At 42.1% G+C, this 144,179-nt stretch overlaps 1 pseudogene; it reads right to left on the minus strand.

Moving 5' to 3' along the window:
• Positions 1-93,467: 93,467 nt before the first annotated feature.
• Positions 93,468-95,299, minus strand: LOC147452760 (3-ketoacyl-CoA synthase 13 pseudogene; annotated as a pseudogene).
• Between the last annotated feature and the right edge of the window lie 48,880 nt (positions 95,300-144,179).

The following is a 144,179-nucleotide window of genomic DNA, read 5'->3' on the forward strand; positions in this document are numbered from 1 at the left end:
GAAAGCTGTGGATCAAGTCTGGGGTCAAACAGGCCAAAAAGACATCCTACGCGTAAGATATCTTCTGTGTGATTTTGGACTCCAAACCAAATTGTGATTATACCAAAGTGATTAGCAACTCAAGGGGAGCCTGTGTTTTGAATTTGAATCCATTTTGATGAAAAATACATCCTACGCGTAGGATATCTAAAGCAAGAAATTGAAGCCAGACACTGATTGGGGGCATAACAAGGTGTTGTATAGCCTAAGGCAAGCCTCCAGGTCAATTTTGGTCCAAACTGGAGTTGGTTAGATTGATGAAGATCAGCAACAGGCTGTCGGAACAGATTTTTGACTCATTGACCAGCTTATAATGTAGACTCAGCACATCAAGGGAAATCCACAGTGCAAAAATCTAGGCAAAACAAAGCAGGAGACATCCTACGCGTAGGATGTCTACAGGGGCCTACTGAAGAGAAAATTTTACTGGGCTTGGACAGTGAGATTCCATTTGGCTTATGGGTTCCAGAACTTCTTTCAAAAGTGAATTTGGACCTTGTTTGTCCATTGGACATAGCAAAGACTGAATTCAGACTTTTTTGCATAAATTGACCAACATCCGAGGGAAGTACAGTTCCAGAATAGCAGAACTAATCCAGAACATCAGCATTGTATAAAATACAATAGTGGTTGAGATTAACTCTCCAGTTTTACCAATCATTACTAAGATAGCCTCTAGCAGATAAATGCTTTGATTCGATTGCCGAAATTAAATGCTTGTGTACATGTATATTCAGCAACAAAGCAAGAAGTTGTGCGGAAACTGATCCTTTGCCAGGTGAGTGGTTGGATTTGTGATAAATTGCATTGATAAGTTTGATGAATTTAAGATCAGGAAGATACATTGTTAGAGACCAGAAGGTGGCAGGTGACCAAGGTAACTTAGTGTCCACCGAGGAGAGTGTAACTCAGGCAAGGCTAGATCCACTAGCACCGATTATTGAGGAAGGTAGTGATACTGACACTTTGTCAGACAAATCTTTCTTCATGATGGGTAGTCAACAGCAAGGAGGTTTCACCTATGACGGACCAATGCCAGGAGGAAGCACCTCCCTAAATCCTTTGAATGATTCCAAGATCACTATGATCTTCTTAGAGGGAACAAACTTGAGGGGAGCCCTAGTCTATTCTGACTATCAAGGACGCAAGTGCATTTGTATCGAAGAGAGGCCAGCTCAGAGATTGGAGATAATCCGAGTCTATGATGATGGAGATAGATTCCGAGACAAAAAGGGAAACCACTATATAATAGTCAGTAACCCTGAAGATTACAACAGATATGGAGATAATGTGGCGAAAGGGAAAATGGTTTCAGAAGCTCAAGAACCACCACCAAACATTGATCGGACCGGAGCTATTTTTATGTATGATAAGAAAGCAACTAGGGTTCCAACTTATAATGAGAACGTGGGAATCTACAAGTATGAGAGTGAGGGTATAGTCGCTTACTTTCGCAACAAAGAACCATACGTAAATGAATTAAGCAAAGACAAGGTTCTTTACGTATTCTCTTATGAAACTGCTATGGGGAAGGGTATAGTTTTTGTTGATAGATACAAGCGAGAATACCAACGTATTCTCCCAGAGGAGGTAGAAAGGGCAACAGGTCAAGGAGCATCAACATATGCCCCTGAAGAAGTGCCAAGAGCCACCTACACCCCAAGCAAGTTGACGAATCCTTTTTCAGAAGAGTATGACGCTACCTCATATTCTACTCGATCGTAGGCATCCAACAACCGAAACCAACCAGCAAACGAGTCATCATTGCAGGCATGACTTCGACAGAGTGCAACATTGGAACAAGACCGAAACCGAGATGGTTATCAAGCCGCACGAGGGCTAAGGGATTTGCAAGAACCACCACTCTATTCAAGGTATCAAGGAGAGAGTAAGCCAAAGACTCAAGGGTCAACAGAGCCTAGAGGGCCACCCATAGAACGAGTTCAAAGAGATGAACCATCTCTGGCGAGAACTGTTAGAAATTATGGCCTAGGGGCACCACTGGGAGAGGAACCAACCTACTACCGAAGACCTGAGGAGGTATATCGATTAGGGTGTGGAGATCCAATGATGAGGTTTGTAGACCATCGGAGAATTAGACCTTCTCAAGTGCAAAAATGGGTAAACAAGAAATACACAGGAAGCAGAGACCCAAGAGATCATGTAGAAGCCTTTGTGCGTGTAATTAGAGCAGAAGAGGTGTTAGACTTCCCTACCCAATTTGCAGGGTTTGGACTAACCCTAGAGGATGACGCTGCCACTTGGTTTGACTCTATAGAGCGTAGAGACTTTGAGTCTATGGAGGAAGTGTTTGACGAGTTTATCAAGAAATTCTCGCAAAGGGGAATAGCTCATAATACTGTCTCACAAATCCATAAATTCAAACAAAAAGATGGGGAATCTGTACGAAAGGCAGCCCTAAGACTAAAAAGATATGTTAAGTTCTGTCCTGTTGAAGAACTGCCAACTCAGTCCAGACTTATGCTTATATTCATCCAAGGACTAAGGAATGCGGATCTCCAGAAAGACTTACATATGAAGAGGAGCACGACGTTGAATGAATTGACCAAGGAGGCCCTTTACCTTGTGGAAAATTGTGCGTTCTACAAAGAGGGGGAGTTCAAGGACCTTGACGACGATTCATCTTCACAACAAAGTGGAAGCAAGTCTTCTAAGACGGCACCGAAAGGAGAAGTAGCTATAAACCAAGAGCAGCTTGTAGATGAAGTGCTAAAAAAGATTAACTTGTACGCCAAACCCCAGGCTAAACAGCCCAAAGTGGAGTGCAATTGAACAAAAATGGACAAACCATGGGACCGAGGAATGTTATTATAACAAGGGATATGTGAGAGAGAGACCTTACGCTCCCCAAGCTCCGGTAGCTTCTCCTCAAGCTCCACCAATGCCTAGGTATCAAGCAGGAAACCTACCAGGACCTGTAGGTGTAGAAAGACCACAACCAGTGTTGGGGCAACAACCACCCCTACCAGGATTATGACCAGTCGGTATAAGATACACACCAACCATAACCAAATCAAAGGATAAGGCTTTGGTGCCTATGCATGCATATTATGAAGATCCAGATGGATATGTGGCAAACTCTGTCTATTATCCACCGGAAGAACCCTCGACACCAGAACCATGGAGCATGATAGGAAGTACAGGACCACCAACAGCTGCACAGACAGCAGGAGAAGGAAGATATAGCTTAGATGAACGAGCATTGTTGTTCATAGCCAATGGAGGCATGGGCGGACAGAGACATGGATACCAACAAAGGGGAGCTCAAGGAGCACCTCAACAACCGAAGGGACCCTGCTACAAGTGTAGTGGAGACCATTGGCTAAGAGACTGTCCTCATGATAAAATCATTAGAGCCAACGCATATTGCACCAAGTGTGGAGTTACTCATTTGTTTCCCGATTGCCCAAAAAACCCGAGCAAAGGAGCAAAAACCACCTTGAACATGTTGGAAATAGTACCTTCCAGTGGAGGGTCAAAAAATGAAACAATCATACCTATTCAAGCAGTAACACGAGCCCAAGCTCAAAGAATGACGAACGAACCCATAGTTGAAGAGCCAAAAAACGATGCCAAAAGTTCAGAAACGAAAAATCAGAGAAGCACTTGGAAAGCTAGAAAGGCGAGTATGAAAGCCAGGAAAGAACGAGAGCAAACAGCTCTATCCGAGGAGTTGAAACATACAAAGGATAGATTAGAGCAGTTAGAGGATATAGCTAGCTTAAGCTCACACACCACGGCCACCATATCACCCAAGGGAAGAGCAGAGCCCAAAATTGCAGGATCAGGAGGATCTGTACTGGCAGACAAGGTAAATGAGCAGTTGGATGCGCTTCTAAAAGCTTATGAAGCCAGACTAAAAAATAATCAAACCCAAGAGCAAAGGTGGATGACTTATCCATATGCGGAAATAGAAAAACAAAGGTTGTAAATGTGTAAAAAGATGATCGAAACAGCTCAATCATTGATGGAAGACCCACTATGTAGACCTGCAAATTGGCATGAGGCACTAGCTCCAACCCCTATCCAACCAACTTTAGAGGAACAGTAGAGACAAAGGAAAGACTCACTAATGCCTATGAGTCCAGAGGAGAACCTATCATAGTGCCAAATACAACAGATGAGGCAAGGGAAGGGTTCCAGCCTAAAACATTGACAGAAATGGGTAAGGACTATAACGGTCTAGACGATCTGTGGAAGCAAATCCGTGAGCCAACGAGGCTAATAGGATGAGTAACCACATGGATAGCACGAGAAAAGAAAACAATGTGATCTTACCTCCTATTGAATAATTTGAGGCAAGGTCACAAATGAACTTTGAGATACATTCACAAGGGGGAGACCAGGGATCAATCACTTCGGGGCACAGCCAACCAAACTCGTTGAGAACTTTACCCTCTTACCTAGGAGAGTATGAAGCCAAGTCGAGAGTGAGAGCAATCCCATCTCAAAGACTTTCTTCTAACAAAGTGATGGATTCTCAAGGATTGATTGTGTTATTGTCCACACCGGTGGCATGCACAATCACATTAGCAGAACTCCTAAGGTTACGGCCAAACATGTGGACCACGGTAGGTAAATGCCTAGAAAAATTTGTAGTGAAAGGCCCCACCTTGAGGCTACAGGAAGGGATCAGAGAGTTGGACAGGCCTCAAATAAACACTAGGCCAGTACCATTAAACAAGGTTGGAGAGTATTGCAAGGGAGAAGATGGAAACACCACGCTACGAGTAGAATTCCAAGGAGTAGTTTCCAAAGCTATTCTTGACAGTGGAGCGGGAGTTGCTATCGTCACCAAGGAAATCTTGAAAAAATGGGGAAAACCATCTTTGAGAGCTACCAGAATGAAATTGCAATTGGCAGACGGGTTCATTGAGAAGCCTCTAGGACTCTTAGAAAAAGTGATTGTCACTTCGTGCGGGATCGAGTATGAGCATACATTTGCGATAGTCGATTTTGACAAAAAGAACAATTATGAGATCATCTTGGGAAGACCATTCATGCGACAATTGAAGATGGTCGAAGATTGGGGTTACGACCACATATACCTCAGACATGGCGAGACAACAACTAAAATACACCTGAAAGACCATAGTTACAAAGATGTGAACCAAACACCTATGGAAGAGTTTGATTCAGCTACAGTAGCAGGATCGGAACTCCCAGCATGGTTAGGGCAACAAAAAGAGATATGGATGTGCAGAGCTTCACATTGTGGAAGCTTAAGAAGAGAGGAATGCGTCTTAGAAAGAGCGATAGAGAACAAGGAGTATATTCCGGAACCTTTCCCTGAAGATGCCTTGGAACCTCTAGAATGGGAACACATAGTAGCAACATTGGATGTCTGTACCATTACAGATAGTCCAACAACAAAATTTTGCGATAAGGATGGCTATGATGTGCTACCCTACTACATGGTAAGCATTATACTCGGAGAAGATGAGACGATAGAACCACCAGAACAAGAAGAGTTTTATAACTCCTCTGAACATATGGAAGTAAATGATGATGCAGATAATGAGTGTTCAGACACCTCAAGTGAGCATGGAAGGGGAACCAAGAATATCAAGTTTTATGATTTTGCTAATCAGCACCCTAGACGCCAGGAACGCTATAGGAGGAAACGAGCAGGAAACAAAGTGAGAGAGAACCCGATGCCCAGGACAAAAGGTAAAACTCACTTTTGATGCTTGTAAAAGCAGAGGATTGTGTAAAAGATCAAATATCAGGAATATTCTCAAAAGATCGAAGGGAAAGAACGCGAGAGAAAATAAAACAGGAACGAAAAGCTAAAACAGAAACAAAATCACAAAAATAAAAAAAAGAAACAACAAAAGACCAAGAGTGGACCAAACTGGAGCGTAAACAGAAATACCAAGAACTCAAACGGTCTTTATGTGAGATATGGACTACTGAAGAAGATAGTGATGGTAAAGGGGAGTCGGAAAGGGGAAACATGAATGTACCATCACACTATCGGAAATTTACCATCCAGGACAAAAAAATCATCATAACACCACCAATCAAGGAAAGAACCAACCAAGAATCTTACGATGGGCCAAAAAATGCAAAAAGAATAGACCTCGTGGAACCAGGTGAAAAACCTCAGCCGGTCTATATAGCATCCTCTCCAGGCTCTCCAAAGAAAAGAGGATATCCGGACATTTGGCGTTGGGCCTCCATTGAATCGGTTTCAAACTGACAACACGTTTTTGTTTTTCGTTCTGAAAATTTTTTCACAATAGTGTTTTCTAAATTGCAATCTATTCTACAACAAAATAAAAATATTCACATCAAATGACCTATGATAATCAATAAGAGGCAGGATGACAGGGTTTGGTGATGCGAGAATTTCTCCTACTCTTTGGGCACCAAACATGAACACCATACGTTGTTGAAAATGGATTTTTCTACTAATTGCAATGTTTATTCTAATGTGTGGAGTGAAATGAAAGGGGAAAACCTCTATTCTTGGGCCATTATCCATGGTCTATGCATGACCTAATTCTTAAAACAAAACAAAAATATAGACGTCCAAACTAAGGTCGTACCTAATGAGAGGCAAAATAAAAGGATTTACTGATGCGTTTATCTTTGCCAACCTAAGAGGACCTAAAATTCTACGAATTACACGTTGAAATTGCAACTTAGTACTAACAATTATGTGTACCTTTTGCCTTGCAATGGGAATGAAGGGATCATACAAATTCTCGTGATTCATGCAAGCTACTTGATTATGCTAAAGGTTGAGCCTTCACAAAAATACACAAACCGTCTTCAGTGGGGGCACCAATTTGAGGCGGTCTAGGGCGGGCAACAATAAGAGTGGCCTCCAAGCACCCTTCTAGGCTCCCGTGATGCTCAATTGGGTTGGGGTTGGAAAAAACAACAAACACACACACAAACCCACAACCTAACCCTACACAAATTTGGGGCACCACCTAGTTTTGGATGCAAACTAGGACGCTTAAAGAGAGAGAGAGAGAGAGAGAGAGAGAGAGAGAGAGAGAGAGATAGTGCTCGGGCTCATTTGAAATGTATCGGCAATGATCAAGCAAACATAATTATATATGTAAGAAAGAGAGAGAGAAGGGGAAGGGGGTGCTTGTTGCATTAATACCTTCTTACAAATCTGTCATGACCAATCAAAGTGAGATTAGTATTTGTTCAACATAGCTTGAGTAAATTACACCACAACACATCACAAGAAAAGCCACCCCAATCACTGTCTTAAGGCCAGGGGAGTCCTCTCCACCATGTTGCCCTCTTACAAAATGCGGAATTTATGGCTGAATTGATTGCAACACCCAGAGACAAGCTATCAAGAACTTTAAAAAAACACCAAGACACTTACACATCATTGTTGTCCATTACTTCACGTTGGAAGAGAGACAAAGTATCCAAGCTTAGTCCAAATCCACCCTCCTTGATTCAGCAAATGTTGGGCTTACACTAGTAGGAGAAATGATAGATTTCCTACTCTCAATTGAATGATCACTCTCTCTCTTACAATGGCATAGAGTTCCCTTGATAATCACCCCTATTACAACACATGCACATGCATAAGACAATGAGCTTCCACTCAAGAGCTTCTTCTAGAGAGGTTGAGCTTGGCTTCTCAAGCTATAGCATAGTGCTCTTGCTTATGACTCCCCCCTTTTTGTGCTAGCTACACCCTCCTTTTATAGCAATTTTGAGGGCTAGGGTTACTCCTCTAACCATGGTTGGGTTAGATTTTCAGCACTTATCTAATTTATTTTGCTTGGAATTATCAAGAAGTTGGTGGGGATAGATGAAGAAGAGAGAGAAGAGAGAAGTGGAGGTGATAGGACTTTTCATACTAGGTTAGTGTTAGTAAATTAGTAGAGTTAGTATTTTTATTGATTTACAAATGGAATTTGATATTTACAATATGAGTATCCATGTAGAATACAAATAAAGAAGAAAAAACTCTTAATAGGTAAGAAAACATGGATTTCTTACAATGTCGATGCTCCAAGTGTCTTGAGTAGGGTCAATTTTGACGCTTGTTGACGGTCCACTAGCTGTGACGGTACGTTTTTTCTCCACTCTTGACCTTCCTTGGGAGCCAAGGTAAGTGAACATGAGTAATCAATCACCATGATGTTGTCTTTCAAGAGAAGAGGCTGAATTTTGTGGTTTTTTTGATAAATATGGGTAATATGGAAGAGAAAAAATGAGACTAGGTGGTCAATTTTGGAATGGAAGTGTGTGTAGGAGACATGAGTTCACTATGGTTTCTCTTATTCTTCAAGGTTGAGAAGAAGGTGAGTAGGGTGCAGAGAGGAGTGGTGAGAGAGGTGGGGATGATGAGTGGAGAGGTGTGTGTGAAAGAGGAAAATGGTAAAGTGGAAGAGGGAGTGTGGTTGCATAGTATGGGCAAACTGGGGTCCACCAATAAAATCATAGCTCACAGCTCGTAGCTCAAAAAAATATGAAAAAATTTGAGGTAAAAGTTCAGCTCACGAGCTACAATGTTTGTTTGTATCACCTTTTTAAATTTTGGGAGCATGTGATCTTTAAAAATTCAGCAAAACCGACTGTTTTTGCCACTGCACAAGGTCCTTGTGAGGCCCTTCCTTGGATGATTCTTTTGAATACCTCCAAGAGTGAGCTCCCCATGGTGCATGCATGCATTCCACATACCCTTGACCTTATTTGGTAGGTCTATAATTAAAGATATTGTTGAGATCATGATATAAGTGAATAGTACAACTAAGAAAATCAAATATTGAGGGGTCTAAAAAAATATGTACATGTCAAATATAAATAATATAGGTGGAAAAAATATAAAGGGGTCAAAATAAATCTCTCTCATTATAAGTCTACCATAAAAAGATGAATATTTTTGGTGTTCTAATTTATGAGAGTAAAAGAGAATAGATGTAGGAAGGAAAAATCACAATAGTGAAAAAATATACACATAAATAAAACTAGTTTTTTTGGATTTTTGTTGGGATGGAGTTACACCAAAAATAACAGAAGCTTGCATGAAATTATTTTTATATGGAATAAAGAGTATGCAAAATGGTAATAAAAAATATGGTAATGATGAGTCAATGTACATAGCATAAATAACACACACCTAAGTATAAATATTTAAATAAATACCAAAATAATTATGAAAAATCCTTATATTTAGACCCTATATACAATGAAATATTTACACACAAATGGGCCATAATATACTTATATTTTTTTATTTTTTTATTTTTTTGGCTCAACTAGCCCAGTGACTAGCTAGCTGAGGGTTTTTAAGAAGATATGGGAAAAGTCCCCTAACTCACACACACCTATATACAGTGAAATGGTAGGGATAGCCACAATGTTTGGATGATTTTGGTAGGGTGGGTTAACTCACTATGGCAATTACGGAGAGCCGAAAAACGGCTATCAACATGTATGCGGTTATCGCACAACCTCTGTATCGTTTGCTAGTTAATTTTGATTGGACCGAGGAGTGTGAAACTTCATTCCAAAAGATGAAGGAAAACCTTATATCAGCACCTGTACTTAAAGCACCGGATTGGAAAAAGATATTCCATGTTCACATTGATGGTTCTGCATATGCAATCGGAAGTATTCTGGCTCAACCTGGAGACAGAACAATGGATTTTCCAGTGTGTTATGCAAGCCAACAGTTAAACCGTGCGGAAAAGAACTACACAACCACCGAACGAGAAGGGTTAGGAATGATTTATGCTGTAAAGAAATTTCGGCATTATTTGCTCGCAAACAAATTTGTGTTCTACACAAATCATCAAGCTCTTTTGTATCTGGTAAATAAACCATGCAATACAGGGAGAATTGTACGCTAGTTTATTATATTGCTAGAGTTTGATTTCACGGTGGTGGTTGAAAAGGGTAAAACTCATCTACGAGCGGATCATCTTTCAATGATACACAACGAGGAAGCTCCTGAAGGAGTAGATGATGACATACCAGATGCTTATCTTTTCAATGTTGAAATGGTACCCAAATGGTCACAGGAAATTGTTAGCATTCTTTCCTTTGGAATTAGAATTGATAATACGGAGTACAGATCCAAACAACAAACAATTCGACAAATAAAAAATTTCCAGTTGATAGCAGGACGACTGTATCATCTAGAATCGGACCAAATCCTACGATTATGTATAAATCCAGAAGAATTCGAGTGCTACCTTGAAGAAATACATGTCCAGGATTGTGCATTTCATTGTTCAACAGTGAAAACACACCAGAGATTGAAACAGTTAGGGGTTTATTGGCCAACTATGTATGCGGACACACATTCTTATATTACTAATTGTACTATATGTAGTGCCAAATGACTCGTGGATCACGCAACATTGTTTCAGGTAAACATTGCACCTGCATGGAGTCAATATATCATTGATTTCTTAACCGCCAGGACGTTCCCTGAGAACATCACAAGAGCACGGAAAAGGGCTATAGAGCTGGAAGCTCGTGACTTTCAGTTAATTGGGAACCAACTCTATAAGCGAGGAAAGGAAAATCAACTTAGAATCTGTGCAAGTGAAAGCGAATACCTGCTGATTCTAGAACATGCACATAGCGGAATAAGTGGAGGCCATTTTTCGGGCGATAAGACGGCAAAAATTGTCTTAATCGCAGGAATTTGGTGGCTTACATTGCATATGGATGCTGAAGAGTTTGTAAAGCGTTGTGACGCATGTCAGCGCACCAAGGTGCCGATAAAGAGAGATGAGATGCCACTTTGGCCAATGATGGGAGAAAGAGCATTTGCAAAATGGGACATTGATTTTGTGGGACCTATCTCACCCCCTGCATATCGCACCCATACCCAATATATCATTGTGGCTACGGACTATCTCACAAAATGGCTGCAAGCCAAGGCAACGCAAAAAGAAGATGCACGGACCACTGCACAATTTTTGTATGGGAATGTTTTTGTACGATACGGGTTACCTATAGAAATTGTCAGTGACCATGGGACACATTTTCTTAATGAAGTCATTGAATATCTGCTAGAGGAATTCATGGTCATACATAGGAAATCTGCCCCATACCATCCACACGCAAATGGACAAGCTGAGGCCACAAATAAAACACTATGCACGATTCTCACTAAAATAGTGTCAGAGTCACGAGCAGATTGGGATCAGCAGCTACACTCAACACTATGGGCATATAGGGTAGCTTACAAAACATCGATAGGAACAACACCATACAACATGGTGTTTGGCCTAAATGCTATACTACCCATAGAGTTTTTAATTCCAACTCTACGAGTAGCGAAATGCTTAGAATGGACAGGGCATGAGCTCTCTTCAAGAATAGATGATCTTGAAAAGCTAGATGAACTCCGCTTGAGAGCTGTAGCTTCAATCTATGCTAAACAGAGAAGACAAAAAGAGTTTTCTGACAAGCATGTGCGCAGTAAAGAGTTCAAAACAGGTGATTATGTACTTGTTTATACTTTGAAACAACATGCCAAGAAATTTAAAAAGCGAGGGATGGGACCCTTTGTGATTAGTGATCTATCACAAAATGGAGCTGTCAAGCTTGCTACCTTAGCAGGTGAAGAAATGCCAAACTGGATTAGTGGATGTCGACTGAAGAAATATATCTACCACTCACACAGGATATGCTCCAACAAATCCATCAAGGAAAACAACGAATGAAGGGAAGACAGAGAGTACAAGAGGAAGCTCAAGCAGAAGCAAAGGAACGCATTGCAAAATGAAGACTTCTGCGACAACAACAACAAAGTGGAGCACCATTGCAAATCAATGCCATTCGACTGACGAAGTTGGATGAAGACACAGTAGAGCCAATAAGTACAGTCAAAGTGGGTAGCAATCAAGTTGAATCGACGGCATTACTTGATTCTGGAGCTCAAGAAAATTTGATCTCTTACGGATTATACCAACAGCTCACAACCACAGGCCAACTTCATCCTACTCCTCAAGCGCTGGAAAGTAGTACATCACACCCATTGAAAACATTGGGATGGACTATATTGCATGTTCAAATACATCAATATATTTACCCACACAAATTCTATGTGGTGGAGGATGAAAGCACACAACACCCAATGATGTTAGGACAACCTTGGCAAAAGAGTACAATGTGCAGATAGATTGGAATGCGAAAGCAGTCAAAATTCAGCATTCACAAGAACAACAGGTGATAGCCTTTGCTCCGCAATACCGGAATAATAAGCTGCAAGCAATGCAATCACTGGAAAAAGAGCCACGAATGCCACCAAAGAACAATATGATACCAAAGGCCAACAGACAAGTAAAAGCCAACCATGCTAACTACATACATACGAAGTCACCGACCGCAGTGCAAAGAGCTAGGTTACCAAAACAAGGGAGACAAGTATGGATGCGGAAGGATAGAAATGACAGGGCAGACAAACAACAATGCAACGAAAGAATTCAACCAAAGCAGATAGTTCAACCAAAAACCAAAGGCATAAAGCAGATATGGATCCCAAAGAAACTACTCAGCAATAACCCAAAGGTTACTAGCATTTGGATACCAAAACAAAACCAAAGGAACTCCCTTCAGTACAAGCAACAACCGAAGGCAGACATCTGCATTTGAAAAAGGACAGCCGACTTATGTGGATGCCAATCCTCAACAAACCAGTGGCAACCAAGGAAGTACCAAAAACATCTACAAAAACCGGCAAAAACAAGGTACCAATGGAAAGCAAAGGAAATACGGTCCACGGCCATTCTGGCCAAGCCAATCCTAACCATAAAAACAACTACGGCTATCTCAACAGAAGCGGCAAAGGGACTACCTTTTGCAAAAAAGACAATTAAACAAAGAGCAGTAGAGTTACAGTTGTTACTTGCAAAGAAAACAGGAAACCTCGACGGCGAATGCCAATAAGCATTTTGTTTATTCCCTTCTCTTGTACAACATTAATTTTTTCCATGCATTAACCGAGTATGCATCAATTAGGGCCACATTAATCGGCCAAGCATTAGCACAAATTTTTCAACCTATGCACAGCACATACTCCGAGGCGATACCTTGTCGTCCGGGAGGACTCCGGCTAGGAGGGGGGGAGGCATTCTCAAATGCGGAACCAATGGCAGAAAGAGCAAAAAAAAAGGCATGATTTTTGACTATTTTTAGGGTTGCTCTTTGATTTCAAAAAATTTTGGACCAACCAAGTACATATGTCCTTATACAGCATGTATCTATAGGTATATGGGGCCAAACGCCAAATCAAGCCCCTAGGTGTGTGTATATAAGTAGAAATAGCCATTTTTCGGGTAAAATATTGGTAAAACGAAGAAATCCGGCCATAAAAATTTCATGTGAGTGTATATAATGTTTTGCGGTGATGTTTGTGATTTATTATGATTTTTGGGGATTTCTTGGGTTTGATTTGCTATTTTCCTTTTAATTTTGCTAATTTTTGGCAGAAAAACTTCAAAAATACAAAAAGCAGGTGAAAAATGGTCGTAATGAAAAAAAAAATGGGGATGATCAGTGACTATAGGACAACCTATGGTACAGTGGGGGTGCAATTATGAGACTGGAGCGGAAAGCGTGTTTTTGCTAGGTTTTGACCGAAATGCCAAATTTTTGGTAAACAGAGCAAATGGAGTCCAAATCAAGAAATTTTTGAGCCTAAACCGCATCTCGCAAGAAGTTGGGAGCACATGTCAAATTTCATGAAAAGTGGTTCGGGGACATCCATTATAAGAAATTTTCACCTCATTTTTAGCTCATTCTCACTATTGACCTTTTGGAGAGAGCTTCTGCCACCTAGAGCGGACGGACCTTCCAACAGCTTCTACGATGCGCACGACTACCCGACGAGCTTCAGACATGAGAAGTAGGCTCACCACCTTGAGCTTTTTGCGCATGTTTCTCATTTTGTCGCGAAAACTAGCGTAGGGGTCACACACAAAGTGGGTCGTAGAGACCTACAAGTAGAGACGGCGACCTAATGGCTAACCCAAAAGCAATGAAACTTCATCGGCAAATTACCCTAGCATAGGAGACCAGTCCTGGATGTCCAAAGGCAGTAGAAAACCATCGAGAAAAACCCTAATTTCTAGAAACCCGCAAGAGGCCACCAAATGGGAAATCGGCGAAGAGGCGCCCAAATGCTACCAAATTTCATGGGTATGAGCATCTCGACATTCTCTACAAGACTATGTGACCCACATGACCAAAAAGTGACCCGAAGCGGCACTAAACTTCATAAACGGCATCAGACACACAAAGCGTCGAATTGCTCTCGCGGCCAAACCGCATGTCCGTTTGCCACCAAACTTCACGAGCGGCTTTCCTAGACCATCAACAACCAAGTCCTATGGTGGTCGACCACCACAAATCATTACATGTAAACGCAACCACGGGTGCTTCTAGAGCGACAAATTGTCAAATGAAGCTCCGATGAAGCCAAAGTCGACAAATCATACGGCAAGGATCCCCAGGGGATCGGGAAGCTATGGAGACCAACATCAAGAAATTTCACTGCCAAAAAGTACTCCAAAAGTCAGAAAATAGCTCAGAGGCTTTGAAGTCCACACAGGGAGTTAATTTCTATCCATTTGACTTTTTTGTTGAAATTAGGCTTAAAAGGGACTCAGGGGGACCAAGGGCAAGCACTAGGGGCACAATCCATGAAAAAATCATCAGGAGACATCCTACGCGTAGGATGTCTCAAGGGCATTTCTGGGCATAGATCCCAACATTTTTCATCATACACATTTTTTGAATGACCTTTACATGCTATCCACCAAGTCTCATCACATTTGGACCAAAATTAACCTCATATGCATGAAAAAACGCAAAGTTAGGGCATAGAGGCAATAATGGGCCATAGACCTACCAAATCTTGTCCAAATCACATGAAACTTAAACAACACATCACCAACCAATCTGTGTGGCCAGAAGCAAAAATTGGTGAAGTAGACATCCTACGCGTAGGATGTCTATTTGACATTTTTGGCCTACAGAGGATGTTTGTCCATTCCAGATCCAATCACCTCATCATCAAGAGCTCATATATCAATTTTGAGGCCATTCTAATCATTTTTGACCCCCAACACCTTCAAGATACATTTTTTGAGCCCAAAAACACTACACGGGCTCTTACAAGCATCAATCCTTGTCCAAATCCAAATCCAAGAGCATAGCCATGTTCCATAGGCCAAGGACTACCCACAGAACAAATCTCATGTCATTTTGATGAAATAGACATCCTACGCGTAGGATGTCTCCAGCTTAATTTGGACCTTTTGTGCAAAGAGTGACATCATGGGAGCCAATACCATGGTGCAATGAGCCCATATACCAATTTTCAACCCATTTGGACATCAATTGCTACCTGTTATGGACCTTCTACCCAATTTGTGACCTAAAGCCTAAATCAGCCCAAAAAATCCACTTTTTGATATCCAAATCCATATCCAAGCACATAGCCATGTTTCATGAGCCATGCACTACCAGCATGTCAAGTATCAACCAATTCTGCTGAAAAAGACATCCTACGCGTAGGATGTCTAAATGGATATTTTTTACCAGATTTGCAATGTGAGCACATGCACAGCTTCACAAGTTCCTTTTAAGCTTTATTTTCAATTTTCAAGTCATTTGAATAGTTAAAACTCAGTTTCTCAGCTAATATGCAAAAAACGCTAACTTCGGACTACTGAGTGCAACAGGATCTATGGCGGCCGCGAAGTCATCGGCAAAGAAGAAAAGAATGACCATTAAGGACTACCTAGAAGAAGTGGAGACCTTCGTCATACCAGAAGGAACACTAAAGCCCACCAGCACATGGATCCAAGAAGATCTGCTAGAGTCAAACGACCTAAAGATCTACCAAGGAGTGTTCAAAGACACTGAAGGGAATGTGATCGAGCTACCAATGCTGCCGCGAGAACTCAATGAGTTTGTAAGAAGCAAGATGGCCGGGTACTTGGAGAAGATTGATCTCCACAACTATTTTGAAGCAGTGTCGGCAGGAGTTGACATAAAGAGAGTCTAGGAGTTTGTGACGACCATCAAAGAAGATGGAGTGGCCAGAGTAACCATTCTACAAGGCCGGCTAGAAACATAAATAATCATCACCGAGCAGGTTGTAGCAGATGCACTAGACCTCTCCAACAAGGGGGATAGTGTAACTAAAAGAAGGGATTATGTCAAGGTGTACAATGAGAAGAAAGGAAACTACACTTTTGAAGATATTGCCAACCCAAGAGTGGCAGTCATGAGTCAGTTGTACAACCAATACTTCCACATGTGTACGAAGAGGCCACAAAAGTACAGAATGCCACCAGGTGCAATTGCCACGACATTCACTTGGGCAATGACAAAAGGCACCCCAAAGATAATCAATTATGCAGCATATATACATGACAACCTAGTGAAGATGGGTAACAAGAAGCCAACATATATTGTGCCAGGAGAACTAATCACTAAGGTGATTTATGGGGCATTACACGCAAAAGGAAGATGGCATGACCCCCCGTCTCAGAATGACTGGCTGAGGCTAAAAGAAGACAAAGAAGACAAGCCACAAAGAGCACCAAGGGTTGCTACAAGATTGAAAATACGGCTAGAGCCTGCTCAAGAAGGGCATCCAGAGCAAAAGAAAGGAAAGAAAGAGTTTTCCCAAGTGCCTGCAAAAGAGACAAGGTCACAAAAAGCGGCAAGATTAGAGCGGCTAATGGAGAGCTTCAGAGCAGAGAGAGCCTTAAAGGTGATTTGAGTGAACTCTGGAAGCCGTCTCTAGAAGCAATGTCTGGATCATCCTGAAGGGTGCCAAGGGATAGATTCAAAGATTACATTAAAAATTTTGAGATTCTTGATGCCGCATCAGAAAATATTTCGCATGTACCTTTCACAGAGGAGGAAGTGGAGCAAATACGGCAGAAACTGCTAGATGAGCAAGAGAGCCAAGAGAGAGAAAGAAAAACTAAGGCAGACAGAGATTTAAAGAAAAAGCCTACATCTCTATTGGCCAGCCCTAAACCCATCCCACCGCCCTCACCACCTCCTCACAGTCCTCCACAAGAAGATAAAGAGGAGGAAGACAAACACAAAGGCCAGGAGGAGCCCAAGAGAGAGCAGAGCCAGGAGCCGGAGCCAAAGGAAGAGGCTAAGACTCAAAGTGAGAAACAAGAGTCAGATGATTCATATCACACATTTTTGGACCTGCTAGCTGTAGGATACACAAAAGAAGATGCTTCCACAGTCGCATTCGACTTGGCAAGCACAGGGCCAAAGGAACAAATGCAAAGCATCAGGCTAGTAGAACTAAAATAAGTGGCCACAGATACAGTAGACCTACACCCGCCCTCCAACAATTGGGATGTGGTGATGACGAAGCTAACCGGGTTAAGAGCGCAGTCCATGGCTTCAGAAAGTGAGATGGCAGCTCTCAAGGCCACTGAAGTGAAGATAAATATGGAAGTAGACTCTTTGCAAGGACAAAGTCAAAGGCAAAAAGAGAGAGAAGCAAAGCTACAAGCCAGCCTAGCAAGAGCATTGCAAAGATGCCAGGCAATGGAGGAAGAAAATCAAGCAGCAGCACAAAGAATCCAAGGAGTTGAAGAGGAATGTCAGCAACTCAGCAAATCACTGATAGATGCCGAGAGGGAAAGGGATAACCTGACCCTACAGCTGGCTAAGGAATCTAAAGAAGTCAAAGCCATGCGAAACGCCAAAGAGAAGGCAGAGATAGATCAAGAAGCCAGCCAGGATGAAATCCTTGAGCTCAAGGACCAGCTCAAAGCGAAAGATCAAACCATCCAGAGGCTGCGGGCATCTCCTTCCAGAGTTAGAGATACTAGCTTGACTCACATCACTACGGAAAGCCAACTTTATGAAGAACAGATGCAAGAACTTCAGAAGGAGCTGACTCTAGAGAAAAAGGAAAGATTGATGATGGCAGAAGGGTCTATTGTCATGCAAACATGAATGGAAGAAGACCAAAAAGACCTGCAAGAGGAAGTAGAAAGTATAAAAAGAAATCTCGAGGAGGCGAAGAGGGTAAACGCCGAATTGAACGACCTCCTCGTGAATATGGGCAAAGAAGCGGAAACAGAAAAACAGAAACTCCTAAGGCAGATTGAGGAGCTGAGAGGACAACAAGCAGGAGAGCAAGAGGGCACAGGGCCAGCAGCCAATGAAGGCATCAATTTAGAAAATGTGGCAGATCCGGTGGACACACCTATGCAAGAGGAAATCCTAGAAGGATCCTCTCAAGAGCCACAGGATCTAACACAGGAGGAGGAAGAGAAGCTGCGTAAGGCAATAGAGGTGGAAATCAGAGAGACAACAAAGGAAGCCTTGGAGTGGGAGCAGAGGGTTTTCAAGTCCATGACCATCCAAAAGATTGACGCCAGCAATCTCAGGCGTGAATGGCTTCAACCCTCTCTCTCTCATATCCTTTGCTAAAATATGAAGCAACCACCATCAATAAGAGGATTAGAGAAGAGCCAACCGTGCTGCTCTACAATGCAGATATCTCCCAACCAGAAGGGGTCAGGCTAATAGTTGACTCTCAGCCAAAATGGAGGAAGGCTTGGCTCACAAAGTACCACAATACCTAATCCATTTGGTAGAGGCACCGAAGAACATCAGAGACAACCTCAGCTTTTGTCCTCTACCAAGGATCAGGACGTGGAAATCTCAGGAGATCTTACAAAGAAGCCAACCCACTTGGCTGAATTACCCTAAGCTGCCGGGCTTGAAGGCAGGTGAGAGAATAAGTGTCCAATACATGGTGAAAACCCTAACGGGCACCATCAAATTATTCACTAGCTCACCTGACCTTACGTGCATCATGATGAAGAAAATCTGCAAAACCCTTTTAGTAGCATTTGAGACATTCAAGTTTGGCCAGGTGACAGACAGTATCTTCTTCTTCCAAGATACTTACAGATGCGCCTATGATATGTCTAGTCAGCCTTCCGAGGAGGTGATACATGCGCTGTATCAAAGGATAATGTTTCTACCATCCTATCACCTCCAGGCCTTTGAAGAAGGGTTCTACACCGGCTTCTTCACAATAAACACTGATATTTTCGGTCCAACAGTGATGAATCTGCCTGCAAGATACGAATCATTGATCAAGATGCGTGAGACCATACGATGAAGAAGCAGCTCAGCGGCCATGTTGGGGACGACATGAGCAAGCAGGGGGGGAGTGTTAGAAGCTGGACACACCCCACGAAAACTAACTACTCGGAGGATTATCAATTTTTGTAATTATTCATTTATTGAGAAAACCTGATTTTTCACCTTGTAAATACTGGGGCTTACAGAAGTTTCCAGATTGTATCCCAGTTTTGATAGTTAGATTGTGTAGATGGTTGATTTTGGAACTTTAGGGTTTGAGAATTGTATGGTATTTATACCACTTTTTGACCTTAATGAAAAAACCTTTTGTCATTTTTAAAAGAAGTTTTGAAGTCTATGAGTGAGCGAACTGTGTACGAGAGAGAGTGTGAGCTTCATCTTGACGCTACGTGTGCACCGGTGACCGGAATCGAGTGTGAAGAAGTGCAGTGTGTTGCCCCCGACGAGAGCTACGCGTCGATACCTACATTGCGCGCGTACGGTCCGGTTTTGCGAGCTCCTTCTACGAGCTTCATCTGGTGATTTGGTGAGCATACGTTGTCCAATTTTGCATTGCAGCATATCCACACGTTCACATTGAGTAGAACTACACATTAGGCACTTTAGATCTTGAAAACGAAGACCTGCAAATTTCAGCCACACATCCTACGTGATTTTGCACCGGGTGTTTTGGGTTGGGGTTTTGGTTCATAGACCTTAGGGAGAGCGACCTATTGGTATTAGGAGGGTCTCCTTCAAGTTCTATGGTGTTTCGAGATTGTTTGATGGGTGTTCGGCTCTAGAAAGCGTTGTGGAACTTTCCTCTTATGCACTCTTGAAGACTGTGACTTAGACAATTGGTAGAGACCTCTGTAGGAATTAGTTAGGAGTCGGTCGAGTGTAGGTTGATACCGTATGCTTGCTTCAACGCGCCTGCGGATCAAGCTTTGTCCTTAGCTGACATTATATGTTAGGTGAGTTCTCGTTGTGCTGACGTCCATCGCGGCGTATCCGTCCAACACTCTCTCTCAATGTGTGTGTGTGTGTGTGTATGCATTCCTTGTTTATGCATGTGTGTGTGCATGTGTTTTTTGTTTATGCATGTGTGTACTCTCTCTCTCTCTCTCTCTCTCTCTCTCTAAAAGACACAATGTGTGTGTGTGTGTGTGTGTGTGTGAAAGAGAGAGAGAGAGAGAGAGAGAGAGAGAGAAAGAGGGGAAGGGAACATGAGAGAGAGGAGAGGGAAGGAGCATACATGGCTCTCCTTCCTCTCCTCATGTATGCCAAAGTATGCAAATCGTAGTCCCCACAACATGGTTCAAGTAAATACTCATCCTTCGAGACAAACCTCACCATTATTTTTAGCGAGTGTCAAGGGAAAATCATACCACCTCATTTTTTTAATAAAAAATCCCAAAAATTAGGCTGCATATTATCATGACGGGCTAGACATACGTCAATATCGAGTACCCAAAGATCCCCCTTTATTTTGTTGTCCGAACACGACATTATCAGGCACCACGACTATGATTATGCATGGGTTTCCAAAAACCTCAACCACAATGTATTAAGGCACTATACAAGTTACTAATTGCTTATTTTTGCTTCATAACCCAGTGTATGAAAAACCAACATCCTACCACAAAATAAACATACAATAATCAGTGTGATCAGTATGGGTTAGAAAAACATTAATCCCCTCAATACTTATCTCCAGTTTTAAAAAACGGGTACTACAAACCATAGTATTTCACTATCCATCCCTTAAACAAGCAGTTCATGCACAATATGCAGTCACGGCAGAATAACCAACAAAAAAACCAAGTCAAGCCAGGCTGTAGCTGCGTGATATGTAATAGAAGAAAACAAACTAAGCTTGTCACAACAATAGGAAGTTTTCATGCAGTATGTACAACAACATTATTGTAAGTCATCAAGGTACCATTAACAAGGAGAATACCGACCTGTGATAGTTGTTCAACCACCGCCATAGCTGCACAATGTCAGAGTCCTCACGCCTTGCTTTGAAATACACACATAAAGAGAGATATACCCACAGACTAAGTGAGGGGCCTTTTGTAGCGCATCCAGTTTTCTCAAGGTGAGAAGACGCCCCATGATCCAAGTATTCAGTGGCTACAGGTTCCCAAGCCACCGCTATGGCCACCCTTGCTCGCGTAGTACTAGGAGTTGAGAGGGAGAGAGAGTGTGTGTAAAAGTTAGCACTAGGATGCGGTGTGTTGTAGTACAGTCAACGGGGATAGAGAGAGCGCATGCGTGAAGATTAGGGTAATGTAGCCATGATCTTCACATAATATCCTTAAGGGTGGGTACCCATGAGAGACAATACAAGGAAGAGGGTTTCCCCCCATTTTTTTCTTTAAAAACCGACCCGTATGATAGTTTAGGGTTCAACCTAGGAGCTATGAACAAGGTAAATAGGGATTATTATGAAAAAAGTGGGGGGGAAATCCATTTGTATAATTTAACTGTTGGATAGGTACACGTGTGTGTGTGTGTGTGTGTGTGTGTGTGTGTGTGTGTGTGTGTGTGTGTGTGTGTGTGTGTGTGTGTGTGTGTGTGTGTGTGTGTGTGTGTGTGTGTGTGTGTGTGTGTGTGTGAGAGAGAGAGAGAGAGAGAGAGAGAGAGAGAGATGTATACACACATACACACCCATGAGAAGAATTTATAATGTTGTAGAGAAAACATCGGGATCTTAGAGATCAATCTGACAAGTCGAACTCAAGATTTGACGCTACCTTATTGATGCATAGAGAATGTTTGCACATGTTACCACCTTAAGGGGAAAGTGAGGGAGGAAAGAGTCACTGAAGTAAGCCTTCCTTCTAATTAGCCCGCATGTTTGTAATGTTTTCACCTTGGGGAGAAGGTGAGGGAGGAGAGTGTCTATGACTTAAGGCTTGCTTCTAATTAGCTGCCCCAAAAGAAATGCTTCAAGTGTGGAGAGCAAGGACATGGCTACCGTTATTGCTCCAAAAGAAATTCCCGCAATGAGACTCCTAGAGCCTTAACGATCAAAGCTCCAAAAGAGGATGCTCATTGAAAAGAATCACCTCTCTCGTATACTTGGGGAAAGGTAAGGGAGCATGATGCCTTCATCTTGTTTGACCCTGGCTCTACTCACAACTTTATATCAAAGGATTTGGCCACCAAGTTGGGGATACAATCTTTTGAGATGGGAGATACGATCACTGTTGATGGATCTTTCAAGGGACAACAAGCATCTGTCACGCCCTTAATTCGGAAGTTGAGGCTTCATGTCCAAAGCTATGTCGACAAAGAATATTTCTTCATCTCCCCTCTCCAACATGAGGATGCTATCCTAGGGGTACCATGGTTCAATCGCATGGCTGCCAACATAAAGTTCCCTGAAAGGAGACCCTACTTCACCTACAGGGAAAAGAGAATGTATATAGATGCTAATGAGTCTCGTCGTACTATACCACTTGTAAAATCACCTTCTTTTGATAAGTCAATTAAAATCTCGGTTTCTACGTACATGATTTTTGTCAAAGAATCCACTAATGACCCTAATGTTTTAGGTATAGATGGTAGGAATCAAGAAGAGTTAGACACGTCTACTTTTCTAAATGGATTCCAAGATGTTTTTATCGATGATATCCCTATGGACTTACCTACAAAACGAGGGGATGATGACATCGAATTGAGATCCTACCAGGAAGGTCACCGCCTAACAAGCCTCCTTATAGAGTTTCTCAAGCTCAACAAGAGGAGATTATGAGGCAAGTGCATGAACTAGTAGACAAAGGGATGGTGAGGCCTAGCTCCTCTCCTTTTTGTTCTCCAGTCCTTTTAATGCAAAAGAAAGATGGTACATACTACATGTGTGTGGACTATCGAGTGTTAAATCACCTCACTGTCAAAAACAAATTTCCCATACCGTGGGTCAAAGATTTGTTTGATAAGCCACAAGGTTTGACCTACTTCAATAGGATTGACCTTAAAAGTTGCCATCATTAAATAAGGATAGTGAATGAAGATATCCTAAAAACTGCGTTCCGTAAAATGTTTAGTCTTTATGAATATCTTGTCATGCTTTTTGGTTCGACAAATTCTCTAGCCACGTTCAATTGTTTAATGGTGAAAATCTTTAGACCCTACCAAAAATTAATTAGAGTGTTCTTGGATGAGATCATCATCTACTCCAAGTCCTTGGAGGAGGAGCATAAGCAACATCTCCAGGTAATTTTTCAAGCTTTGAGGGAGAACAAGCATTTTATCAATCAAAAGAAGAGCGATTTTTTCCTTCAAGAGATTGAATACTTAGGTCATATTATCTCTCAAGATGGTATCCGTATGGGTCCATCAATGTTGGAGGTAATAAAAGCATGGCCTTATCCAAGGAATCTACATGAGCTAAGAAGATTTATTGGTATGTCTGCATACTATAGATTCTTCATAGCCAAATTCTCTCAAATAGCAAGACCATTACATGGCTTAACAAAGATGAACGTTAAGTACTTATAGACTGCTAAAGAGAAAAATACTTTTGATAAGCTTAAAGAAAATAACATGTGCTTACACTTTCGGACCTCTCAAAACCACTTGAGGTCCAATATGATGCTTGTGGAGATTGCCTTGGAGCAGTCTTGCTTCAAGAAGGGCATGCCATAGCATATGAGAGTCGAAGACTCAAATCCGATGAGCGTGTCTTGGGCATCTACAAAATGGAGCTACTAGCTGTCCTACATGTCCTTGATACATGAAAGCACTACCTTTTTTGCGACTCCATTCATCCTACAAATGGATCACCAAAGTCTTAAGCACTTCATGACACAAACCAAGCACTCCAAAAAACAAATGAGGTGGGAAAATTTTCTTTCGCAATTTTATTTTCATATTGCTCACATTGCTGGTAAGCACAATCAAGTGGCTGATGCACTTTCACGACGACCAAGAGTCAATGCACTGTCTATAGCAACTCACAATGATCTATCTTCTATGATAGATGAGTATGCAATTGACCCTGACTTTAGAGACATAATGACATTCCTTGCTTTGGGGAAGAAAGAAGAACCATTCACCTTGCAGGATGGTTTTCTTCTCCATGGCAACAGGCTATGTGTTACTCACTTCCTTCCTGAGAAAGTTATGTATGAATCCCAGGCTCCTCCCTATGCGAGTCATAGAGTCATTCAACCTACTCTTTGAGGAGTAGAGACGTACTTCTATTGGCCTACCATGAAAGTGGACATACAAGAATATGTTTCAAAATGTGTGGTATACCAAAATACCAAGTATGATAAAGGGAAGCAACCTGGATTACTCTAGCCATTGACAATCCCTAATTCACAATGGGAGAGTGTATCCATGGATTTAATTATCTTTGGATTACCTAAGTCTATCCATGGAAATACGGGGATATGGACAATAGTCGACATGTTTAGCAAGCAAGCACACTTTATTCATGTCAAAAAGACCATTAAGACACATCAAATGGCAACTCTCTTCATATCTCATATTTTCAAACACCATGGATGCCAACATCCATCATGTCAGATAGAGGCCCTAGAATGACCAGTAATTTTTGGAAAGGTCTCTTTGAAAATCTAGGTACAAGATTGAATTTCTCTTCGGCCTATCACCCACAAACGGATGGCCAAAGTGAGATAGCCAATCTTATGATACTCTATCTACTAAAGAAAATATGTTATAGAAGTAGATCAACGCTCACAATGGGAGAAGTATTTACCCCTTATAGAGTATGCGTACAAGAAAGACCTAAAAGTCCCTTGCTACTTGAAGTATATGGAAAGATCTTCGATGCTGATGAGTATAGCTGTGACCTACAAGAGACTTTTCAAAAGATTAAGGAGGTTATATTTATCTCTCAACAAAGGAAAAAAGTTTCTGTTGACAAGCACAGAAGGGACTTAATGTTTAAAGAAATTGATTGGGTCTTACTTAAGTTTTCCAAGGCTCTATTGAGGCAAACTACGGGCAAAAGTCCTACGGACCGCCAAAAGTATTATGATAAGTTAGCAAAAAGATACTATGGTTCTTTTCAAATCTTAAAAGCAATCAGCAAGATGGTCTTTTAACTCAAGTTTCCCAACCATTGGCTCATTCACAATGCTTTTCATGTGAGCCTACTCAAGCCTTACAAAGGTAAGCCACCAAAAGAACCAATAATTGAGGACCCGCCAGAGATCGAAGATCAAGAAGAGGTACTATAGCCCAAATTGATTCTTTGACACAAAGACAAGGTACTAAGACAGGGTAAGATTATCCCATGGTATTTTATTAAATTTAAAAACTATCCTTTTGAAGATGCTAGATGGATGCAAGCAACACAGCTTAAGGATAGTATGAACCTTGTCAATTATTACAATGCTACACTAGAGTAAGCAATGGTAAATGTTTTCTAAATGAAATATGTTTTTGTCTTATAAGACTAATCCTCTTTTGTGCACAAATTTAAATAGTATGCATGCTTAGAATCATGTTTGTGATGACAACTTCACTCAAACACCAAATAGAATTTGTCACTCTACTTCGGGAGTATGATATGGACTAAAGAGTAGACATGCTTGCGGAAGCTAAGTCTCCCAAGCACCAAATGGACTAGTCATCCATTCTAGAATGATGTCGTAGAGTAAAAAGGATCCTCTACCCACTAAGAAATGTAGACTAATGACTAAGGCGTTATCTCTTCAACCTCATAGCCGAGGACGACTATGCTTTCAAGAGAGAGGTAATTTCATATAATCTAATATCTAACCAACCCAAATGATTTTCTCATATTAAACTGATCACTTAATGTGGGAGAATAAACGGGAACAAGGGTTAGGATATAGACATGTGCTTATGGATCTATCTCAACACGGGTCCATGTTACCTAATGGAGCTTAAAGACCTTAGGGTTAGCTTCATTAAAGACCTCAAAAGGTTATTGTTAGAAAGTCCTTAGACCTAGAACCTTAAGCAAGTTAGGAATGACCTTGATGTGGAAACCCTACCCAAGCTTGAGGTGCTTGTCGTGCTTGTTGACTAAGGTGCTTAAGGTGTTTGTGGGAACCTTGCCCAAGCTTGAGGTGCTTGTCATGTTTAAATGACTAAGATGCTTGAAGTGTTCAATTCAAATATGATCTCTCAAGATGCATAAAAGACTATCATGCTTAAATGACTAAGGTGCTTGAAGTGTCCAATTCAAACATGATCTCTTAAGAAGCATAAAAGACACATGTCAAGATCCTCCCTATTTTGCCCTCATGATGTGCCTATTGGATAGGCTTTAAAGGGTTATAATGGGCATTTAGATGCATTTAAATAAATAAGTAAACTCTTTTTCTCAAAGAGAAAAAAGAGGACAGTTATCCAAAGGATATAATTAAATAATACGAGAGAGAGAGAGAGAGAGAGAGAGAGGTGGACCAAGCATGAGAGGCGGTATACTCTTCTCCCCCCCCCCCCCAACACACACACACACACACACACACACACACATACACACACAGGGAGAGAGGGGTGGACCAAGCATGAGAGGGGGTATACTCTCCCACACACACACACACACACACACTCATTGTGTGAAGTGCAAAGTGCAAAAGCTCCGTCTTCTTCTCCAACCTTGTTGAGAAGTTGAGAGCCTACACCAACACTCTTGGCTATGGAATGCAAATCCAACCAAGAGCCATGCTTCAATTCTTAAGCTTTCCATCTGCTTCATCGTCATTACTATGCTATTATGCTTTGCTAAGCAAGAAGAGTGATGATAAGTGAGGAACTATTTCTTTCTCCTATTGAATGCTTCTTCTTCCTTTTCCCTAACCTCATTCCAAATAGCTCTCTCCACCTTTGAAGTTGTTTGAGGCCTTGGGACTGAGGCCGGGGACGGTTAATGCTTTTACAAATTTTATGTTATGCTCGTGATGCATGAAGATTTCCATCTTCATTGCATCACCTAGGTCACAAGGAACACAAAGATCGTATAATTTTACCAACTCTCTCTTGATGGGAGCATCTATAATACAAAAGCCTATTGGAGGGGGGACCGGCTCCACATAAATTTGGTCCTCAACTGTTATCAAGTTCTTTAAACTCTCTCTCTCTCTTGCAAAAGTATTGTTCATGCCAAGCATTGTGAGTTGCTATAGACAGTGCATTGACTCTTGGTCGTCGTGAAAGTGCATTAGCCACTTGATTGTGCTTACCAACAATGTGAGCAATATGAAAATAAAATTGAGAAAGAGAATTTTCCCACCTCATTTGTTATTTGGAGTGCTTGGTTTGTGTCATGAAGTGCTTAAGACTTTGGTGATCCATTTATAGGATGAATGGAGTCACAAAAAAGGTAGTGCTTTCATGTATCAAGGGCATGTAGGACAGCTAGTAGCTCCATTTTGTAGATGCCCAAGACACGCTCATCGGATTTGAGTCTGCGACTCTCATATGCTATGGCATCCCTTTTTGAAGCAAGACTACTCCAAGGCAATCTCCACAAGCATCATATTGGACCTCAAGTGGTTTTAGAGGTCCGAAAGTGTAAGCACATGTTATTTTCTTTAAGCTTATCAAAAGTATTTTTCTCTTTACCAATCCGTAAGTACTTAACGTTCATCTTTGTTAAGCCATGTAATGGTCTTGCTATTTGAGAGAATTTGGCTATGAAGCATCTATAGTATGCACACATACCAATAAAGCTTCTTAGCTCATGTAGATTCCTTGGATAAGGCCATGCCTTTATTACCTCCAACTTTGATGGACCCATAAAGATACCATCTTGAGAGATAATATGACCTAAGTATTGAATCTCTTGAAGGAACAATTTCCTCTTCTTTTGATTGATAAAAAGCCTGTTCTCCCTCAAAGCTTGAAAAATTACCTGGGGATGTTGCTTATGCTCCTCCAAGGACTAGGAGTAGATGATGATATCATCAAAGAACACTCCAATTATTTTTCGGTAAGGTCTAAATATTTTCTCCATTAAACAATTGAACGTGGCTAGAGAATTTGTCGAACCAAAACGCATAACAAGATATTCATAAAGACCAAACATTTTACGGAACGCAGTCTTTATGATATTTTCATTCACTATCCTTATTTAATGATGGAAACTTTTAAGGTCAATCCTATTGAAGTAGGTCAAACCTTGTAGCTTATCAAACAGATCTTTGACCCACGGTATGGGAAATTTGTTTCTGATAGTGCGGTGATTTAACGCTTGATAGTCCACACACATGCAGTATGTACCATCTTTCTTTTGCATTAAAAGGACTGGAGAACAAAAAGGAGAGGAGCTAGGCCTCACCATCCCTTTGTCTACTAGTTCATGCACTTGCCTCAAAATCTCCTCTTGTTGAGCTTGAGAAACTCTATAAGGAGGCTTGTTAGGCGGTGACCTTCCTGGTAGGATCTCAATTCGATGTCATCATCCCCTCGTTTTGTAGGTAAGTCCATAGGGATATCATCGATAAAAACACATTGGAATCCATTTAGAAAAGTAGACATGTCTAACTCTTCTTGATTCCTACCATCTTTACCTAAAACATTAGGGTCATTAGTGGATTCTTTGACAAAAATCATGTACGTAGAAACCGAGCTTTTAATTGAATTATCAAAAGAAGGTGAATTTACAAGTGTTATAGTACGACGAGACTCATTAGCATCTATATACATGCTCTTTTCCCTGTAGGTGAAGTAGGTTCTCTTTTCAGGGAACTTTATGTTGGCATCCATGTGATTGAACCATGGTACCCCTAGGATAGCATCCTCATGTTGGAGAGGGGAGATGAAGAAATATTCTTTGTCGACATAGCTTTGGACATGAAGCCTCAACTTCCCAATTAAGGGCGTGACAGATGCTTATTGTCCCTTGAAAGATCCATCAACAGTGACCGTATCTCCCATCTCAAAAGATTGTATCCCCAACTTGGTGGCCAAATCCTTTGATATAAAGTTGAGAATAGAGCCAAGGTCAAACAAGATGAAGGCATCATGATCCCTTACTTTTCCCCAAGCATAGGAGAGAGGTGATTCTTTTCAATGAGCATCCTCTTTTGGAGCTTCGATCGTTAACACTAGGTTGGTAATGGGACACTTTTATGTCCTGGAACACTTTTATGTCCTGTGAAGTGACCATTTTCCTTCAATTATGTCAAGAGTTTCAAAATGGATTTTGAGGTGCTATCTATCTAGAAATTTGTCTCATGAGCTGAAAAAAACTCGACATTTTTTTGGAATATCAATTCCGTCTTTAACATTGTCCTTGCACAACATTTCACAACCTAAACTGTGTGAAAAAACGGGTCCTGTTTTTGGCTTTTTTCAACTTTTTGCAACTATACCACTCTAGAATTCATGTTTGTGAGGTCTATAATGCTAGAGAACTATCTTTAGTAGTCCTCAACCTGTCCTGATGCTTCTAGGGAGAAATAAATATTAAAGTTGTAAGTTATGACCAAATTACAAAAATTGTCAAATCCTGTTTTTTAGCCAATTTTAGCTCTTCTATGATTTTTTGGGTGGATTTCATGATATCCAAATTCATTTTTGATTTTCTATGTCGCATATTGTAACATAAAGCGAACATTCCTTGAGTTTTGGGGCACCTAATACCCTATTTTGCATAGTACACAACGATGGTTGATTTTTTCAATTATGGAAGAAAACGAAACATTCTAGTATATCAAGTATAGCTTTTTTAATATTGTTAGTTTCTTGTGACAACTACATGCATTTTGTAGGTAGGAACCATATCTAGTAATAAGGATCAAATTTGGCTAGATATTGAATAGTTTCTGTGGGATTCTACAACTCATAATGTTCAACCCAGTTTTTTCATGTTTGCTGTATTTAACACTTCATCTTTGTCCCCAAGATTCCCCTTGGTAAGAGATGTATTATTCTTTTGACATGCTCCATGGCTCCTTATGAACATAAAGAACAATAGGGAACTAAGAAAACATGCATATATTATTTGTATTGAGCGTGGCTATAGAAACTTTGATGATAGGTTTGCAGAATGGTAAAAATTCAACTTTTTTGTACCTATTTATTTTGGCAAAACAAAAAATAGTGAGTGAGAAGCAATCATATGTTTTGATCACCAACCCATTGAAGTTAACTAGGGAATTTATCTCAAGTCCTACAAAAATCCCTAGTCTTATTTTTATGCAACAAAACACAAGAAATGATTGTTTTGATAAAAATTCACTGGTCCATCAACTTTGGAGGCTTGGTGTGACCAAAAGATGAGAAATTTTACAAGTTTCTTATTTTTTCCATGTTTAGTAGGCCTTGAACTATAACCTCATGAAAGGATTTTACAAAATGAGTGGATCTACTATGGTTTTGGAGGTTTTTTTCAAAACCCTGAAAGGACACTTTTATGTCCTGTTAGGTTACCAACCTAGTGTTAAAGCTCTAGGAGTCTCATTGCGGGAATTTCTTTTGGGGCAATAACGGTAGCCATGTCCTTGCTCTCCACACTTGAAGCATTTCTTTTGGGGCGGTTAATTAGAAGCAAGCCTTAAGTCATAGACACTCTCCTCCCTCACCTTCTCCCCAAGGTGAAAACATTACAAACATGGGGGCCAATTAGAAGCAAGGCTTACCTCCGTGACTCTTTCCTCCGTCACTTTCCCCTTAAGGTGATAACATGTGCAAACATTCTCTATGCATCAATAAGGTAATGTCAAATCTTGAGTTCAACTTGTCAGATTGATCTCTAAGATCCCGGTGTTTTTTCTACAACATTATAAATTATTCTCATGGGTGTGTATGTGTGCATACATCTCTCTCTCTCTCTCTCTCTCTCTCTCTCTCTCTCTCTCTCTCTCTCTCTCTCTCTCTCTCTCTCTCTCTCTCTCTCTCTCTCTCTCTCTCTCTCTCTCTCTCTCTCTCACACACACACACACACACACACACACACACACACACACACGTGTACCTATCCAACAGTTAAATTATATAAATGGATTTCCCCCCCACTTTTTTCATAAGGATCCCTATTTACCTTGTTCATAGCTCCTAGGCTGAACCCTAAACTATCATACGGGTCGGTTTTTAAAGAAAAAAATGGGGGGCAACCCTCTTCCTTCTATCGTATCTCATGGGTACCCACCCCTAAGCATATTATGTGAATATCGTGGCTCTCTCTCTCTCTCTCTCTCTCTCTCTCTCTCTCTCTCTCTCTCTCTCTCTCTCTCTCTCTCTCTCTCTCTCTCTCTCATATGCCAAAGTCTACGGTGAAGTGCTCGCCTCCATCATCTGGTTCCCATGGCATTTCCATGTGACGTAAATCCATGACATCAGCCAAGTTGTCAAAATGCCACGCACTGGCTGCTTTTTGATAAAGGTTTACTACTAACCTATACTTACTAACCCTTTTTCTGTCAGTGAGCTTGGCTTGGCTTAATTATTACTTATTACTTTCAACGTATTACCCGAGAATCTCTCCAGATTCCCTACATTCCTTACCTTGCTATGTAACCAAAAGTAAAACTACGAGACATGAGTAGGCTTCAAACTTTCGTAGCTCGTGTTTAAGTACACCCTCAGATCACTTTGTAGATAAGCATTTCGTGCTCACAGGGTGTATTTAACCTTTTTTTTTAAATCTCTTCAACACAACACAACAAGGCCTCTACGTTCCGTTCAGGACCCTACTCCTCGAGGCTGGGCCTCGTCCTCCACCATCTCTCTCTCTCTCTCTCTCTCTCTCTCTCTCTCTCTCTCTCTCTCTCTCTCTCTCTCTCTCTCTCTCTCTCTCTCTCTCTCTCTCTCTCTCTCTCTCTCTCTCTCTCTCTCAACTATTCTCGTCAAATCTTTAAGGTCTCTTGGGATAGTTTCCTGCGACATTAAAACTCTCTTCTTCTCGGGTGTGTGTGTGTGCGCGCGCTAATAAAAAGAGGAGAATGGTATAATGTTTCTATCACCCAATTGTGGTAGATTGGTTATTCCATTTCCCTCTTGAATAACAGGTCTTGAGTTCAACTCTCTCATCGTCGGTTAGATCTTTAAGGTCTCTAGGAATAGTTTCTTACAACGTTAAAACTCTCTTCTTCTTCTTCTTCTTCTCCTCCTCCGTGGCCTTTGCCATTGCCAAATTGATCAAAGAGGCCATATTCCAAAACAAGGTGAAAATTCACTATTGCCTACAGAAGGCTATTGACAAGAATATCATAATAAAAAGCTTCTTTGAGAAAAATAAAAAGTGAAACTTTTATTTTTAGACATGTAGTGTCACAATACAATATGATGCTTTTTTGACAATGAACCATTTACATTACAATATATTCCAAAGGCATAATGTTTGACACAAAATTCAATGCCCCTCTTTAAAGACAGAGGTACACAACTATCAACGGCTCACAAGGCCCTATAAAACATAATTTAAAATTATCATTAGCTTGTCATGTGGCATTAATCGACAAGCTTTTTCCAATGGTCCAGATTTGCACCGAAAAATCCACCCTTCCCTAAGGATTCCTTATGTAGTTCAAAAATTAGCTATGGTATTTTCTAAAATGTCTATATTGTCTATATAATCAGACCATCCACTTTCCAAATATTCCCCGGTGTGTTGCTCATCTCTCTTACCTCCATGCTCCGTGTAGACGATGCTCACCCTCGGGCCTCGATAATGCTGCTCGCTTTTCCTTTTAATAATGTTGCTTGCTTTCTTTACGTTGGCCACGCGATGTGGCCGATTCTGAGCTCAAAGAGCTGGAAAAAAAACAAGTGATAAAATCACAAGGCCTGCCAATAGATGAAACAAATTAAGAACATGGAAGGGAAACACAAATGCGCAAGGACGGAAGTCATATTGTTTGAGAAAGTGATTAGCAGATTACATTACAGAATGTCGTTCTCAATGAAGGGTTGAAGAGTAGCAAAATTGCGTTTTTTCAGGATAAAGGTAGGCATAGAATATGGAAACATGGTTTGTTTTTGTGGACAAGATGAGGGAAGGGAGAGATGACGGGAAAAAGGGAGGGAGGGAGGGAGGTATAAGAATCATTTAGTAATGATTAGATGTGTGGATGAATGATCGGACCAGAAGCAAAACTGTGTGCCTATGATGAACAATGCAGGGGGATTTTTAATCCAAACATGATCGAGCTTTGAGTTGTACACAATGGTCACATCATGAATTTGTTGTGTGTAGCCATGTGCTTGGAGCTTCTCCTCCAAGTAACGATATTGATTGTTTGTGGGCTCATTGTCTACATTAAAGTCTCCCATGATGACACTCATCCGTGTAGAATGGGATTGTTGCAGGAAGGTATAGAGTTGTGTGACCAATGCGGTTGAAGATGTGTTTGGTGATTTGTAGACACATATGATTTCCCAATCAAGGTGTTCATGAATGGCTAATATAACTTGAATGATTTCTATTCCTGGATCTAGAAATGTTTTTGCAGAGTGGAGCTTGATGCTAGGCTTGTAGTAGATTGAAACACCTATTTTGCTGTGGTGATGGACATGATGAAACTTTGGTGCAAGATCATTGGAAGGATTTTTCTGCTTTGTTTCTTGGAGGCATAGAATGTCAGAACTTGTAAAATTCAAATCGTCTTTGATATGTTTGAGATATTTGTGACTAGAAACGATGTTCAATGATTGAATGATATGATGTGTGTGTTTGTATGCGAATGGAAATTTTGTCAAATACTCCCATTTGGCATCATTGTTGAGGCGGTCAAGCTCATCAAGCACAATTTTGTCGACTTTGATTTGAGTTGGATGAATCGGATTGAGAATGTGGAGGCTTGATGGATCTTTGATGCGGGAAAGAGCTGTGTAAACCAATCCATGTGAGTTTATTGATGTTGGATCAAAGGCCACTATGCTCATTGTCAAGCCTTGTGACCTATGGATAGTGCGTGCATTGTTCGAGAGACAGTGTTCAATGCATTTTTACCAACTTGAAATTCTTTTGTTGTTTGAAAAATTGGTGTCCACTGAGGGCCAATGGGAATCGTATTAAGGTGTTGGTTCACATGTCGTTGTTTGCAGCCTGTTGAGGAATCAAAAAACTCTATCCATGCAATAGGGCAGTTAGCTCTACTGTCCACAAGCTTCAGAATTCCATCTGCACCATTCACAAGACCGTCAGAAATATCAATATTGCCACCACAAAGTTCGACAATCATTTCTGCTTTGAGCTCAATTGTTGAGGACAAGACTGCTGTGTTTTGTGGGTTGTTTGGAACAACTAGGTTTTTTGAGCAATTTTTATGGTGGTTGTCTCTCGTATGGATTATGTATGCGTGAGTAGGCAATTCCTCAAAAACAAGTCGATTATGTGAGTCTTTCAAGTTGTTGGTGAAGTATAAATGAGGTGTTGTCAATTTGTTAAAGACCTTGTTGGTATGGTTGGTATTCAAGAGCAACAAATCCTCGGTTGTGTGTTTTGCTTTGCGTATTCTATTGAGAATGGCAATGAAGTCATTATCTGATTGACGCATTGTTTTTGTGAGCTCGTGGCATTTTATATGGGTGAGCCAGAATGAAGGCGAGAGCAGTTGCAGAGAATCATGTGGCTCCCTAAATATCCAACGATATCGAGCCGGGCTTGCTTGACACAGGTCACCGCAGAAGATGACATCTAGACCACCGAATGGCTCTATGTGATTGTGCTTAATTGATCGTAGCCTTGTGTCTATGATACGCAAGAGTCTATTCCCAATCAAAGATGCCTCATCAAACACAACAAGCTTGAGATTTCTATACAGTTGCGAGAGCTCGGCAAGGCTCTCAGAAGAAAGAGAAACATTTGGTTGGAAGACAAGGGGCAAACGCAATGCTGAGTGAATCGTTGTCCCTCCAAGGTTGAAAGATGTTTTTCCTGTATATGCCATTAGCAATGTTGAGGGAAGATGTACATCTAATTCAAGGGAGGCATTGTAGTGACGAATCAAGCCTTGCACGATTGTTTGCAAAGTGAAAGTTTTTCCCGTTCCTGCACCACCAGTCAAGAAGAGATGGATTGGTTGAGTTGGTTGCAAGCGCTTTCTAATCATAATGTCGTCAAAAAGGGAACGTTGCTTGATGTTCAACTTGGACACAAGTGAGTGATACTCCTTGTTGCACAATGCCAATTTTCAAAATGTTGGTAAGGATCTTGTAGTGGGATTGCTTGGTTGAATATCAAGTGCCAACTCATATTTGTATGACTCGCCAGGCTTAGATCTTGAGGATGAGGGCAATGAAAGTGTGTTTGGGGTTACTGCACATAGTTCGACTCTACAATATTTTTGATGATTGTCATCTATAATTGCATAGTTTGTGGTAAATTTGTCTTTCCGGATCCAACAATCAACACTTGTCTCAAAGGTTTTCTCATCGCCGATAAATGGAAGGAACAATAAGAAAAGCTCATGAGAATTCCTCTCTGCATCCTTCTCTAGAATGAAGTTAGCATACCGTATCACTCAAGGGTTCCTAGACTTGCGGGTAGAGCCACGCACGCATCGGTAGTAGCTTGCATAATCAGCCGAACATATGTGTGCAAGGTTGTATGGACGATGGGTGTACTTGGTGACAATATTGTCAAATAAAATGTTAGAATCGTCAGGATTCAAAGTATTCAATGCAGCTCTTCTTTTCAACAACAATGTGCGTTGGCTTTCGAAATCTGCATTGACGAACACAAATTTTCTACTCGCACTATGTAAAGGCAATGAAAGAGAAATGTATGTGGCTTGCTGTGATGTCATCTCTTGTGTATTGATCAAAGCACCGCCAATTTTTTTCAACCGATCCAACGTTGACGCACTTTATTGAATGTCAATGTTTGCATCCCATAGACTACACAACTCTTTATTGAAATTGTTTGTGTAAATGTCTTTTCAAGAGTAGTGTTGGCTCTGTGATGTTCACCGAAAGGGACTTAATATACACTCCTTCAGTCATTCCCAAAGAGGTCAACCATTCACCATATGACACTTTTGAATCATGTCCAAGAGCAAGCAATTGTTCGTCAATGCACTTTTTGCAGGCTAACAATGCGTTTTTCTCCGTTTGTGCCACTGCGGCTGAATATAGAATCATAGTTTCTCGAGAGGGTGGACGTGGGAAACCAAACCGGCAAAAGCTTTTACGTTTTCTGCATGTTTTACGATGGTAGTGGGCTTGCACGGTTCGAAGAGACTCTTCTAACAAATTCTTGTCGGTAGCAATATGTGTGTCGATAAAATGTATTGTTTCATTATCCGGTGCTACACCAAAGAGAGGTGCATGTTTTACCCAAAGCAATCCATGATCATGCTGACTTCCTCTATTTTGAAACTCGGGCACAAAAAAGTAATCCGTCAACTCACCAAGGATGGCATTGTTGCGTTTCAATTCCGTTTTCATTGCGTGAAATCTATGGACATAGTATCGCGCTGTTGTTATAGGATCAGAACGTACAAGTGCACGAATGAATGAGGCCTTGGTTGGGTAATCGGTTTCTTTAATTTGAGGATTCAATGCACACAAACATTTTTTCAAAGGGTCCCATCTTTGCTCAGCACATGAAAATGTTACAAAGAAAGTCGGCTGGCCCAATTGACGAATCATTGCAAACACGTTTCGCTTAAGCTTCACCTTGTAATCGATTGAAGGACGTAGTGATTGGAAGTTGTGGTACCCTAGCTCGGATGAAAGCAGCTACTCTATGTTAGTGCTAGCTTGAACATATTTTGCTTGCAATTGTTTGCCACAGAGTTTTCCCTTGCGTAAGCGCACCCATATAGATCCAAGCACTTTCACAATAATAATTTTCATTGTTTTAAAAAACAAATTTTCAATGTTTCTTGCACATCGTCTATCCACATTTTTAAGCTCCCATTGTGCTACTTTTTGGTATTTTTTCTTCTCCAACACATGATACTTTCTTCTTTGACCAAAAAACAATGTTGAGAATGACAACTCCTCACAAGATTCATCATCGAAAATGCTCAGAGGGCTAAATCCCTCACAATGTGCTATACTTGCAACTTGTGAATTATGGTCCACAACTTGTTGAGCGGAGTAGATACCGTGCACCAAAGTGTCTGTAGAATGATTATCGTCTTCAAGATCTTCTTGATGTGGACTGCGACACACATCTGCATGGATTGTGAAACTAGATGACCAAGACATATCGATAGAAACACCATGCTCAATGTACAAGGAAGTGCTCAATAGGTCAACCAAAGCTTGAAGTACACAATTTGGCCGCACAATGCCACTCAAGTAGGCATGATCATAATCAAGCTTACGCTTTATCTCAACTAGAATTGAAGCTTGATCACTCGAGAAGAGTGGTAACACTCTTTGTACTCGCGACAAATCTACCATTACATTCACAATGCTTCTGTGTAAACCAAATTGACCTTCGAAGTTGAGTTCTCGAATTTGTGCGAATGGTATGCGCAATGATACAAGACGACTCTCCACTGAATTCAACCTTTCTACACTGGATATTTTGACACTAAAAGTCATCTCTCTTCTCATGCAAAATAGTGGTTCCTCTTGTTTTTTCAATGCGACCTTGCACGGGTGACACGCTCGAAGCACCTTATCGTCAACTACCGCGATTGATTTTATTTTTTTGAGAAGCAATAACTCCACCTTTGACATGCCATGCAAACTTTGACGAAACATAAGTGAACCACATGAAGCACAATCAAAAGAAGGGGTATCCTCGATGATCTTCGCATATTGTGAAGTTCTACTAGATGAAACTGTAGAGATTCTTTGATGTTTTTGAGATGACTTGGACATATTGTAAATTTTGGTTGTGACTTGCTTAAGCGTAAAGGTGTTGGGATATAGACTCAAGAAAGTAGATGCAATTTGCTGAGCAGCAACAATATGGTTGTCGACAAGTGAAGCTAGAGACAAACTAGCCTCTTTAGTCCATACACATCGTTTATGTTTAGGTCGATCAAAACCAGCAGGAAACCATAAAAAATCACTATGCAAACTCAGCACGACCAAAGATGACAAAGTGGATGAAGATGGACAGTCATGTGCAGCAAAGGAGCGAACTTCTCGCATAACCTCACCTTGGTAAAAGTAAAGTTTACACGCAGCAGAAAACATCCTGCACATTATATCAACCAAGTGTACGCTTAACATCATTGAGGATTGGCGACTGGACAAGAGAGAGATTATAAATTCTCTTTGATCAAAAGAGGGCGATTGAAGACTTATGATCCAAGGCTGCACCCAAATTTTCAAAATGTCTTCATTTCTGAATGCTATTTGCTCTACAATAACATCAACTAGTTTGGACTCAAGAGATTGCAACGAGACGCTCAAGTTAAAAAGATGAAGTAAGCTTAGCAAAACATCTTTGTTGCCAGGAAAGTTACATATAAATATGGGATCAAGGTACAATCTTTTACTTTCTGCCCACAAAATGAGATCACTTGCCATTTCACAAAAAGTATAGCGTAACAAAGAGCAACACAACTAAGCACCTTTGAAAGCAGTAACCTGACCTGACTTGTCAATAGTGAACCAACCAGACTTCTTAATGTTCAAGAGTGAAGATTTTAAATCCACCAAGCTTTGCTCAAAGAGATGCAGAAATGGATGAGAGAATCCAAGTATGGAGTCGACTACAGCACCTTGTAAAATAACACCAACAGCCTCTCCATCTTGAGAATATAATTTGGCAGGTAACACATGTTGCTTATTGATTGTAGATTGTCTTTCACATGAGTAGCAAATTGGATTGCTAGCTTGGCGGCTTACATTCAAACCTTTGCACGTGCCACAAGAGAACTCCACATCCAAGCTGTTCACACTCACAATCTCCAAAGTTCCAAACACCTACCAATTTCACATTTACCAATCAGGATTATAGCGATTTTGATTTGATATGCAATAAAAAAATTACCTTTTTCCCAAAGCCTAAATTCGAGACTTGTTTATGCAAGTAATTAATTTTGAAAGACATCATCCAATGAAGGAGGCAATGGACACAAGATTGTAGCATCGACGACATTTAGAGTGTTCGACAGGTGCTTGAAGACGTTGATGTTACGAGCAACACAAGTGTAAAATCCCTTTTCTTTAACCTCTTTGACCATAAGTTGATAGTCAAGGCACCGTGTTGGGACAAACAAAGCTGCCATAAAACAAGTCTCAGGAAAGAGATATGCACTATAAATTTAAAGGCTAGCCAACACTTACACTAGTTCGATCACTTGTTGACGGACCATCTGCAATAGTCAATCAAAAACTAGGAGTGCCATCACTTCTAGTTGCATTCTCTATTTTGACGACGATGAACGCAATTGTTGCCAGCGACTTGTTGGCATTGGAACTTTGGGCCAACAGCTCTTTGATCTCTAGTTATGGATAAAGGTAGAGGCAACACTCAAAAGGCTCTGCCTTAACAACCAAAGTAGTTGCATCTGCATACAAAGCCCACAAACAGGTACCGCCGTCTTTTGCAACAGCCCTTTTTACACATGCCCCCTCGATGCGCACATAATCATGGACAGCAAAGGCCTCAATAAAGTCTGAGAGGTATATCTCAGTCACAACAAAAGTCACAGTATGGCGAGATTCTCTGTCAAGGAGGTCTGCACGTAGGTATCTACCAAAGTTAGACTTGGGTATTTTATAAGTACCATACTTACAGAGCACTTTCCCTTCTAATGCAAATCTAAAATTTGCAGTCTCTGACAACTCGGAGATAGCTAAGTTTCTTAGGACAGGGGTTATGGCTAGCTGTGAAGAGAAAGATTCAACATTTAGCTCATCTTTCTCTTCGCCTATTTTTTTTATGAAAGGGGATGAGAATGAGGTATCTGCCAAGAACCTACTCGCCTTACCTAAAAAAAACCATTTGTGTGAGCAAAATACTCTATCAATCAACAGAAAAAACAATAAACATTACCTCTAACTGTGAGCAAAGCCTTTTTTATAGCTGAGGAAGAGGCTTTGTTCAACTTTCCTCTTGGGCTAAGTTTTTTGCTGTGTGGGGAAGATTGAGAGATTTGATTGGGGTTTCGAGACAAAGGTGAAAAACCAGCAGCAGTGCTACACTTCGTACTCTCAAGAAGCTCTACTTGCAAGGAAGGTGCTTCTACACGCTCGGACTCAGACAATGCCTCATCAAAACTAAGATCTACAAACATATGCTCATGTCAATGCTCAAGATCACATGCTCAAGGTAATCACAGCTCAAATAAAATCTTGTTAACATACTCACCCTTCATGGGAGTATCCATTGTATGAGGTATATAAAGCTAGAATTGCAAGCAACTGTGAGCAAGAAGAGCTAAGGACTCAAGAAAAGCATATGTATATTGTGCAAGGAATAGTTATATATATAGGAGCTGCATGAGTGGCAGAGGAGAGGAGTAGTGCATGTGTTTCTATAATGAGAGCCAATGCCTCACGTTCAGCATAGAGGCCAAGACCAAGAGAGATTGCAATAAAATGATGCAATATCTTTTCATAAATGAGAAGGTATCATTTCACGTTTTCAAAGTAAGAGAGCACGTTTTTTGAGGGAAACTTTATTACCCGACTACGTGGCAATGAAAGTAAGCTCTAATTATTTTATTCTTTTAAAAGAGTAAGTTGATATCTCACAATAAATCTAAATAAAATGACATTATAGTCAACATATATATACCAGGACGGAGTACTTATCATGGGCGACGTGTTTGGTTCAAGAGATTCTAAAATTATCAAAAGTTTTTTTTAAAAAATACAATTATTATTGTTAATATTAAAAGCTGTTGACTACATTAAAAGAACCTAGTTCTATTCAAAACCCTAATCTTTTAATAAATACATGTTTCTCAAAAAGAATATAAACCTGTCTGTTTTATAATATTAAAATTAGGATTCAGTACAATAATATTTTCTTAGTTTTGATCAACATTTAATGTGTTATAATACCAAAAAGACTATTTTGCTCAAAAATTCTATACTAAGTTTGAAAAAAAATTAGCAACAACATATTTTCATAAGAAATTACTAAACAAAATTATGTACAAGAGCAATTAAATTCGGTCTATCTCATAAGCTTGACATTTGTCTTTCCCTATCCCATCAGCTCGGAATAGAATACCCAACATGAAGGATGTAAATCCATAGTTGGCTATATGGTCATCATCACAGCTTATCCAGTAGTACCATTCGTTTTAATGCTCAGTCTGTTTTTATTCCATCTCTATTCATGTAGAGATGAATAGCAAATGAGCAGACATCACGGCATATCCCCGTTAAAATGAGAGTAAGCCGTAGATAAAAGGCTATATTTCTTTGCCTAAAGAGGCATAACAAAAATACTTTACTTTACAACGGAGGAACTTGACACATACAACATACAAAGCTAACCATAAGGACAAGACAGTAGGGGATCAAAAGGCTACTAAATCTCGCATCATCATGAAGAAGTAATTATATAAAAAAACATAACCAATTTTAAGCATCGAAGATGCTCACAGAAAACTAAACGGAAAATTTCTTTACTATTCCAAGATTAGCCTTGCGAAACTGAGAGATCAAAGTAAAATTCTTGATTACATAAATAGTTCTCATCACTCAGCTTAATCACAAAACAACCATGCATATTAGCAACTGGTGCATACAGGAAAAGCCTTGAGCTTCTTTAGCAGCCGCAAACCAGAATTGAACATGGTTAGAGCTGTACAATTAGCCAAGCTAATGGCTAGAGATCAACAACATGTGTGCAGGTACTCCAGAAAAGCTTTCATCAATAGATCTGCAGAGTCAAACCAGACGGTTGGTATAATAGATAACAAGAATTATCAAATCCGAATGTACTCAAGACTTAGAACACTAAGAAGAACAACCAAAGCAGAAGTAAATAAATAAATACATGGACATGAAACAAAGCCAAACATATCCGGCCCCAGCCCCTACCCGAAACCTCAACTTTATGTAAGCCTCAACATTATGTAAACTTTGACATTATCTAAAGGCAGAATTAGTGAACTTAACATCCTAATTAAATCTGCTCGCATTGCGTCCCAGTTCTTCTCAGCAGCCGGGTCCCAGCAGCCAACTCGATAGCTACCACTGCCCTGCAGTCCGAAACGATTACAAATACAAAATAAAAAGCATAAGCAAAGTAAGATAGACATGACACATTGAATCGAAAGGTAAATGCAGAAATATGCGCATCAACCAAGGCAGAAGAATACCATCTTCAAACACAAGCTCTTGAGATGTTCTTCACAGGCAAATACGCATTAAACTCAGGCCTGTGGAAGCGGCAGGAGGCAAGTCCCAATGGGCAAGCAGAGAAATCTACGCACGCTGGCTGATTCTGCACAATGGGCGAGTTGTCTTGGCATCGAAAGGCAGCTTCGGCAGCGGATTATACACACGCTAAAGCTGTCGAGCAAAGGTAGCAGGGCTGACACCGTGCAGACCCATCGTAGTGTAGAAGCCCCATACCTGATACCTGATACAAGAAGAACACATAAGCCAAAGCAAAGAGAGAGAGAGAGAGAGAGAGAGAATCTTTGTGTGAGCGAAAGTGTATTGCGCAGCAAAGCAGTTCGCAAGGGCAGCGATGGCAGGATGACCTTACCTAGGGCAGGCCCTATGGGCCTCACTGCCTTGAAGACGTTTGCACAAGAGTGCCAAGCAACCGTCTCGACCCAAATGATGGGCTACTTGAAAACCTAAAGAGCGTGTCTTATCACCCCTCCAAAAATCATCATAAGCCAATAAAAATGCTACACATCGCCAACCCATATCCCTACCTCTACCAACCACTTAAGATACCCATTTTGTGCTCATAGTGGCCACATTCCCCACCACTTTAATCATGCCACAAAGCGGTGCTTGATTAAAAACCACAAAATGACCATAAAAAAAGAAAAATTATTTTAGTTAGCAAAAAGAGAAGTGATCTCTATAGCCTTTGCCCTTTGGGCAAGCAAAAAAAAAAAAAAAGGGACATTGAGGTCACCATATTCTCTTTTGCTATTGAGGCGCGTCTAAGTTCACGCTCGTGATTTATGATTCACGTTCGGTAGTAGTCGGTCTATAAAATGTTAATGAGGCGTTAGAGCATCGAGAGATCAGATCACAGAGAGAGAGAGAGAGAGATGCGGCTCAGCAGCAAGCTGGCGGCAATTGTGGCGGTATGGGTGCTACTGGTGGCGGGATCTGGATCAGCGGGGGCAGGCGGATCGTGGTCAGAAGTGCGGAAATACGTCGGGGAGTTGCAGGTGCCAGCAGCAGCAGTGGGGCGTGCCGTGCTGGAGAGCGTACAGGGTGTGGGTGATCGTGCAACTTCCACTATCGTGGCGAGTACGGAGGGTGTGGCAAAAGCTCTTTCAGGGTTTTCGGACTTCTGCTTCAGACGGGCTTCTACAGCGGCTGCTGATGCCGCTCCTGCAGCCGATGCAGAGCACCTGTCTGAAGTGGTGGAGGAGGAAATCCCAGCTGATCATCGAGATACAGATCAACACACACGTGATCCAGATGGAGAGAAACAGGGAGATGCAGAGAAAGATAAGGGAGGGAGGCTAATGAAGAGGGCGGCAATGGTAGCAGCAGCAGCAGCCGTAGGAGTTGCAGCGACGCCGCTATTAGTGCCAGCAGCGGTGGGGATGGCGGGATTTGGAGCAGGTGGGATCGCGAAGCCGCAACAATGATGAGCGCCTATGGGGGTGCGGTGCAAGCAGGCAGCATGTGTGCCGTGCTGCAGAGCGTGGGTACAGCGGGACTGGCGACGTCCACCATCGCAGCCACGGAGGGCGTGACTGCATGCCTTGCAGGCGTTTCTGGCTTCTTGTTCAGACGGGCTCTTAAAAGTGATGATCAATATGGCCCGGAAAATAAGGCGGAGGAGACAGCCCCTAATTATTCGTGCTGCTGCTGCACTGAAAATAAGGCGGGGAGGGAGCCCCTAATTTGTCGACCTGCAAGCTACGGAGCGAGGCTGAAGAGCTGGCGAAATGCCGCAGCTGCTTTCGTGAGTAACCACTAGTTGTATTGTAATCGCAGTTGCTATATTGTATTGTAATAATATTGTCAGATACACCTACACCAAAAATAACATAAAATTATGATATGATGTAACGTCACCAACACATAGATGGACGTGATAGCTGAAATAATCACAACATCGTTGCACAATTTGTGCTTCTAATCTAACTAATATAATGCAGAGAGGGTTCTTCAAGAAGTGCCACTTGGCTGTTGTAGGTAAAACCATAACATTATTTCAAAAAGAAAATTTTTGCGATGGCGATGCCAACTCTCACGACTTCAAATATTTGATAACCAACTCATCGTTGGAGACGGTCCATCGTAGTTGTCCTCTGTAGTGCCCACCAACTCCTCTGGATTGCAGCTTTCATCAAGTAAGGGGCTCTCTCTCTCTCTCTCTCTCTCTCTCTCTCTCTCTCTCTCTCTCTCTCTCTCTCTGCCTCTGCACAACATCCTTCATGGCCGCCCCTTTTCATTTCCCCCCCCCCCCCCCCCTTCTTCCTTTGTATGCCAAATGTGGTGCATGTTAGAAAGCGCAAAAGGTGCTTCAAGGACTTCCTGTCCAGAACATGTTAGTCAGGGGCTCTTGATAAAGATGCATTGTGGGGTTTGCCCAAAAGGGCAGGGCTAGCAAGTTCTGGGATTGGTGAAGCAAAGACAACTCTCCAAACACAATCATGTGCATGTGGTACTAAGGAAAAACACTAATCTTGGTAAACAAATAACGAGTTTGACCGAGGAGCAGAGGAGCACAAGCCTCCCAGAGGGTAAAAGAACTCAGAATTGGTCATGGCAAATGATGGCATCATGATGAGTGTAGCAGAATGAAGAGGGTGAGAAGACACCCAATTTGCTACACTTGAGTTTGAGACATCAGACACAAATGGAGCTCGATTCCCATGTTGCTTACTTGACATTACAACACCATCATTATCTTGCAACATTGGTCTGCAATTCAAAGCAACCAGCTCCAGAGAGTAAAAGAACTCAGAATTGGTCATGGCAAATGCTGGCATCATGATGGTTTTAGCAGAATGAAGAGGGAGAGAAGGAACCCTATTTGAGACATCAGAAACAAATGGAGATCGATTTCCATTATGCTTACTTGACATTACAACATCATCACCATCTTGCAACATTGATCTGCAATTCAAATCAAAATCCGGCCTTGCCTGGCTCTCTCCTACTCCTTCATCAACCTGATTTAAATCCCAAACTGATTCAGGTGATCCATAGGTCTTCTGATACAACCATGGTCTACCAAAATTTGGAGTTGTACCTTGATTTGAGGTAAATGATGTAGCTGCACTGCTTGAATTCAATCCCATGTCATGATCAGCAGATGCACTAATTCTGATATATATTTGCCCAATAGGGGCAGTGTCAGTAGGTGCATGGCTGTTTTTACGGATGGAATTAGTGAGGATGTCTCTCTCTGCTCAGCATCCTTCATGGCCGCCCCATTTCATTGCTTCATGCTCGCCCTATTTGTATGTCAAATGTGGTGCATGTCAAAAAGCACAAAAGGTGCTTCAAGACCTTCTTATCGAGAACATGTTAGTGAGGGGCTCTCGATAAAGAGGTTTTGTCGTGGAATGGAAACTCATTGTGGGGTTTTTCCAAAAGGGCAGGGTTCATGGCCTCCCCATTTCACTGGTCCGCAATTCAAATCAAAGTCCGGCCTTGTCTGGCTCTCTCCTACTTCTTCATCGGCCTGATTTAAATCCCAAGTTGATTCAGGTCTTCTGAGACAACCATGATCTACCGAAATTTGGAGTTGTATGTCATAAAATCTAAGATCTAACCAACCCAAATGATTTTCTCATATTAAACTGATCATTTAATGTGGGAGAATAAACAGGAACAAGGGTTAAGATACAGACATGTGCTTATAGATCTATCTCAACACAGGGCCAATGGTAAAGGGGCCCAAATGAGAGATGGTGTATCAAACAGCAAGGCTAAATAATGGAGCATAAGACCTTAGGGTTAGCTTCATTGAAGACCTCCAATAGTTAGTGTAGAAATATTTTGACCTTAGATAAGCTAGGGTTGAGGTTGAGGTGGGAACACGAACCAAGCTTAAGGTGCTTGAGGTGCTTGTCGTGCTTGATGACTAAGGTGCTTGAGGTGCTTGTTGATTGAGATGTTTGAGGTTCTTTTCATGCTTGAGATGCTAGGGCTGTACTTGAGGTGAGAACCCAACCCAAGCTTGAAGTGCTTAAGGGCCAAGCTTGTGGTGGGAACTGGGACTAAGCTTGAGGGGCTTGAGGTGTCAAAAGTCAAGATTCAATCCCTACAAGGAGGGGGTGAGCCCTACATGAGGGGGGATGAGAGAGGACACACACACACACACACACACACACACACACACACACACACACACAAGGCATGCCTAGTACAAACAAAGCAAAAGAGACACTTGTCAAGTTCCTCCTCATGATGCCCTCATGGTGTGCCTGAAGCCTACTGGTTGGCCACCCAAGGGGTCCAATGATAATTTAGGAGGTTTAATCAATTGTCTTTACATTTATCAAGTTCTCTCTCTCAAAGGGGAAATGGGGACACTTGTCCCAAGGCTATCCTTGTTGCTTGTAATGCCTCTTGCTTGTGATTGGCTAGGCCTGGAGAGGTCCAATGAACTTCAAGCATGAGCTACAAGGGGGAGTCAACCAAAGCAAGCTAGGGGGTTTCTTGAGGGGTATACTCTCCCACACATACTCACACACACTCTCATTGTGCATTGTGCATTGCACAAAGTGCAAGAGCCCCCTCTCTTTCTCCAAGCAAGTAGAGGTTGAGAGCCTACACCAACACTCTTGGCTATGGAGTGTAAATCCAACCAAGATCCACGCTTCAATGCTTAAGATGGCCATCTTCATTACTATGCTATTATGTATGCTAGCAAGAAGAGTGATGATAAGTGAGGAACTAATTATTTCTCTTATGAAATGTTTCTTCTTCCTCTTCCCTACCTTCATTCCCTGCTATATAAGCTCTCTCCACCTTGGAAGGTGTTTGAGGTCTTGGGACTGAGGCGTAGGATAGTTAAAGCTTTCCACAAAGTTTATGTTATGATTGTGATGCATGAAGCTTTCCATCTTCATTGCATCACCTAGGTCACAAGGAACACAAAGATTGTATTGTAACAAGTCTCTCTTAATGGGAGAAATCATAATACAAATGGAGATGTTTTTGAATTATGCAATGATGGTTACCGAGCTCAAAGTTGCAGATGCTCCAAATTGTGAAGTGTCTGAAGTGAATGAAGCTCAACCTTACATGAATTTTTTAAATTTCTTGAATTTTGAACGCATAAATCATATTTTGCAGATGGACGATGTTGATTTTTATGATTCAATGTTGTCAGTCTCATATTGTTTAGATCAAATTTTGCAAAACGATGATCAGGAGATGAAGGGTTTGAACCTAACTTTGCAAAATTCTTGTGGAGTTCAAAGGGATTTGATGTTTTGTATTTTTTTCTTGCAAAAGTTGTAATCTTTGATGAGTAGAATGGTTGAATTGCAAAGAGAAGACCGTTTTCATTCTAGTTTTCCCAAAATGATGGATGTTGAAGAGGAGATATTTGTGGAGCATTTGGATCATATTTTTCGTGGTTCATGGAAGCAATTTTCTTATTTGAGAAGATGTTTTGGAGATATGTATGATGAATTTCATATTTGCAAAGAGATACAGTTTGCAAGAATGCAGTTTTCAGTCATGTAAAATTCAATATTGTAGAATTGAGGAGTGCAGATTTCAGGGATGCAAACGATCCTGAACCTGAATTTGTCTATTTTTAATGATTTTTGGTGGAGTAAAAGCTTGATCATAGAACATTGGTTCTACAAGTTTTTTTTGTATGAGCTCTCTGGATGATGATTTACTTTTAATGGGTTCCCAACCTTGGCATGTTGCCAATATATGGTGCATTTGTAAATCACTCTTGATGCTGAGGTGGTGCACAAATTGGGATATCAATGTAATCCTTTGGAAGTCTATGGGCGTTGTTTAGTGATTATGTAGTGTGTAGTTTGTGAATCTTGGATTAAGTTCCAGGAAATTTACCTCGCACTCTATATGGTTATTAGCGCTAAGAATTTTTGAACAAGGGATTTGCGGGAATCGTGTCAAAAACATTTACTAGGAAAAACTTTTACCATCGGGTTGTGCTAGGTGTTAAACCCAACGTGGAGTAGTTTCATATTTTCAATTGAGTGTTTGTAGTTTTACAGGAGATGGTTAGGATTTGCAGTGAAAAAGGGACAAACCTCTTCATATAAGAAAACAACGGGTAATTCCCTGATGGTTGTAAAGTTTTGGACGTGTGGAATGAAGAAGAAGGAGAGGATTGATGCCCTGTGCAATGTTGAATTCTTGTTTCTTTGCGTATTCATATTTCAATTCATATTCAAAAATGCAATCGCCTGACATATTCCTGATTCTTGCGTATGTGTTGAATGTTGTTTGTTAAGGGATTTTGTGAACGTAATGGAAGTAAGAATTGTTTATTCTCTTATTCTCATGTTATGGATTCCTCCATAATAGTATGGCTCTTGCACTCTTGAGCCATGGACTTCCTAATAGCATGGTGTATGCCCGTTGGACATCCATGACCCGGAAACTTGTTTTGAACTTCTCCAATCCTACTCTAATATGAAGATTCTCAATCAGACCATTGGACTGGACAATTCTCTAGTGTGCCATTGTGAATTTGAAGGAGCACGTTTCATCTCCTGAATCCCTAATCTTTGTCTAATGTGGTCTTCCAAAATGTTGACTCCTACACCACCATCCAGAATCACCACTGGTACTGGTTCCCAATTTTTTCATCTTATAGTCAATCTAGATGATCGGTGCTTTTTCATCTTTGATTTCAAACAAGTTAATTTCCATTGCATGAAATTCTTTCTTCCTTTTCTTTCTTATGAAACTGTCATCCTTAGGAAACATTCTTATGATGTCATCTAGTTTAATTGTCAGCTTCTCAATTCTCTCACAGACCTTGATATAAATATGGTCTTGTTCATTCCCAAACTATTATCTAATCTAGATGATCTTGTCTCTAGAAAAATATCCTCGCAGTGCCATGACTCTACTGGCCTCCTGCATCTCCTAGTTGATTGATCCTTTTGTGGGGAATCAGATTCACGATTGCTACTAGACATTTTCTGTCCCCAGATCTAGTTTATCAACTTTGGTCAAATCCACCTTGACTTTTCTTACTTTTTTCTCAAAGTGATCCTCTAAGCATTTTGTTGATTCCTCAACTTCTTTTTAAGAGCTATCCTTATCAAGTTCATTAGTTGGAGTTTCTTCTTCAGAGAATCAAAAGGTTTCAACGAAAGCCGTTGAATGGTTCTAAAATTCAAGCATTATGGCCTTTTTGGCATTCTCTAATCTAGATCTCAATTATTTGAGCTGTTAGTGTCCTTTGCTCCTACCATCTTCCAGTTCTTTGACTTTTCCCTTGACCTTACAGACAACTCTTCATTTTTTGCACTTTTGAGCCTCTTCACTTTGCTTCGTTTGGTTGGATGGCTCATTTGGTAACTCTTTGATGACAACTCCAATAATTCTGGTGATCACACACAGCTTGGAGAAGACGAAAGAAGCGCAAGGCACACAAAGAGAGTGTATTACTTATTGTTCAACGGAAATATAAGTTATCCCTAGAGTGATGAGCCTATATACAATGCACGGGAGGGAAAACCTCCTAGTGAGGGGCAAAAAGCCATGGCGGTCCTAAGCCTGTTCACACACATTACTACCACATGTATATGGTAAAAAATCCCCCTTGGGAGTGATGCGGTGAACAAGAGCTAGCACATAGAGTATATGGAAGTGCCATGCGATGAGGAAATGCTCAATCCACAAAGGGGAGTAGGCCCAAAGCTTTGCGAAAAGCTTCAAACTTCTCACAAGACAATGCCTTTGTGAAAAGATCTGCAAGGATGTCTTGTGTTGGCACATAAGCCAAGCTGATCCCTCCTATTGAGAGCCTCTCCCTAACATAGTGGTAATGCACCTCCATGTGCTTTGTGAGAGCATGAAAAATTGGGTTCCTTGCAACTGCCAATGTGCTCTAACTATCAATGTAGATAGTGTTGGCAGTGTCCTAACCAACACCCAAATCAGCCATAAGGCGGACTCTGAGCCATACACACTCAACTGTAGCTGTGAAGACTGCCTTGTACTTACCCTCACAATTGAAAGTGGCCACCGTAGTTTGCTTCTTGCTCAACCATGATATGCATGAGTTGCCAAGCATGAAACAAAAACCACTTATGGACACTCGTGTGTCAAAACAACCAGCCCAATCACACTCCAAAAAAGCATGTAAATCTGGCGCCAATGATCCCCCCTTGGGATAAAACAAGCCAAGAGATAAAGTGCCTCTCAAGTAGCCAAAAATTCTCTTGACAGCTTGCCAATGCTTATACCTTGGGCTATGCATGAATCTGTTGACTTGTGAGACTGCAAACTAAATATCCGGCCTCATGTTGCATACATAAATGAGGCAACCAACAACAGTTTGGTAAAGAGTGACATAGGATCACCAGCATCATGAAGACTCAATTTCAAACTTGTTTCCATGGGGGTGGCAATAGGTTTGCAATCCTCAAGTCAAAACTTACATAACAATGTCTCTATGTAACTTTTTTGACACAAGTAAATACCACCATCACACTGCTTAAATTGTATACCCAAGTTATGATTCAACAACCCCAAATCTTTCATCTTGAAAGTTGTAAGGTCTCTGCCACCCTTGGAGAGGGGATTCCCATGTAAACGAATACATAAAAGGCCATTCTAGCCATATACAAAAAGTTACTATTTTTGTTCGTTTTTCCACCTTTGATGAGCTAATGATAAATATATTGTTGTAAGATTTTTAAAAATGAAATTTTTACTTTTTTTGTCATTCTCGTCCAAAAATAGAAAGTTTTGAGGTGCTTGCACCCACCAAGACGCGACCGTCTCGTCAAAATCTACCCCATCCTGAATTTCCATTAAAATAGCTCTCTCTCAAAAACTTCGAAATATAGCAGGTGTGTGCATCTGACACCTTAGATTGTCATCTTCAAGATTTTCTTTTAATAGCAACTTTCATAATTAAATTTTGATAAGCCAAGTTCATTCTAGACGGTTAATTTTTATCCTGGTGTTAGTAAATTAATTCCTAAGTCTAAGGTATGCATATGCATGTATATGCATGTGTATGTATGTCCATGTATGCCCATAAATGACACATATCCATGGACGTATCTCTTATAGAATAATGGACTATGAGCATGGGGGCACTACCTGAGGTGTATCACCCAAAAGGGTAAAGAGGGACACCTCTAATGGCTAAGTAGGAGCTTGTGACACCTCTACTCATTATTTTAGAAGAAGGGGGTGAGCTAGGGAGGTATGGGGATGATTTAGGAAACAAGGAACCACCAAACCCTATATAAAGGGCATTCACACTCAATTTTAGACACACTTGAACACACATTGGAGATAGGGAGAATCTGTTGCTGTGGCTACTCGTTGGTGAAGCTTCAACAAGGCTTTGAGAAATCAATAACTCCAAAGCACATTTGGATAATGTAAATCTCTTAATTAATCAAGTTATTATCAATCTCTTCTCTCAATTGGAATCATTTCCAATTGCTGCCATATTATTATTCAATTGGAATCCTTTCCAATTACTACCATGTTATTATTCAATCGGAATCCTTTCCAATTGCGACTCTATTATCAATTGCTATGCTCTTATTTACATATCCTCAATTGGATATCAACCATCATTATACCTACTTTATGGTAAATTCTCTACATTATAAAGTAATGAAGGTCTCACTGCTTGATTACATGATCAATTGTGTTCACAATTCTTCTCCATTGTAACCTAGATGTTTGCACGTATTAGCTAGTCATATTCAAGAAATGGTCCAACTAAAATGATGGATTGTTCTTGCAAGTATATATAAGTGATTAATCATGTGATTAGAGTATGGGTTATAACGCATGTTTATTGTAAGATTATAGTGGGATTAAGCAAGCATATGTTTTTGGTTTGATGTGTGGAATAACCATACATGTTTTGGAATTAAAACACTTATGATCATTTACCCTACTTCCATTGGATTCTTATACTCTAGCTTACAACGTCTTCTCAAATTAAGTTAAGTATCTAGTAGTGGGGATGGCACCTACGAGAACTCACTATGGTGGATCACACGATCACTAAGCCGGAACGAGTGATGGTAAAGCCAAAGGAAAGGCCCCGTTGAATGAAGATGTGCCTGCACTTATCCCACGAAGTGATGTTATTGCTCATGAACAGGTAGGAAACTTCTTTTTGTTCAATGCATCATGAGTAATTAGGAAGGATAAAACTACCTAAACATTGGATCAGTCTCTATTTGAAACCACATCAATTGAACTTGTTAATTTTCTTTAAGTTGTATTAAATGGAAGGACTGTTTGAGGATATACTATGTCTGAAGTAGGAAAGAAATGTTTGCCTAGTAGGAAAACTCTTGAACCTTCTTCATTCAAAATCCTATACCAATATAGTCAAAACTCACTTTGATACCCAGGGCGGAGGGCTTAGGGGAGTGAACGCTAAATTAGTACATATGGGTGCACACATCTTGTTGGTTTGTGCCCAGAATGCAAGATATTACTTGCGAATTTGTGCCCAGGTTGCAAGTTAGTCACTACAGGTTTGTGCTCAGAGTGCAGGACATTTTAGTTGTATGGGCAACTAAAGACACTGGGAACTATAAACTCTCCCCAAGAGGAGTGAACTCTTGGAGTTGGGATGCTTTAATGAAGAAGGATCGTATGTTGTTTTTCTTTTAGAAATGGTTGTTTTGGTGCCGCTTTCATCATGCTTGAAGGGCTGTCCTAACGAACTTGTCATGGAAATCATAAAAGGAACTTTGTGTATGAACAATCATGTTGTAATTAGAAAACAAGCAAAACAAAGTGTAAGTGTGGGGGTGGAAAGTGGGGATTGGCTCAAGTTGCCAGTAAGGGATGGGTGGTCTTGATTAGAGTCGAGAAACTCTCCGCTCCTCATTGATAGAAGAAGCAAAACTAGAGACTCATTCTGTCAGGAGTTGAGAAGTCCCAATTGTATGTGCCTCTGAAAATTATGGGAAAAAAGGCATTTGGGGTTTCTCTCTTTTGGAAGGTGAGAATTTGGAATGCTAGATTATTGTGTTAGTTCATTATTTCCCTGCGAGACAGAGCTAGGAACCCTTTTTAATGGCTCGGACTCAAGTTACTTGGTGATGAGAGTCTGTACATTAGAGATCTTGTCTCTCTGACTATGCTTTTCTCAATCGATTAGGTCCTAGTGACCTATCAGGTACCCTCCTTTTGCCAAATGGATATGGTTACGGGGTGGGGACCTCATACGAGGTATCAGAGACTAGGTTAGGAAACTGGAAAAATCGTTATTTTTTGAAATTTTGGAAAGATGAATTGGAGACTTAAGTTTGAGAATTTACCAGCATCAATGTTTCAGGAAGATGTCGATGCTAAGTATTGCAATTCAAAACCTTTGACATAATGTATTCAGAGGCTTGTCACTCTTTAAATTTTGCTTTTCGATTCAACATGATGAAGATTTTGATGAATGCTTTCTCTCCTTCGTCAACAAGAATCCAAAGGAGATGAAAACTTGCGTGGGATTGCGAAGGTGGCATCGTCTACATCAATGTGAGGAAGCTCGTGTTAGGATTTGGATCGTGCTAGCTATGGTGGATGAAAGAGAAACATGGTGTAAGTGTGTGAGTGTGTGTAAGCAAGGTTATCACTCAAGTGAGTTAGGTTCCAAGATAGATTAGCTTGGACTCATAAACACAATCTTGAGTATTGACTTAGCTTAGCACAAGCTCACCATAGACAAGCATGTAGTGCAAAATGAGTTGTTGTTTATTGATTCAAGAGATGAGCTTTAAGTAGCTCTACAGCCTTGCTCCATAGTATGTGGGATAAATCCACTCTCCTCTCCTTGATTCACACCTTAGGACAAAGCTCACACTTTGCAATCCTCCCCTTGAGGTTTGGACTAAGACACACAGGCTAACAGAATCCACATAGGATGGTGATATCCACACAGGAAAATAAAGTCCACAAAGGATGGTGATATCCACACAGGATGGTAAAATCCACACAAGAAAGATCCACAAAGGATGGTGATGTCCACACAGGATGATAATCTGGTATCCACACAAGAAAAAAAAGTCCTCCCCTACAAGTAGAGAGTCTGCATCTTCAAAATGGGTCTTCCCAAACACTACCTTCGTCTTCGTCCTTTTTGTCTTCTACTATGTGAGCTGATCCTCTGTCAGGTCTCTTGTCTTCGTTGCTTCTATTGTTGCTTTTAACTGCTTCATGGTCTGACTTCGTATCCTCCCCTCAAATGAGTACTTCTGTCCCCTTTTTGTGGTACAATCACACTTTATTCCATGCGTCATAATGACATGCAACAATATGAGAAAATATCCTATGAAAAGGTTTGTGCAAAAATTAATGCTCACTTCCATTTATACTCCGAGAGCCCAAGCATGTGGAATTTCTCATACAATTTGTCACAAATTCTTCACACATGGAGAGATTTTAGCGATTTGGAGACTCTCCAATGCCAATGTCTATCCCATTACAAAAGCACACAATGTCATCCATGTAGACAAATATAATTAGATACATTGCAAGAATTTTGTTGTGCTTGGCTGCAAGATTCCAATTTTAATGTCTTCTTAATAAAATGTGAAGTACCTCTTCACTCGAGGTGAAGTCACCCTTCACAGCTTTGTTTTACCTTGGCGTATTTGGCTTGGAGATGCCTTTTGAAGCGTGATAATATCCGCCTTTGAATGTCTTTTGGAAGGCCTTGAAAACTTTGGTTTATTTTCCTTGGAAAAGCTTTTGAAGCTTGGCAGGGTCTTTGCTATAGTTTGGTGGGAGCAAGCCCTTAATTAAAGGGGTGGGTCTTCGGAGGTTTGAGGCAGCTAGCCACTTAGTGGGAATGACACCTTGTAATGAGCTTGGGGCTTTGGGCCTTTTGGAGGTGCTCGGAGGCTTGAGGCCCTTGAGGCTCTTGGGGCAGCGGGCTGTGGGAATGCGCCCCTGTGAAGGGGGTAGGTTTATGAAGCGCTTGAAGCTCGAAGCTCGCCGTGGGAAGGGGGACCCAACAGGGGTGGACCCAACACAAAGGTTAAATGGGGTTGAGCGCTTGGGGGAAGTCCGTGGCCGGACGGCGGGAATCAGGCCGAACAGGCTCCACGCAGTCGGGAAATCACCAGTGGGCCAAGTGCTGCTGAACAGAGCATTCGACGCCTTTTGGGCAGTCAGTCAATCGGGCAGGCCGGGCAAGGCACGAGCAGGCGCGGACAGAGCCGGGCAGTTCTGGGCAGCAGGCGGTGCATCCAGGCAAGCGCGGGCAGTCGAGCAGATTATCGGGCAGGCGTTGAAAGCTTCCATGCGTGAACTCTCTCTAGCGGATGCGCCCAGCTCAAAAAACGGTTTGGAGTGGATTTTCGGATCCGCCCAGTCTCCCCGACATAGCCGGTGGGTTTTGACCCCGAAACCACTCAAGCCAAGAATAGACAAGCCAATTTGAGCTAGCCACCAAGCCCACGGGCTCTCTTGTGGTATATCCTCTGAAAAGTAAGATCTTAAGCCGAGTCACCAGGCCCTTTCCCACACAAACTCACACACACACACCTATTTTTAGGCAATTTTGAGGATAACTTTAATGAAGTTCTCGAGCTCGGTTTGCAGAGCTTGAAAGCTCTATGCGAAGCTTGCAAGGAAGGCTTCAAGATGGGATGATTGAAGCTTGATAAGTACAAGATCGGGAATATTAATTGAAGGTGCAAATCACTAGAAAATTGACACAAAAGTGGCTTAGGAACGCAAAAAATTGGATGCTAATCTTCTCCCTAATCAAACCTATCTAGTCATGGAGGGTAGTGGCCTCTTGGATGTGCCAAGGACATGCCCACACATAACTAGATTAAGGCCTAATTAGTGAGATGCAACTAATCATGAAGAATGTTAATGGGCCGTGATAATGAAGTGCAAATCGATCTAATGGAGATGCTAATGATTAACACACACTAATGCATAATGAAAATCCTAGCTAGCACAGCATAGCTCTGATACCAAATGTTAGGATTTGGATCGTGCTAGCTATGGTGGTTAAAAGAGAAACATGGTGTAAGTGTGTCAGTGTGTGTAAGCAAGGTTATCACTCAAGTGAATTAGGTTCCAAGATAGATTAGCTTGGACTCATAAACACAATCTTGAGTATTGACTTAGCTTAGCACAAGCTCACCATAGACAAGCATGTAGTGCAAAATGAGTTGTTGTTTATTGATTCAAGAGATGAGCTTTAAGTAGCTCTACAGTCTTGCTCCACAGTATGTGGGATAAATCCACTCTCCTCTCCTTGACTCGCACCTTAGGACAAAGCTCACACTTTGCAGTTCGGATGCCTCTCCTCTGAGCTAAAGAAGCTTCGGTGAGGGGAAGAGCTGTGAGTTATCCAGCTTTACTAATTTGTTGATACTAATAGGGATGACTACACTATTATCTCTGAAGATGGCCTTGACATGACCTTAAATGAATGGGTTTTCAATCAAGTAGTGAAAGTGATCCCTACTTATAGGTTCAAACCCATTTCTGTCCCTAATATCTTTCCTCAAAATAAGAGTCTTGTATTCTATGAACCCCGCAAAGATGTGTATAAAAGCTACAACACATACGAAACAATGGGTTGTGAAAACTTATTCACAAATACCTATCGATTGTACCACTATGTCCCTGGGAATCCAGGCCTAAGAATCATATAGCTTTTTAGCAGAGCTAACTTTTGTATACATTGTAATAGAATAAAAAGATGCCCATCTAGCTTCTTGATGAGATCTCAACTTTTTACATATCTTGATATAAATAAAGTTATGACATCTTGAATTTAATAAGTTAGCTGCTTTCCAAATTTTGTCTTAAGTTGTGGAAGTTTAATGCACTTGGTATTGCGTTAAGTTTTAATAAAACCATCGACAAGCGTACTATTGCGTAGGTACCGTCAAATGCTTTATACACGGCCGTACAAGAGAAAAAACTTCTCCTGAAACAAGCCCAACCACACACATAAAGGCGAGGGAACCCATATCGAGCGCGATGTTGAAGCCTGGATTGAGGCAATGGAAGACGATTTCGAAGCTGCAGGGACCCAACTTGTAAACCAAACTATGCTTGCAATGTTTTGTCTTACTGGTGATGCAAAAATATGGTGGAAACCACATTGCAAGGACTTGGGTGTTTCAGGATCTTCTCAGTCTTGGAGGATATTAAAGAAGCGGTTACAACACGATATCTTTCACCCGCTCATCGAGACGCCAAAATGAATGAGTTCTTTGCTCTAAATCAGCTATCCTTATTGGTGACAGAGTACTAAATTGGTAACCTTGCGAAGATATGCCACAAAAATGTCCATTGAGCAACAGGTAGCACGATTCTATCAAGGATTGAATCATCCCTTGGATACCCGTCTTGAAACAATGAGACCCATATCAATTCAGGGTGGTCTCTTAAGGGAAACACCTCTGGCTAAAGAAATGACCATGAATCAGGGGAGAGAAGACTTTGGAAACCAAAGGGCTAGGACGAACAATTGGAGCCCCAGACCTGCTAATCAAGGTTATCAACCTCATTCTGTAGAAGCCGCAACTACAATAGCGCAACTTGAGCATCCTGATGTTCTTTGTTATGAGTGTAATGAGATAGGACATTATAGCAACAGGTGTCCCAAAAGAAATGTAGCAACTACTGCAAATGCCATTCCTGTAGCACCAAATGGTAGAGGCCAACCAGTTCCTCGTGGAGGAAAGGAACACATGAAGAGGATGTGGAAGAGGAGCAATGGCTCAAACTCATGCCATTATTATGGAAGAGCCAACAATAGGAGACCTAGCTAATGAGAGAGTAATTTTACACCCTTGAAACTTGAGAAAGGACGCTTAGGAACAAAGAATCATCGAATACCTTGTCAAATGGAAAGATTTTCCTGAAGAAAATGCAATGTGGGAAGACGAAATGGCTCTCGTTGCAGATCATCCAGACTTACCTTTGAGATGAGTACACCTCAATTATTCAAGTTGGGGAGAATGTAAGGTCTCTGCCACACTTGGTGAGGGGATTCCCATGTAAAGGAATACATACAAAGCCATTCTAGCCATATACAAAAAGTTACTATTGTTGGTAGTTTTTCCACCTCTAATGAGCTAACGATAATTATATTGTTGTAAGAGTTTCAAAAATGAAATTTTTACTTTTTTGTCATTTTCGTCCAAAACTAAAAAGTTTTGAGGTGCTTACAACCACCTAAAGGCAAAGTAAAGGCCCCATTGAATGAAGATATGCCACTTATCCCACGAAGTGATGTTATTGCTCATGAACAGGTAGGAAACTTCTTTTTGTTCAATGCATCATGAGTAATTAGGAAGGAGAAAACTACCTAAACATTGGATCAGTCCCTATTTGAAACCACATCAATTGAACTTGTTAATTTTCTTTAAGTTGTATTAGATGGAAGGATTGTTTGAGGATATACTATCTGAAGTAGGAAAGAAATGTTATCCTAGTAGGAAAACTCTTGAACCTTATTCATTCAAAATCCTATACCTATATAGTCAAAACTCCCTTTGATATCCAAGGAGGAGGGCTTAACGGAGTGAACACTAAAGCAGTGCATATGGGTGCACACATCTTGGGGGTTTGTGCCCAGAATGCAAGATATTACTTGTGGGTTTGTGCCCAGAATGTAGGACAATTTAGTTGTATAAGCAACTAAAGACATCGGGAGCTATAAACTCTCGCCAAGGGGAGTGAACTCTTGGGGTTGGGATGTTTTAATGAAGAAGGGTAGTATGTTGTTTTTCTTCTAGAAAAGATTTTTTTGGTGCCGCTTTGATCAGGCTTGAAGGACTGGCTTAACGAACTTGTGATGGAAATCATACAAGGAACTTTTTGTATGAACAATCACGTTGTAGTAATTAAAAAACAAGCAAAACAAAGTGTGAGTGTGGGGGTGGAAAGTGGGGACTGGCTCTAGTTGCGAGTCAAGGATGGGTGGTCTCGATTAGTCGAGAAACTCTCCGATCCTCATTGATAGAAGAAGCAAAACTAGAGACTCATTGTGCCAAGAGTTGAGAAGTCCCAATTGTACGTGCATGTGAAAGCATGGTTTGGTGGTACAAAAAAAGGACCTATTTTACTTCTACCAATGAAAAAGTGGGGACTGGTAAAATTTTTGTAGTTTAGGACAAAACTTTTTAGACCTTGTGTTTTTAGATTCTCCTTTTGAAGATCTATCCACCGATATATAGTATGATAGGTAGTTTTTCATGTGACATGTAGAAATTGTGGCTCAAAGATTTGTCAAAGGTGCTGTCAAGGACAATCCTTTTTGTACCACCAAACCATGCTTTTAGCCGTCACGCCTCTGAAAATTACTAGGAAAAGGTATTTGGGGTTTCTCTCTTTCGAAAGGTGAGAATTAGGAACGTTAGTTTATTGTGTTAGTTCATGCTTTCCCTGCGAGACAGGGCTAGGAACCCAGGGCTAGGAACCCTTTTCAATGGCTCGGCCTCAAGTTACTTGTGATGAGAGTCTGTCCACTAGAAATCTTGTCTCTCTGACTATGATTTTCTCAATTAGGGCCTAGCAACATGTCAAGTACCCTCCTTTTGCCAACTGGATATGGTAATGGGGTGGGGACCTCACAAAAGTAGCATTCAAATCAGCCTTAAATTCAGCAATATGTCTCTCATTTGGTCCAATGATCAGCAAATCATCTACATAGAGAACCATAATGAGAAGTACATCACCCTCACTCTTTACATACAATGTTCTTTCTGTTGGATTGTTACAAAAGACTCGTTTGACCAAATGAGTGTCAGCCTTCTCATACTAAGCACAAGGAGATTTCTTCAACCCATACAAAGCTTTCTTACATTTGCACACTTTATCCTCTTGTCCTTTCTTAACAAAACCGCGAGGTTGCGTTACATAAACTTCCTCAAATATGTCACCATTCAAGGAAGCAGTAACAATTTCTGATTGATATACATCCCAACCAACATGAGCTTCCAATGCACATAGAAAACGCACAGTAGTCATATGACAACTGGGAGCAAAAGTCTCTTCATAATCTATGCCTTTTTGCTGTGCATAACATTTTGTAATAAGTTGAGCCTTATAGCAATCAATCTCACCATCCAGCTTGCGTTTCAACTTGTAAACCCACTTCGTACCAATGGCCTTTTTTCCAAGAGTCAAATCACATGAAGTCCATGTGTCATTTTCGATAAGTGTATCATATTCTGATTGCATGACAACCATCCAATTTTCTGAATTATGTGCTTCATCAAAAGATACAGGTTCCTGAACATATCTAAGCTAGAAACAACCAAAGCATAACAATATGATGCATAAAATGCATGGCTCTAACCTTTGTTTTCAACACTATAACCAACAAAAATACATTTGGCAGCCTTATCATCCAAATTCTTGCACTGCGTTTGTGGCACCAAAGCATATGCCAAAAAGTCAAAAACACGCATGTGCTCAATAGAAGGCTTTCTATCATGCCATTCTTCATGTGGAGTCATAGAATGCAAAGCTTTTGTAGGAAACTTGGTTAGTACATAAGTGGCACACATGATGGACTCAAGCCAAAAAAAATGCGGAAAAGCTTCTCTTAACCATACATCATTGCATTTCCATAAGTGACCTATTTTTCCTCTCAGTAACACCATTTTGTTGAGGCGTATAAGGAACTGTACATTGGTGTTTTATCCCACGATTAGGCAAAAATGCATTAAGCTCATGAGACATATACTCCGACCCCCCTCGATCAGAACAGAGGTGCCTATACTACATTTTGAGACATTTTCAACCATAGCCAAAAATTGTTTGAAGCACATAAATACTTCGGAATTTGCTTTAAGTGGATATACCCATGCATGCCTAGAGTAATCATCAATGAAAGTCATAAATTAAAAATGGTTTCCCAAGGACGGAGTTTCCATGGGCCCACAAACATCACTATGCACAAGATGCAACCTGCATGTGGCCCTAACTGAACCATCATTTGGATACTTCAAACGCTGCATCTTACCCAAAATAGGTGCTTTAAGAGGCGGCAAAGAAGCAACCATATCAAATTTTTGCAAAGTTAGCAAACTCGAAAAATTCAGTTGCCCAAAACGTGCATACCAAAGTTTTGCATCTGAAAATAGCTTTAGAATCCACAACTACATTTGCAAAATTGTTCCCACACTTTTCATAAAAAGTGGCTTATACAATCCATGGCATAAAATGCTAGATGCAACCATTTCATCACCGAAACTGCGATCATGTACTGTACATCTATCATCCACAAATTTGACTACAAGACCAAGTCTAAAAACTGCAGAAACAGACAAAAGATTCTTCTTGATCCTGTTGGAATTAGGGTTGCAGAGAAATGTACACAGCTTGGAGAAGACGAAAGAAGCTCAAGGCACACAGTAGAGAGTGTGTTACTTAGTGTGCAATGGAAAGATAGATAGCCCTAGAGTGATGGGCGTATATACAATGCACGGGGGAAAAAACCTCCGAAAGAGGGAAACAATGCCCCGGTGATCCTAGTGTGTTCACACACATCACTACCACATGTATATGGTAACAAATCCCCCCTGGAGTGATGTGGTGAACGAGAGCTCGCACATGAGTAAAGGGAAGTTCCATGCCCTGAGGACATGATCAGTCCACAAAGGGGAGTAAGCCCAAAGCTTTGCGAAAAGCTTCAAGCTTCTCACGAGACAAAGCCTTTGTGAAAAGATCTGCAAGGTTGTCCTGTGTTGGCACATAAGCCAAGCTCATCTCTCCTGCTGAGAGTCTCTCCCTAACATAGTGGTAATGCACCTCAATGTGCTTTGTGTGAGCATGAAAAACTGGGTTCCTCACAACTGCCAATGCGCTCTGACTGTCAGTGTAGATAGTGTTGGCAGTTTCATGTCCAACACCCAAATCAGCCATAAGGCGTCTGAGCCATACAAACTCAACCGTAGCTTTGAACACTGCCTTGTACTCAGCCTTACAACTCGAAGTCGCCATAGTAGGTTTCTTCTTCCTCAACCATGATATACATGAAATGCCAAGCATGAAACAAAAACCACTTGTGGACACTCGCGTGTCAAAACAACCAGCCCAATCTAAGTCCAAAAAAGCATGTAAGTCTGACGGCAATGATCCCCCCTTGGGATAAAACAAGCCAAGGTGTAAAGTGCCACTAAGGTAGCGGAAAATCCTCTTGACAGCCTGCCAATGCTTAGACCCTGGGCTATGCATGAATCTGCTGACCTGTGAGACTGCAAACTAAATATCCGGCCTCGTGTTGCATACATAAATGAGGCAGCCAACAACAGTTTGGTAAAGAGTGACATCAACAGGATCGCCAGCATCATGTAGACTCAACTTCAAACCTGTTTCCATGGGAGTGGCAATAGGTTTGCAATCCTCAAGTCCAAACTTACATAGCAATGTCTCTATGTAGCTTTTCTGACACAAGGCAATACCACCATCACACTGCTTAAACTGTATACCCAAGTAATGATGCAACAGCCCCAAATCTTTCATCTTGAAAGTAGCATTCAAATCAGCCTTAAATTCAGCAATATGTCTCTCATTTGGTCCAGTGATCAGCAAATCATCAACATAAAGAACCACAATGAGAAGTACATCACCCTCACGCTTTACATACAATGTGCTTTCTATTGGACTGTTATGAAAGCCTCGTTTAACCAAATGAGTGTCAGCTTTCTCATACCAAGCACGAGGAGATTACTTCAACCCATACAAAGCCGCGAGGCTACGTTACATAAACCGCGAGGCTTTCTCAAATATGTCACCATTGAAGAAAGCAGTAACAATGTCTGATTGATGTACATCCCAATCAAAATGAGCTGCCAATGCACATAGAAAATGCACAGTAGTCATACGAAAAGTGGGAGCAAAAGTCTCTTCATAATCTATGCCTTTTTGTTGTGCATAACACTTTGCAACAAGTCGAGCCTTATGGCGATCGATCTCACCATCCGGTTTGCATTTCAACTTGTAAACCCACTTCGTACCAATGGACTTTTTGCCAGGAGGCAAATCACATAAAGTCCATTTTTCATTTTCTATGTGCATCATATTCTGATTGCATGGCAGCCATCCAATTTTCTGAATTATGTGCTTCATCAAAAGACAGTGGCTCCTCAACATCATGTAAACTAAACACAACCAACGCATAACAATCTGATGCATAAGATGCATGGCGAGAGCCTGAACGAGTACAACTAGACAAAGGTGCATCCAATTTACTGTCACGCAAAGTGTGCACCAGCCATTTTCGCATACCTCTAGCCTGCTCATTTTCAGCCCTTTCCTCATCATGTACATTATGTACATCTGCATCAGTAATAGGCTGATCTGTAACATTTTCAGAAACCCCCATAGGCTGTACATTGCCTCATTGGAAATTACATTCGTATTTCCACCACTAAAAAGAGGCAACAGTGTCATAAATGTCATGTGAGCTTACATTACCGTCTCTAGTACATGACAACAAGGGCTGAACAGAATCTTCCACAAACACTTCATCCCTTGAAACCAAAATACATTTTGTTTCCGAATGATACAACCTGTAACCTTGGCTTTCAGCACTATAACCAACAAAAATACATTTGACAGCCTTATCATCCAATTTTCTGCGCTGTGTTTGTGGCACCAAAGCATATTCCAAACAGCCAAAAACACGCATGTGCTCAATAGAAGGCTTTCTATCATGCCATGCTTCATATGGAGTAATAGACTGCAAAGCTTTCATAGGACACCTGTTAAGTACATAAGTGGCACACATGATGGCCTCAAGCAAAAAAGAATGTTGCAAAGCTTGACTTTTGACCATACATCGTGCCATTTCCGTAAGTGACCTGTTTTTCCTGTCAGCAACACCATTTTGCTAAGGTGTATAAGGCACTGTACATTGGTGTTTTATCCCACGACTAGCCAGAAATGCATTAAATTCATGAGACATATACTCTCCCCCTCGATCGGAACAGAGGGTGCCCATAGTACATTTCGAGACATTTTCAGCCATAGCCAGAAATTGTTTAAAGCACATAAAAACTTCGGACATCGCTTTAAGCGGAAATACCCATGCATGCCTGGAGTAAGCATCAACGAAAGTCACAAAGTAAAGGTAATTGGCCAAGGATGGAGTTTGCATGGGCCCATAGACATCACTATGCACAAGCTGCAACCTGCATGTGGCCCGAACGGAACCATCCTTCGGAAACCTAGAATGCTGCCTCTTACCCAAAATACAGCCTTCACAAACATGTTTGACAGGTGCTTCAAGAGGCGGCAAAGAAGCAACCATATCAGATTTCTGCAAACGCAGCAAACTGGTAATGTTCAGATGACCAAAACGTGCATGCCAAAGTTTTGCATCTGAAATAGCCCTTGAATCTGCAACAGCATTTGCAAAAAAAATTCCACACTTGTCATACAAAGTGGGCTTATACAGCCCACGACACAAAAGCATAGATGCAACAATTTCATCACCAAAACTGAGATCATGAATTGTACATCTGTCATCCACAAATTTGACTACAAGTCCAAGTCTAGCAAGTGCGGATACAGACAAGAGATTCTTCTTGATCCCACGTACATAAAGTGCATCAACAAGAGTGAAGGAACTGCCATTATCAGCAGTAAGCACAATCTTTCCAACTCCCTGAACTGGATAAGAGGCATTGTTGGCACAAGTCACTGAATTCCCATGAGGGACAGACTCAAGAGAGGTAAACAATTCACGATGTGAGGTAATGTGCTTTGTAGCACCACTGTCGAAATACCACACATGTGAATCAGCAACAACTGACAAGCATGCATCATGGACAGAAGGATTGTAAGTGCACTCTACGCTAAAAGCCCATTCTACATCAATATCAGCATCGCAGTCTCCTTTCACAGAAGACTCAACAATGGCTGCATTTGTAGTGGAACCAGCATTTGCAGTGGAACCACCCTCTTTCTTCTTAGCCTCTTTGGCCTTCAACTTAGGACACGACTTGATCAAGTGATCATTAGCTTTATAAGAATGGCAACCCATCTTCTTTTTGCCCTTATCACCAGAATTTCCAGACGAATTGCTGTCAGCAAAAGCATTAGGAACATAATTTTTGCCACTCGCAGCAGAACCATAAGAAGTGGTTGCATTACTGTTACCACCCTTTCTTTGAGAAGCAATAAAAGCCAGTTCAACTGCACGCTACCTAGTCTTGTTTTTTCTAGAAAGTGACTCTTGCAACAGCAATGTGCATAATGCATCAAACTTGACAACTTCAGGATTTCCTTGGGTCATCAGTCTCCAAGTACTAGCAAAAGTCTGGTAGGAATCTGGTAAGGCATCAAGAACAGTCTGCACAAGGGAACTATCTAAAATGACTTCACCTGCAGAAATAAGTTGCTCATTGATATCCTTGACACTAGCAAGAAAAGTGTCCATATCATCTTCCTCATGCATAAGCTTCGACTCCAGCTCTTTATGTAGCAAGGCAATTTTAGCCTCATTGCGGCTTGCATAAAGACCTGCTAGAATATCCCAAGCCTGTTTTGCAGATTTTGCTGAACGGATGTGAGGAACAATGGTGCGCTTCATAGACAACACAATCAATGCATGAGCCTGTGCATCCTTAACATCCCAACGAGCTTGTTTTGCCGTAGGCAAAACAACTCTAACATCAGCAATCCTTGCAGCAAGACCTACAACATCCTCAACGTCGCCTACATCCTCTGAACCAGGACGTACATCAATGCCGTGCACAATATTCTAGACGCCCTTTGACACAAGAACATGTTTCATCATGTAAGCCCACATAGGGTAATTGTCCCCATCCAATCTGTCCTCATCAGCAGCAAACATCTTGAACACATCTGTGTTGTTGTTGTCAACCATGGTAATGCTGCACCTGATGTGAAAACTGCCCAAAAATAGGAGAAACAGAGCGGGAACAACACGTGCTATATAGCAAAAACCTACGAACGCTCGCCAAAGCTCAAAGAAATCAGAGAAAGTGAGCAGTCGTGTACTGGAGTAGTTGGCGACCAAGCCCGGGAGGACGCAACCTGCTCTAATACCAATTGTTGAAATTAGGGTTGCAGAGAAATGCACACAGCTTGGAGAAGAGGAAGGAACCTCAAGGCACACAATAGAGAGTGTGTTACTTAGTGTTCAATGGAAAGATAGATAGCCCTAGAGTGATGGGCGTATATACAATGCACGGGGGGAGAAACCTCCTAAAGAGGGAAAAAATGCGCCGTCGGTCCTAGTGTGTTCACACACATCACTACCACATGTATATGGTAATAGATCCCAGCTACATACAATGCATCAACAAGTGTGAAAGAACTGCCATTTGCAGCAGTAAGCACAATTTCCAACTCCCTGAACCGGATAAGAGGCATTGTTGGCACAAGTGACTAAATTCACATGAGGGACATCCTTGAGAGGTAATGTGCTTTGTAGCACCACTATCAAAGTGCCATACTTGAGCATTTGCAATAGCTTACAAACATGCATCATGGACATTAGGATCATAAGTGAACTCTACACTAAAAGCCCATTATGCATCAACATCAGCATCACAATATCCTTTCATAGAATACTCAACAATAGATGCATTTGTAGTGGAATCATCATTTGCAGTGGAACTAGCCTCTTTCTTCTTAGCCTATTTGGCCTTCAACTTAGGACACTGCTTGATCAAGTGATCATTAGCTTTATAATAATGGTAACACATATTCTTTTTACCCTTATCACCAAAATTCCCAAGCAAATTTCTGCCAACAGAAGCATTGGAAACAGGTGATTTTACCACTCGTAGAAGAACCATGAGAAGTGGCTACATTGTTGTTACCGCCTTTTCTTTGAGTAGCAATAAAGGCCGGTTCAACGACACACTGTCTAGTCCTTTTTTTTTTGGAAAGTGAGTCTTCTAACAACAATGTGCATAATGCATCAAACCTGAAAACTTCAAGATTTCTTTGGGTCATAAGTCTCCAAGTACTAGCAAAAGTCTGGTAAGAATCTAGCAAGGCATCAAGAACAATCCGCACAAGGGACCTGTCTGAAATGACTTCACCTCCAGAAATAAGTTTCTCATTAATATCCTTGACACCAACAAGGAAAGTTTCCATGTCATCTTCCTCATGCATAATCTTTGACCCCAGCTCTTACCCAACAATGCAATTTTTGCCTCATTGCGACCTGCATAAAGACCAGCTAGAATATCCCAAGCCTGTTTTGCAGATTTTGTTGAACGAATGTGAGGAGTAATAGTGCACTTCACAAAAAATGCAATCAATGCATGAGCCTACGCATCTTTTACATCCCCAACGAGCTTTCTCAGCTGCAAGCCAAATAGCTCTCGCAGTAGCAACCCTGCCACCAAAACCTGCAGCATCCTCAACATCGCCTTAGAACCAAGACGTACATCAATGACCTGCACAATTTTCCAAACACCCCCTTTGACACAAGGACATGTTGCATCATGTAAGCCCACATAGTGTAATTGTCCCCATCCAACCTATCCTTAGGAGCAAACATCTTGAACACATTTGTATTGTTGTCAGCCATGCCGAATTCTGCACCTATTGTGAAAACTGCCAAAGAAGAGAAGAAACAGAATGGGAACAACACGTGCTATATAGCACAAACCGTAGAAGACTGTACGGGACTTGTTAGGTAGAAAACGGCACTGACAAAAATTCTACACAAGATGACAAAATAGCATGCGTAATACTGCCTGTAGTGGAAACAGAGCCGAAATGAGCTCAAATCAAAAATTTGAGCAGAACATGCCCTACAAGCTCTGCCAGAATAGTCGACCTACGAACGTCACCAAAGCTCACAGAAATTGGAGAAAGTGAGCAGGCGTCTGCTGGAGCTATTGGCGACTAAGCCCAAGAGGACGCAACCTACTCTTATACCAATTGTTGGAATTAGGGTTGCATGAAAACACACACAACTTGGAGAAGACGAAGGAATCTTAAGTCACATAACAAAGAGTGTATTACTTAGTGAGAATGGAAAGATAAGTTAGCCCTATAGTGATGGGCGTATATACAATGCACGAGGGAAAAAACCTCCTAGTGAGGGAAAAAATTCCCTAACGGTCCTAAGTGTGTTTACACACATCACTACCACATGTATATGGTAACAACCGGAACTGGCTCTACCACCTTACCCTTTGTTACTTTAGCTTTCACATTATCTGGGCATTGAGCTACAAAGTGTCCATATTTTTCACATCATAGCTAAGGTTATATCTGGTAAAATCAACCCTACCTCTACCTATACCAAAAAAGTTTTGATAAGGACCTCTTCTAGCCATGTTGTTGGTACTGGTTCCATTGTCCATATTTTTTGGTATCCCTTCTTGCTTAATTGATTCTAGATTTGTCAAAGCTATCATGGAAACATCTTTTTGTTCTTTGATATGATGCATTCTGATTTTGCAATTGTAATTGTTCCCCAAGTGTCCAAATGCTTTATAATAGGTACATTTGCAACACTCATCAAACTTGTGCTATTTCCACTTGCACTTTGTGCTTTAGGTCTCTACCTTTTCTACTAAGCGTCTCCTGTCGGATATCTCAAATATTTGTTTGGATGGATCTCGACCTTTTTGGTCCACTCCCTTATTCCTACTCTTGGATTGTTCCTTCGACTCACTATCCAAAGAGCTAAAGCTGGTACTGGATCCTTCAGTAGATGATTCACTATCACTGAAAATCTCCCTTCCTTTATAGTCCTCTTTCTTGGCATATTGTTCTAGCTTTAGTGCTCTCTACACCAAATCGTCATATTTCCTAGTTGGTACTGGTACCGCCTGCTCTCTCAATTTCTTAATTTTGAGCCCACTCAAAAACCATGCATGCATTCGTGTCTCTAATGGTGGCTCATTCAGTTGCTTGGTCAATTCCTTAATCTTCTCCACATAACTCTTGACAGACAACTTATTCTCTTTGATTTTATCCACTTTGCAAAGGATGTCCTCATCCCCGCGGTTTTCGCTATATTGTAGCCAAAATTCTTTCTTCAGCTTACTGTAAGTTCGAAGCTTACATGATGGGTAGTAACAGTACCACTTCCTTGTTGTGTCTTTCAAGGTTTTGTGGAAAGTACTCTGTCCAAATCATCTTTATGGATGTCTTTCAGATCAACATACTATTCAAATTCTTGTATATGAATATCTAGATCATCCTTTCTATTGCCTTTGAAAGTCAAAAGTGTGATTTTAGGATCACTAGGCCCTTCACCATATTGGGATCTATGATGGTTTCATTCTTTCTCTTTGTGTCTAATATTCTCTTTATCATCTGATTTCCTTTCCCAATGTTTGTGCTTGCTATAATGATATGTGTCTACCTCCCAATTATCATTGCAGTTATCATTGATTTTTATAATCATGTTAGATTCATCCCTTTGGCCAGTCTTTCTATGTGACCCTACTCTTCTACTATGTCTACTAGCATCACTGACATTAGTGTGGACTTTCGCTTTGCCCTTCTTATCCGAATGTCGAGACCCATGTGAATGAGCACATCTCTTGGCTCTCTCAGAATGGCGTCTTCTCGAATGTACTGAATGTTGAAAAGACGATGCTCCTCAATCCCCCTTCTCCCTGGATTGGCATCAGTTCCCTCATTTTGAGAGTAAGGTTCTCCATCAGAGCTTTGCTCCGATTATTCAGCTACTATAATTATGTGATCCTACTCCTCAACAAACGCAATAATTAGTCTCCTTTCTCTTGCTAAACGTCATTGTGGCATTGCGAATAACTAATCGACTCTGAATTCTAAGTAGGAGACTAGTTATTGTCAAGAGCTTTAGCTTACCACTGTGATCCCAAAATGGAATGAGCTGATCACTTGACAACTATTCCAAGTTTAGAACTTCAGAGCTGGATGTCAGATATCAAATCATCTAAAATGAACATATCATACTTCAAATGACCAAATTTAAAAACCAAACAGACAATTGGAGTGAACTAAAAGAATGAAGTCACATGATAAGAAATGAGGCAACTAGAATCTAGATATCCAAATTAATGCATTCAAAATTACAATCGGTATTGCACTGAGTGCTAAATTACAAAGCAGTATAAGAGTTCTAAGGATTTATGAATACAATAGAGCTATGTCCAACACCGATCTATAAAAGATCCCAAAATGAAAGTAACGGGTTATATTCATAAGCGCCCATACTCGATTTTGGCTGACTGTACACTTTGGTCACTTCTAGAACTACTGGTAATTCCACTATGTAGAAGCTGCTTCCAGAGGGTAGGTTCCCACTATCTACAAGGTTGTTGCAGTATGCTTCAACCAAAGAGAGACATGTGAGCGACGGAGAGGGGCAATTGGAGCTCCCAATATGAAGTTCAAGTCTTTTGTGCTTAAACCCATGTATCAAAGTCCAAAAGCTATACAAACACAATCCATTGTTCATTAGGGAATTTCGGAGGTCATTTGGAGGGCCTTCTAAGAAAATGTATTTTTTGTACTCTCTCTCTAGAAAAAATGGCAAATAATAGAGCTGGGTCTTTCATAGTAAAAGTTCAAAAAGTGTACTTTAAGTAGATTCCTTACTCTTCTGAACATTCGTTCGTAGTGATTGAGGGATAATCCTCTTTTCAGTTGCATTGAATGAACCTCGTCAATATGGAGGGAATGAGGCTAACATGGAGGGACGAAGGCGCAGCCGCTATTCACTTTCCATTAAACCTTCACATTTGGCTAATGGCGCACTCCTCAAATGGCACAAATGTTACCTAGAAACGAGCCAAATATCACCTTCACATTGATTTGGACAATGAGTACCAACCATTGATTAAGCGTAGTAAAACAAACACACATTTACCTCCCGCTTCCATAGACACGCTCAGAGCTCAGGGAGCTAAACACATAGATATCTGGAAGAGAGGCTCTCTCTACCCTAAGAATCCAATGACTAATGCATCTCCACCGTTTGTCAATCCTACAAGCTTATTGACCTTTGCTGGTGATGGAGAAAAGGGCCTTCTGGGTTATTGTAAATCTCTTACAAGAGAAGCTGAAACTTACAAGGGCATTCTCCAAGCTCAACAATGTGAGATTGTTCGCCTTTCACATTTACATTCTATAGATCAGGTTACCATTTTGCAACATAAAACAGAGGTACAAGAACTGAAAGGAAAGGTGCGAAGTTGTCAAATGAAGGACACCATCTTGGGTGGTCGTATCCGAAAGAAGAAATTGCGCAATCTTGAAACATTGCAGGTTGCATCAGGAGGTCTCAAGAAAAGAATCCGAGCATTAAGGTGATGCTTCTTGGTTGGCTACATTGTCTTAGTTAAGTAATCTTTTTGTTTTTTCTTGTTATGCATTGTTTTCATGTGCCTAAATAGTGTTAGTGAAGCAAATTTTCTGTTATTTACTTATGCATTGTCTTCGTGTAGAGATTCAATCTATCCTGACAAGGAAAACATTGACCCCAAAGCCAATATAGGAAAGAGATTGAAGCCACTTATAAGTAGAAGCCTGGCAGCAGATATAGTACATGACAAGAAGTTTAAGGTCCTACAACGAAATGTAGTGGACCGCTTTATTTCAGAGAACTCAGTGCCTGCAAAAGAGATACAAGGCACACTTGATTCACTTGGTGTAAGCAAAAGAGGATATTCGGTTATCCAAAAGTCTGTCTCATCCATCTTTGTTAAGAAGGGTATAAAATCCAAACTTCTACCATCAGCCTCAAGTGTTTGGAAAGAGAGGCTTCAGCTTAACGAGGCACAGGGAGACTATCTTGGACAGCCCTTTCATATTAAATCAACTTACAGTGGCCATGGAGCAAACATGGCATATGATGAGTTCAATAATATTTTTATGGACCTGCGGATATTACAGAAGAGAATGGTGGAGTTTTACAACATCACATTTGAAGAGTCACGAGTGGTATTACATTTTGTGTTAAAACTGGATGAGTGTGAGCTTGTTAAAGAGAAAAAGCTAGAGCGTGTTACTATTACTTTAATGAATAGAGCCCTCTCAAAGTGTCCCAGTGATGATCCTTTATATTTTAGTGTTCAATCAGAATCTAGCATATGGTGGCTTGGTGCGTTTGAGGTAAGCGAGATTCTCAGGAAAGCTCAAATGTTCACATCTACTTAAGTCTCATTTATTTTGTGTTGCAGGTAAAGAAAGAAGATCATGAGATTCTATATTGGGTGTTCCATCGAACTAATATTCTGGAGGTGATTGATCGGCAGACTAACCAGGGAGAGGTACTACGTCTAGATGGAAGGGGAGACTTTCAAGTTCAGTGGCATCTTGCAGGTGACCTCAAAACATTAAAGTGCATGTATAATTGTGGAATGGGTGCAATGGCAAAGTCACCGTGTTTGTTCTGCATGGAGCCTGCAAAGGTCATGGACCCAAAGTGGTGGAGAAAAGCTCCAACACGTCACATTGAGGATCCTGCTTTTCGACCGATTTTGAAAATACCACTTGTGAATGTCCACATTTGTACAATGCATGCCCTTTGTAGAATTGTGGAGAAATTGGTCTACTTATATATCGGGTTTGCTTCGAAGATTAAGAACTCGGCAGAACGACAAGTAGCCCTGCAGTGCTTAGAAATGGTACTGTCGGATATGGGGCTTCATGGTGGCAATGTGAAAATCCAGCGGGATGAAAAGAGATCAACTGCTGAGAAGGATGTCCCATGCAAACCATCCATCGGTGGGGTGAAGGCACGGAGGTTTTTATCTAAACCCCAAGGTACAAGAGATCCGAAGCTAACAAAACATGGAAAAATATATAACACATCTTATGTTAGCAAGGTAGAGTATCAGAGCTGGAAAAAGCTACATATTGCAGTCAAAGACCAAGAACCAACTACTCGTAACGCGAAGGCTGAGGTTTGGCGATCAATAGACATCCTATTTTTGATGTGCGACAAAGATGACTGGTCACAAGGTGATATGAACAAGTTCAAGGAGAATCTCAACCTTCTGAAAAAATCATTCAAGACAGCATGGACAGACACCCAGATTACTCACTACATGGTATTATCGTGTATTTCATTCTCTCTTATGTGCAAATATGTGAGTGTAAAACATTCTAACTAATCTGTTCAGCACATCATCTTCAATCATTTACCATATTTTATACAAAAGTATGGGAACCCGGAAATATGGAATACCCAAGGGATGGAAAAGTCTCATTACATGGCGAGAAATGCTTATTTCAGGCACACACGACATGGTGGCTCTCGAATCAAGGCTAACAGTTTGAGAGAACTATTTGAATGGTTCTATCGTAGAATCATTCATCGAATGCAGGCAAAAGAAGTCTTGGCAAATTCAGCAACAGCACAAGCCATCAGACATTTACAACAACAAAAAGTTAAAAGATCAATGGCATACAACAACTCCGGAGCTCGTGAAAGTCAACGAAGGTGGAGAGAGACAATGGTGTATGTGAATCACAAGTGGAGAAAGATACTCTGAGTGGATGACATTGTACAAAATTTATGTAATACATGATCTTATACAATTGCTACTTGAAGTGTATCAAGATTTTGAAGGTTCAATTTTGTTTTTTGGCACGTCACCCTTGTAATGAATCATGAGATGTTTGCCATACTCTAAAAGTTCATCTGGGTTTTGTCTACAAAGAGCTAGTGCCATTGCTGTGTAGGTGTAGTAATACGCTGCCCGACCACCTATATAGCCCGGGCAGTAACCAAAACAATCTCTAGCAAACACTTTGTCCACAAGAATGACTTTATTTGCACTTTTGGGCAGCACGGGTCCACCCAAGAAGCGTGATAGTGTCTTGAATGTGTAAGTTGCTATTGAACCCTCTTGTGACATGGAATTGTGAAAAACTACTATCGGCGACTCGCAAAGCTTTGAAAGGTACTGCGCTAGGGCTACATCCCTTCCACGATACTCTCGAGTCCGCCGCCGAAGGAAGTCATCCTTGTCAGCAATCCAAGACTGCACATATCATGTCAGAAGTGACACAAAGAGAGAGAGAGAGAGAGAGAGAGAGAGAGAGAGAGAGAGAGAGAGAGAGAGAGAGAGAGTTACCATGAAGCTCTCATCCTGCAGAAAGAGGTTTTCCTGCCACAGGTCTACACATGTAGTTGACCCCTGACCTGAATGGTTAAACCAATCCTCCACTTCTTTGTTACTTGTTGATGGTCTTAGGCTTTGTCTTATTGCTTGGAAGGTGGCTTCATCAGGTAGTGTCTCCTTGTATTTTTTAGCTTTCTCAAAGCATCTTCGGAGGCATTCCATTGGATTGCTGGATGTTTCCATTGCCTCATCATCACTACTATCCTCTGAAACAAATCCACTCCTCTCCTCTTGGACTCTGGAAATAATAGCCAGGGAGAAATCCTCCCTTAAATAAAAGATGCTTTGCACATCATGTAAGAAGATATAGGTCCTGTCTCCAATCCTGAAGTCAGGCACAGCAGGCAACATCATCTGAGCATGCTTCTCAGTGAAGTTAATGACATCCAATGGAAGTTTGATTTATGTGGTTTTCACAGAGAGCATCTTACTTCTTTGTACTTCAATTGCCTCAACCTCAAGGTCGACTGTATCTTCAACCTCCTCGACTTCTTGTATATGAGTTGTCTCCTCGCATTCTTCATCTGGTGCTGCATCCTGCTCCTCTAACACCTCATCAGGATTCTGCATGAGGAATCCAAACAGACTGTTCAGGTAAATCATAAAGCCAAAGGCTTCCTGAATGAGTTTGCATTCTTTTTGGTGCAAAGGGCAGGCTGAATGTCGGCAAGAAGGTGGTAATTCCCTATACTTCTTCAATCCCTGTCCCTTTCCACCACAGTCATTTAAATGCACAAGAGTGGGCAGAACAACCCTCCCTACCTGCACCATCACTTCAAACTTATCTCTGTAGGACTGCAAGAAATTACTCTGCTGAGCTAACAGGTCTTCAATGTCAAACTTTGGGTTAAACATAGAATGAACTAGATCAAACTTGTCCCCAGCACCACAAGATGCTGCAAAATCAAACAGCCTCTCATCAGTTGCAGCTGGGTCTTCCAGAGAAGACACATCCTCTTTGGCTTTACATTTAGTTGCATAGGGACTACTTTCTGACACATCTGCATCATCTGAGAAGTCTATATTCCTCTTTCTTGTATTTTTCTTGACAAGTATTGTACAGGGTGAGGGACCCTTGTAGGGTGAGGGATCCTCTTGTCCTGGTGACCTCTCTGATTGATCTTCACCAATTGACTCTTCTTCAGATATGTCTTGACAAAAGTCAACAGTTCTTTTGGCAGAAACATTAAGCAACTGAGCCTACAAAGGTTGAAATCCTGGCACAAGCTCTGGGTCTGGTTTCAGCCTCTTCTGCCTACTGGACCTTAATCCTATTCATCAGGAAACATGACAAGTCTCTCTCTCTCTCTCTCTCTCTCTCTCTCCATATATATATATATATATATATATATATATATATATATATATATATATATATATATATATATATATATATATATATATATATATATATATATATATATATATATATATATATATATATATATATATATATATATATATATATTTGTCTCTCTCCAAAGCACACACTTTAGAAGATGCACAAAAGCTTATGGTTGTCCTTGAGAACTTTTGCTTGCATAGTGGGCTGATTGTAAATGAATCCAAAACAAAGGTTATGCTTGTGAAAACCAACCATAAGGAGAAGCCATGCATTGTGTACAACAACGAGACACTTGAAGTTTTTGAGAGCTTTAAGTACCTTGGCCTTGAGGTTCCATCCAATCACAAGTGGCATGAATGTGCTATGCGTCGTTTGGAAGCGGGAAAGAGAGCATATTATGCATTTGAGAACATGTGTAATGCGGGAAACATCAAGTGTTGGGTTCTCAAGAAGTATCTTTTTGATGCATTGGTGACACCGGTTCTTCTTTATGGAGTTGAAGTGTGGGGCGGGAGCATCTCAAAGTCTACTTGGAAAGAGTTTGAGAATGTCCAAAAGCGTTTTCTTACAAACTTTCTCCAAGTTAAGACACAAACACCATATATGCTCCTACTTCTTGAGTCGGGATGTCTTCCAATTGAGGTTATGGGCATGGAAAGGGTTGTGGAGTACATGATAAAGATGCGTCAAAACCCCTCACATCGACTTCCTGCAATTGCATGGGAAGCAAGCAAAAAAGTTCAAAAGACGCATAAAAGCAAGATCTTGAGCACGGGATGGATGCAAGACATAAAGAAGTGGTTTGGGAGATGGGATGCATTACACTTGCTACATGATGCTTCAATTGACTCTCAAGTGAATGAAGCTTTTCTACAACGCCAATGTATTACGGCTTGGGAGAAATCCGGTGGGTCACGCTTCATACATTACAGCACCTATATTGCCCCCAACTACAAAACCATGTTCTTCGCTGAGAGAGGAAACCGTACTCACACTTACATGCTTGAGCCTATTCCCTTGTCCGCGATACGCACTATCGCAGCAATTCGGCTTAGCTCCCATTTCCTTCGATGAGAGATAGGGCATTGGGGCAATGGAGAAGAGTCAAATTGATTGTGCACATTATGCTCACTGCAAGTTCGAGAGTCTGAGTACCACACACTACTAGAGTGCTCAGATTTTGATCACATCCGAACATGCTTCTCTCACATTTTCAGCCATAACTTAGACCTACACACTTTCCTCTCCCAGCCAAAGTGTGCGCTCTCCATTGCGACTCTCATCACCACAATTTTGGAGCATCGAGAGTCACTCATCAGCCATACACATACTACATCACATGTAACTTTGGTCCCATAGGTCATATTTGACCTCCGGGGACGATAATAAAATCTATCTATCTATCTATCTATCTCTCGCTCTCTCTCTCTCTCTCTCTCTCTCTCTCTCTCTCTCTCTCTCTCTCTCTCTCTCTCTCTCTCTCTCTCTCTCTCTCTCTCTCTCTCTCTCTCTGTGTGTGTGTGTGTGTGTGTGTGTGTGTGTGTGTGTGTGTGTGTGTGTGTGTGTGTGTGTGTGTGTCTGTGTACTAAAGGCGCGCAAGGACGACAACATACTTTTTGCAACTCTCTATGCGTGCCTTAAGTACAATTGAGAGAGAGAGAGAGAGAGAGAGAGAGAGAGAGAGAGAGAGAGAGAGAGAGAGAGAGAGAGAGAGAGAGAGAGAGAGAGAGAGAGTCATAACTATACTATAGGCGCGCGGAGAGAGCTGCAGCCAGTGTTTGGTTGGCTCTGTGCGCCGTTAGTAACGGGGATAGAGAGGGGAGGGAGAGAGAGAGTGTGTGTATGTCTGTGTGTGTGTGTGTGTGTGTGTGTGTGTGTGTGTGTCTCTGTCTATGGAAGTATGTGTTGAGGTGTGTGTGTGTGTTGAACAACAGTATGGGTTTTTCTTTGTTTACACACACACACACACAATTTGTACCAACTGTTGGAAATATAGAGAGAAAGAGTGAGAGATCACCTTTTGTTGGTGGGGTTTGCAGAAACTCCAAGGGAGGTGTCTCCTCCATTGCTTTTTGTCTGTCAAACTGACTCTGTCTCTCTCCCTCTCTCTCTGAGAGTAAGGAGTCCCTCTCTCTATCTCTCTCAATCTGTCTCTCTCTCTCTCTCCTTCTCTCTCTCTCTCTCTCTATCACTCTCTGGCAGTAATGAGGCTCTCTCTCTCTCACACTCTCTCACTCTCTCTCTCTCTCTCTTGTTCTCTCTCTCAAAATCACACTTATAACGGATACACACGGCGGCACCCCACGTGTTACTATAAAATAGAGTATAATTGCATGTTGTCGCATGTGCGGTCATTATTGAGACCGTATACTTTTGTACGTCATATATAGAGGTCATGAGAGAGAAAAACCACACTTCGTGAAAGAGAGTGAGTGAAAGAGAGAGAGAGAGAGAGAGAGAGAGAGAGAGAGAGCCATCGTCTGCGTCTCCGACAGCAAGCCGACCCATCTTAGACATAACGAAGGTCTGCGTCCTCAGGAGGTTTGGCCCTCTCTCTCTCTCCCTCTGCTTCTGAAATTTCCCTCTGCCTTTGCCTCTATCTCTCTCTCTCTGTTTCTGTCACAGTATATTGCATATCTAGCTCTGTCTTAACAAACAACACACACATACAGTCACAAACACAACACACACATACAGTCACAAACACAACACACACACACACAGACACACACACTCACAAACACACACACACACACACACACACAGAAACAGACAAATATAACATACACACAAACACACAGAGACACAAATATAACATACACACCAAAGACACACACACTCACAAACCCAGAGACACACAAATCTAACATACACACACATACACACACAGATACAGACAAATATAACATACACACAAACACACAGAGACACAAATATAACACACACACACACACACACACACACACACACACACACATACAGAGACACACACACACTCACAAACACACACACACACAAATATAACTTACACACACACACAAATACAGACACACACACACACACATAGAGCCTCTCTCTCTCTCTCTCTCTCTCTCTCTCTCTCTCTCTCTCTCTCTCTCTCTCTCTCTCTCTCTACTAAAGGCGCGCGTAGAGAGGCATAACCGGTGTGCATGTCTCTATGTGTGCCGTTAGTACTGTGCATCGACCAGTGTATGTGTGAGTGTTATAGAGAGAGGATGTAAGGCGGGGGAAAGAGAGAGAGAGTGAGTCTTTCTTTTACCTTATACTAACGGCGCGCGGAGGTGTTTTTTGAGGTCAAAACATGCTCCATGCGCGTCTTTAGTAATGGGAGTCTCTCACTCTCTCTCTATTTAAATATGCTAAGCTATAGAAAGGAGAGAGAGAGAGAGAGAGAGAGAGAGAGAGAGAGAGACTCCTCTTTTTGTATACAATGAAATGGCTAGAACAAAAGCCACTGCAAGGAAGGCATGCAAGGGACTAGGATTAGCAGCTAAGGCAAGTAGTAGATCTGCAACCCCAAAGAAAAGACCTGGAAAACCCAATAAAATTCTGAAAGGTCCAAGGGTGAAGAAGTTACAAACCTGCATGGGACTTTTCAGAGAAATTAGAAAGGCACGGAAATGTGTAGATTTATGCATACCAAAGCTGCCCTTTCAGAGGATGGTGAGGTCCATATGTGAAGAAGCTACCTGGGGCACCAAAAGGTGGAAGGTGGTGGCATTAATGGCTCTACAAGAAGCAACAGAGGACTTCCTACTGGAGTACTTCAGTGACATCACCATTGTTGCAGCCCATGCCCACAGGGTTACTATAATGGACAAAGATAGTGAGACATTGAAAAGAATAAGGTGGAGGTATGACAAACTACTGGTCCCCAATGTCTGCAGGGATAAGAAAATGAGGGAAATTTTGTTATACCCCCCTGAGCTAGTGCCACAACTCACAGTTGTAGATGTCACACATGATGTGAATACAAGGGCAAGGGCAGAGACTATTGCTCGCCAAACAGAGGACATGAGGGAAGCAGAGCTTAAGGAGAAAGCAAAAGTAGCAGTGGAGTCCCAGAGGCAAACAGAATGCAATGTGACCCTGTCCATAGAGGCAAGCAATCAAGAAACTCTACTTTCAATGAAGGATGGTTTGCTTGCAGAGATACCATTTGTAGATGGAGCCAGAAAGCTAGCTCTGGAAAAAGTGGACATTAATTTATTGCAGAATCCAGATGCTCAGATTTCAGACACAATTATCTATGCTTGTCTTAAGTAAGTGTTACACTACAAGAGGTTGTGTGCTCTTGTGACGCTCTTAGCGACGGAAATACACTGGGTTTTTATAACCCCCGGCGTCGCTATATCCGTCGCTAAAAGCGTCGCTACGAGAGCGTCGCTATCTGCGTCGCTCTCTGCGTCGCTATAGGCGTCGCTATGAGCGTCGCTATATAGCGACGCTCATAGCGACGCCTATAGCGACGCAGATAGCGACGCTCTCACAGAAGAGTATAGCGACGCATATAGCGACGCTACAGAGCCATAAATAGCGACGCTTATAGCGACGCCTGAGAGAATATTTTTTTGGTGGCAGGGCATTGAATGCCCTGCCACCCATCAACCATATTGTACTTGATTCACTTTTTAAAAAAAGTGCAAAGGTAAATAATAGACCCAAAATAGTCACCCACAAGACGCATTGTTTGCAAAATTGACAATTGTACACATCATAGACAAACTGAATTGATTGGCAAATGTAATAATGACAATTATACAACATCATAGGCATAAAGAATTGATTGGCAAAAGGAATTGCGGTGACAAATGTAATAATATACATGGTTCAAAAAGACGTATAAAATCCGTCTCATGATACATAAGCTATGAGAAACCCTAAACTAATGCTATCTAGCTACGGCTAAACTGACGTCGTCTAATCAGACGTCTCATCGCGTCCAAGCGGCGTATCTGTCGGATTCTGCAAAAAAAGACAATAAGACAGTTTTCAGTAAATATAAACATATAACGACATTTATAAAACAATACAAAAAATAAAAAAGAGTAAACCCTAATACTAACCATGCCGCCGCGAGAACTGAGAATGTCCATCAGGGCGTTTAAGCCCTTCCTGCCTGCGTACTCGCGCTCGTACGGTGTGGGATCACGTCCTGTCATCGACCACTGTCAAAACATACAAAGATTTCATTATGTTAGAACTAAAAAACTCATAAACCCTAAACTATCGAACATGCATAAAGAGCAATGTGAAAAGACTTACAAAATCGGCCTCAAATGATGCCCATCCACCGCTCCCCAAGTGGTGCGAGCTCCCTGCCTCTACTCGCGCTCTGGCTGCATCCTTTTGTTGCTTCCACTTGTCGGGATTCTCGCGCGCTGCTTTCTTCGCATTCTTCCAATCTTCTTTGGCCAGCCAATCTGGCCTATTCCACCCATTCTTGATTGCTTTTTGCACTTCGGAACGCTTGTGTTTGCAGTATTCGCGCATTCGAATCTTCATCAGGTCTTCATTGAAGCGCTGATCCCGTGTTGGAACGGGAAACTCATCATGAAGTATGCTGATGACTCTGTTTTTTAAATCACTTGGTACTTCACTCCATTTGTTTAGTATATAGTGTCTAAACAGCTGAGAGCAAAGACCACGCATGCGCGAGATCACCTTCTTGCCGTCATCATCCATGATGATGCCGCCGCTGATGTCGACGGAGTAAGGCAAGCCCTCTGGCCGGTGACGCGTGAACCTGGGTGTCCCGGCAGGGGTCTCTAGCGGCGTGTCGATGGGGGTACGGACGTCAGGTGTCTCCATCGGCGTCTGGGCGCCGAAGCGAGGAGTGTCGAGTGGGGTGGCTCCTGGCGGAGTAGGTAGAGGTGTGTAGCTTCTAGGAACAGTCAGCCGTGCAAAACCTGGCGTAGACGGCGATGCTGTGGCTGGTGTGGGGGCGGGCAAAGAAGGGGAGGGTAAAGAGCCTCGTCGAACACGAGGCGGTGTGGAGGCATCGGTGGCGGAATCCCCACAACAACCGCCACCGCCACCACTAGAGCGCCGGTGTCTAGACGAGTGTGACGCTCGTCTCGTCGACGCCGAAGCTTCGGAGCGCGCCGAATGCTCCGAAAGAGAGGGAGATGCGGATGGTGTAGGAACGCGCGATGATGCGCCAGAGCGATGACGCTCCACGTACCACTGTCTCTGCTGCGGTGACAAAGAAGAAAGAAACTCCTCATCATCCATACCTGCATTAAACACACGAATATTTAAACTCCTTATTGAATGAATAGAGTAGACAATGACGCAAAGACCATTAAATACAATGACGTAATGACGCATATAAATACAATGACGCAATGAATCGAGTGATAGAAGAGGCAAGTCGAAAACTCAGAATTTTCAATCAAAAGATGTGAGCGCGAGTAGAAAAGAGCGTTACACACCATGGAAGCTACTTAGAGAGCTAGAGCTTTTACAGCACGGAGCAAAATTGTTCAAATACAATATTTGTGGCTTTAAGAGATCTCTCTCTCATCCTCGCATAACTCAGCATAACTTCCTATATCTATATAGAGCTCTCCGTTTAAACACATATCCTCTGTTTCATTTTGTAGCTCCTCTGCATGCACCCCATATAGAGTAGTAGCATCTTGATGCTCGTCTGGCACCACCGCAGCGGCTTCTGATTGAGCATCTTCTCTGATCTCCTCCATTGATGTCGTTGTGATTGGCACATGGTAGCCTTCATACGTCCTTGCACTACGAGGGGCTACCTCTATGACGTACCACCAGTTTGATGTAGACTTTGTAGGATGAAATACTACCTGCCAGAGCCACATAACTTACATGAGAGCCACATAACTTGTAAAAGGGGGATGTTAACTATTTATATACTTACTTGTTCACAATGCTCGGGTAGTACGAAAGTGTCTCTTAGGTCAGTCCATTTCTTAGTAGAATCCACCTCAAGAAAACTAGACTCTCCTCTACGCACAGTAGCGTTTCGACCCTCCATGATTATCTTGAACCATTGCACGTCGAACAAGTCGACAAAAAATCCTCTGTAATCGATCCTCAAAATCTCTTGCAGCGTGCCGAAGTAAGTGAGTTCCGCCACCACGGGATCTGCATCAGAGGAACGTCGTCGACTAGACTGTTCAAATTTTGCCATGATTCCACAATCTTGAGTAAAACGCTTTTTGTCGATTCGTTCCACCTTAAAATGTCGACCTTTACACCATGCTGCTGTGTATGACTTATACTACAACGAACAAAGATTATGAGTGGCCGTTCAAACGTTTATAAATAAAGTCACTTGCTAGTCCTACATTGCAAACTTACCTTGGTCGCGCAACCCCGAGAGTACTCCCACTCTTCTTCAGTCACTTCGTCACCGCATTGTTGTGCGCTTTTCAATTGGTTGTGCAACCATCTTAAGCTCATGAAGGTTGGTAGGCTCTCCAGAACCGCTGGATAGTGCATCGGTGGTCGTCTTCCCCATCTCCACTCGATTCGTGCCCTTTGTCGCTCTTGCTTTGCATCCTCATATTGTGAAATCCACTTTTGCATCACTGGATTGTGAAGCATGCAAAATCGGTTGATTTTAGCCTCTAGATCTTCCGTCATCTTCTTCTCAACACCGAGATTGCACATGACAATCCCAGATATGCGCTCATCATCTATGGTTCGCCATAGCGTGTCCCGGGATTTATCAAATCCGTCTAGCCACTCTCCAATGTACACTAGGGACTCTGATACCAACCAACCTTCTGCCATGCTACCCTCCGGACGTGCCTTTTGACGCACATATCCCTTAAGCGTTTTCATGAAACGCTCTAAGAAGAACATCCATCTGGAATGAACTCTGCCAGCTATTTCCACCTCATCAACTATGTGAATAAGAAGATGCACCTGAATGGTTAGTATTGTAGTAGGAAAATGTTTCTCAAACATGCACACAAGCTCCGCAGCATTTAGTTTGGCGAATGGTATGGAGTCTACGTCGATCTCCTTTTGTGAGATCCATTGCACCAGCTTTGCAAGTTTGTAGATTGTGTTACGGATGTCGAGAGACAAACATCCCTCAATGGCAACCGGTAAAATAAACTGTAAAGTATGTGCAGCAATGATATTAAAGTCCACATTTTATGCAATGATATTAAAGTCCACTATGAACGTACCTGACACATTTTATGCCAATCGTGTGACTTCAAACCGGTAAGCTTTCCTTCTTTAGTAAAACACGTTCGGAGCGAGTGCATTACGCCAGTGGGGGTCCGCAAAGATCGAATGGCCTCTTTTACTTTGCGTTCTTGGGCTCCTGTGAAAATCCATGGTGCTTTAGGAAGTTTTATCGATCCATCAGACGCTGTTTGCGGCCAATATTGCTCCATACGATCCACATTTCTAAGGTCAACTCTGGCTCCCAAAGTATCTTTCTTGCCGGTCAAATGGTCCCATAGTAGATTACCCACATTCTTGAATATGTGCATTGGATCGAGCAAGTGATTGATCACGAGTCGGGGCCAGTATGGTAACTCGTACCATAGAGATAGTCTCTTCATCCCTGGAGGCAATCCGTCATCGCACATCTCCTTCTGCTCTAACCATGCTTGTGCAGACATCCTTGGTGGCTCTCTTCCCAAAAAGCCGTCGCGTAACACATGATTCTCCGGAAGATACGCTTGATGACCTTCGTAGATTTGCTTCTTCAGTGAGGGTGCCCTACGTGCATTCAGTCTAGGTCCACATGTGACACATGCTCTGTATCCGCTTGTTTGAAGCCCTGCATGTATACACATGATAATAGATCAACTATGGGGAAAAAACAAGATTTACAGTGTCTGAGAGAGGAGTGTCAATAGATCACCTGAGCATTCTGTTAGCCCGGGATAGTCATGCATGGTCCACATTAGAATACCTCTGATCAAAGCATTCCGTCGTCCTGTGTGTCGGCTCATATCCACCACCTCTATGCCAATCCACAATTGTTGTAGCTCTTCCAATAGTGGACGAAGATACACATCCATATTCCCCACTTTATATCGCCCTGGCACAATCAAGCTTAGCCATAGGTGCCCCTTCTTCGTAGTCAACCACGGGGGAATGTTGTAGTTGACGATGACAACGGGCCATACACTGTAAGATGTTGATCTTTGACCAAATGGATTTACGCCATCCATAGCCAGGCCTAAGCGCAAATTTCGAGCTTCCCTGGCAAAATCCGACCATGTTCCATCTATATGTTTCCAGGCTGCGCAATCTGCAGGAATTCGTAGCACACCATCCGAAGATTTATTCTCCTCATGCCATGATGCTAGGGCGGCCATGGACTTACATTCGAAGAAATGCTTGATGCGAGGAAGCAAAGGAAAATGTCGCAAAACCTTTTGTGGAATTTTTGTCCCGTGGAGATCTACTCAATATCTTTCGGAATCACATTTCGGACACTTCTCCATGTCTGTGTATTCCCCTCTGAAAAGAATGCAGTCATTAGGACAAGCGTGGATAGAATTGTAATCCATCCCCAAGTTTCGCAAAATCTTTCTTGCTTCATCTCGGGAATCTGGCATCACATTGTCAGCTGGTAGAATGTGCTCTTTCAGCAATCTACACAACATAAAAATATGATACAGTCGTGTAAAAATCTATCAGATCATTATACATTTAGAGTTCTATTAAAGTAAACTAATTGTAATAGATCACCTGAAAAGCGCTGTGACGCTAGTGTCACTCCATCCAAACTTTGCCTGCATGTTGAGAAGAACCAGGAGTGCTTTCAATCTAGACATACGTGCTCCATTATACAATGATGTATCGGCTTCACTTTTCATATCATCATAGATAAGCCTTTCTGAATCCATGATCGTCTCGATCATTTCATCAATCTCGGGCTCAAACATTGCCTCGTTGGGAATGTGCTCTGCATGATCATCCCCCGAGCTGTCAGAGGCTACATCTTGTGGCCTCACATATGCTGCTTGACCAAAGCGCCTGCGAATACGTCTATTGGGTTGCAAGATTGCTGCTTGTTGGCCAGCGTCAGAGTCCGACGAGTTATAATTGGCAACAACTCGATCTATAATAGATGGATCGAACTCGCCAAATTCGCGAACGTGCTGCAAAGAAACACGTCTTGTCCGTCGCACAGCATGCTTGCATTGATTACAAGGACATAAGACCCTCGTTGAGAGATAGGTGTTTCGGTTGGACGGTCCCACATCCTCGTCGCTACTCATAATGAGGATAAAAAACTTATAACCTGGACAACAAATTTAATATTCTATTGGCATTCTTCGTCTTATCTCTCTCTCTCTCTCTCTCTCTCTCTCTCTCTCTCTCTCTCTCTCTCTCTCTCTCTCTCTCTTTACCTCACATTCTCTAGTCATGTCCAATCCCCGCACACCTCGGTCTAGAGGTGCACGGAGATCAGAACCACCGGGTTATAATCTCGTCTTTATTGGTCAATACCTATATTTGTGGGTACAAGAAATCTAGACACCCACGTCTACATGATACTGCATGTAGTGGACAAAATCCCTTTGCCTCTTCTCTAGCTGTAGCACTTCACTTCATCTTAACATCTTTTCACATTAGATCTTTTCACTGTTCGTCTAACTCTAAACCCTAAACCGTAAGTAATTCTTGCGTGGACTCGATCTAACGTAAATAAGCGTAAATCTAAATAAACGTAAATCTAACTAAAAATAAAGCTAAATCTAATTTAACGTAAGTCTAATGACTAGAGGTTGTCTAGATGGTCATTGTGTCGGGGATGTAGTGACTCTTGCCGCCCTGAAGATCCACCTTCTTCCCTATCTTCTGAAGACATTTCACCAGTACTTTTGGATCGACGGAGCCCACCATGAGTGAAGGCAACAATACCCTATATTCCATTGAGGGCTTTCTTCACCCGCTTCATGCAGGCATCGTAGTCTATGGAGACCCGCATCTAATCTAATATAACGTAAATCTAAATCTAGCTTAAATAAACGTAAATCTAGTTAAAAATAAACCTAAATCTAATTTAATGTAAGTCTACATATAACCTAATCTTTAACGTCTTTTAAGATAGTTTCCTACGACGTTATAACTCTCTTCTTCCTGTGTGTGTGCGCGTGTGTGGATGTGTGTGCCAATAAAAAGAGATAAATGGTATAACCTTTCTATCACCCATGCCAAGTATGATAGATTGATTATGCCATTTCTCTCTTGAATAATAGGTCTTCAGTTCAACTCCTCGTCGGCTAGATCTTTAGGTCTTTTAATTTTAATTAGTTTCCTACGACGCTCCCTTAGTTTCTCTTTCTTTCTCTCTCAATGTGTGTGCGTTTTTTTGGATCGTATGCATGTTTTCTTTCTCTTTTCCTCTCTCAATGTGTGCGTTTTTTGTTTATGCATGTTCTCTCTCTCTTTTCCTCTCTCAATGCGTGCGTTTTTTGTTTATGCATGCTCTCTCTCTCTTTTTCTCTCTCAATGTGTGTGTGCATTCTTTGTTTATGTATGTGTGTGCGTTTTTGCACTCTCTCTCGCTCTCTCTCTCTCTCTCAAAAACACTATGTGTGTGTGTGTATGTGTGTGTGTGAGAGAGAGAGCGAGGGAGAGAGAAAGAGGGGAAGGGAACATGAGAATGAGGAGAGGGAAGGAGCATACCTGGCTCTCCTTCCTCTCCTCGTGTGTGTGTGTGTGTGTGTGTGTGTGTGTGTGTGTGTGTGTGTGTGTGTGTGTAAAAGAAAAAGAGAGAGAGAGAGAGTGAGGGAGAGCGTTACCTGCTCTTTGCTTGAGGGCGCCGAAAAACTCAGATCTGAGATCTGAGTTTTTGGGCGCGCTCGGTTATTTTTTTTACCCCAGCTGGCGTCGCTATGAGCGTCGCTATAAGCGTCGCTATGAGCGTCGCAAATTTCTTTGTAAATTTGCGACGCTCATAGCGACGCTTATAGCGACGCTCATAGCGACGCCGGGATTTTTTTTTTTGAGCGTCGCTGTGTGAGCGTCGCTAATGTGAAGAGCCTCTTGTAGTGTTACTATCTTGCTAGCTTTGAAAACTCAGATAATAGGTTTACTAACTCAGGTAAACTCTCTGCAGCCTGATCAAAAGTCAACTCCCACTGCACACCCACACAGAGGTGTTTCTTCTTGATCCACAAATGTCAGTGATTATTAGACAAAAGAACAGTCCATCTGGGACCTTTGAGAGTTGGTTTCTCCACTGTGCTATGATGGAAGTTACTGTCATCATCTTTCCATATGAGAACAACCATCACTGGAGTCTCATATGCCTTGATGTTGACCAACCAGCAGTGTGGGTGTTCAATTCAATAAAAGGAACCCACCCTGAAATTAGGCTGTAAGTGTTTTGTATCAGAAAGTGTTTCTTATAGATATCCATGTAAATTTGAAGCCTCATGCTAACATCTTGACGTTGCTTTGTGCAGTTGTATAAAGAGGTTGTTGCTTGCCTATGGCAAGCTATGTGGAAGGTATGAACTATACAAGGCCCCAATCAAAGATGTACCTGTCCCAAATCAAACCGATGGAAATTCATGCAGTTGTATAAAGAGGTTGTTGCTTGCCTATGGCAAGCTATGTGGAAGGTATGAACTATACAAGGTCCCAATCAAAGATGTACCTGTCCCAAATCAAACCGATGGAAATTCATGCAGCTGGAGATGTCTTCTCCATGCAGAATATGTCCTGCAAAGCTACGTTGCATTAAAACCTTAATTTCATGACTAAGGTAACCATTTGGCAATGCATTCAGTCAGTTTTGGTTTAGTTTATAAAAGAATTCTCACCATGTGGTCTTTCAATTTTGCAGAGTGCTTTAAAAAACTACACATATGATTATTTGCAAAGATACCGTGTAAGTTTAATACAACACCTGCTTACTATGTCTAGCCCCAGAGAGCTTGAAGATAGCGGCTTGGATGACCGCACTATTGATATGACAATACATGACGTGCCACCACGACAAACCCCTGCATCCGATACAGTGGAATCACAACGGGCCGAGAGGGTCATATCAGCAAAAGATGAAAGAGCCTAGGATGAGGAAAGGTCAAATGAGCATATGGAAGGTGCTAGTGTACAACCAGAGGAGACAATGAAAGAGCCAAGTCAGCCAGTGGAGGAGCCAAAAGAGCCTATGGATGAAACCCAAGATGAGGAAAGCAGGCCTATAGATGAGCAAAAGGATATGGATGAGGAAAGCAGGCCTAGGGATGAGCAAACTGATATGGATCAGGCAAGGATGTATGAGGCAAGCCGCTCAACCGAGGGAGAGGAAAAGACCTTGGAGGAAACCTTGAATGAGGCAGAAAGAGCCATGGGGGAGACCCCTGATGAAGATGTGAATGATGACTATGAAGATGTGAATGATGAAGCTAAAGCAGAGGAGAGCAACAACGACATCAACACTACAAAGACCCAGTATGGACCCTTGCTACCTGTAGATACGGTTGTTCCGGTAATGTCTATTCAAGTATGGCAAAATATGTTCAGCTTCTAACTACTTATATGTACTTGTCAACTTTTACAGAGGTTGATTATCTTGGACGTCAATGGATTGTTGCTGATGCGCGTGCCTCTCGGTGACACAGAACCCTTTGAGGATTTGCAAACGTTTCGGATGGGAACTTGTCGAGTCGTGGTTCATCCAGGAACCAGGGAATTTATTCAGTTTCTTCTTCCGCGCTTCAGAGTTGCCATATAGTCTTCAATGCAAAGGCAAAACTTGTCGCCACTAGTTACAATAGTTTGCAGTGTATGCGGCGCTCACACGTCAGATTTTGCCTTTTTGTATGATCAAAGAAAATGCGTTACCGTTGAGGGCCACTACCACCCTAAAAAACCACACTTACCTCTTTTGTACAAACCGTTTAGCCAAATCGGTGTACCCTTTGATGCAACTAATACACTACTGATTGATGATACTCCTGAAAAGGGAGAACTAAATCCGTCCGGAACAACTATCTCACCACCTTCTTTCGAGGGGCATTCCTTCGATTTTTACCTTGAAGACATTCTGATTCCATACTTACAGAAATTGTATCTCAGTCCATTGTTCACAGACAAGTTTGTACTTTCTAATGAATTAAGATGACTCTTCTATCATGTCTTTGTCTTGTCTAACATTGAGAGAGAGAGAGAGAGAGAGAGAGAGAGAGAGAGAGATTTGACATGGTAAAGAAATGTATTTCAAGCACACTTTTTCATAGGGCACAATTGACAAATGAGCTCAATAAACTTCATGTATTGAAAGTCATTTGTATACACTTGGGTTCACAAGAATATCTGTTACATTGACACTACTTCAACCTGACCATCCAACTCTTTGCACAAAATATCTTTTTCCCTTCGCCGCATCACCTTACGGCCAGCTAGGAAAAAGGAAAAATCTGATAGGTCCCTGTCCATTGACTCTTCAATTATGTCATGCCGCAAATGCTGAAGACTGCATAGCTCCCTTATTGTAACCACCAACAGTAGGCCATGCTCTTTATCAATCACTTCCACATCCACAGCAGGATTATCTTCCAAACCTGCAGAAACCTGGTCCATAGGAATGTACTTACCATTGAGCATTTGTGATCGCATATTCCAAAACGAGAGTAACAGTGATTGGCTTGCAATCATGTACTTGACAACTAGAGTATCAAGCGCGACCTCGCACCGTAAACCAATCTCTTCCTTTACATACCATCCTCTGTCAAGAAGTTTGCCACAGGATGACTGCTGAAATGACTTGCACATGAACATAGTTTTCGTAACACGGATGTTGTAGCTATGAAACAACTCTATGAAGAGTGCAACAGGACAAAAGTTTGCAATTCTAACCAGTTTGGTGGGAATAGAGCTACGTAGAGACCTCTGTATATCCTTGTAGAGCTTACTTCGCATTGCCTCCACCATTGTTTCCTCGGGAACCTGGCCAGTCCACAGTGTTCCAATCGGTTGGTAGAGGCACTTTCACCAACATGCCATTCTTATTCCCTGAGCTGAGTTGGTAGAAGTGGTCATAAAAAAATATTCCCTCATCAGCCAGGCTTTTGCTGCTCCTCCCTGAATACTGTAGAGAACCAATGTGGGAATGAACAACATGGAAGAGGCCTATTATGCACTCCACAGGCTCCCATTGCTCATAAGAAGAGGGATAAACATCTGCAATATATATACGAAGAGTTAAACTAAGAGTATCAATAAGTAAAAATGACAAATCTAATGTAATTGAGCTGTGAAGAATGGAGACATTGCTCATAAGAAGCGGGAGACACATTGCAAAATATATAAGAAAAGTTATAATGAGAGTATCAGTAAGTTCACATGTCAAGAGTACTTACAATTGCAACGTGGTTGATGTATATCTGATACATTTCCACCGTTTGCTATCACCTCTGGATGGGTAAACACATACTGAACAAGAACTTCCTTTACAGATCTTTTGCCGATTTCAACTTTGAAATCCAACACTCTGGCCTTCCATGCTGAGCGGTAAACGTTGATACCACTAGACCTCTTGGGTCTTTTTGGTTGCATGAGGACCCATGAACCTTTGTTTATCCTTTGTCCAACCCATTGGTTCTCTACACTTATTGAAGTTGATATTGTAATTGAGGATATGCTACTACTTGGCCTTCTAGGCAAAGTGCAGCTGTTGGTTGTTGGTGTGAGAGACAGTAAACATCTGGAGCTTCTTGGGCGAGAAGACGTGGAAGCCATAGCTCTCAGAGAAAAGCTTTAGTGGAGGGAGATTCACTTTGAAAGCATTCTAATGGAGGGAAAGTGTTTTAGAATTCCAATATCTTGTGTGGGCTTAATGGTCACCCTCCAGTACGTTAATGACCATAAGAGAATATCAGAAGTGGGACCACATGCAAGCACCTAAAAGCTCGATAAAAGGAAGGAAATTACGATGCTACAATCCTAGATTCGTGAAAGTTTTATGCTATTTTCCTATTTTTTGAGTCTTTCCACGTACTTTCCTACGTAACGTAGCCTTCGTGCCCATTGGACGCGCTCTATTTTTCTCTCTCTTCATATGGCCCTCCAAATGACCTCTGAAATTTCCTAATGCTTGGCGAGATTATGGACAAAGAGTATACCAAAGTACATATAAATAATTGGATGTGATGTATTCATAGTTCATGAATGGAGATGTTTGGAAGTAGTGTGGTCTACAATTCAACTCTCTATGAGGCAACTGGTGCTCAATTTGGCATTGTTTTCAGGCGATAAATAGGTGATTGCAAATCCAAGGTTGAATCAAGTAGCACAATTAGTACTCAGGTGTCCATGGGAGCTTCTTCATCGACATGATCTTACTCCGTTTGTGTCCAATATAAGTCGGAGAGAGGGTAATGAATATCTCAATCTAATCCCTTTCAATTGGAAGAAGATACCCTATTTTATTCCCCGACCTTGGAGAAGGGCAATGAAGAAGGGTAGGTTGAAGAGTACACTTAGAGAGAATGATTGTGAGTTACCCTTCAAAGGTGACGCATGAGCTAGGCGAACGATAGGACGTGGTGTACATCTCTTCTTAAGATATTATCTCCATCGCATGAAGGGCAAAATTTTCATGAATCCATCATTACACTAGCTGGTCTAAAAACTGCTCCTCTATAAGAAAGGGAAGTAAAATAGGGCACCTACCAATTCGTTGAGTTGCCCATCTATTTTAGAGAACATGCAAACATGCTATATATCATTGAAAATGGGAAACTAGTACTTAAAATAGAAGTGTTTTTCTAATCTTCATGGATCTCCATAAGTGTGGACGACAGTGTTTTTACAAGCAAAAAAAGGTTGAAAATAAAATGTCCACCAAGATATACACAAGAAGATTTAGAAATTTTCTCATGTAGGAAAATGGAGTCTTTCTCAGAGTTTTTCATACAATGCATAACATCATGAGCTTTTGCTCGAGAGGCACCTCGTACCTGGCTAGGTGCGATTGGGGGCAGGGGACCCCGGTCCCCCTCACCGGGCTGGCGGTCCCCTACCCCCAATTATACCTAGCTAGGTATGTGGCACCTCCCTCACAGAAGCTCTTGATGTTGAGGTAAGCCACGATGTGGAAAATATTGTTAGAATTTGTCCAAAACTTCTTGTGATAGCTCACCCTATGCATAGCCTTCTTATATTCTTCACCAAGCATACTGTTTCATTACAAAGATCGACTTGTAATTTTCGCGATAGGCCATCATTAGAAGGGAAAAATGAAATTGTAGGTACTCCAAAATACCCTGTGCTTGTGCGTGCCTTTTGAAAGAATAGGGAGCTCTTCAAGTCCTAACACCATCGCACTGTGACTCTTTGATTCACCCCTGGCTACAAGCCATACAAATTCACAAGAATATTTATAAATTTTCTCAAGTAGGAAAATGGAGTCTTTTCAATGTTTTTTATAGAATGCATAGCATCATGAGCTTCTACTCAAGAGGCACCGCATACCTAGCTAGGTGCAATTGGGGGCAGGGGACCGCCGGCCTAGGGGGACGGGGGTCTGCCCGCAATCGTACCTAGCTAGGTATGCAGTGCCTCCCTCACAGAAGCTCATGATGTTGAGGTAAGTCACAAAGTGAGAATTCTTGTGAGAATTTGTCCAAATTTTCTTGTGAATGGCCAGGAGTCTCTCTCTCTCTCTCTCTCTCTCTCTCTCTCTCTGTCTCTCTCTCTCAAACACTGCATTGAAACGCCCAAGATTCGTATTGACACTATTTATAACCATTATATAAACCTCCTGCCATTTATACTGAAATTTGATAGGCTGAAAGATGAAAATTACAACATAAGAGAACTCAGGCAGCTAAGACAGTGGTGGTCGCCAGAGGAGCTGCCTTGCCATCTTTGATGCCAGGCACAATCTTGTCCCCAAAGTCGAACAACCAGGCAATGTGCGGGAAACGAGTGAGCTCCTGCTTCACCGGATAGCGGTGCACACAATCCTGCCAACAATTCTCATACTCACAATGCAGATCCCTCAGCACCCGCAAAACCGCAGAATTGCACTTAAATCCAGAGCCAAGCCCGATTTGCCATACCCGGTCGCCCTTCTTCAGCCTTTGCTTCGCCTCCATGTATGACAGAACATACCATATGCCAGAGCACGACGTATTGCCGAATCTGTGCAACGCCATTGCCGAGGGCTCTACATCATATGGCTGCAAATGTAGCCCCTTTCCCACTCCTTCTATCACCGCCCTCCCACCTGGATGAATGCAGAAATGCTCGAAGGCGAGTTTGAAATTCGGCATATACGACTCTACCCCTTTCTTCTTGAAGACCCTCCTTTGCAAGAAATTCCATCCTGCTTTGCAAAGCTCTCCCATGGGCAGCACCTTGGGGGCGAGCCTCTCTATATTCATCGCTAGCGTATCGCTTGCCACTTTGACCAGCTGTGGGCTTAACCTCGCCCCCCAGATTCCATCACCATCCTCGCATGTCTCGACCACATTATGCGCCTCATCTAGCCAGGCTGTGTTTACCCTCAGTACACGCATCACTTCCATCTTTGCAACCCTCTTATCTTCCTTTCGATTAGACAGCAGTACCGCATTCCCGGCGCACCGGAACAAGCAGTTTGTTACCATCATCGGCCTCTCCTTGCCATCGTAGAGAGTGTTCATCACCTCTGAGCTGGCAACCAGCGCATACCGCGCTTCCTTGTTTGCTCTAAGCAAGTCCCCAGCAAGGCCAAGAGAGATCAAGCCAGCAGAGCATCCCATACCACTCAAATGGAAGGTCTTTACATCTGCTCTCATCTTGAAGGCATTCACCACGACGGCTGTCAAGGAAGGGGTGGGGTTGAACCCGGTGCAGTTTATTACGACAATGTCGATGAGCTTAGGAGAAAGCCCTGATTTCTTAAGCAGGGTATCAATGGTGTTGACAATGAGAATGTGAATCTGCTCCCTGGATTCATCGAGAGACACACAACGCGCTTTTTCGAGGGTCACGCGAGGGACATACGCTTCTTCACCAATGCCAGATTTGAGGAAGACTCTGCTTTGAAACATAATATCCCTATCACTGATGGTGCCCAATTTCTTCAAGAAGAAGAACATTGACTCCATGTTGATCTTGTAGTCATCGGGGCATCGCGCGCACACATAGTCAACGAGGTATATGGGGGGACTCATCTTCTTCCTGATTACATGGAAGCAGAGCACAAGGGAGTATGTGAGTAATATGGTGAGGAGGAAGGTAGGCCCATCTATGAACTGCAAGATGACTGAGGAAGCTTTCCATAGAAGCCAGGAGGAGTACTGCTGATAGTGAGCTACCATGATCCCTCTTACGTTATCTCTCCTCTCTTGCAGAGACTGGGCTTGAGAATTTCTGTAGAAGTGGACTATGGAAGCTCTCTCTTCTCTCTCTATCTGTCTTCAGCTCTCCCTGCTTCGTCCTCTCACACACACACACTCTCTCCCCCTCTCTCCTACCCCGTGCGGAATCATACACCCTCTCTCTTTATGTCTCTTGCCCTCCCCTTCACAAACGCATACGCATGGCTGGAGCCTGGGTTGCTGCGTGCCAACTTTCCAAGGGCTGTGCGGAGTGATGAATCCTTAAAAGAGGTTCTCGTCGTCTTTCCAACTGTATCACCAGTCCCATCGCAGTGTCCCTCATTAACTCAAAACTCGTTGGTAGCCAAAGTCGTCCTAGTAGGTAGAATGTAATCAATCTTGATTCCTCAATAAGTAGCACTTCTTGTTTAAAGCGGGGGTCCCTAGTCCAAGTAGGCTTTTGTTAGTTAGGGCACTTTCGCACGCAGGTGGAGGGGGTTTAAACTAGTGTGCCACATAGGGACTGGTTCACCCTTCAATTCAAGTCGCATTCATGATGTATTAAATCCCCATTGAGTATGCTTCAATGGAAGGGTAGTAACGTACTTGTATTCTGTGTCGACCATTGATCCTCAACTGTCCAAACCTCGCAAGAATGGAAAATCCGAAGTCAACACACTCGTTAGTAATAAAAATTTAGGTGGTGGTCACATGAGGTTTAGTTGTCACTTGTCAGTTATTTGAACTGATAAAACTAAGCCGCATTCTTGGTCACACACAAAAAAGAGCATTTAATGAATAACTATGCCTACCCTTTGTAACTATGCCAATTTGGGCATAGTTGTGAAGTTCAAGGCATAGTTGGGACGTTGAATGAATAACTAAGCCTTGTGGCATGACCAAGCTTAATTATTCATTTAATGCTTCGTTTGGGCATAGTTGACATAATTATTTATAACTGATAACTAAGCCTCGCGTGACCATAGCCTTATAAACATGGGTTCAAAAGATCACGATCGATGCATTACGTACTCACATGCCACACTTGCAAAGAGAAAGAAAAGCCATGTATGTATGCTCGAGAGGTGACACTCTCCTCACCCAGTTCCTATAAACTGTAGGGAACATGCCCTTCCCCTGTATAGTTGTTTCCTCTTCAATTGTTGAAGGATTATGCTTTCTTCTCCTCCATTGTTGAAGGGTCGCATTTGCTTCTCCTCCAGGATAGGAGTGTCACCTTTTTTTCGGATTTGCCATGTATCGGGAGGGATTCATTGCCTTCAAGTTTTTAGAATTTTGGTGGCATCAAGATGATCTTGCTATGAAACGATACATGCATACATATATTGTATCTTGGGTGGCCTGCCTTGACCCCATTTGCATCTACATGTAAATGTGCATTGCACCTGCTTTAGGCCTCTTCTTTTTCCCCCCATCAATTCGCCTGTCTAACCTCCTTGAGCTCCTCATTCCTGTGTGCTTTGCCACCATAGCTTACATATGCATTGCGTCCTACTCAGCTCGTTAGTTGTGTTGCCTTGTTCACTATGCCAAAAGTGACAGAGCAATCCTCCATTTATCCCACATTTTTTTTGCTTATGAGCACAAGCCATCCATGCTGACGGTTTTCTTCCACCGTGCATCCACTTCCATGGTTGTCCATCAATTCCCTTCTATAGCACTAGCATGGACATTTTGTAAACTCACTACATTAGCATTCCTAGATTTCATCATCAACCTATCGAGATGTGAGGCAATAGATCTCACATCCTGAGTTGCCTCACCCATTTTAAACTGCTTGTTGGAATTAGGGTTGTAGAGAAACACACACAGCTTGGAGAAGACGAAGGAAGCTCAAGGCACACAATAGAGAGTGTATTACTTAGTGTGCAATGGAAAGATAGATAACCCTAGAGTGATGGGCGTATATACAATGCTCGGGGGAAAAAACCTCCTAAAGAGAGAAAAAATGCCCCCGCGGTCCTAGTGTGTTCACACACATCACTACCACATGTATATGGTAACAAATCCCAGCTGGAGTGATGCGGTGAATGAGAGCTGGCACATGAGTAAAGGGAAGTGCCATGCCCTCAGGACATGATCAGTCCACAAAGGGGAGTAAGCCCAAAGCTTTGCGGAAAGCTTCAAGCTTCTCACGAGACAATGCCTTTGTGAAAAGATCTGCAAGGTTGTTCTGTGTCGGCACATAAGCCAAGCTGATATCTCCTGCTGAGAGCCTCTCCCTGACATAGTGGTAATGCAACTCAATGTGCTTTGTGCGAGCATGAAAAACTGGGTTCCTAGCAACTGCCAATGCGCTCTGACTGTCACTGTAGATAGTGTTGGCAGTGTCCTGTCCAACACCCAAATCAGCCATAAGGCGTCTGAGCCATACACACTCAACCGTAGCTGTGAAGACTGCCCTGTACTCAGCCTCACAACTCGAAGTGCCCACATTAGGTTGTTTAATTCTCAACCATGATATACATGAACTGCCAAGCATGAAACAAAAACCACTTGTGGACACACGCATGTCAAAACAACCAGCCCAATCTGAGTCCGAAAAAGCATGTAAGTTTGGCGGCAATGATCCCCCCTTGGGATAAAACAAGCCAAGATGTAAAGTGCCACTAAGGTAGTGGAAAATCCTCTTGATATCCTGCCAATGCTTAGACCCTGCGCTATGCATAAATCTCCTGACCTATGAGACTGCAAACTGAATATCCGGCCTCGTGTTGCATACATAAATGAGGCAGCCAACAGCAGTTTGGTAAAGAGTGACATTAGTAGGATCGCCAGCATCATGTAGACTCAACTTCAAACCTGTTTACATGGGAGTGGCATATAGGTTTGCAATCCTCCAGTCCAAATTTACATAGCAATGTCTCTATGTAACTTTTCTGACACAAGGCAATACCACCATCACACTGCTTAAACTCAATACCCAAGTAATGATGCAACAGGCCCAAATCTTTTATCTTGAAAGTAGCATTCAAATCAGCCTTAAAGTCAGCAATATGTCTCTCATTTGGTCCAGTGATCAGCAAATCATCGACATAAAGAACCACAATGAGAAGTACATCACCCTCACGCTTTACATACAATGTGTTTTCTGTTGGACTGTTACGAAAGCCTCGTTTAACCAAATGAGTGTCAGCTTTCTCATACCAAGCACGAGGAGATTGCTTCAACCCATACAAAGCCTTCTTACATCTGCACACTTTGTCCTCTTGTCCTTTTATGACAAAACCGCGAGGCTGCGTTACATAAACTTCCTCAAATATGTCACCATTCAAGAAAGCAGTAACAATGTCTGATTGATGTACATCCCATCCAAAATGAGCTGCCAAACCACATAGAAAACGCACAAAAGTCATACGACAAGTGGGAGCAAAAGTCTCTTCATAATCTATGCCTTTCTGATGTGCATAACCCTTTGCAACAAGTCCAGCCTTATGGCGATGGATCTCACCATCCGGCTTGCGTTTCAACTTGTAAACCCACTTCGTACCAATGGCCTTCTTTCCAAGAGGCAAATCACATAAAGTCCATGTGTCATTTTCTATAAGTGCATCATATTCTGATTGCATGGCAGCCATCCAGTTTTTTGAATTCTGTGCTTCATCAAAAGATAGAGGCTCCTCAACATCATGTAAGCTAGTCATAGCCAAAGCATAACAATCTGATGCATAAGATGCGTGGCGAGAGCCTGAACAAGTACGACTAGACAAAGGCGCATCCAATTTACTATCCCGCAAAGTGTGCACCAGCCATTTTGGCATACCTCTAGCTTGCTCATTTTCAGCCCTTTCCTCATCAAGTACATCATGTACATTTGCATCAGTAATAGGCTGATCTAGAACATTTTTAGAAACCTCCATAGGTTGTACATTTGCCTCATTGGAAATTACATACGTATTTCCACCACTGAAAGAGGCAACAAAGTGTCATAAATGTCCTATGAGCTTACATTACTGTCTCTAGTACATGACAGCAAGGGCCGAACAGAATCTTCCACAAACACTACATCCCGAGAAACCAGAATACGTTTTGTTTGCGGGTGATACAACCTGTAACCTTTTCTTTCAGCACTATAACCAACAAAAATACATTTGACAGCCTTATCATCCAATTTTCTACGCTGCACTTGTGGCACCAAAGCATATGCCAAACAGCCAAAAACACGCATGTGCTCAATAGAAGGCTTTCTATCATGCCATGCTTCATATGGAGTAATAGACTGCAAAGCTTTCGTAGGACACCTGTTAAGTACATAAGTGGCACACATGATGGCCTCAAGCCAAAAAGAATGCGGCAAAGCTTGACTTTTGACCATACAACGTGCCATTTCCATAAGTGACCTATTTTTCCTCCCAGCAACACCATTTTGATGAGGTGTATAAGGCACTGTACATTGGTGTTTTATCCCACGACTAGCCAGAAATGCATTAAATTCATGAGACATATACTCCCCCCCTCGATCGGAACGGAGGGTGCCCATAGTACATTTCGAGACATTTTCAGCCATAGCCAGAAACTGTTTGAAGCACATAAAAACTTTGGACTTCGCTTTAAGCGGAAATACCCATGCATTCCTGGAGTAATCATCAATGAAAGTCACGAAGTACGGGTAACTGCCCAAGGACGGAGTTTGCATGGGCCTACAAACATCACTATGCACAAGCTGCAACCTGCATGTGGCCCGAACTGAACCATCCTTTGGAAACTTAGAACGTTGCATCTTACCCAAAATACAGCCTTCACAAACATGTTTGACGGGTGCTTCAAGAGGCGGCAAAGAAGCAACCATATCAGATTTCTGCCAACGTAGCAAATTGGCAAAATTCAAATGACCAAAACCTGCATGCCAAAGTTTTGCATCTGAAATAGCCCTTGAATCTGCAACAACATTTGCAAAATTTTGTCCACACTTATGATACAAAGTGAGCTTATACAGCCCATGGCACAAAAGGCCAGATGCAACAATTTCATCACCAAAACTGAGATCATGAAATGTACATCTGTCATCCACAAATTTGACTACAAGTCCAAGTCTAGCAAGTGCGGATACAAACAAGAGATTTTTCTTGATCCCAGGTACATAAAGTGCATCCACAAGTGTGAAAGAACTGCCATTAGCAGCAGTAAGCACAATCTTTCCAACTCCCTGAACTGGATAAGAGGCATTGTTGGCACAAGTGACTGAATTCCCATGAGGGACAGACTCGAGAGAGGTAAACAATTCACGATGAGAAGTAATGTGCTTTGTAGCACCACTGTCGAAATACCACACATGTGAATCTGCAGCAACTGACAAGCATGCATCATGGACAATAGAATTGTAAGTGCACTCTGCGCTAAAAGCCCATTCTGCATCAACATCAGCATCATAGTCTCCTTTCACAGAAGACTCAACAATGGCTACATTTGTAGTGGAACTAGCATTTGCAATGGAACAATGGCTGCATTTGTAGTGAAACCAGCATTTGCAGTGGAACCACCCTCTTTCTTCTTAGCCTCTTTGGCCTTCAATTTAGGACATGACTTGATCAAGTGATCATTAGCTTTACAATAATGGCAACGCATCTTCTTTTTGCCCTTGTCACCAGAATTGTCGGACGAATTGCTGCCAGCAGAAGCATTAGGAATAGAAGTTTTGCCACTCGCAGCAGAACCATAAGAAGTGGTTGCATTGCTGTTACCACCCTTTCTTTGAGAAGCAATAAAAGCTTGTTCAACTGCACGCTGCCTAGTCCTGTTTTTTCTAGAAAGTGACTCTTGCAACAGCAATGTGCATAATGCATCAAACTTGACAACTTTTGGATTTCCTTGGGTCATAAGTCTCCAAGTACTAGCAAAAGTCTGGTAAGAATCTGGTAAGGCATCAAGAACAGTCTGCACAAGGGAACTGTCTGAAATGACTTCTCCTGCAGAAATAAGTTGCTCGTTGATATCCTTGACACTAGCAAGAAAAGTGTCCATATCATCTTACTCATGCATAATCTCCGACTCCAACTCTTTACGCAGCAAAGCAATTTTAGTCTCATTGTGACTTGCATAAAGACCAGCCAAAATATCCCAAGCCTGTTTTGCAGATTTTGTTGAACGGATGTGAGGAACAATGGTGCGCTTCACAGACAACGCAATCAATGCATGAGCTTGCGCATCCTTAACATCCCAACGAGCTTGTTTTGCCATAGGCAAAACAACTCTAACAGCTGCAATCCTTGCAGCAAGACCTGCAACATCCTCAACATCGCCTACATCCTCAGAACCAGGACGTACATCAATGCCCTGCACAATGTTCCAGACGCCCTTTGACACAAGAACATGTTGCATCATATAAGCCCACATAGGGTAGTTGTCTCCATCCAACTTGTCCTCAGCAACAAACATCTTGAACACATCTGTGTTGTTGTTGTCAGTCATGGTAAATGCTCCACCTGATGTGAAAACTGCCCGAAAATAGGAGAAACGGAGCAGGAACAACACGTGCTATATAGCACAAACCTTAGAAGACTGTAAGGCACCTGTTATGCAGAAAACGGCACTAACAGAAATTCTGCAGAAAATGACGAAATAGCTTGTGCAGTACTGCCTGTAGTGGAAACAGAGGCCGAAATGAGCGCGAATCAAAAATCTGAGCAGACCGAGCTCTACAAGCTCACTCAAAGTATTTTTTGACCTACGAACGCTCGCCAAAGCTCACTGAAATCGGAGAAAGTGAGCAGGCGTGTATTGGAGCAACTAGCGATTAAGCCTGGGAGGACGCAACCTGCTCTGATACCAATTGTTGGAATTAGGGTTGCAGAGAAACACACACGGCTTGGAGAAGATGATGGAAGCTCAAGGCACACAATAGAGAGTGTATTACTTAGTGTGCAATGGAAAGGAACTTTTTGTGCTTCCCTAAAGACATCACATTTGTCATACATATAGACAAAAGCATCACTAAGCAAGATATATTTTTGCAACAGGTCCTAACTAGCAATTCATCATTAATACACTCACCCATGTCAATGTCTTCCCTTGTATTTTGTGACTGGCAACAAATAAGCCACTACATGTGCTCTCAATTGACCGTATCCATCGGCTTTCAAGCCCTACAAGAGACCTCAATAAAAGGCGCCCTCTTCTCCTTCATGAGCTCCTTTATTGATGCTCAGTGCATGCCATGCTTATGTGCACAAGCTATCCATGTTGACCACACCCTACCATCCACGGATCCACTTCCATGGTTGTCCATCAATCCCCTTCTACAACACTTCCATATTGCTATCATGGGCATTCTGCAATCTCACTACATTAGCTTTCCCAAATTTCATCATCACCCTTACTGAGATGTGAAGCAATAGATCTCTCATCCTAAATTGTATCATCCACTTCAATGACTTGCACAATGCCACATGCCTTTAAGGCACAAGCATAGGTGATTGCATTTGAGAATACGATTTCATTTTGCAAGAGGTTCTGTGACCCGTTTCCTCTTCCTAGGGGGGCCCACCTTAAAACATATAACTTAGCACCCGAGTTCATCAAAATGCTTTTTTAATTTCGAAAGAGTTACAGGTTCACATATACAAAAGGGGTTTTGAAAATAACTTCTTTAAAAAATCTATAGGTTTTAAAGAAAGAGGGGTAATTTAATTCTTGAAAATATGTATGTGAAGAAGGGCTATTCAAATGGGGTTTAAGTGTTGTTTGAACGCACATGATATAGAGGGTTCTCTATTAGTGGAGGCCTCAAGATCCTCCCAGAAGAGCACTTCAAGGACTTTGTCTGACAAGAAGCCCTCACTTCACATACGGTTAAAACAACCAAGAGCTTCTTTTCCACATCCATGAAGATTCACACTCCTTTGTCAACTATTGATGGCAAAAAATCTTATTTGCTTAGCCAGCACACGTGCGACACTCCATGCTAACCTTGAGCCTGCCGACATTACACGTTTTGCACTACGAGTCTCCATGCATAACTCCTTCCTTGTATTACCTTTTGGTGTGGCTATGTATCAACCAACCCGCATCAAATTCAACCGGTGGTTGCTACACCGAATTGACATAGCCACATGTTTCCATAATACAAGGAAGCGCACTGCCAACACAACAAATCATCGCTTAGTTGCTCCACTATCTTTGACCCATCCAGTAGTAGTTTTTCTATCTTTGGTCGCCCTCTGGATTTTGTCTTGAAGACTTCAATTAGGAGGGTTGATCTCTCTCTCTCCCCCAATAATCTTCTGCTAGCAGTCTCCTCCTCATCCAATAATGCTCGCCTTTATGTGCTCTTCCCTTCTATCTTGGTGGCCTCAAACACCTTGCTTGTTCATGGCCTCCTCTCTCACCAACTACTCACGGCACCTCCACCACAGGTAGCGCACCTCCCTCTCTTACAGTAGCGTTGTTTTTTTTCTATGTAGCAATGTTCCTTCACTTTTAGCTTCACCCCTTCAGGCTATTTCTTCTCATGCCTTGCACCCCCACCTTTTGCTGTAACACTTTCTTTTTTCTTGTAGCTAGCACTACCTCTTCCTTTGTGCAGCCCTCCGTCCCCCAATCTGTAGCTTTTTGCCTTGATAAACCTCCTCCCTCGGCACCTCTCTACCTTCACCTTTGCTAGCGCTCCCCCTTGGATGCTTGTAGGATCCCAAAATGGGGAAAAATCATTTGAGACATGTCGTCTTTATTTTTTGCCAAAATTCTACCAACTGTAACTTGGTACCTGCAACTTCGATTGGCGATCTATCACTTGTGGCTAGCTCCTTGTGCTACATGCTACTCGTGAAAACCCTGTCAAGCTTGAGAAGAGCCTCAATGGCATGCTTACCGCGGTGATAAAAAAGGTGCAAAATTGACCCCTAGAAAAACTTCATTTGCTCCTAACTTGACCACTCGGACTCCGATCATAGACCTGAAAGCTCCACAAATCAAGCGCTTTAGTGCTCCAACCCATATGTACCTTGATCATCATGATGCACCTATTCAATTTGATGGAGATCTACCTGTCTTGAGCTTTACATCTCGGATTGACAAGCCGTTTGGACCAACCTAGAGAGCAACTTGGAAACCATATTTTGCATTGCCATCTTTGTGCTTTGGACACTTCAAGAAACCACCCTGAGAGGCCCCACAACAAAGATCCTTGGCCAAAACAAACTCAAAATACATGCACCTATGGACCCAACTATTTTCCCTTGACCTTCATATCTTTTCTCACACTTGAGTGTACCTATGGATTCCCATAGCCCTACTTTCTCCTTTTCCTAGCACAAACTCTATTTAGCTGTACCATCATTCCCCAACCTAGTTGTTGAACATTTATGTTCAACCACAAAAGATGTTTATTGAATTGAAGATTGCAAACTAGTAAACACTTGAGAAAATATTTAAAAAATGCAACCATACACACAAAGTTTTATTCATGCTTCCTATAGTTCTTGTCTAGGTGGGTTGCCCAACCCCTTGGGCTACAACTTGATCCACAACAACTCCCTATCAAAGTACAACTTAAGATGCACACTATTTACCCTATGTTTGAGATGTTTACAATTTAATCTCACCAGCTGATAGCCTTGTGAACCTTGTAAGTCCTCGTCCACTTCTTTTTAAACTTCTTCTAGAAGGTGAAGTCAAGATAGCTCTCATACTTCATCACTAGATCTCCCTTCTCTATCTTCTTCTTTGGAAATCTCTGGTTGAATTTCGTGATGCATTTCTCTCTTTGCTTCCCATAAATGTCTAGCTTCAAGGCAAGTAATCTTGTCTTGCAAAATTTTTTGGTGAGCTTTATTAACATGCCATATGTCCTTTAATGCACGCAATTGGACATGCACATGTAGTAGTGCCTCTTTTTCATAAACCAACTTATTTGGATTGAAGCTGGTAACAACCTTATAGGATGTTCTATAAGCCCATAAACACTTTTCAAGGTTAGTTTCCCAACCTTATACCTACTTGTACACACACCTTGTCAGCATTTTGAGAATATGTCCATCGGCACTCTTGACCAAACCATTTTATTGCAGATGATAAGGTGAAGAAAATCTATGTTAGATACCCACCTTCTCCACTAGCTCTTGCCGCTACCACAATATACTTCTTGCCACTTGCTGACTTGGGAAGTGGACAAATGGGATCCAAAACCCATTTTTGGAATGCATTTTGAGCTATGATATCCCCTTGTGACTCTGCCACCAACCATCATTCCCCCATGATTTGACACTCATTGTGGCAAGTCTTGCACTAAAAATCGTGCACTACAGAAGGCCACCAAAAACCAGCTCTAGGAACATGAAAAAGTACCTTATCCTTGCCTTGGTGTTTCCTTTTCTCATGAAACTGTTCCAGAACCATACCAATTTCCTCTTTGTAGAGGACCCTCATTAGTATCCCATCCCGACTATAAACCATCAGATCCTCTCATGTCAAAGTGAACATACGAGCCTTTTGAACAATTTTCCTCTTCTGTAGCTTGGATAGATCTAGAAAACACCGACATGTACTCAGAAAATCATCTATACCCAAAGTTTCCCTACGTGCATAGGTGGTGGGTGTTACATATAAACCTACTACATGCACTTGTACATGACTACTAGCTAATTGGTCAGCTACCTGGTTTTGCTTCCTCTTGACATGCTTAGTGTGCACTATTTTAAAAAAATTCAACATCTTCTTTATGGAGTCTCTCTTTACCTGCCATTGCCCCAAAAGTTTCTTGATGACTAAGAGTGCATCACCCACCCTTCACCAAAAGCTTGGAAATACCAAACTCTATACACTGCTTTGGACCATGATGGAAAGCCAAATTCTTGGCCTCATTGTTTGTGTGGACATCCTCTAGATCATAAGCCTTGGAGAAGATAACCTTACCATGTGTATCCTGTATCACCACCCCTGCTCCTGCTTTTTGTATTACTCTCTTGTATGCTCCGTCAAACCACATTACAAAAGCTCCTACCATATCGGGTTCTTCTCCTACTTCTTATCTCACCACCCAAGGATACATCAAAAAAACCAACCTCCTTGTTAACTAGAATGTCGAGTAAATGAGACCTACTTGTGTGATCAATCTTGAACTCAAACTCAAACTCCTGCAACACCAGTGCCCACTTTATGATTCGTCTCCCTTGCTTTAAAAGAAGCACCATTTAAGGCAACAAATTGTTAGATGTGAGCACATATAACTTACGAATGAACAAATACACCTTGAATTTCCTGCATGCAAACACCAAGGTCATGACCTACTGCTCAGCTTTAGTATAAGTCCTTTATCCTAGGCTGATTATTCGACTATCAAAGTAGACATTCTTGTAGCATCTGCCCACTTTCTACCACAAACAACTCCTACGACAACATTGCCCACCATCATGGCAACATAGAAATCATCCTCATGGTTAGGAGGACCAATTGTTGGCAATTGGCAAAGGATATCCTTCACTTTTTCAAGGGATACTTGTGCATCTTCAGTCTACTAAAAGCCATGAACCCACTGACTCATTTTTTGAAGAGGATACACATAATATGAAAGCATCCAAAATAACCTGGAAAAATACTTTAACTTGTGCACAAATGAAGCCCAACCTGTAGCATCTATCAGAGGTTTTATCAACACCAAAGCCTTCACCTTTAGAGGATCTCCTTCTATACCATTCTGTGAGACCACATGCCTTAACAAATGAGCCCAAGCCCACGGTTGAGCCAACCTGCACTTCTTGGGATTCAAATGACCACCTTCCTCCATCGAGCCTTTGAAAACATAGCTTCCACTTTGAAAAATGATGAGATCTAGAGCTATAGCAGCCTACATCATCCATAAACATTCTGATGAAATTACCCAAATATGGCCCAAACACTCTGTTCATCCAATCCTAAAAAATTGCATAAGAATTCACCAGACCAAAAGGCATCTTGTGTTAAGAAAAGCAATCGCATGGAGAAATAAAGGTAGTCTTCAACTGGTCTTTCAAGGCAATACCGATTTGAAAATACTCGGAGAAGCCATCCATGATCGAATACCTCTCATGACCAGCTAGTTGATTTAGGATCTCATCTTGAAACATTAACGGATAGTGATTCCCCTTCATAGCTACATTCAATGGTTTATAATCGACACACACTCTCCATTTTCCATTTTTCTTGTAATGACAATGGGAGAAACCCACTCAGATTCTTGCATAGGATATATAATACCTGCTTTGAGTAGCTTTGTTGATCTCCTACCACAAAGCCTCCTTCTGAATTCCCCCCAACCTTCATAGTTTTTTTGCCCTTGGCTTGTATCCTCTTTGAGAAGAATCCAATGCTCCACCCTTAGCTCCTCATAGATCTTTGTACTTCATAGCAAACAAATCAGGAAGAAATGATGCACATAGTTTCATATAACCTTCTTTCTCCTGCTTAGTTAGATATTCTCTCAACGTATTCTCTACTTCTACTACATCTACACCACAAAATCGAGATTGTATAATTTCCCAGGAATGGGGAGAGTCAAGGGTGACTCCAAACAGATCCGCATCAATCTTCAAAAGGTTGTCGTCACTCTGCTTCTCTTTCGTACCTGCATAACCTTCATCATATACTAACTCGGTCTCATACTCATAGCTTGTAGTGGAGTGTCATTAAATCTAATATCTAACCAACCCAAATGGTTTTGTCATATTAAACTGATCATTTAATGTGGGATAATAAACAAGAACAAGGGTTAGAATATAGACATGTGCTTACAGATCTATCTCAACACGGGGCCAATGGTAAAGGGGCCCCAAATGAGAGATGGTTTGTCAAAGAGAAAGGTTAACTAATGGAGCTTAAAAGACCTTAGGGTTAGCTTCATTAAAGACCTCCAATGGTTAGTGTTAAAAGTCCTTTGACCTTAGGCAAGCTAGGGCTGAGCTTGAGGTAGGAACTCGACCTGAACTTACCTTTGACCTTAGGCAAGCTAGGGCTGAGCTTCAGGTGGGAACACGACCTAAACTTGCCTTTGACCTTAGGTAAGCTAGCACTGAGCTTGAGGTGGGAACTCCACCTAAGGTGGTTGTCATGCTTGATGACTAAGGTACTTGGGGTACTTGTCATACTTAATGAGGAAGGTGCTTGAGAAGCTTCCTATGCATGGGGGTAAGGTGCTTGAGTCAAAAAGAGACCCTACCTTCCACTCACCCAAAGGGCACCCCTTTTCTAGAAGGGCACATTGGACACATGTCAGACTCTCACTAAGCTTAACCACATGGTGTGCTTGAATGCTATTGGTTAGGCTAAAGAGGGGTCCAATGAGCTTCTAGTTTCATCCAACAAATATCAGATATTTTCAAGCTCTCTCTCTCTCTCTAAGGGATAAGGAGGACACTTGTCAAAAGACTACCCATGTACTTGACCGCATGCTGCATATGATTGGCTAGGGGGAGAGGGGTCCAATGAGCTTGAGGCATGTTGGAAAAGCCACCACTCGCCCCAAGAAAGCAAGGGGGGGTGCTAGGGGGATATACACCACACACACACTCATTGTGTGGATTCATTCTCACTTGATGAAAGTTGAGGAACTCCACCTCCTTCTCCAAGCTTGTGAGAAGTGAGAGCCTACACCAACACTCTTGGCTATGGAATGCAAATCCAACCAAGAGCCATGTTTCAATGCTTAAGCTTGCCATCTTCTCCATCTTCATTACTATGCTATTATGTATGCTAGCAAGAAGAGTAATGATAAGTGAGGATCTATTTCTTTCTCCTATGGAATGTTTATTCTCCCTCTTCCCTATCCTCATTCCCCGCTAGCTCTCTCCACCTTCGAAGGTGTTTGAGGCCTTGGGACTGAGGCTTGGGATAGTTAATGCTTTCTACAAAGTTTATGTTATGCTTGTGATGCATAAGATTTCCATCTTTATTGCATCACCTAGGTCACAAGGAACACAAAGATTGTATTGTACCAAGTCTCTCTTGATGGGAGAAACTATAATACAAATGCCTATTGGAGGGGGGACCGGCTCCATATGAATCCGGTCCTCAACTATTGTCATGTCCTCTAAACTCTCTCTCTTGCAAAAGTATTGTTCATGCCAAGTTAACTAAGTACCATGTTTATGTTGCTACCATCAATTAAGTTCACCCGCTATGCTCACAAAGTAATCTCTCAAGTGCTTCACCTAATTTCCTGATTCCGCTACTTTCAACGTTCATAGGCCATTTCCATTACATTGGTATCAGAGCATTTGGTTTCTCTTTTCTTGCTTAAGAAGAGAGGTCCTTAAGTAGTCTATTAATGGTTGATTTTGTTAATTATATTAGGGTAAGTGGGACTGGGATCTATTATCGGTTTTGTTGAGCCCACTATGTGGGATATGGTGCACACCTCGGGAGCTTTGGTATTAATAATGGAGTCTTTTTAGACTTGCCTATGGCTTTATCATTATTGAGCCATAAGAAGTTCAAAAGAAGCTATCCCTCGGCAACTTTGCTATGTTAGACTCACTCCACTACTCTCTATAATTAACCAATTTGAGCCGTGGGTGTAGATACTTAAGTGCCTATTTTCAAAGGCTAATAGGGGTAGCAACTAAGGTTTTGAATTGCCAAAGCATACACTAAGTAAACACATAAGTCTAATTAGCATGGCTGACAATATCCAAGAGATTAGAATGAACATTGATAGCTTTGATTTTTCACATGAAGGTGCCAATGATGATGCCCCCATGTTTGTTAATTATCTTGTCACTAGGTTGCAACAAGCTATGGGCAACCCCGCTTTGCAAGCCGAAATTACTCAACAACTTCGTGCTTATGGGATTTCCTTTCCTCTCCAAGAGGAGAGAGAGCTTACGAGCCTCTTGATGAGACCTCCAAAAGAAGACTCTCTCCCATACGAGAGGAGGAATCAAAAGATCAAGAAAACAATGAATCCCTAAATTACTCTGAAGATGTGGCTCCACGAAGAAGGCGGACTAAACGATTGCCAACTCCTCCCAAGAGGAAACGGTTAACCCATAGTCCTTCTCCTCGTCACTCCAAAAGGGAAGAGAGGAAACCAAGGAAGAAAAGGGGAAGAAAGAGGTCACCCTCTTCTCCTTCTTCTTCACCTTCCTCCTCTACTAATGAAAGCTATGGCTATTCTCCTAGAGAATATAAGAGGGGAGGACATCGCAAATCTTACCCTGCATGGCGAAGGTCACAAAAGCTCAAGAAGTTCAAAGAGGGAGGAAAGAGTATCTCTTTTCTCACCTATGATGGCATCTTTGGTGCCACCGACAAAGTATTGGCCTTCATCCAACAATTTGATGCGGCCTTTATCGATGAGGGATTCACAGAGTCCTCCAAGATACACCATATAGCTATGCACTTCCAAAAATCAGCTCGTCAATGGTGGGCTAGCCTTTGTGGCAATGGTGAAGCCCCAAAGACATGGAAAACTCTACGAGTTTCCATCATCAAGCAATTCCTTGCAAGCGATGCAAAGGACAAAGTGCTCACCGAATGGAGGAGTTTGAGGCTTCTCTCTCATGAGTCTATCCACAAATATGTGGACAAGTGTTATGATTTTCATCTCAAGGCTAGTGTCTTTCAAAAGATAGACTTTGCTGAGCAAAAGCAACAATTCTGTGTGGGATTACTTGAAGAGATGGCCGAGTATGTCAACTCTCAACGACATGGTTCTATTAGCGAAGTAATCCACCATGCCATGGTTGCTTCACGCATCAATTTCCAACAAGGGGTTAGACGGAATGTCAAGCCCATGGAAAATGAAGACAAAAGTGATGCAAAGAGAAAAATTAATGCCCAAAATTTTTCCCAAGGCCATTCCAACAACAACAACAACAATCGGTCCAAGGAGAAAGGAGTTTACAAAGGTAAAAATAAACTCTCTCCTGAAGAGCTTGAAACTTTTTGCAAGGATCACAAATGTTTTAAGTGTGGGGAGCAAGGACATGGTTACCGTTCTTACCCCAAAAGAAATGCTCACAATGATCGAAGCTCCAAAAGAGGATGCTCATTGCAAAGGATCACCTCTCTCCTATGCTTGGGGAAAGGTAAGGGAGCATGATGCCTTCATCTTGTTTGACCCTGGTTCTACTCACAACTTCATATCAATGGAGTTGGCCACCAAGTTGGGCATTCAAGATTTTGAGATGGGAGATGTTGTAACTGCCGATTCCCCTTTCAACGGACAGCAAGCCTCCGTTACTCCCTTGATTGGGAAGTTGAGGCTCCATGTCCAAATTTATGTCAACAAAGAAGACTTATTTATCTCTCCTCTCCAACATGAGGATGCTATCTGTTGGAATTAGGGTTGCAGAGAAACGCACACATCTTGGAGAAGACGAAGGAAGCACAAGCACACAATAGAGAGTGTGTTTCTTAGTGTGCAATGGAAAGATAGATAGCCCTAGAGTGATGGATGTATATACAATGCTCGGGAGAAAAAACCTCCTAAAGAGGGGAAAAATGCCCCGGCAGTCCTAGTGTGTTCACACACATCACTACCACATGTATATGCTAACAAATCCCCCTTGGAGTGATGTGGTGAACGAGAGATGGCACATGAGTAAAAGGAAGTGCCATGCCCTGAGAACATGATCAATCCACAAAGGGGAGTAAGCCCAAAGCTTTGCGGAAAGCTTCAAGCTTCTCACGAGACAATGCCTTTGTGAAAATATCTGCAAGGTTGTCTTGCGTTGCACATAAGCCAAGTTGATCCCTCCTGTTGAGAGCCTCTCCCTGACATAGTGGTAATGCACCTCAATGTGCTTGGTACGAGCATGAAAAACTAGGTTCCTCGCAACTGCCAATGCGCTCTGATTGTAAGTGTAGATAGTGTTCGCAGTGTCCTGTCCAACACCCAAATCATCCATAAGGCGTCTGAGCCATACACACTCAACCGTAGCTGTGAAGACTGCCCTGTACTCAGCCTCACAACTCGAAGTGGCCACATTAGGTTGTTTAATTCTCAACCATGATATACATGAACTGCCAAGCATGAAACAAAAACCACTTGTGGACACTCACGTGTCAAAACAACCAGCCCAATCTGAGTCCGACAAAGCATGTAAGTCTGGCGGCAATGATCCCCCCTTGGGATAAAACAAGCCAAGATGTAAAGTGCCACTAAGGTAGCGGAAAATCCTCTTGAAAGCTGCCAATGCTTAGACCCTGGGCTATGCATAAATCTCCTGACCTGTGAGACTGCAAACTGAATATCCGGCCTCATGTTGCATACACAAATGAGGTAGCCAACAGCAGTTTGATAAAGAGTGACATCAGCAGGATCGCCAGCATCATGTAGACTCAACTTCAAACATGTTTCCATGGGAGTAGCAATAGGTTCGCAATCCTCAAGTCCAAACTTACATAGCAATGTCTCTATGTAACTTTTTTGACACAAGGCAATACCTCCATCACACTCCTTAACTTGTATACCCAAGTAATGATGCAACAGCCCCAAATCTTTCATCTTGAAAGTAGCATTCAAATCAGCCTTAAATTCAGCAATATGTCTCTCATTTGGTCCAGTGATTAACAAATCATCGACATAAAGAACCACAATGAGAAGTACATCACCCTCACGCTTTACATACAATGTGCTTTCTGTTGGACTGTTACGAAAGCCTCATTTGACCAAATGAGTGTCAGCTTTCTCATACCAAGCACGAGGAGATTGCTTCAACCCATACAAAGCCTTCTTACATCTGCACACTTTGTCCTCTTGTCCTTTTATGACAAAACCTCAAGGCTGCATTACATAAACTTCCTCAAATATGTCACCATTCAACAAAGTAGTAACAATGTCTGATTGATGTACATCCCAACCAAAATGAGCTGCCAAAGCACATAGAAAATGCACAGAAGTCATACGACAAGTGGGAGCAAAACTCTCTTCATAATCTATGCCTTTTTGATGTGCATAACCCTTTGCAACAAGTCAAGCCTTATGGCGATGGATCTCACCATCCGGCTTGCATTTCAACTTGTAAACCCACTTCGTACCAATGGCCTTTTTGCAAGGAGGCAAATCACATAAAGTCCATGTGTCATTTTCTATAAGTACATCATATTCTGATTGCATGGCAGCCATCCAATTTTCTGAATTATGTGCTTCATCAAAAGACAGAGGCTCCTCAACATCATGTAAGCTAGACACAGCCAAAGCATAACAATCTGATGCAAAAGATGCATGCCGAGAGCCTGAACGAGTACGACTAGACAAAGGTGCATCCAATTTACTGTCACGCAAAGTGTGCACCAGTCATTTTGGCATACCTCTAGCCTGCTCATTTTCAGCCCTTTCCTCATCAAGTACATCATGTACATCTGCATCAGTAATAGGCTGATCTGTAACATTTTCAGAAACCCCCATAGGTTGTACATTTGCCTCATTGGAACTTACATTCATATTTCCACCACTAAAAAGAGGCAACAATGTGTCATAAATGTCCTGTGAGCTTACATTATTGTCTCTAGTACATGACAACAAGGGCTGAACAGAATCTTCTACAAACACTACATCCTGTGAAACCAGAATACGTTTTGTTTGCGGATGATACAACCTGTAACCTTTTCGTTCAGCACTATAACCAACAAAAATACATTTGACAGCCTTATCATCCAATTTTTTGCGCTATGTTTGTGCCACCAAAGCATATACCAAATAGCCAAAAACACGCATGTGCTCAATAGAAGGCTTTCTATCATGCCATGCTTCATATGGAGTAATAGATTGCAAAGCTTTTGTAGGACACCTGTTTAGTACATAAGTGGCACACATGATGGCCTCAAGCCAAAAAGAATGCGGCAAAGCTTGACTTTTGACCATACATCGTGCCATTTCCGCAAGTGACCTGTTCCTCTCAGCAACACCATTTTGTTGAGGTGTATAAGGCACTGTACATTGGTGTTTTATCCCATGACTATCAAGAAATGCATTAAATTCATGAGACATATACTCCCCCCCTCGATCGGAACGGAGGGTTCCCATAGTACATTTTGAGACATTTTGAGCCATAGCCAGAAATTGTTTGAAGCACATAAAAACTTCGGACTTCGCTTTAAGCGGAAATACCCATGCATGCATAGAGTAATCATCAATGAAAGTCACGAAGTAAGGTAATTGCTCAAGGACGGAGTTTGCATGAGCCCAGAAACATCACTATGCACAAGCTACAACCTGCATGTGGCCCGAACTGAACCATCCTTTGGAAACTTAGAACGCTACATCTTACCCAAAATACAGCCTTCACAAACATGTTTGACAGGTGCTTCAAAAGGCAGCAAAGAAGAAACCATATCAGATTTTTGCAAACGTAGCAAAATTCAGATGACCAAAACGTGCATGCCAAAGTTTTGCATCTGAGATAGCCCTTGAATCTGCAACTGCATTTGCAAAATTTTGTCCACACTTGTCATACAAAGTGAGCTTATACAGCCCACGGCACAAAAGCCCAGATGCAACGATTTCATCACCAAAACTGAGACCATGAGCTGTACATTTGTCATCCACAATTTTGACTACAAGTCCAAGTCTAGCAAGTGCAGATACAGACAAAATATTCTTCTTGATCCCAGGTACATAAAGTGCATCAACAAGTGTGAAAGAACAGTCATTAGCAACAGTAAGCACAATCTTTCCAGCTCCCTAAACTGGATAAGAGGCATTGTTGGCACAAGTGACTGAATTCCCATGAGGGACAGACTCGAGAGAGGGGAACAAATCACGATGTGAGGTAATGTGCTTTGTAGCACCACTGCCGAAATACCACACCTGTGAATCTGTAGCAACTGACGAGCATGCATCATGGACAACAGAATTGTAAGTGCACTCTGCGCTAAAAGCCCATTCTGCATTGACGTCAACATCACAGTCTCCTTTCACAGAAGACTCAACAATGGCTGCATCTGTAGTGGAACTAGCATTTGCAGTGGAACCACCCTCTTTCTTCTTAGCCTCTTTGGCCTTCAACTTAGGACACTGCTTGATCAAGTGATCATTAGCTTTACAATAATGGCAACGCATCTTCTTTTTTCCCTTATCACCAGAATTTCCAGACGAAGTGCTGCGAGCAGAAGCATTAGGAATAGAAGTTTTTCCACTCGCAGCAGAACCATAAGAAGTGGCTCCATTGCTGTTACCACCCTTTCTTTGAGAAGCAATAAAAGCCTGTTCAATTGCACGCTGTTTAGTCCTATTTTTTCTGGAAAGTGACTCTTGTAACAGCAATGTGCATACTGCATCAAACTTGACAACTTATGGATTTCCTTGGGTCATAAGTCTCCAAGTACTAGCAAAAGTCTGGTAAGAATCTGGTAAGGCATCAAGAACAGTCTGCACAAGGGAACTGTCTGAAATGACTTCTCTTGCAGAAATAAGTTGCTCATTCGTATCCTTGACACTAGCAAGGAAAGTGTCCATATCATCTTTCTCATGCATAATCTTCGACTCCAGCTCTTTACGCAGCAAATCAATTTTAGCATCATTGCAGCTTGCATAAAGACCTGTTAGAATATCCCAAGCCTGTTTTACAGATTTTGCTGAATGGATGTGAGGAACAATGGTGTGCTTCACAGACAACACAATCAATTCATGAGCCTGTGCATCCTTTACATCCTAACGAGCTTGTTCTACCGTAGATAAAACAACTCTAATAGCTGCAATCCTTGCAGCAATACCTGCAACATCCTCAACATCGCCTACATCCTCAGAACCAGGACGTACATCAATGCCCTGCACAATATTCCAGACGCCTTTTGACACAAGAACATGTTGCATCATATAAGCCCACATAGGGTAATTGTCCCCATTCAACGTGTCCTTAGCAGCAAACATCTTCAAGATATCTGTGTTGTTGTCAGCCATGGTAAATGCTTCACCTTATGTGAAAACTGCCCGAAAATAGGAGAAACGGAGCGGGAACAACACGTGCTGTATAGCACAAACCGTAGAAGACTGTAAGGCACCTGTTATGCAAAAATCAGCACTGACAAAAATTTTGCACAAAATGACAAAATTGCCTGTGCAGACCTGCCTGTAGTGGAAACGAAGGCCGAAATGAGCCCAAATCAGAAATCTGAGCAGACTGAGCTCTATGATCTTACCCAAAATATTTGTCGACCTGTGAACGCTCGCCAAACCTTAGTGTAATCGAAGAAAGTGAGCAGGCGTGTGTTGAAGTAGCTGGCGACTAAGCCCGGGAGGACATAACCTGCTCTTATACCAATTGTTGGAATTAGGGTTGCAAAGAAATGCACACAGCTTCGAGAAGACGAAGGAAGCTCAAGGCACACAATAAAGAGTGTGTTTCTTAGTGTGCTATGGAAAGATAGATAGCCATAGAGTGATGGGCGTATATACAATGGTCGGGGGAAAAAACCTCCTAAAGAGGGAAAAAATGCCCCGACGGTCCTAGTGTGTTCACACACATCACTACCACATGTATATGGTAACACTATCCTAGGGGTACCATGGTTCAACCACATGGCTTCCAACATGAAGTTCCCTGAAAGGAGAATCTACTTCACCTACAGGGGAAGGAATATGTATATAGATGCTAATGAGTCTGGTCGTACTATACTACTTGTAAATTCTCTCACCCTTGATAAATCAATGAAAAGCTCAGTTTCTGCGTAAATGATTTTTGTCAAAGAATACCTAAAAGGTCCTAATGTTTCATCAAAGGTGAATGGTAGGAATCAAGAAGAGTTAAACTTGTCTAACTTTCTAAAAGGATTCCAAGATGTGTTCATCGATGATGTCCCTATGGACTTATCTCAAAAACAAGGGGATGATGACCATCGAGTTGAGCTCCTATCAGGAAGCTCACCGCCTAGCAAACCTCCCTATCAAGTTTCACAAGCTCAACAAGAGGAGATCATGAGGCAAGTACAAGAATTGGTCGACAAAGGGATGGTGAGGCCTAGCTCCTCTCCCTTTTGTTCTCCAGTCCTTTTAGTGCAAAAGAAAGATGGTACATACCGCATGTGTGTGGACTATCCCGCACTAAATCATATCACTATCAAAAACAGATTTTCCGAACCTCGGGTAGAAGATCTGTTTGATAAGCTACAAAGCTCTACCTACTTCAATAGGATTGACCTTAAAAGTGTCTACCATCAAATAAGGATAGTGAATGAAGACATCCTAAAGACCGCTTTTCGTACAACGTTTGGCTTTTATAAATATCTAGTCATGCCTTTTGGCTTGACTAGTGCAACAGCTACATTCGATCGATTGATGGAGGAAATTTTAGACCCTATGGCAAATTCACTGGAGTGTTCTTTGATGATATCATCATCTACTCCAATTCCTTGGAGGAACACAAGCAACATCTCCAAGTGATTTTTCAAGCATTAAGGGAGAATAAGCTTTTTCTCAATCAAAAGAAAAGTGAATTTTTCCTTCAAGAGATTCAATACTTAGGTCATATTATCTCTCGAGATGGTATCTGTATGGATCCATCAAAGTTGGATGTAATAAAGGCATGGCCTAATCCAAGGAATCTACATGAGCTAAGAAGCTTTATTGGTATGTGTGCATACTATAGATGCTTCATAGCAAATTCTTTCAAATAGCAGGACCATTACATGACTTAACTAAGCAAAATGTCAAGTATTCATGGATTGCTAAGGAGCAAAGTGATTTTGAAAAGCTCAAAGAGAAGCTTACCTCCCAACCAGTCCTTATGCTTCCGGATCTCTCAAAGCCATTTGAGCTCCAATGTGATGCTTGTGGTGATTGCCTTGTAGCAGTCTTGCTTCAAGAAGGGCATGCCATAGCATATGAGAGCCGAAGGCTCAACACGGATGAACGGGTCCTAGGCATTTATGAGAAAGAGCTGTTAGCTGTTCTACATGCCCTAGACACATGGAATCACTATCTATTGGGGACTCCATTCATTTTATGAACAGACCATCAAAGTCTCAAGTACTTCATGACTCAAACAAAGATTTCCGACAAACAAATGAGGTGGCAAAATTTTCTTTCGCAATTTAATTTCCACATTGCTCACATTGCTGGTAAGCACAATCAAGTGGCTGATGCACTTTCACGATGACCAAAAGTTAATGATGCATCAATAGCAACTCACGATGATCTATCTTCTATGATAGATGAGTATGCTACTGAACTAACTTTAAATACATAATGCCAGCCCTTGATTTGGGGAAGAAAGAGGAACCATTCACCTTGCAGGATGGTTATCTTCTCCATGGCAATAGGCTATGTGTTACCCACTCCCTTCGTGAGAAAGTCATGTATGAATCCCATGCTCCTTCCTATGTGGGGCATAGAGGCATTCAACCTACCCTTCGAGGAGTAGAGACATACTTTTATTGGCCTACCATGAAAGTGGACATACAAGAGTATGTTTCAAAATGTGTGGCATGCCAAAAGACCAAGTATGATAGAGGGAAAAACCGTGGATTACTCCAGCCATTGCCAATCCCTAATTCACCATGGGAGAGTATATCCATGGATTTTATCTTTGGATTACCCAAGTCTATCCATGGGAGTACGGGAATATGGACAATAGTCGACAGGTTTAGCAAGCAAGTACACTTTATTCCTGTCAAGAAGACTATTAAGGCACACCAAATGGCAACTCTCTTCATATCCGAGATTTTCAAACACCATGGATTGCCAACATCCATCGTGTCAGATAGAGATCCTAAAATGACCAGTAATTTTTGGAAAGGTCTCTTCAAAAATCTAGGTACAAGATTGAATTTCTCTTCGACCTATCACCCACAAACGGATGGCCAAAGTGAGATAGCCAATCTTACAATTCTTGATCTACTAAAGACCTATGTTACAGAAGTAGATCAGCGCTCACAATGGGAAAGGTATCTACCTCTTGTAGAGTATGCGTATAATAATACTATACATACTTCTATGGGGAAAGCACCTTTTGAAATCATAGAGGGAAGACCTAAAAGTCCCTTGCTACTTAAAGTACATGGGAAGATCTTCGCTGCCAATGAGTATAGCCGTGACTTGCAAGCATCTTTTCAAAATATTGAAGAGGCTATATCCATCTCCCAACTAAGGCAAAAATCTCTGCTGACAAGCACAAAAGGGCCTTAACATTCAAAGAAAATCACTACAAGAGGCTCTTCACATTAGCGACGCTCACACAGCGACGCTCAAAAAAAAAAATTCCCGGCGTCGCTATAAGCGTCGCTATGAGCGTCGCAAATTTACAAAGAAATTTGCGACGCTCATAGCGACGCTTATAGCGACGCTCATAGCGACGCCAGCTGGGGTAAAAAAAATAACCGAGCGCGCCCAAAAACTCAGATCTCAGATCTGAGTTTTTCGACGCCCTCAAGCAAAGAGCAGGTAACGCTCTCCCTCACTCTCTCTCTCTCTCTCTCTCTCTCTCTCTCTCTCTTTTTTTCTTTTACACACACACACACACACACACACGAGGAGAGGAAGGAGAGCCAGGTATGCTCCTTCCCTCTCCTCATTCTCATGTTCCCTTCCCCTCTTTCTCTCTCCCTCTCTCCCTCTCTCACACACACACATACACACACACACATAGTGTTTTTGAGAGAGAGAGAGAGAGAGAGAGAGAGAGAGAGAGCGAGAGAGAGTGCAAAAACGCACACACATACATAAACAAAGAATGCACACACACATTGAGAGAGAAAAAGAGAGAGAGAGCATGCATAAACAAAAAACGCACGCATTGAGAGAGGAAAAGAGAGAGAGAACATGCATAAACAAAAAACGCACACATTGAGAGAGGAAAAGAGAAAGAAAACATGCATACGATCCAAAAAAACGCACACACATTGAGAGAGAAAGAAAGAGAAACTAAGGGAGCGTCGTAGGAAACTACTTAAAATTAAAAGACCTAAAGATCTAGCCGACGAGGAGTTGAACTGAAGACCTATTATTCAAGAGAGAAATGGCATAATCAATCTATCATACTTGGCATGGGTGATAGAAAGGTTATACCATTTATCTCTTTTTATTGGCACACACATCCACACACGCGCACACACACAGGAAGAAGAGAGTTATAACGTCGTAGGAAACTATCTTAAAAGACGTTAAAGATTAGGTTATATGTAGACTTACATTAAATTAGATTTAGGTTTATTTTTAACTAGATTTACGTTTATTTAAGCTAGATTTAGATTTACGTTATATTAGATTAGATGCGGGTCTCCATAGACTGCGATGCCTGCATGAAGCGGGTGAAGAAAGCCCTCAATGGAATATAGGGTATTGCTGCCTTCACTCATGGTGGGCTCCGTCGATCCAAAAGTACTGGTGAAATGTCTTCAGAAGATAGGGAAGAAGGTGGATCTTCAGGGCGGCAAGAGTCACTACATCCCCGACACAATGACCATCTAGACAACCTCTAGTCATTAGACTTACGTTAAATTAGATTTAGCTTTATTTTTAGTTAGATTTACGTTTATTTAGATTTACGCTTATTTACGTTAGATCGAGTCCACGCAAGAATTACTTACGGTTTAGGGTTTAGAGTTAGACGAACAGTGAAAAGATCTACTGTGAAAAGATGTTAAGATGAAGTGAAGTGCTACAGCTAGAGAAGAGGCAAAGGGATTTTGTCCACTACATGCAGTATCATGTAGACGTGGGTGTCTAGATTTCTTGTACCCACAAATATAGGTATTGACCAATAAAGACGAGATTATAACCCGGTGGTTCTGATCTCCGTGCACCTCTAGACCGAGGTGTGCGGGGATTGGACATGACTAGAGAATGTGAGGTAAAGAGAGAGAGAGAGAGAGAGAGAGAGAGAGAGAGAGAGAGAGAGAAAGAGAGATAAGACGAAGAATGCCAATAGAATATTAAATTTGTTGTCCAGGTTATAAGTTTTTTATCCTCATTATGAGTAGCGACGAGGATGTGGGACCGTCCAACCGAAACACCTATCTCTCAACGAGGGTCTTATGTCCTTGTAATCAATGCAAGCATGCTGTGCGACGGACTAGACGTGTTTCTTTGCAGCACGTTCGCGAATTTGGCGAGTTCGATCCATCTATTATAGATCGAGTTGTTGCCAATTATAACTCGTCGGACTCTGACGCTGGCCAACAAGCAGCAATCTTGCAACCCAATAGACGTATTCGCAGGCGCTTTGGTCAAGTAGCATATGTGAGGCCACAAGATGTAGCCTCTGACAGCTCGGGGGATGATCATGCAGAGCACATTCCCAACGAGGCAATGTTTGAGCCCGAGATTGATGAAATGATCGAGACGATCATGGATTCAGAAAGGCTTATCTATGATGATATGAAAAGTGAAGCCGATACATCATTGTATAATGGAGCACGTATGTCTAGATTGAAAGCACTCCTGGTTCTTCTCAACATGCAGGCAAAGTTTGGATGGAGTGACACTAGCATCACAGCGCTTTTCAGGTGATCTATTACAATTAGTTTACTTTAATAGAACTCTAAATGTATAATGATCTGATAGATTTTTACACGACTGTATCATATTTTTATGTTGTGTAGATTGCTGAAAGAGCACATTCTACCAGCTGACAATGTGATGCCAGATTCCCGAGATGAAGCAAGAAAGATTTTGCGAAACTTGGGGATGGATTACAATTCTATCCACGCTTGTCCTAATGACTGCATTCTTTTCAGAGGGGAATACACAGACATGGAGAAGTGTCCGAAATGTGATTCCGAAAGATATCGAGTAGATCTCCACGGGACAAAAATTCCACAAAAGGTTTTGCGACATTTTCCTTTGCTTCTCGCATCAAGCATTTCTTCGAATGTAAGTCCATGGCCGCCCTAGCATCATGGCATGAGGAGAATAAATCTTCGGATGGTGTGCTACGAATTCCTGCAGATTGCGCAGCCTGGAAACATATAGATGGAACATGGTCGGATTTTGCCAGGGAAGCTCGAAATTTGCGCTTAGGCCTGGCTATGGATGGCGTAAATCCATTTGGTCAAAGATCAACATCTTACAGTGTATGGCCCGTTGTCATCGTCAACTACAACATTCCCCCGTGGTTGACTACGAAGAAGGGGCACCTATGGCTAAGCTTGATTGTGCCAGGGCGATATAAAGTGGGGAATATGGATGTGTATCTTCGTCCACTATTGGAAGAGCTACAACAATTGTGGATTGGCATAGAGGTGGTGGATATGAGCCGACACACAGGACGACGGAATGCTTTGATCAGAGGTATTCTAATGTGGACCATGCATGACTATCCCGGGCTAACAGAATGCTCAGGTGATCTATTGACACTCCTCTCTCAGACACTGTAAATCTTGTTTTTTCCCATAGTTGATCTATTATCATGTGTATACATGCAGGGCTTCAAACAAGCGGATACAGAGCATGTGTCACATGTGGACCTAGACTGAATGCACGTAGGGCACCCTCACTGAAGAAGCAAATCTACGAAGGTCATCAAGCGTATCTTCCGGAGAATCATGTGTTACGCGACGGCTTTTTGGGAAGAGAGCCACCAAGGATGTCTGCACAAGCATGGTTAGAGCAGAAGGAGATGTGCGATGACGGATTGCCTCCAGGGATGAAGAGACTATCTCTATGGTACGAGTTACCATACTGGCCCCGACTCGTGATCAATCACTTGCTCGATCCAATGCACATATTCAAGAATGTGGGTAATCTACTATGGGACCATTTGACCGGCAAGAAAGATACTTTGGGAGCCAGAGTTGACCTTAGAAATGTGGATCGTATGGAGCAATATTGGCCGCAAACAGCGTCTGATGGATCGATAAAACTTCCTAAAGCACCATGGATTTTCACAGGAGCCCAAGAACGCAAAGTAAAAGAGGCCATTCGATCTTTGCGGACCCCCACTGGCGTAATGCACTCGCTCCGAACGTGTTTTACTAAAGAAGGAAAGCTTACCGGTTTGAAGTCACACGATTGGCATAAAATGTGTCAGGTACGTTCATAGTGGACTTTAATATCATTGCATAAAATGTGGACTTTAATATCATTGCTGCACATACTTTACAGTTTATTTTACCGGTTGCCATTGAGGGATGTTTGTCTCTCGACATCCGTAACACAATCTACAAACTTGCAAAGCTGGTGCAATGGATCTCACAAAAGGAGATCGACGTAGACTCCATACCATTCGCCAAACTAAATGCTGCGGAGCTTGTGTGCATGTTTGAGAAACATTTTCCTACTACAATACTAACCATTCAGGTGCATCTTCTTATTCACATAGTTGATGAGGTGGAAATAGCTGGCACAGTTCATTCCAGATGGATGTTCTTCTTAGAGCGTTTCATGAAAACGCTTAAGGGATATGTGCGTCAAAAGGCACGTCCGGAGGGTAGCATGGCAGAAGGTTGGTTGGTATCAGAGTCCCTAGTGTACATTGGAGAGTGGCTAGACGGATTTGATAAATCCCGGGACACGCTATGGCGAACCATAGATGATGAGCGCATATCTGGGATTATCATGTGCAATCTCGGTGTTGAGAAGAAGATGACGGAAGATCTAGAGGCTAAAATCAACCGATTTTGCATGCTTCACAATCCAGTGATGCAAAAGTGGATTTCACAATATGAGGATGCAAAGCAAGAGCGACAAAGGGCACGAATCGAGTGGAGACGGGGAAGACGACCACCGATGCACTATCCAGCGGTTCTGGAGAGCCTACCAACCTTCATGAGCTTAAGATGGTTGCACAACCAATTGAAAAGCGCACAACAATGCGGTGACGAAGTGACTGAAGAAGAGTGGGAGTACTCTCGGGGTTGCGCGACCAAGGTAAGTTTGCAATGTACGACTAGCAAGTGACTTTATTTATAAACGTTTGAACAGCCACTCATAATCTATGTTCGTTGTAGTATAAGTCATACACAGCAGCATGGTGTAAAGGTCGACATTTTAGGGTGGAACGAATCGACAAAAAGCGTTTTACTCAAGATTGTGGAATCATGGCAAAATTTGAACAGTCTAGTCGACGACGTTCCTCTGATGCAGATCCCGTGGTGGCGGAACTCACTTACTTCGGCACGCTGCAAGAGATTTTGAGGATCGATTACAGAGGATTTTTTGTCGACTTGTTCGACGTGCAATGGTTCAAGATAATCATGGAGGGTCGAAACGCTACTGTGCGTAGAGGAGAGTCTGGTTTTCTTGAGGTGGATTCTACTAAGAAATGGACTGACCTAAGAGACACTTTCGTACTACCCGAGCATTGTGAACAAGTAAGTATATAAATAGTTAACATCCCCCTTTTACAAGTTATGTGGCTCTCATGTAAGTTATGTGGCTCTGGCAGGTAGTATTTCATCCTACAAAGTCTACATCAAACTGGTGGTACGTCATAGAGGTAGCCCCTCGTAGTGCAAGGACGTATGAAGGCTACCATGTGCCAATCACAACGACATCAATGGAGGAGATCAGAGAAGATGCTCAATCAGAAGCCGCTGCGGTGGTGCCAGACGAGCATCAAGATGCTACTACTCTATATGGGATGCATGCAGAGGAGCTACAAAATGAAACAGAGGATATGTGTTTAAACGGAGAGCTCTATATAGATATAGGAAGTTATGCTGAGTTATGCGAGGATGAGAGAGAGATCTCTTAAAGCCACAAATATTGTATTTGAACAATTTTGCTCCGTGCTGTAAAAGCTCTAGCTCTCTAAGTAGCTTCCATGGTGTGTAACGCTCTTTTCTACTCGCGCTCACATCTTTTGATTGAAAATTCTGAGTTTTCGACTTGCCTCTTCTATCACTCGATTCATTGCGTCATTGTATTTATATGCGTCATTACGTCATTGTATTTAATGGTCTTTGCGTCATTGTCTACTCTATTCATTCAATAAGGAGTTTAAATATTCGTGTGTTTAATGCAGGTATGGATGATGAGGAGTTTCTTTCTTCTTTGTCACCGCAGCAGAGACAGTGGTACGTGGAGCGTCATCGCTCTGGCGCATCATCGCGTGTTCCTACACCATCTGCATCTCCCTCTCTTTCGGAGCATTCGGCGCGCTCCGAAGCTTCGGCGTCGACGAGACGAGCGTCACACTCGTCTAGACACCGGCGCTCTAGTGGTGGCGGTGGCGGTTGTTGTGGGGATTCCGCCACCGATGCCTCCACACCGCCTCGTGTTCGACGAGGCTCTTTACCCTCCCCTTCTTTGCCCGCCCCCACACCAGCCACAGCATCGCCGTCTACGCCAGGTTTTGCACGGCTGACTGTTCCTAGAAGCTACACACCTCTACCTACTCCGCCAGGAGCCACCCCACTCGACACTCCTCGCTTCGGCGCCCAGACGCCGATGGAGACACCTAACGTCCGTACCCCCATCGACACGCCGCTAGAGACCCCTGCCGGGACACCCAGGTTCACGCGTCACCGGCCAGAGGGCTTGCCTTACTCCGTCGACATCAGCGGCGGCATCATCATGGATGATGACGGCAAGAAGGTGATCTCGCGCATGCGTGGTCTTTGCTCTCAACTGTTTAGACACTATATACTAAACAAATGGAGTGAAGTACCAAGTGATTTAAAAAACAGAGTCATCAGCATACTTCATGATGAGTTTCTCGTTCCAACACGGGATCAGCGCTTCAATGAAGACCTGATGAAGATTCGAATGAGCGAATACTGCAAACACAAGCGTTCCGAAGTGCAAAAAGCAATCAAGAATGGGTGGAATAGGCCAGATTGGCTGGCCAAAGAAGATTGGAAGAATGCGAAGAAAGCAGCGCGCGAGAATCCCGACAAGTGGAAGCAACAAAAGGATGCAGCCAGAGCGCGAGTAGAGGCAGGGAGCTCGCACCACTTGGGGAGCGGTGGATGGGCATCATTTGAGGCCGATTTTGTAAGTCTTTTCACATTGCTCTTTATGCATGTTCGATAGTTTAGGGTTTATGAGTTTTTTAGTTCTAACATAATGAAATCTTTGTATGTTTTGACAGTGGTCGATGACAGGACGTGATCCCACACCGTACGAGCGCGAGTACGCAGGCAGGAAGGGCTTAAACGCCCTGATGTACATTCTCAGTTCTCGCGGCGGCATGGTTAGTATTAGGGTTTACTCTTTTTTATTTTTTGTATTGTTTTATAAATGTCGTTATATGTTTATATTTACTGAAAACTGTCTTATTGTCTTTTTTTGCAGAATCCGACAGATACGCCGCTTGGACGCGATGAGACGTCTGATTAGACGACGTCAGTTTAGCCGTAGCTAGATAGCATTAGTTTAGGGTTTCTCATAGCTTATGTATTATGAGACGGATTTTATACGTCTTTTTGAACCATGTATATTATTACATTTGTCACCGCAATTCCTTTTGCCAATCAATTCTTTATGCCTATGATGTTGTACAATTGTCATTATTACATTTGCCAATCAATTCAGTTTGTCTATGATGTGTACAATTGTCAATTTTGCAAACAATGCATCTTGTGGGTGACTATTTTGGGTCTATTATTTACTTTTGCACTTTTTTTAAAAAGTGAATCAAGTACAATATGGTTGATGGGTGGCAGGACATTCAATGCCCTGCCACCAAAAAAATATTCACTCAGGTGTCGCTATAAGCGTCGCTATTTATGGCTCTGTAGCGTCGCTATATGCGTCGCTATACTCTCCCTGAGAGCGTCGCTATGTGCGTCGCTATAGGCGTCGCTATGAGCGTCGCTATATAGCGACTCCTATAGCGACGCCTATAGCGACGCTCTCGTAGCGACGCTTTTAGCGACGCTCATAGCGACGCCGGGGGTTATAAAAACCCAATGTATTTCCGTCGCTAAAAGCGTCACAAGAGCACACAACCTCTTGTAGTGAATGATTGGGTCTTACTTACGTTTCCTAAGGCTTGATTGAGGCAAACAACGGGCAAAAATCCTACGGGCCATCAAAAGTATTATGCTAAACTAGCAAAAAGATACTATGGTCCTTTTCAAATTTTGAAGCCAATCAATGAGGTGGCTTATCAACTCAAGTTGCCTAACCATTGGATCATACACAATGCTTTTCATGTGAGCCTACTTAAGCCCTACAAAGGAGAGCCTCCAAATGAACCAATTATTGAAGACCCTCCCGAAATTGAAGACCAAGAAGAGGTGCTACAACCTGAAGCTATCCTTCGGCATGAAAAGGTACTACGACATGGTAATATTACTTGACGGTATCTTATTAAGTTCAAAAATTATCCTTTTGAAGATGCTAGATGGATGCAAGGAATCCAGCTTAAGGATAGTATGAACCTTGTCAACGCTTACAATGCTACATTAGAGTAAGAAAATGTAGATGTTTCTTTTAAATGATCAATGTTTTTGTCTTATAAGACTAATTCTCTCTTTATTGTGCACAAATTTAAGTAGTATGCATACTAAGAATCATGTTTGGTATGACGACGTCTCTCAAACACCATGTAGAATTTTTCTCTCTACTTGGGAGGATGAAATGGACTAAAGAGCAGACATGCTTGCGACAGCTATGTCTCCCAAGCACCAAATGGATTAGTCATCCATCTTGGAATGATGTCGTAGGGTAAAAAGGGATCCTCTACCCGCTAAGACAAACTCACTAATAACTATGGATTTATCTCTTTTACCTCATACTCAAGGATGACTATGATTTCAAGAGAGAGGTAATGTCATTAAATCTAATATCTAACCAACCCAAATGATTTTCTCATATTAAACTAATCATTTAATGTGGGATAATAAACGGGAACAAGGGTTAAAATATAGACATGTGCTTATGGATCTATCTCAATACGGGGCCAATGGTAAAGGGGCCCCAAATGAGAGATGGTCTGTCAAAGAGAAAAGTTAACTAATGGAGCTTAAAAGACCTTAGGGTTAGCTTCATTAAAGACATCCAATGGTTAGTGTTAAAAGTCCTTTGACCTTAGGCAAGCTAGGATTGAGCTTGAGGTAGGAACCTGACCTAAACTTACCTTTGACCTTAGGCAAGCTAGGGCTGAGCTTGAGGTGGGAACCCGACCTAAACTTGCCTTTGACCTTAGGCAAGGTAGGGCTGAGCTTGAGGTGGGAACTCCACCTAAGGTGTTTGTCATGTTTGATGACTAAGATACTTGAGGTACTTGTCATACTTAATGAGGAAGGTGCTTGAGAAGCTTCCTATGCATGGGGGGTAAGGTGCTTGAGTCAAAAAGAGACCCTAACAACTTAATGAAGAAGTTTCTTGAGAATCTTCCTATGCATGAAAGTCCCAAAGTTAGGGGATTCTTTGACCTAACCTTCCACTCACCCAAAGGGCACCTCTTTTCTAAAAGGGCACATGGGACACATGTCAGACTCTCACTAAGCTTAACCACATGGTGTGCTTGAATGCTATTGGTTGGGCTAAAGAGGGGTCCAATGAGCTTCTAGTTCCATCCAACAAATATCTAGATATTTTCAAGCTCTCTCTCTCTCTCTCTAAGGGATAAGGAGGACACTTGTCAAAAAACTACCCATGTACTGGAGTGCATGTTGCATGTAATTGGCTAGGGGGAGAGGAGTCCAATGAGCTTGAGGCATATGGAAAAGCCACCACTCGCCCCAAGCAAGCAAGGGGGGGTGCTAGGGGGATATACACCACACACACACTCATTGTGTGGATTCATTCTCACTTGGTGAAAGTTGAGGAACTCCACCTCCTTCTCCAAGCTTGTGAGAAGTGAGAGACTACACCAACACTCTTGGCTATGGAATGCAAATCCAACCAAGAGCCATGTTTCAATGCTTAAGCTTGCCATTTTCTCCATACTATGCTATTATGTATGCTAGCAAGAAGAGTAATGATAAGTGAGGATCTATTTCTTTCTCCTATGGAATGTTTCTTCTTCCTCTTCCCTATCCTCATTCCCCGCTAGCTCTCTCCACCTTCGAAGGTGTTTGAGGCCTTGAGACTAAGGCTTTGGATAGTTAATGCTTTCTACAAAGTTTATGTTATACTTGTGATGCATGAAGCTTTCCATCTTCATTGCATCACCTAGGTCACAAGGAACACAGAGATTGTATTGTACCAAGTCTCTCTTGATGGGAGAAACTATAATACAAATGTCTATTGGAGGGGGGACCGGCTCCATATGAATCCGGTCCTCAACTATTGTCATGTTCTCTAAACTCCCTGTCTTGCAAAAGTATTGTTTATGCCAAGTTAACTAAGTACCATGTTTATGTTGCTACCATCAATTAAGTTCACTCGCTATGCTCACAAAGTAATCTCTCAAAGGTGCTTCACCTAATTTCCTAATTTTGCTACTTTCAAAGTTCATAGGCCATTTCCATTACATGGAGTCACCTTCATCACCCTCCGTCACCATAGAATGAAAATCGCTTTCCTTGGTCTTCAAATCTAGCACGACCTACCTGCCATTCTCTTTGTCTGGGAACATGAGAACTTTGCTCTCCCAACCCGGGGAGTCCACTATGTAAAAATTTCATAAAGCACGTTTTCATGCCACTCCGCTCCCATGACAAGAAAATGAGCAAAGGAATGCTGATCAAGAGTATTTGAATCCTGCATGGTTAATCAGCAGTTATAAGGGCTTGTGCTAGATGTGGCTCTAAGGGCCAAAAGATGTCTTGGTAATGCTACACAGTGAGTGTGCTTAATGTGGTCATAGCTGAGGTTTTATAAATCAAAGTTGAAGTACTCAGAAAGCTCTACATGCATGTCTTTACGGCTCATCAATCGGAGCTACGGATAAGAAGTTATGTCAATTTTAAGTTGAGTCGATTGCTGATCCGTACCGCATTGGACAACTGCAGCTCAGGTGATAGAATTGAAATGAATATACAGTCCTGAACTGCTCACTCTGAGGAGCGCGTTGGTCTTTTCAGATCAGTGATCGGAGTCCCGCTTGCCAAGCTATGGGCCGTTAAAAGATTCTCCGGGGGCCGGTTCCGTGTCAGTCTAGCCGGCTCGGTCGGAGAGCCATCTGAGAATTTTTTAGCTTTATTTGGGTTTTGATAAGCGGGAGCAGCAAGTGCTTTGAAGAAATCTCTATCAAAAAGGTCGTCTTTTGGAATGCAATGATTGCAGGGAATGCTGACACGGTTGTGGTAAGGTGTACAACACTAAACTGGGTAACAAAAACCTCGATGATGATGTCAGTCGAGGGCGGCTGAAGAAAGATGTTGATGATAGCAATGCTTTAGTCGATGTTTACGCCAACTATGGTGGCTTACGAAAGCATAAATTCTTTTATGAGGTCTCACTGCAAGATACCATGCAAATGCGAAGGGCTTACGGAGCCTTGGTTAACTTACATACAATCGGTGCCTTGGTAAATTTCTTTGCCTAATGTGATGCCCTTATGAAGGAAGCCGACCGCCCAAGCCAAGCCACTTGGACAATGCCCGCCCACTAGAGAAAAGGCCGCCCGGCCATTGCCTAAAAAGGGGCGGCCACCCAATTAAAGAAAGAAGGTGTGAAGCCAAGCAAGAGAAAAAAAAAGTGCAAAGGGCGTGCAAGCTGCGAGCAGGCAGCGTGCAAGAGAATCCGCTCACTGTGAGCGCAGGGATCCTCGGGTCACGACGGCCATGAAGCGACTGTTTGCGAGCAACCCAGGGTGAACATTTTTGGTGTTGTTTCCACCGCAAACGGTGTTGGTCATCCTTCGAGCTGCCACACCATCAAGCAACCATTCCCATGAGCGATATTGCTAATGGGATGGCTAAAAATAGGGAGAAAAAAAAGCCCATGCAAAAGAAAGGGACGGCTCTTGGGGACTCATTCTTCTTCATCGTCTTGTTGTTGAGTTCTCTCTCCGAAAGAGGAAGCCAAGGCTCATAGGCTCTAATAAACTGCTCTTAATTTGAGGAGCCCTCTCTCGGATTATCTCCTAAGCTCGGAATGATAAGTTCTCTTATCAGATTAACACAAGCTCGGATAAGCGAAACTAAAGCTCTTTCTCCGAGAGAGGAGGCCGAACTCCTAAGCCAAGGTTAGCCCAAGTTCTTCTTTTTTTTTCATTTTGGATTGCCCTCTCTCTTGAGGAAGGAAGCTCTTAAGCTCTGATAATCATCTTGAAACCCGATCATCGAAATCTCCTAAGCTCTCATTTAAAAACCTCTTAAGCCATCTTTAATCGGCTCTTAACCTCATAAGCTCTCACAAGAGAAGCTCTTAAGCTCCCGTAAGTGAGCTAATCCTATTCTCCTTAAGCCTAATCTCTTGAATCCTTGAAGCCAAGCTTTCTTAAGCTCAAGCAAAGCCTAATCTCAATGCATTAGCAGAGCCTAACCTCAAGTTCATTAGTAGAGCCTAATTTAAACTCCTTAAGCCAATCCAAAGCTCTCGATTCAATTAGCCATATTTAGCCTTGATGACCATAATCTCCAATCTCATTAAGCCAATCTTAAGCCTTGATGATCACGAGATTTAAGCCAAGCTTCTCAAACGCTCTAAACCAAATCCTTAAGCCCTTAACGCGGATGAGCCTAATCTCTAAACCAAGTCATCTTAAGCCATCAAAACCTTAACCTGGATAGCCATTCGAATCGTGAAGCAGAAGCCAAATCAGACTGCCATTGGAAGAAGAAACGCCTGAGCCTTACCCGGAAGAAGCAGAAGGCGATACAAAGCAAGTCGTTGATAATTTTCTTGTTAGCACCTGGATTAAGCCAGGTTTCATCTTGTAAGGAGCATTAAGCCTCCATTAACGATTGATTAATGATGATTATTGTGGATTAACTGGAATTAAGAGTACCGTTTGTTTTGAGCTTTGTCTTGTTAATTGTGCCTGCTGCACCTCTTCCCTCGCACCTCTCACAGCCAGGGGCCCAATGCCTTCCCGGCTCACCATTCGCACAATTATCGCCCGACATTCTTGGTGAACCCGACGCGAAACGAGTGGAGGTGGGAGGTCAGGATGGAGATTCTAGCAGAATTGAAGCAGTTTATTGAAGATTACAACCTCAATAGATTTGATAAAAATCTAGCAACAACAGATCTGCCCAAAATGTTGGGCTTAGTTCAGGGATGCTTGCAAGAAGTAAAAGCTATAAAGAAGAAAAAGCAGATTGATGCTGCAGTGGAGATGGCACTTGATGATGTACATGAACATTATGGGATTTTTCAAGGTCATGGTCCAGATGGACTCCTTGCATGCTATCGATGAAGAGCCGAGGAATTCCAAAAGATCGGATGATTTCAACCTTTGAAGAAGTGGTAACCTCTGAGTTTAAAGATAAGGTTCGAGAACTGGCAGAGACATACCCCACGCAGTGGGACTATTTTGCAGATGGTTTTGTTCATGAAAGCTCAAGAATTATCGAGTTAGCAATGAACGAGATTAATGAATGAAGCCAGATTGTTTTCTATAAAGAAGAAGGGGATCATATGCAGTTCCTTAATTATGATCAATTTTGGGACCATATTTCTGCAAGAAGTCAAAGCCAAGGCAAATACAGCTTTGGAAGTAGCGGATTCAATGACAAAGGACCATATTTTGAGCAACCAAGCAAAGGTACATAATGAATTTACTGCTGAAACCCAAATATATGATTTTTTTAAAAAGATTGCTCGCATGGAAGTTACCTCGAATAATGGTTCTTGTGAAGAGCCAGACTGTACAACAAAATTTTTTCAAGCTACTAACCTTGGCATGGGATGCTCTCAACAAGTTTATCAAGAAGATGAGCCACTACAGGCTTCTAATGGTTCTATCGGCACTATAGCTGAGCAGGGCAGCAGAGTTATTACAGATGATTGCAGAAACAAATCTATTATACATGCAATAGCTGATGAATTGGTCAAGACTGTGAACCTAACATAGGATGTACCTAATAATGCCAATGAGCTTATGGTTGCTTCTGGCAATATGTTTGCCAATTCAATTATCATAGAAGCAGATTCCATAATTGATGGGTTTTTGGCCCAATCTGAAGGAGAAGGTTATAGCAGTTTGGGAGAGTCCACACCAGCAAGATCGTGGCTAGGGCATGGAAGCAGATTCCATAATTGATGGGTTTTTGGCCCAATCTGAAGGAGAAGGTTATAGTAGTTTGTGATGCATGTACCCCTTCAGAAGGGCTGCCTAATGAACCTTTTCAAAGTAATAATGGCTTGCTGAGTACCCGTGGGATTCACTCTATGTACAAAATGGGACGCCACCTGCGAGCGGACAACTTTGATAAAACCCCTATATACAGCTCATATTCGGGAATATGACCCCCCTTTCTATGCTTATACAACAATCAATGAAGAAAACTATCATACCCCTATCTTACATATAAAATTTACATCTCACATGATCTAACTAAGTAAAACTAGTCAAAGAGTGTGTAGCATAGTGACTGACAATCTACTAAGGAACCACTTTTGTTGACAACTAGATGTACCCTCAATGTTTCTTAGTTTGAATTTCAAACTATGTGCTCGATCAGCTTGCACTCTGGCTACTAGTCCAATTGTGACCCATCCAAAGCTGGTGTAAATCAACCCTTGACCTGCTCCAAATCATCCCTTATCTATGACCGGCTTGATGCAAAATTTGATGTGTGACCTGATAAAAAACTTTCCCAAAATTCATCTGAGTTCTAATGCACACCGGTGACCAATTGTTACAAGTAATCAACCCAGACCAGTTCCCGTAAATATGATACCCCCTCCCTTATTTTTAAGCTTGGGAGATAAATTATTGGGGGCTAGCCCCTAACTTATACGCTTATGTAACTTGTAAAAAAAAAAACCCTCCCCTGCACTTCCGTGGTGCGGTAAGTTTTCCATGGTGAATCCCCCGGGGCTGAGTAGCATGGATGCGGATGAGGAAGCAGAGGGCGATATTGAAGATTGCCTACATCATGCTGATTGTGAGCAGGATATTGACATGGATTGTATATCTATGCTTATGTACGGGCTGCAAGAGGAGCCAACTCCTATAGCTTTGATGAATGATGAGACTTCCAAGGTTGATTTTTCCAAGGATATTATGGATGAAGATTTTCAGGACAAAGCTATTATTCATTATCAACCTCAAGAGCCAAGTAAAAATCTCTTTGATGATACAAGTCCAGAAAGTCCTAAGATTTTTCGTAATGGCTGTGAAGCTAGAGGGGGTGATGATGCTAAATCATCCTTGATACTGCATAAAGTGCACACGATTTTCCATTTCTTTGGGCAATGTGTCAAATGTGGCTAGATTTGGATATTATTCCTAATTCTTATGTCAGTGATGTCATGGCTACCAGTAAAAGGGAGTCATAATTCTTTAAGCCTTGCTCATAACGACCTTAAGTTACGAAAAGGTTATGAGATTTGGTTGCTGCACTATGCTTCAGGTGAAGCTCTAGTATATTGCGGAGGCCATCAATGCTATGTGATCTTAATGGTATTTGATCCGGGAGATTCGACAGATCTTAAAAAGCAGGTTCACTATGGATGGGTATTTTTGGGTCTACATTGTGGTTTCTTCCTGCTAGATCCTGGCATAGCATATTTGGAGCAGAAATTCTTGAAGTTGATTGATTCAAAATGTGTGTGCTTATGTGGATATTATGCTGCTCCACTATTGGGAAAATTCCTTATTATTCCATTTGATCCTGGGAGCTATTGAAGAGCAACTAACAGATTCAAAGACTTCATTTATTTTCCTATAGCAGGTTACTTGGCAATAGATTTGTTTTTGGATGTATGCTCAGACAGAAGTGTTTTTGGTTATATGATCAATAAGATTACATGGCTAGCTTCCAGTTCACATCTTGGACGATTGGTATAGTATCTTCACATCTTTTGAGATGGTTCTGCTACCAGAACTTGAAGTAAAGGACTTGATGAACTTTTCGTGTGCAGACAGAGTAAGGCATACTTGAGCTTGACAGGGTTCCTTAAAGAGAGCTGATGGTCAAGCCGTGTGTATAAGTAACTGGAGCACTTGAGTCTGGCAGAGTTCACTAAACAGATTTTCATAATTTCATGCTTTGGAGATATGACCACTACGGTTTAAAGATTTGTGATGGGACAGCTAGCAGATAATTGAGCTAGAGTATTGATGTTATGATTTACACCTTTTTGTTTTACATAGCTTTATCAAGCTTGATGACAAGTAGCTTAAGGTATTTATAGAAGATGCAGCTTGAAGACCGGTTGGCACAGACCGGAGGCTATGCAGGTTCAGAGGGGGTGAATGTCGTGCCACTCCGCTCCCATGACAAGAAAATGAGCAAAGGAATCCTAATCAAGAGTATTTGAATCCTAGATGGTTAATCAACAGTTATAACGGCTTGCTAACAAGCCAATTTTAAGATGAAAGTGTGCCAGATGTGGCTCTAAGGGCCAAAAGATGTCTTGGTAATGCTAAACAGTGAGTGTGCTTAATATGGTCATAGCTGGGGTTTTATTAATTAAAGTTGAAGTACTCAAAAAGCTCTACTTGCATGTCTTTACGGCTCATCAATCAGAGCTACGGATAAGAAGTTATGTCAATTTTAAGTTGCGTCGATTGCAGGTCCGTACCGGATTGGACAAATGTAGCTCAGGTGACAGAATTGAAATGAGAATGTACAGGCCTGAAGTGCTCACTCTCAGGAGCGCGTCGGTCTTTTCAGGTCAGTGATCGGAGTCCCGCTTGCCAAGTTATGGGCCGTTAAAGATTCTCCAGGGGCCGGTTCCGTGTCAGTCTAGCCGGCCATCTGAGAATTTTTGAGCTTTATTTGGGTTTTGATATGCGGGAGCAGCAAGTGCTTTGAAGAGTTCTCTGTCAAAAATGTCGTCTTTTGGAATGCAATGATTGCAAGGAATGCCGACACGATTGTGGCAAGGTCTGCAACACTAAACTGGGTAACAAAAATCTCGATGATGATGTCAGTCAAGGGTGACTGAAGAAAGATGTTGATGATAGCAATGATTTCGTCGATGTTTACACCAACTGTGGTGGCTTACGAAAGCATAAATTCTTTTATGAGGTCTCACTGCAAGATACCATGCAAATGCGAAGGGCTTACGGAGCCTTGGTTAACTTACATACAATTGGTGCCTTGGTAAATTTGTTTGCCTAATGCAATGCCCTTATGAAGGAAGCCGACCGCCCAAGCCAAGCCACTTGGACAATGCCCGGCCATTGCCAAAAAATGGGTGGCCACCCAATTAAAGAAAGAAGGTGTGAAGCCAAGCAAGGGAAGAAAAAAGTGTAGAGGGCGTGCAAGCTGCGAGTAGGCAGCGTGGGAGAGAATCCGCTCACTGCGAGCGCAGGGATCCTCGGGTCACGACGGCCATGAAGCGACTGAAGGCGAGAAACCCAGGGTGAACATTTTTGGTGCTGTTTCCGCCGCAAACGGTGTTGGTCATCCTTCGAGCTGCCATGTCACCAAGCAGCCATTCCCATTAGTGATATCGCTAATGGGATGGCTAAAAATAGGAAGGAAAAAAAGCCCATGCAAAAGAAAGGGACAGCTCTTGGGGGCTCATTCTTCTTCATCATCTTGTTGTTGAGTTCTCTCTCCGAAAGAGGAAGCCAAGGCTCATAGGCTCTGATAAACCGCTCTGAATTTGAGGAGCCCTCTCTCGGATTATCTCCTAAGCTCGGAATGATAAGTTCTCTTATCGGATTAACACAAGCTCGGATAAGCGAAGCCAAAGCTCTTTCTCCAAGAGAGGAGGCCGAACTCCTAAGCCAAGGTTAGCCCAACCTCTTCTTTTATTTCATTTTGGATCGCCCTCTCTCTTGGGGAAGGAAGCTCTTAAGCTCTGATAATCATCTTGAAACCCGATCATTGAAATCTCCTAAGCTCTCATTTAAAAACCTCTTAAGCCATCTTTAATCGGCTCTTAACCTCATAAGCTCTCACAAGAGAAGCTCTTAAGCTCCCGTAAGTGAGCTAATCCTATTCTCCTCAAGCCTAATCTCTTGAATCCTTGAAGCCAAGCTTTCTTAAGCTCAAGCAAAGCCTAATCTCAAAGCATTAGCAGAGCCTAACCTCAAGTTCATTAGCTGAGTCTAATTTAAACTCCTTAAGGAAATTCAAAGCTCTCAATTCAATTAGCCATATTTAGCCTTGATGACCATAATCTCCAATCTCATTAAGCCAATCTTAAGCCTTGATGATCATGAGATTTAAGCCAAGCTTCTCAAACGCTCTAAACCAAATCCTTAAGCCCTTAACGCGGATGAGCCTAATCTCTAAACCAAGTCATCTTAAGCCATCAAAACCTTAACCTGGATAGCCATTCGAATCAAGAATCAGAAGCCAAATAAGATGGCCATTGGAAGAAGAAACTCCTGAGCCTTACCGGGAAGAAGCAGAAGGCGATACAAAGCAATTCATTGATAATTTTCTTGTTAGCACCTGGATTAAGCTAGGTTTCATCTTGTAAGGAGCATTAAGCCTCCATTAACGATTGATTAATGATGACTAATGTGGATTAACTGGAATTAAGAGTACCGTTTGTTTTGAGGTCTGTCTTGTTAATTGTGCCTGCTGCACCTCTTCCCTCGTACCTCTCACAGCCAGGGGCCCGGTGCCTTCCTGGCTCACCATTCGCACAATTATCCCCCAACAACGTGCAAAAAAGAGGTATTGAAATAATCTCTTACCTAGATATTTTCAAGTATTAAATGTATCCCTTACATATGCATTTCTGTAAAAAAAACTAGCCCTTATGTATGAAAATTTCCACTTTCTCAATTAAAAAACCCTTTATGTAAATACATTTTCCTGTAAATGTACCTAATCATAAATCCCCTATTCTGTTCAACGTTGGTGCAACCAAAGTTGGTCCAAGCTGGAAAGTGTGCAATGCTAGGCTAAGGATTGCAAGCAGGTGCAATGCAGAAGGCTAGAGTAGGTATGAAGTCCCTGGGTAGACTAGTGGCAACGGGAATGTATGTCTAAAGCGGCTTTTTAGGCCAAAAAGGCTCCAAAGTGGCTCAATTGGGATAACAAGCAAAGGTGGCCAAAGTGCCAAGTCAGTGATCTAGAAAGTGTTTGATGTGCTCTAGAAGCCGGTCCAGACGGTTCGTCCAACGGAGCCCTGGTATGGAAGATATTGCAGTTTGAAGTTAAAGAAATTAGCTGATCTGAGACGGATAAGGAAGCTGGTGACATGCATCCCAAGTAAATATTAGCGGATAGATGTGTAGAGCTTGAATTATGAAGCATGCATGTCTTCTCGGATTGCTAATCAGAGTTTCGGATTGCAAGTTATGGCTAGTCGACGTTTTGTCGGGGGTCGGGTTGGTGCCTACTTGACCGCATTTGAGAACGGTCCATCTGGACTTTTTTGGACCTTGACAGGGTTCAAGCAGATAGAGCATACCGTTTGGAGTCAGCAAGGATTGAGAGCTCGTGATTCTGAGCCTCGAGCGTCGAGCTACGGCCTGGTGAAGTTGGGAGCATTTGGTGGTAGGGAGTATACAAATGGTTTTTCTTGGTTTTTAGCGGCCTTGGTTGGTGGCCTCGGGGAGGTCAAGATGTAGCACAACGGGGGGTTCAAAGAAGGCAAGGAGGTCCTCCCACCAAGCTTTACAGTTTGCTGATTGAGCATGGGAGCATGGAGATACTACATGTCAAAATGGGCCAAAAGGTTGGGGATGTTTTCGAGAAAAAACTTACAAGTTTCAAGTCCTTGGGGGCGAGTGCACCAATAACCGCCACATGGCACATGATTGGCCCATATGCGCAAGGTGGGAGTAGTCACGCGGTGTATAAGGGTAGGAAGGGATACCCTTTGTAGGTGTCGCATGGGAGAGATGCTCCCTTGGAGCTTTGCAATGGCGATTGCCTTCGGGTGCTGCGTTGGTGGTGCTTGATGGCACGCAAGGTGGTGCGCAATGGATTTTGGCAAGTGGAGGCGCCAGTGGTCGTCCACGGGGTTGGTGCAGATAATGATGTGGCAAGGCCGGTAGCCGTTCCTGCGTCCCCTTAGGGGGCACCTCTTTTGGAGATGAAGTTGAAGCAAACCCACCCCCCCCACTAGTGATATCGCTAGTGCCTGGGGCCTAGGGGTAGGAGATGTGTTCTATGCGAAGGGAGAATGTGAAAGGGAGAGAGCCATGACGGGTGGTCATAAGTAAGGTAAGGGGCAATTCCATAGAGAGAGAGGGCATTCAAAGGCCACCCAAGGGGGCCGACAAGTGGAAAGGAGAAAATGGGCAGTCTGAGGTAAAGGCAAGAGAGAGGAAATAGCAGAGTAGAGCAGAGGGCCACCCAAAGGCCGAGACCAAGAGGGAGAGTGACAAGAGAGAAGGAGAGAGAGAACGCTGGTGGAGGGTGGATCAAGCAAAGGGCCGGATAAAAATAGTCAAAGAGAAAAGTCAAAAGAGCAGTGTAAGGTGGAAGTGAGAGAAAAAATGAATAAAAAATAAAAAATAATGCCAAGGGGCACTAGCGATATCGCTAGTGCACCCCCCTCCATTGCAAAGAAAGGAGATAGAGAGCAGATGAATCCAAAGGCGGCTACTACTTCCATAAATGCCAAATTAAGGTGCAAGGTGGACCAATCAGAGCCCATATGCCCAAATTGAAAGGGGCACCTCTATATAAGCTATTTTTAAGCCATTTTTCATGCTTTTTGCCATTGTAGGCTTCTTACGAGAGCCTGGAGCCAGTGAGCCTATAGAGAGCCAAGCTAGAGAGTGTGTGTGTGTGTGTGTGTGTGTGTGTGTGTGTGTGTGTGTGTGTGTGTGTGTGTGTGTGTGTGTGTGTGTGTGTGTGTGAGTTCTTGTGTTGGCTTTTTTGTGCAGAGATGTCCTTTTCAGAGCCCTGCAGGTTCTGAAAACCAAAAAATTAAGGATAACAATTTGCCGACAAAAGTTTGCATGATCGTTCATCACGTCTCCATTTGGCGACTTGCAACTTGCCGGACTGCATACGACGCAAGCAAGTTATTTGGGACGCTCGAAATTCTTGACACCTTCAATTGTGTCAGCGATTTGAAGTTCCTCGGTAATTTCAACTCTTCACAAATTCTACCATGGGTTGGAATTCACCTTCTTTACGATTGCCGGCGGAATTAGCACGGTTCATCACCGGCCTCTGCTACGAGTTTCTGTGGTTGGTACGGCTACAAACTTTTCGGTACTCCACGGTATTATTTTCTCTTTTATTCGTACAACATATTTCGCCATGAGTACAGAAATTAATGATCAACATATGTTTGACTTCGAATACCTGGAATCGGCTCCACCTGTGGATGTCATGTGGCCGGATAGTCTCACGGAGACAAATAATGCATACCCCGGTAGTCTATCTCCTCTTCCTCAGAGTGTGTTTGATATTCTAGATGATGATAGTAACTTGCCAGATGCCAGGGAGTTTGTCACTCGACAGGACTGGCAGACTTTTGATGCCAGATTTTGCAAGCTAGCTGTACAGGTCCAAATATTGGCTACGCAAGTGGAAAGTCTCACACGATTAATTTACAAAATGCTACCAGAATCAACTTCCCACTTGCCAGCAACCCAAGGGGTTGTCTACCCACCAGTTATGACCAAAGAGGTCCAACATGCACAAAATAATTTGGTTGTAGGAACAGATTTGGTCGTGACCAACGTGGTCAGGAAGCGACTATCACAATCCGACTTTTGACGTGCAAAAAGTCAAAAATTATGCTTTATTTGCTTAGGAATGCATCAAAAAGAGCAGTATCCACATGTAAGCATGATGCATTAGTTCATGATTTGACATAAACTCCAGTTTTGGTGCAGGGCACAGTAGTTATAGACATAAACTCCAGTTTTGGTGAAGGGCACAATAGTTATATGTCTTCATACGTGCATGTGGCTTTTCAGAGTATTGTCCATTTTTTGAATTGGGTAGTGTTATGCACCAATTTCTTTTCTGAAATAATCATTTTTGGTACGACCAGTTTCATAATCTCGGCTTATACGATCAGCCGACAACATTATAAGATGCATACAAGATCAGTGCATTAGGGTATACGTGTCACAATATTGTTTGTTGTGCATTGCCAAATGCTTGACCAATTTCATGTGAAGCACGGCTTCTAATTCATGATCCCATTGACTTGGCGTCAAGAGCAGTGGCAACCAAGTTTAGGGCACCTACATTAATCAGGACATCATCTCACCGAATCCCTACCAGTTCAATCGGTGCAAGGCACTTCTAGTGTTAACTTTTACGTTTATGACTGTCACGATAGCCACGGGCTTCCACTTTTGTATGCAAGGCATGCTACCCAGGTGCTATAAAGTATGTTCTCACACAGTCACTCCGTCGAGGACCTGTCTTTTGTTTAGGTTGCTGTCCAAACACAACACCACTAAAAAGAACCTAAAACTCGGACTTAATGGCAAAGTGCTATCATTAAGTCACACTGGTGTCGTCACAACCACATATATGGTAGGTGGGTCAGTCTATGACTTGTTTTTCTATTCCCTCTCTCGTTAAGAGTCTTAGCAGAAAACTGTTGCATGCTTATAGGATAAGTTGCACGTTAGGCATAAGATGCACAGCAGCATGGCGATCAACTATACACGCCATAGTCATTCTAGGAAAATTAAATGAGATGAAATTGATTGGTGATTAATTGGGATTAAGGAGATTCCCAACAACTAATCTAGCATAGAGTTGATGCAACCTTAATCAATTCCAATCAACCAATGGAGAGTAGTGGCTCACTGGATTACCAAGAACTTGAGTGATTAGGAAATTGATTAAGACGATCCTACCTAATGAGATTTAGGAGATGTTAATCCCTTACAAGCTCTGATAACAATTGTAACGATTAGGGTGGATAAGAGAGAGAGGCATTCATGATAATCACATGCTAATTACAATCTTAATCAAGTAGGGTTTAAGCAATAGATATTAGGCTATAATGTAGACCCAAATGAAACTAGATAATTCAATTGATAAAAGAAGCTACAAGAGTGCTCTTATATAGGAGAGTTGAAGGGTAGTACAATGTGTAGTACAACCTTCCCACATCACCTTCCACCTAAGCATCCACATGTGTTCTAGGCAACTAAGCATCCTAGTAGATTAGAGATAGTTCCCACTCATAGACTAAAGACCACAAACCCAACACTTGGTTGCCACTTGCAACTAGTTGCCAACCAAAGTGACCATGTAAATAGACCCTAGGAAGCTCCGTACATACTAGATAGTCCATTGAACCTATGTGAAACATAAGAGGGGTAATAGTGTGTATGATGACTTTAAGTAGTATGGAGGCCATGGGAGAGATTCTTCTTTGATTTTGCATCTAAAATCTTAGGAAGCGTATTCCAGTGGTACCCAAGTGTGCGTACTCTAACAGTATCTAAGGTTCACCAAGAATGTTTCTTCTCAAAAAAATTAGGGCAAAATTTGTGTGAATGCATGTGATGTGTGATGCTTGTTTTTGTGTGAATGCATGTGATGTGTGTGCATGTCTGTTTTTTTTGTGAATGCATGTGTGTGTGTGGGGTTTTTTTTTTTTTTTTTTTTGGGGGGGGGGGGAGGGCGGGGGGGAGCTTACCTACACAGGGAGGTGAGTGCTATATGTGTGTGTCTATGTGAATGCATGTGTGTGTGTGTGTGTGTGTGTGTGGGTTGGGGGGGACAGCTTACCGACACAGGGAGGTGAAAGCTAACATAGAGAGAGTGAGGGAGTTATGTAGGAGCAAAAAAATGGCTCCCACAAATTCTTCCTTTAAAAAATAGACTTTGCAGGCATCGCATATGCAACGTCCTATAAATTGCAAACGTCCCAAATTTTGCGTTGCATATGTGATGCTAGTTAGAACGGTTTTAGCAACACTTTATTTTAGAAAAAAATTGAACATAAGCGACGATTGTTCACCGTCACTTATGCTACAACCGCTATTTTGAAGAGCATCATATATCCAAAAGGCTTCTTGTAGTGTAGGTCAGGATCTCTATCAAGAATATCTGAAGTGGTGGAAAAGAGGGTTCAAGAAACATAAGGACGCTTCCATGCTATCTCCTATCTAACCATCTTGACTATCCATGTGAGGGAAGGTCGTGATGGACAAGCTTTGAGTCACTATGGCTAATTACATTTCCACGATTCCAAAGCCACATAAGGAATTAACAATAAGCTCGATTAACTCATCTTTATGCTTGCGAGGTAGTCCAAGTGCAATATGTTCTTCTTCTTCTTCTTCTTCTGTGGTTATTGCATATGCTCTACTCAAGATTCTTTAGAATCTTTATGCAGGTCTTAGAATTTACAACCTATCTGTGTGATCCTTCGATGCCTATGTTTTTCATTTGCATTTTTTATTTCTTTTTTTCCTCTTTTTTTTTGTTGTCCTCACAAGTGTGAGTTGAGAGAATTTATATTAACTTAAAAAGAATACAATCTCCCTCAAACACTACATGTGTCTTGAGGGGGCTAGGGTTCCAACAGAGGCTTGTACATCAACAAAGAGGATACCAAACCAGAGGTGCTAAACCTACCCTCTTGAGTGTTCTAAACAACTCAATGCATGAATCCTTTCTTCGTCCCTATCAGCTGACCCTCTTCTTTTCCCACAACATGGATGAGCTCAGTGTGCTCAAATGCACAATATCATCAAAATGAGCTGCTACAACCAGTTTGGCATCAAATACCCAAAGGTTCCTAGACTTCCAGACATGGTTCAGGGAGAAAAATCTAGTGGTTTGGGTGCATACCAAAATGGTCTGGTTTTGAAATCCACGCCCTCCCAACATTAGGTCATCAATAAAGAAAATGATCTTCTAAGTCTTCGTTACCCATTTGCAAAACTTAGCAGCCAGCCCCCATGAAGTAGGGCACTTGTAGAATAGATGGTCTTCAAAGGTTGATCTACAACCAGAGAAAGTGCAAGTGCCAGTGCCGATCCCTCTAGCACGCACCTTAATCCCAATAGGCAGGGCTCCCCAAAGCACCTCCAGATGAACAACTTCATGTATTTTGGCTAATTAATCTCCCAAATAACATTGACACTCTTTTGCCCAGCGCTCTTCCAACCAGTTTTCTTCTAGATTTTGGTGAGTGGGCCAAACCGATCCACTTTGTATACTAGTACTTTATAGGTACTTTGGGGCTTGGGGATCAAGAACACTCTGTCTTTCGGCCAATGCCAGGCTCTCCAATCTATTTCTGATCCATAGACATCGGAAGCACTTCCAAGAGTCTACTGATCAGAAGCCTTTTTATATATACCCAAATTATGTTGTAGCACTACGAGCTCCACATCCTTCCAGGAAAAGCTTTTGTCATCCCAAAAATGAGAAAGTTAAAAGATTCCTCTG

Source organism: Adiantum capillus-veneris, chromosome 8 (assembly GCF_014529385.1).
Source record: "Adiantum capillus-veneris isolate H3 chromosome 8, ASM1452938v2, whole genome shotgun sequence".
In the NCBI taxonomy this organism is placed as follows: Eukaryota; Viridiplantae; Streptophyta; class Polypodiopsida; order Polypodiales; family Pteridaceae; genus Adiantum; species Adiantum capillus-veneris.